Consider the following 144,179-nt stretch of genomic DNA (forward strand, 5'->3'; position numbering starts at 1 on the left):
GTATGCAGGTCAGGAAGCAACAGTTAGAACTGGACACGGAACAACAGACTGGTTCCAAATAGGAAAAGGAGTATGTCAAGGCTGTATATTGTCACCCTGCTTATTTAACTTATGTGCAGAGTATATCATGAGAAATGCTGGGCTGGATGAAGCACAAGCTGGACTCAAGATTGCAGGGAGAAATATCAATAACCTCAGATATGCAGATGACACCACCCTTATGGCAGAAAGTGAAGAAGAACTAAAGCGCCTCTTGATGAAAGTGAAAGAGGAGAGTGAAAAAGTTGGCTTAAAGCTCAACATTCAGAAAACTAAGATCATGGCATTGGGTCCCATCTCTTTATGGCAAATAGATGGGGAAACAGAGGAAACAGTGGCTGATTTTATATTTTGGGGCTCCAAAATCACTGCAGATGGTGATTGCAGCCATGAAATTAAAAGACTCCTTGGAAGGAAAGTTATGACCAACCTAGTCAGCATATTAAAAAGCAGAGGCATTACTTTGTCAACAAAGGTCCATCTAGTCAAGGCTATGGTTTTTCCAGTGGTCATGTATGGATGTGAGAGTTGGACTATAAAGAAAGCTGAGCGCAGAAGAATTGATGCTTTTGAACTGTGGTGTTGGAGAAGATTTATGAGAGTCCCTTGGACTGCAAGGAGATCAAACCAGTCCATCCTGAAGGAGATCAGTCCTGGGTGTTCATTGGAAGGACTGCTGTTGAAGCTGAAACTCCAATACTTTGGCCACTTGATACGAAGAGCTGACTCATTTGAAAAGACCGTGATGCTGGGAATGATTGAGGGCACGAGGAGAAGGGGACGAAGAAGAGGATGAGATGGTTGGATGGCATTACTGATTCAATGGACATGAGTTTGGGTAAACTCCGGGAGTTGGTGATGGACAGGGAGACCTGGCGTTCTGTGGTTCATGGCGTCGCAAAGAGTTCGACATGACTGAGCGACTGAACTGACTGACTGATGCTGGGAAAGATTGAGGGCAGGAGGAGAAGGGGAGGACAGAGGATGAGATGGTTGGATGGCATCACCGACTCAATGGACATGTGTTTGAGTAAACTCCGGGAGTTGATGATGGACAGGGAGACAGCATGCTGCAGTCCATGGGGTCACAAAGAAACAGACATGACTGAGCAACTGAATTGAACTGAACTGAATAATGAGTGAGGTTGAGCATCTTTTCATGTGTTTATTAGCTATCTGTATGATTATTTATTAGTTCCTTTTCTTGCTGGTTTAAGTTCCAGTCACTGACTGAATTCTAGTGACTCAAGGCTGAAAAGGTACAATTTTCAGTCATATATCCTGAAAATTATAAAAAACAAACAAGCATGACCCCCACACACAAATCTTGCTCATGAAACGCACACAAGCTAAACAAGTAGACTCATTAAGTGGATTCGTAGTTGGAATTGACTCCGCCTACATAGTTTATACTTGTAGGTGGAAATTTGGATGATATTTTTTTCATTTGAAGGAAAACTGAGTTAAAAAAAACATGGAAACTGTTGTGTCTTATCGTAGTTACTGTTCAGACTTTTGGTTTAATTTTCTGTATTAATTTATTAAAGTGGATAGTTTTGAAACTGTCCAAACCCAGCACAAAAATTAGTTAAAACATAAGAAATAATGGTATATCCATAAAAGGATGCCTTCAAATCCTTTTAGAAACACTGGCAGTGACAGCACAAAATGATCTAGAACCTTGTCAACATAACATCTCATGTTTTATAATAAAAGCATGGTGACTTTTGATTGCACTTTTTATTTCTTATATATATTTTTACTATATATTTTTCACTTTTATAGATTGTATAAACTGCCTTTACAGATTATAATCTAGTATTAAATGCCTTCAGCTCTGCAGAATGGAAATTAATTTGAGATGTGGTCATATGAAGAATATGTCTACATTAAGGAAAAAAAAAAGCCTCTAAAATTGAATGAGGAAGTCAATTTCAACAAAAGAATGAGAAAATAATAAGCAATAAAATTCAAATTTCCAATCAAAATTTATGAAAAAATGGTGACTACCACCTGAGTAAAAAAGAAATAAAATTAAAATACTGATGAAATATCATTTTAGTTGTGTTTAAACTGGCAAAGCTTCAAATGATAATATGTCACATATTGACTAGGTTAACTGGAAATTCTTGTATATTATTAGTGGAAATATAAATTTTAACTCAGTGCAAATGTAAATATAAAAACTTCCTGGAGAGACATTTAGAAACACAAAATGTCTTTAAGAGTGTCCACTTGTCTAATTTTTGTTTTAAACAAAACCAAATATAGAACATTTGGTTTATAATTTCCTTTGAGTCAGTGCTGTGTTGACTGCCTAAAATTTGTTGCTATGTGTACCTTCCTTATGAAAATATTGATTATTTTTGAAAATATGAATTAAAGAGAAACAAAATAACTGGTATTCCCCAACTACTAGATTATCTGATAATGCATTTGTAGGGATATTTTGCAGATAAAACAAATGTAGCTAGTACATATAAGCGGCATTTACCTCTTCTTACACGATTCATGCTTTTTTCATTATTCCATATGGAAATAATCCAGGATCTTAAGTTCATAATTTTATTAAAATAATGGTATGAATTAAGTGAGGTTTTAAAGACATTAAGTTGCTTCAGCTACTGAATTATTGATAAATGAATTACTCTGCTCTCTAATGAATGCCAAAAATAATGACTGTTAAAGAAAGACAGCAATTTAAAGGTCTCAAAAATAAATCTGAAAAAGACATTTTCTTCAATACCAAGAAAAAATAATTTCTAATCACTTTATTTTTCAAAATACATATGAAACAATAAAATTATATTTCAAGTGCTTTTCTATTTTCTTTTATAAAAGTAATCATAGACTTTACGATAGCTTTGAGGTTTCATTGTTTCATAATTCATCTGAACCTGACAAATATATTCACACATTTTAAAGAAGACATTGTAAAAATACTGAACTATGTAACATCTTTTAAGGTGGTTGCAAAACATTTGTTCTAAGTAATACAGTTATATGTTGTCAAGTTTCACAAATGTCTGGTCACCATATACAAAAGCCAGAAACATGAATTTCAAAAGATTTTAAAATTTTTGTTCTATTATACAGACTCAGAGATATCTCTTTGAATAACTACATATTATATCACAAACTTCAGTTAAAAAGCCACCACATCAACAATGACTGAAGGATACAAAAAATGTCAAGTATAATGGATACAAATTATTCAATGATATATATGAAATGAAGAAGTTCCATGTCTTCTGTCAGCTTAGAATAACTGGCAAATTATCTTGGACTGCTCATTAGTGGAATCATTGTATTTACAATGTGAGAAATTTCTTTTCTATATTGACTTCTTCATTCTTTCATGAAGATCTCACTTCATGTGTTCCAAAATTTATCTAGATTTTGCAGATGAACCTAATTATTTCTCTCAGTTGGAAAAGTCCAAAAAGTTAATGCAAATTTGAGTTGGACTTTTTGTTTATAAAAACTTTAAATGCAAATATCTTGTATTTTAGAGTTTGTCTACCTGCTTCTTTCTTATGCTGTGATAGAATTTATGAAGCTATTCACATCAGGGATTACTATGCTTCTATATGGAAAGCTTAAAGGGTCTTTTAAAAGAAAAAACAAATATATATATATAATAAAATTAGCAAAATGACCCATATGGATACAAATAGAATAAACCATGTAATTTTCAAGGGGAATGATTCTGTGACCAGTTTGTACACAGCCTTAGGTTTTGTTTTTTTTTTAGGTTCACAGACTTTGTTCTATAGCAAAGTCATAGTCAAATATAACTCTGTATGGATGTTTAGATTGGGAAAATAATAAAACAATTTTGAAAAGATAACAAAAATAAAAATCCAATACATTAACTTTTCAGCATTGGGAATTATTTTTCTGAACAATTTTGACTCATTTTTATAATGTGCACTGTTATCCCACATGTTGTTTTTGAGGAAACAAAATTATGATATCGAATAATTGAAATTCAGCATCCCATACAGTAAATAGATTCTGTGTATAGCTGATGCAACTCATAACAAAATTTCTGAAGACAGTGGTCTATTTTTACCCTTTTATGACAAAATCAGGCATAGTTTGTTCTTTGGAGAGGGCATTCATGACCCAGTTGAGCTTCAAAGAAATCACTGTCAATTTGAGGTTAAAACATTTCCATACAATTACTATTTGCATATTTAATCCATTGAATAGAAGTCATTTCCAGTGTTTCAGAATAAATAAAATAGGATTAGTGTAATCAAGTCTTCTTATAAAAGTGTATTTAAATCATTTCAAGCATGAAGAAGCCTATCTTCTCCCTTATATCTTCTACTTATTTTTTTCAATCACTATTTCTAATATCCAAAATGTTTGCATTCAATAAATCCTTAAGTTCCACCTTAGCCCTTTATGCTTTCTTTTTAAGGTCTTGATATCATGATACTACTATGCTATCAAGTCAAACCCTGGTCACCAATCTTCATGATGAACAAAGTGGTAATAAAAACATGTTTTTGCCTTGATGAGAAAACACTTGAACTGAGATTATTATATATTCCATATTTTATATTATATATATTCCATAAACATCTGTGCTTTTTTATATTCAATTTCCTCATTCCCCTAATTACTTAGTGTAAAATAAGCAAATGAATAAACAAAATAAAAATAACAAAAAGAACATCACTGTTGTTACACTAACTAATCAACAGGTTTCTTTTTCTTAGATTTATGTTTGTCAAGTCCCTGGAATTAAGTATCCATTATATACCTAAACTGCAACTTCATCATGCGTCAGTGTGGTTGTTAAAATGTGCTCTTTCACACAACTTAGTGGAGAATATCTGTAACAGTAAACCTTACTTTAAATATTGAAATGAAAAACATTCCATCTTTAATCACAAGTAGAAAGAAGATAAGTTATGTTTGTATGGATGTGTGACTGTGCAGAGTAGGGTGTACTGTATTGAAAATCCTACGGTGGCTCAGACAGTGAAGAATCTGCCTGCAGTGCAGGAGACCTGGATTCAGTCTCTGGGTCAGGAAGATTCCCTGGAGAAGGGAAAGGCAACCCACTCCAGTATTTTTGCCTGGAGAATTCCATTGACAGAGAAGCCTGGTGGGCTATAGTCAATGAGGTACCAAAGAGTCAGACATGACTGAGCAACTAATAATTTCATACCATTTTAAATCATGCATTTAAAATCTTATGAATTTTCTCCCTTTAATCTCTCAAAGATTAGCAAATGATCAGTCCTGATATGTTATTCTAATCCCTAGGAAACAATAATTTTTTAAAAAATTATCTTAAACTTTTAGTCTACAATAGCCATATTAAAGTCTCCTAGTTGGCTATTTGTGTTTTTCACCGTAAACATTGACTATTTCTACATAGGAGGCAAAGAAAAGCATGAATAAAAATCCTTAAGTATGTTTTAGGTGAAAAAAATTATTATACTAAGGAAATATAGTTGCTAATTAATTGTAAGTTGCAGCTATGCCTATAAACAATTGTCTCTGAACATGTTATTTTTATTAAGAGTCTTCTCATTTGACAATTTTATTTTCCAGTAAAACAAAGAATTACAAAACAGAAGTGTCATCCTCCGTCATATTGTCTATAGCAAGTGGTTCTTTTAGGAAAATGTTAGCCGGGAATACTTGTTTTCATTAAGATGCCACAAGTAGTTTTAAAAATTTTTAGGGAATTGTGTATGACTTAAAAATATTCATTTGTAAAATAGTCACATCTTAATTAATGGTAATACCATCATATGAGAGGTGTCAACATACAAAATCTCAAGACTTTGAAACCTAATTTTAATATTTAGAAATAAGGGATTCTACTAAAATCAAAATTTTGCAGTTGCTGATAAAATTTTCTCATTCTGATGAATCTGTTTTTACAGCCTAACTGCAGATTTTCTTGCTTTTTGTTTTTTTGAGGGGTGGGAGAAGATTGGGCTTTAACCTTCTATATTGGGATAAGCTTGAAACATGCACAATACACATCTCAAAAGTAAGGTTGGGGTCATTCTAGATACCTTCTAATAGGGCCCAGAAACATGACAATAAAAAGTTGACATGATTTAAAGGAAATTTCTGTAAAGACATTTGCACTGTTTTTACAACTAGTGGCCTGATTCTTGATTCTTATGATGGCAAAGCCTTTCACAAAAGACTGTGGGTCTGTGCCTTAAAAATTATTTGTTTTCTATTAGATGTTGAAGTTGAATTATTTATAATTTTATAATTTGCTGAAATAAGTCACGTTGTTTTTTTTTAAAGAAAATACCCATTTCTAAAGATTAGCTTCTGTTTGAATTTAAAAGTCACTATCACTGTGTACATTCCAAATGGCAATAAGCACAGAGATTTATTGTAACTTTGGTGTCAGTATGTCTATCAGGAATACAGGATCCACATGATAACTTTATGTCACAAAATAAACATGTTGTAGTACTTGAGAATCTCATGAGTTCTGATTCTATTCATTTAGGAATACTAATGCTACATTTGAGAACACGACTAATAGAATTTTTGAAATATCAAACAGTGCTACAGATGTTTGAACTAGTAACTTTAAGACAGTATAAAATAGTAGCCCAAATGGCTCAATCTCCATTTTCCAGCTACTAAATATTCTTAAATTTATATTCAGAGAGGATCTTCAAATTATAGTGTTTTCTCTATATCTTAAAGAATAAGCTTGAAAGAAAAAGTTTAGAGTTTAGCAAAAACCAAGCTTCACCACTGAGAATGAAAGAATAAATAATAAATAAATTAATAAATTATAATAATTTGATTATTTAATGCAGTGAGTAAAGCTCACATTTTCCATTAAGATTTATATAGAACCATATACACAACTGGAAATGAACATAGTTTTAACAAAGTCAAAACCATACATATATGACATGTGCTACTTTATACAATAGCAGCATTAACTATATTTAATTTTAGATAAGTATGGATTATTTTCAAAAATGTATTATTTGCTTGTGCAGAGAACTTACAATTTATTAAAAACAGTTTTTTCTGCTAATTGGCATATGACACAAATAATAAAATGCCTTATGTAAGTAAAGACCATTTGTATTCAAGTAAAATATATTAAGATGTTCAAAGTTAGTAAACAGACAATAAAGGCAAATAAAATTTACACAATATTTTGTTTCTTATCAGGATGCATTTCAAATGAGGAAATCAAATCTTCCACTTTTTTTTTTCTGACTTGGTGAGTACATGGTCCTGGGTCCTTATTATAATGGCATTATTTTGGAAGCATTATGGTGTGGAAGTTGGCTTGGGAGATGGACAGGATCCTTGACTATCAAAACTGGTTGCCCGGCCAGGTAACTGAAAGATAATAATTTTATAATGTGCAATAATAATAATAAAGTGAGTAATTGTTGTTACCTTTTAATAGTGAATATTCACACCCATGATATGCTAGTCTCTGAAGAGAAAATATACATAACTCCCCATGACTTTCATAACTCATCTTCTCAGGTGGTGTGCAGGGACACAAACATCTCATAAAAATGTAGGCAGAGCATGGTACATAGATGACATGCAGGAAAACTGCAGATTTATTTCACATTCTATCACAGACTATTAGTTTTTATTTCCTGGTGGCTCAGATGGCAAAGAATCTGCCTGCAATGTAGGATATCCAGGTTTGATCCCTGGGTTGGGAAGATCCTTGGCAAAGGGAATATCTACCCACTCCAGTATTCTTGCCTGGAGAATTCCATGGACAGTGGAACCTGGTGGGCTACAGTCCATGGGGTCACAAAGGATCATGGGACACAACTGAGCAACTAACACTTTCATTTTAAGGTTGGGTAAGAGCAAGAAGGTTCAAGACACAAGAGGCTGCATTCCATTTGCTCTAAGGCAGGAGGTGATTTTTATAGAAGCAATTAATGAGAAGGACTAAGTTTGGAAAATAGGAGCCACAAGGGATAAAGAATAATTTTTCCTGGTCCCTAAATATTATGTATATTTTAAAGGTTTAATTACAATAGGATAAACTTTTATATCCAGGTAGAAGTAGACAGATTTTCCAAGTGATGCTTTAGTCTCTTTCTTAACAATTTACTCAGCTCTTGAGTAATTGTTCCCTTCTCATTTTAATCCCTGCTGTGGCAACAAAACACAATTACACACACACAACTTTCCCACAATTCAAAACCCAGCCAGTTCTCAGGTCTGTAGTCCTTATGTTCTTTTTGACCAGTGAATGAAGGTACAGAAGTCAGAAAAAGGGAGCTATTTGCTGGAGAAAGTACCTCTGCATAATCTTTTCAGCCCTCTTGTCCTCTGCTAGTGAGCAACTAGAAAATTGTATCTGGGATCTTCTTCTGATGTTTATCCTTCCTATATACCCTACAATGACTTAAAAGTTCTCCCATGTTTTCACACACAAATTCATCCCTATTTCATAGTTTTTCCTCATCATATAAATATATAACTGCTTACTGTTGTTCAGTTGCCCTAAACAACAATCGAACAGTCTTGTTCAATTCTTTGCAACCCCATGGACTGCTGCATGCCCAACTTATTAGTCATAAGCAATTATAATATGCTTTGGGTCATAAAACATCTGTCCTTTCATTAGTTAAAAATTGTTGATCACATTATCTCACTTATCCCTACATCATCCCTATAAACTCTGTGAGAGTGTGTATTTCTCTATTTTTAATACTTGTTAGTTTTTTGACTGTGCTGGATCTTCACTGTGGCATGCAGGATCTTTGGTTGTGGAATGAGAATGCTTAGTTGCAACATGTAGAGCCTAGTTCCCTGACCAGGGATCAAACCTGGGGCCCCTACATTGGGAATGCAGAGTCTTAGCCACTGGACAATCAGGGAAGTCCCAGAGGTGTGCATTTCTAGTTTCTAAATATAGAGAAATGTAGCTGCAGATAAAGTACATGGTCTGCCTAGGATTAGACAGTCAGAGGAACAAGGGTTAGAATTCACGTCTGCCTTCAGTGTAGTACTCTGTCCAGCAAACTCTACTCTTATGTCTAGATTCTTAGACCTAATAATTACTTTTCAAACTTTAAGTAAAAACAAAGATGAGAAACAGGAAAAGAATAGCAAAGCAGTAGAGTGTACTTCAGATAATACACTTTGTTGAAATGAAACAACCTTCTCAAGACTTATTGATTTGTTATTTAGGGGAAAGTGCTGTGTGAGTGTGCATTTGCATAGCATGTCTGTCTTTTATGATTTACAATAAATGATGAAGTGAGTTAATGATTTAGAACATTAATGTAATAAAGCAGATAATTTATCTAAGATGACATTTCACCTCCTATGCCTGAGTATGTGCTGTATATAGAGTGTTCATGGAATTTTCCCCATAATGTCTTGAGTAATGCAGCCAAGGTCACACTTTTGTGACCAAGCTGAGCTTAGAACGAGGGCTCAATGACATTTAGTTAATTACACTGCTCTGTCTCTCCTGTTCAACCTATGCTTAGTAACAGAATAAGAAGCAGAATCTTATCCATGGGAGAGATGGCAATGTATATATACTTCACTTGTTATTACTGTGTGGTTATCATAAATTTTTGTATTGAATTGCATAAATTCCACCTCTTATAAACTCATAATTAATTAGGTCATATAAATAATTTATTTTGAGGTTCTTCAAGATATTCCAGTCTTTGGGAAAGAAAATCACTTCACTTACAACATTCAGTGTACCAAGTAGACTGCCAACTGCTTTCATGGCTAAAAATTCTGATAGAAACTGGTATTGATATCACTTCTAGTCAATATAACTATTAATATTAGTTATATTTAGAGCAACATTGTGCTGTACTCTGTGTTAAGTACTTAATAGTCAGCAGTTCATCTAGTTTTACTCTAAGTTTGCTACGAGGTTTATGTCTTGCCCAAGGTTCTCCAGTATGTGGTCACACAGCAGAGCCAGGTTTTCAACTTAGGCAAACTAATGCCTCAATATTCTTAAAAACAATCTGTGAGACTTTTTTACTTCCTGAACAGAGCCAGTAACTATATACCTGCCCCGTCACATATTAAGTGACATTTTTATTTGGAATTCTTGGGAAGTTTAGGTGAGGTGGCTGTTTTCACAAAAGAGAAGCACCAAAATTCAGTTTCCAGGTAATAATGGATTTACTTGATTGCTACACCACTTAATGACACACGTTTTCAGACTACGTAGAGAAAATAGTAGATTTGCAATTTTTATGGACTTACTCCAAAGGAATATCAAGCTCAGAAAATTTAGTTGTTTTTAAAAACCAACAAGACATACAAAACTTTGCATACTGGGTAACAGAGTCTGTGGGACAAATACAAGAGCAAATAGCTATTTTTTTTTTAAAAAAAAGGTGAATATGTGAAATGTTAGCAGATAAATAATATTTAAACAAGAGATAAAGAAGAGAGTAGATGCGAGAGAGGTCCAGAGCTTACCTCCAGCAAGGGGTGCCAATGTGTTATTGGTTTTCGGTGATAGGTCAACATTTCATTCCAGTGGTCTCGCCCAAGACCCTCGGCGTCCAGTCCTGTTCTACACACTCCTATGACCTCATTGTGTCCTACCCTATGATTTGGAGAATATTTTACTTTCATTCCAATATTCAAAGATAAGTTTCACACACCTTAACAGAATTTTAAGCACAATTAAACCAGGAGATTTTGTGATAAGTTCTAGATAATTTTACATGTTAAACTACTTCAGGTCAAATGAAGAGTCTTAAGTAAGTTAAAACTTATTTAAAAAGATTGGGCTTCCCAGATGGTTCTAGTGGTAAGAAACCCAACTGCCAATGCAGGAGATATCAAAGATGCAGTTTTGATTCCTGGGTCAGGAAGATCCCCTGGAATCGGGCATGGCAACCCACTTCAGTGTTCTTGCCTAGAGAATCCCTTGGACAGAGGAGCCTGGTGGGCTACAATCAACAGGGTCGCAAAGAGTAGAACACAACTGAAGTGACTGAGCAGGATCAGCATTCAAAAATGAATTTGCAAAAGGACTATACACAAACTATTTTAGTGCTCTGTAAATTAAGCACATTTCACAATAATAGGAGTGTGAATGAGAAATGCCAATTGGTCCTTACCTATATGATGAGTTTCTTTCTTGGAAGCAGACCTATTAACTTTAAGTGATCTAACTCTAATCTCCTTTTCCCAAAGGGCTTAATGTTTTATAATGATGCATAAATTACTCACAAAGTGTTCAATATAAATGAGCTTGTTTAAATGACCATAATTAATTGATTCTAAATGATATGTCAGTGAATGTTACCACTGGTATAATAATTAAACAGGGAAGGGCTACATTTTGAATCATGGCATTTAGCTTACTGCATAGCATCAGAGCATAGTGAACATTCTTGTTTTCTATTCATACCTTGTTTTCATAGCAATAAATCAAAATAATAATGATAGTTAATCTTTTTGAGAGCTTATTATGTGTGAGACACTTTTCTAAGTAATTTAAATGTCCTGACTCACTTAATCTTTATATCATGACCATGAATATCATTATTATCAACTCATTTTGCAGACAAAGAAATTAAAAACTCAGAAGGGACCTGCCTGCATTTGTACACTTAGTAAGAGATAGAAGACTTGAATCAAAAGAGTTGACCCAAACACCCGCCTGTATTTGTACACTTAGTAAGAGATAGAAGACTTGAATCAAAAGAGTTGACTCAAACACACATGGGGTAAGCTGCTTCTCAAGAACAGAATACAAGTTAAAGGCATTTTTTTCTAGCATTATTTTGACATAAAACTTTACGGAGATTTTTTAGATGATTTTAGGACATTTCTCACTGTCACTGATGTATTAATTGTACAGTTAATTAATGATGTAGTGATTAACTGATGTATTATGGCAGAAAGCAAAGAGGAACCAAAGAACCTCTTGATGAAAGTGAAAGAGGAGAGTGAAAAAGCTGGCTTAAAACTCAACACTAATACGTGTAAATCTATGGCTGATTCATATCAATGTATGACAAAACCCACTGAAAAAATAAATAAATAAATAAATTTTTTAAAAAAAAAGAAAAGAAACTAGCCTTGACTAAGTGAAAAAAAAAAAAAAAACAAAACTCAACACTCAAAAAACTAAAGATCATGGAATCTGGTCCCATCACTTTATGGCAAATAGATAGAGAAATGATGGAAACAGTGACAGACTTTATTTTGGGGGGCTCCAAAATCACTGCATCTGGTGACTGCAGTCATGGAATTAAAAGATGCTTGCTCCTTGGAAGAAAAGCTATGAACAACCTAGACAGCATATTAAAAAACAGAGACATTACTTTGCCAACAAAGGTCTGTCTATTCAAAGCAATGGTTTTTCCAGTAGTCATGAAAGAATGCTCAAGTTGGACCATAATGAAAGCTGACGGCCAAAGAACTGATGCTTTTGAACTGTGGTGTTGGAGAAGACTCTTGAGAGTCCCTTGGACAGCAAGGAGATCCAACTGGTCCATCCTAAAGGAAATCAGGCCTGAATATTCATTGGAATGACTGATGCTGAAGCTGAAATTCCAATACTTTGGCCACCTGATGTGAAGAATTGACTCATTAGAAAAGATACTGAAGCTAAGAAGACTCAATGGCAGGAGGAGAAGAAGACAATAGAGGATGAGATGGTTGGATGGCATCACCAACTCGATGGACATGAGTTTGAGCAAGCTCCGGGAGCTGGTGATGGACAGGGAAGCCTGGCATGCTGTAGTCCACAGGGTCGCAAAGAACAAGACACTACTGAACGACTGAGTTGAACCGACTGAATTTCAGAAGGGATTTGGAGATGATTAAATAGTGCCCACTGTTATACAATTAAGGATATTGAGGATTCTTGAGGATAAATTCATTAATTCAATTATTCATTTTCTCAGTATGCAACAAATATTTATTGAGATTCTTAAAGGAGCAACAGGTTTTTTCTAGGCACTGAGGATAAAACAATAAACAAGTCACTGCCCTCAAAGAGTTTACTACCTATCGAATTAATGTCATTAGCAGACTAAAAGGTAGATAAGGAAAAACATAGTTTGAGCAAACTCTGGTAGTTGGTGATGGGCAGGAAAGCCTGTGTTCTGCAGTCCCTGGGGTCACAAAGAGTCAGACACCACTGAGTGACTGAACTGAACTGAACTGATGCTTAGTATCTTTCCCCTTAAAATGAAGTCTCCCCAAAAGTGTATTTTTATAAATAATTTTAAAAATTCGGTTTACAAATTGTCAGGGTCCACTTCCCTAAAATTATTTGGGTGACAAATGATCAACTGTATCTACTTGCAGTCTTTGCTATGAGAAATCAATTTTTTTGATAAAGTGGAACAGGGGGTTCTGATTGAAACACTGTAATATTTTTAGAGTTTGCCATTTCAACTAGAAATTCAAGATTTCTCTCTCTCTCTCTTTAAACAGTGTCAGCTTTTCTGTAAACTGTGATATAAACTAACTACAAATAGATAGTACAGATTATCTTATCTTTCAGTACTTCATTTTTTCTAGCTGTCATCCAGAGTATACCATTCTTAATGTCTCTCTGTTATAGGGTTCTGGCTACTACCATTTGCATAATAATACAAAATAGACACTGAATATTTATGTATGTGCATTCTGTACCACTTGTGTTATCTTTAGAACAAAATAAGACACTGTCTATGTGCTGATAATTTTGTAGCTTAAATATACAAGATTCATTTTTGAAAGCCTTATAAATATAAAAAGAAAACAATAAAAAGAATTATATAACAAGGAACTTCAGTGGAATACAAGTTCAGAGGAAGAAGAGATTGGTTAGCCAAGAAAGACGCAGAAGTGGTGACTTCAGCAGAGCTGTAAACCATGAATGGAATGAGATAAACTGAGCAGGGCAACATTTCAGATAAGGAAGGAGTAGGTGCTGCAACAGAAAGAAGATTCAGTGCTTTACCCAGGAGTCACCTATTTATTTTATGAAAGGAGAAGTAATCAAAGTGTGTGAGCTAGAAGAACTAACCATAAAGTGATGATTTAAGATTAATGTGAGACCTTCAAGGCAATAACAATATGGACAATATTCACCTTCAACTCTTAATTCTCATTGTTCACAATTTCACATTATACTAATGTTTTAACAATGGAAAAGTGAATCTCTAAGAGAAACTTGCCCTTTAGACAGCTAACTAATGATAGAGCTCAGGTAAGCATCATGATATTCATATTCCAGACCACTTGGAAAAGCAAAATCCATTGATTGTAATTTCTGCTGTTACTATTTAAAAAAAAAAAAAAAAAACTTCACAAAAGTGTTTCTTATAATGTATCCCATACAACTTCCACACCCATTATGTCACAATACTCAGGCAACCTGTCCTTCAACTTTTGGAAAAGAAAACTGAAATGTTACAGCATAGAATAAAGTAAATTTTGAATAAACAATTTTCCCTTTTCCAATTTAAATTAAAATTCTTGTAGCAGAAAATAACCTGAAGAGCTGAATTTGATCCACATATGACTAAATGTAGCAATTACTCTGTGAGTAGAAAAATGAACTTACCTATCATAATCCATGACTGCAATGGAGAGGCTGACTTGGTCCACATTCTCTGGAGGGATGTCGAAAATAATTGCCTCATTGTACACAGGGTTTAGAGTGTTTTTCTTCGTAGTTGTCTTCTTCTTTTTTAATCTTCGACCCTCACACATCAGAGACACTTTGACATATGGATCTAACAATAGAAAGGTAGTTTTAAGAAAACGCAAATAATAGTACAAAGCACAAATAAAAACTGGTTAATTTTATTAAATTAGAAAAACAGAATATTATGTCCTATAGTGGTGTATTATGTCTTATAATGGTATATTAAGCCCTATAGTTTCAATTATACCAAAGAAATTCTTGCACTGTTAAGAAAGTTCTAGGACCTACAACAGATTTCCCAACCTGGGGATCCAGCAAAGGGACTGAGAACTCCCAGAGACTTTGACTTTGGAGGCCAGTGGGATTTAACTATAGAACTTCCACAGGACTGGAGAAAGAGACTCTTGGAGGGCGTAAATAACACCTTGTGCCCACCAGGATCCAAGAGAAAGGAGCAGTGTCCCCATAAGAGACTGAGCCAGACTTGCATGTGTGTGTCCAAGAGTCTCTGGAGGAAGCATCGGTCAACAGTGGCCTGCTGCAGAGTCAGGGACACTGAATACAACAGTGCGGGCATAAGTCCTTTTGAAGGAAGTTGCCATTAGCGCCATTACCCCTACCATAGTTTGCCCTCAGGCCAAACAACAGGAAGGGAACACAGCCCCACTCACCAACAGAAAATTGGACTAAAGATATACCGAGCATGGCACCGCCTATCAAAACAAGAACCAGATTCCCCCACAGTCAGTCTCTCCCATCAGGAAGCTTCCACAAGCCTCTTATCCTTATCCATCAGAAAGCAGATAGAATGAAAACCACAATCACAGAAAACTAACCAAACTGATCACATAGAACACAGCCTTGTCTAACTCAATGAAACTTTGAGCCATGCCAGGTAGGGCCACCGAAGATGGATGGGTCATGTTGTAGAGATCTGACAAAACGTGGTCCACTGGAGAAGGAAATAGCAAACCACTTCAATATTCTTGCCTTGAGAACCCCGTGAACAGCATGAAAAGGCAAAACAATAAGGCATTGAAAGATGAACTCCTCAAATAGGTAGGAGCCCAATACACTACTGGAATAATGGAGAAATAATTCCAGAAAGATGGAGAGACAGAGCCAAAGTGAAAACAATGCCCAGTTGCGAATGTGACTGGTGATGGAAGCTTCAATGTCTGATGACTTCTTGTGAACAATATTGCATAGGAAGCAGGAATGTTAGGTCTATGAATCAAGGTAAATTAGAAGTGGTCAAAGAGGAGATGGCAAGAGTGACCATTGACATTTTATGAATCAGTGAACTAAAATGAACCAGAATGGGTGAATTTAATTCAGATGACCATTATATCTACTACTGTGGGCAAGAATCACTTAGAAAAAACGGAGTAGCCCTCATAGTCAACAAAAGAGTCCAAAATGCAGTACTTGGGTGCAATCTCAAAAATGAAAGAATGATCTCTATTCATTTATAAGGCAAACCATTCAATATCAGAGTAAGTGATGGTATGATCACCCACCAAGTCTATGCTCCAACCACTTATGTGACAGAAGCTGAACAATTCTATGATGATCTACAAGATCTTTTAGAACTAACATCCAAAAAATGTCCTTTTCATCATAAGGGACAAGAATGCAAAAATAGGAAGTCAAGAGATGCCTGGAGTAAAAGGCAAGTTTGGTCGTGGAGTACAAAACGAAGCAGGGCAAAGGCTAACAGAGTTTTGCCAAAATAATGCACTGCTCATATCAAACACCCACTTCCAAAAACACAAGAGACAACTCTACACATGGACATCACCAGATGATCAATATCAAAATGAGATTGATTATTTTCTTTGCAGCTGAAAATGGAGAAGCTGTATACAGTCAGCAAAACCAAGACCAGGAGCTGACTGTGACTCAGATCATGAACACCTTATTACAAAATTCAGACTAAAATTGAAGAAAGTAAGGAAAACGAGTAGACCATTCAAATATGACCTAAATCAAATCTCTTAATTATAGAGTGGATGTGACAAATAGATTCAAGGGATTACATCTTATAGACAGAGTGCCTGAAGAACTGTGGACAGAGGTTCATGACATTGTACAGAAGGTGGTGATCACGACCATCCTCAAAAAATAAAAAATAAAGGCAAAATGTTTGCCTTAGTAGACCTTACAAATTGCTAAGAGAAGAAGAGAAGCTAAAGGCAAAGGAGAAAAGGAAAGATATACCCATTTGAATGCAGAGTTCCAAAGAATAGCAAGGGAAGGTAAGAAAGCCTTCCTCAATGATCAATGCAAAGAAATAGGGGGAAACAATAGAAGGGGAAAGACTAGAGATCTCTTCAAGAAAATTAGAGACACCAAGGGAACATTTATGCAAAAATGGGCACAATAAAGGACAGAAAAGGTAAGGACCTAACAGAAGCAGAAGATATTAAGAGGTGGCAGGAATACACAGAAGAACTATAAAAAAAGATCTTAGTGACCAGGATAACCACGATGGTATGATCACTCACCTAGAGTCAGATATCCTGGATTGAGAAGTCAAGTAGGCCTTAGGAAGCATCACAATGAACAAAGCTAGTGGAGGTGATGGAACTACAGCTGAGATATTTCAAATTCTAAAAGATGATGCTGTGAAAGTGCTGCATTCAGTATGCCAGCAAATTTGGAAAATTCAGCAGTGGCTACAGGACTGGAAAAGGTCAGTTTTCATTGAATCCCAAAGAAAGGCAATGTCAAAGATTGTTTAAACTACCACACAATTGCAGTCATTCCACGTGCTAGCAAAGTGATGCTCAAAATTCTACAAGCCAGACTTCAGCAGTACATGAACTGAGAACTTCCAGATGTTCAAGGTGGACTTAAAAAAGACAGAGGAACTGGAAATCAAATTACCAACATCCTTTGGATCATGGAAAAAGCAAGGGAGTTCCAGAAAAACATCTACTTCTGCTTTATTGACTCTGCCAAAGCCTTTGACTGTATGGATCATAACAAACAGTGGAAAATTCTAAGAGATGGGAAAATTCTAAGAGGTGGCACCTTACCTGCCACCTCAGAAATTTGTATGCAGGTCAAGAAGCAATGGTTAGAATCAGACATGGAAAAAAAGTCTGGTTCCAAATTGGGAAAGGAGTACATCAAGACTGTATATTGTCACTCTGCTTATTTAACTTATATGCAGAGTACATCATGTGAAATGCTGGGCTGGATGAAGCACAATCTGGAATCAAGATTTCTGGGGAAAATATCAATAACCTCAGATATGCAGATGACACCACCCTTATGGCAGAATGTGAAGAGGAACTAAAAAGCCTCTTGATGAAAGTGAAAGAGGAGAGTGAAAAAGCTGACTTAAAACTCAACATTTTTCACCATTGAGGGTAATGCTTGCTGTGGGTTTGTCATATATAGCTTTTATTATGTTGAGGTATGTTCCTTCTATTCCTGCTTTCTGGAGAGTTTTAATCATAAATGGATGTTGAATTGTGTCAAAGGCTTTTTCTGCATCTATTGAGATAATCATATGGTTTTTATCTTTCAATTTGTTAATGTGGTGTATTACATTGAATGATTTGTGGATATTAAAGAATCCTTGCATTCCTGGGATAAAGCCCACTTGGTCATGATGTATGATTTTTTTAATATGTTGTTGGATTCTGTTTGCTAGTATTTTGTTAAGGATTTTTACATCTATGTGCATCAGTGATATTGGCCTGTAGTTTTCTTTTTTTGTGGCATCTTTGTCTGGTTTCCCCTAAAATCAGGAACAAGACAAGGGTGCCCACTCTCACCACTACTATTCCACATAGTTTTGGAAGTTTTGGCCACAGCAATCAGAGCAGATAAAGAAGTAAAAGAAATCCAGATAGGAAAAGAAGAAGTGAAACTCATGCTGCTTGCAGATGACATGATTCTCTACATAGAAAACCCTAAAGACTCTACCAGAAAATTACTAGAGCTAATCAATGAATATAGTAAAGTTGCAGGATATAAAATTAACACACTGAAATCCCTTGTATTCCTATACACTAACAATGAGAAAACAGAAAGAGAAATGAAGGAAACAACAACAACAACAACAAAAAAGAAATGAAGGAAACAATACCATTCAACATCGCAACAAAAAGAATAAAATACTTAGGAGTAAACCTATCTAAAGAAACAAAAGACCTATACATAGAAAACTATAAAACATGGATGAAAGAAATCAAAGAGGACACAAATAGATGGAGAAATATACTGTGTTCATGTATTGGAAGAATCAATATTGTCAAAATGACTATACTACCCAAAGCAATCTATAGATTCAATGCAATCCCTATCAAGCTACAAAGGGTATTTTTCACAGAACTAGAACAAATAATTTCACAATTTGTATGGAAATGCAAAAAACCTCAAATAGCCAAAGTAATCTTGAGAAAGAAGAATGGAACTGGAGGAATCAACCTGCCTGACTTCAGGCTCTACTACAAGGCCACAGTCATCAAGACAGTATGGTACTGGCACAAAGACAGAAATATAGATGAATGGAACAGAATAGAAAGCCCAGGGATAAATCCACATAGCTATGGACACCTTATCTTCAACAAAGGAGGCAAAAATATACACTGGAAAAAAGACAACCTCTTTAACAAGTGGTGCTGGGAAAACTGGTCAACCACTTGCAAAAGAATGAAACTAAAACACTTTCTAACACCATACACAAAATAAGCTCAAAATGGATTAAAAATCTACATGTAAGACCAGAAACGATAAAACTCCTAGAGGAGAACATAGGCAAAACACACTCCGACATAAATCAAAACAGGATCCTCTATGACCCACCTCCCAGAATATTGAAATAAAAGCAAAACTAAACAAATGGGACCTAATGAAACTTAAAAGCTTTTGCACAACAAAGGAAACTATAAGCAAGGTGAAAAGACAGCCCTCAGAATGGGAGAAAATAATAGCAAATGAGGCAACAGACAAAGGATTAATCTCAAAAATATACAAGCAACTCCTGCAGCTCAACTCCAGAAAAAAAAATGACCCAATCAAAAAATGGGCCAAAGAACTAAACAGACATTTCTCCAAAGGAGACATACAGATGGCTAACAAACACATGAAGAGATGCTCAACATCACTCATTATCAGAGAAATGCAAATCAAAACCACAATGAGGTACCATTACACGCCAGTCAGGATGGCTGCTATCCAAAAGTTTACAAGCAATAAATGCTGGAGAGGGTGTGGAGAAAAGGGAACCCTCTTACACTGTTGGTGGGAATGCAAACTAGTACAGCTGCTATGGAGAACAGTGTGGAGATTTCTTAAAAAACTGGAAATAGAACTGCCATATGACCCAGCAATCCCACTTCTAGGCATACACACCGAAGAAACCAGATCTGAAACGTGCACCCCAATGTGCATTGCAGCACTGTTTATAATAGCCAGGACATGGAAGCAACCTAGATGTACATCAGCAGACGAATGGATAAGGAAGCTGTGGTACATATACACCATGGAATATTACTCAGCCATTAAAGAGAATTCATTTGAATCAGTTCTAATGAGATGGATGAAACTGGAGCCCATTATACAGAGTGAAGTAAGCCAGACAGATAAAGACCAATACAGTATACTAACGCATATATATGGAATTTAGAAAGATGGTAACGATAACCGTATACGCAAAACAGAAAAAGAGACACAGATGTACAGAACAGACTTCTGAACTCTGTGGGAGAAGGCGAGGGTGGGATGTTTAGAGAGAACAGCATCGAAACATGTATACTATCAAGGGTGAAATAGATCACCAGCCCAGGTTGGATGCATGAGACAAGTACTCGGGTCTGGTGCACTGGGAAGACCCAGAGGGATCAGGTGGTGAGGGAGGTGGGAGGGGGGATCAGGATGGGGAATACATGTAAATCCATGGCTGATTCATGTCAATGTATGGCAAAAACCACTACAATATTGTAAAGTAATTAGCCTCCAACTAATAAAAATAAATGGAAAAAAAAAATCAACATTGAAGAAACAAAGATCATGGCATCTGGTCCCATCACTTCACAGCAAATAGATGGGGGAACAATGGAAACAGTGTCAGACTTTATTTTGGGGGGCTACAAAATCATTGCAAATAGTGACTGCAGCCATGAAATTCAAAGACACTTGCTCCTTGGAAGAAAAGCTATGAACAACCTAGACAGCATATTAAAAAGCAGAGACATTGCTTTGCCAACAAAGGTCTGTCTAGTCAAAGCTATGGTTTTTCCAGTAGTCGTGTACAGATGTGAGAGTTGGACTATAAAGAAAACTGAGCACCAAAGAATTGATGTTTTTGAACTGTGGTGCTGGAGAAGAATCTTGAGTCTCTGGACTGCAAGGAGATCCATTTTGTCAATCCTGAAAGAAATCAGTCCTGAATATTCATTGGAAGGACTGATGCTGAGGCTGAAGCTCCAATACTTTAGTCATCTGATGGGAAGAACTGGCCCACCTTCATGCTGGGAAAGATTGAATGCAGGAGGAGAAGGGGATGACAGAGGATGAGATGGTTGGATGGCCTCATTAACTCAATATACATGAGTTTGAGCAAGCTTTGTTGTTGGTGATGGACAGGGAAGCCTGGTGTGTTGCAGTCCCTGAGCTCCCAAAGAGTTGGACATGACTGAGCAACTGAATGACTGACTGATGTCCTATAGTATTACCAGTTTTATAATCAAATGGCATAACCGTTGGGCAACAGAATGAGACTTCTTAGTCAATGAATTAGAAAAGAATTAGCTGATCACTGTGTTTAATACAACGCAAAAAAAACCACTCTTTTACCAAGAGCCAGTCTAAATTATAATGTGTGTTTTAGTTATTTGAGGACATGCTTTATTGTAAGAGATTTCTAAGGAATATAATCCCAATAGGAACAACTGTATTTATTTCCTTCAAAGTGATTTAGAATTAGAAGACTAAAATTTATGAAATAGCAACATTGTATCTAGATAAGTATATATAATCACAATGAATTGAAATTAATAAAACTTTACTAGGTCGGACTGTCTTGAATTGTTGGAAAAGGCATGAAATTTAGAGGTTCTGTTTTAGTCATCATGCTTGATAAGGAGTTTGGATTGAAGGAATGATTACTACAAATCATTTATTCAATGCTCAGTCATATAAAATGAAAAAAAGTGATATTTGGTTTACATATATTCTCAAGGAAGTTTCCTCAAATGTATTATCTGCATGATGCCAATAGGAAAGAAAAAATTTCATTTATGGGCCAAAGAGGACAAATAATTGGTAACAAGTTCTGCTGTAGATGACTGATCTCTACTCTTACTCCTATCACTTTAAGTAGAAAAACTGCCACAGTATTATAGAAAATCATACAATATTTGCAATAAGGAGTTCATGATCTGAGCCACAGTCAGCTCCCAGTCTTGTTTTTGCTGACTGTTTAGAGCTTCTCCATCTTCTGCTGCAAAGAAAATAATCAATCTCATTTAGATATTGACAATCTGGTGATGTCCATGTGTAGAGCATTGAATAATCTTGGCAAAACTCTGTTAGCCTTTGCACTGCTTCATTTTATACTCCAAGGCCAAACTGACCTGTTACTCGAGGTGTCTCTTGACTTCCTATTTTTGCATTCCAGTCCCCTATGACAAAAAGGACATCTTTTTTGGATGTTAGTTCTAGAAGGTCTTGTAAGTCTTCATAGAACCGTTCAACTTCAGCTTATTTGGCATTAGTGGTTGGGGCACAGTCTTGGATTACTGTGATACTGAATCGTTTGCCTTGGAAATGAACAGAGATCATTCTGTCCTTTTGAGATTGCACCCAAATGCTACACTTTGGACTTTTGTTGACTATGAGGGCTACTCCATTTCTTCTAAGAGATTCTTAGGAGAATAGTAGTAGTTATAATGGCCCACAGTAGTAGATATACTGGCCCACAGTAGTAGATATAATGGTCATCTGAATTAAATTCGCCGGTTCCAGTCCATTTTAGTTCACTTATTCCTAAAATCGTGATGTTCACTCTTGCCATCTTCTGCTTTACCACTTCCAATTTACCTTGATTCATGGACCTAATATTCTAGTTTCCTATGCAATCTTGTTCTTTACAACATCAGACTTTACTTCCATCACTGGTCACATCCACAACTGGGCATTGTTTTCATTTTGGCTCTGTCTCTTGATTCTTTCTGGAGTTATTTCTCCAAAACATTAAAAACAAAATGGCATCTGGTCCCATCACTTCATAGCAAATAGATGGGGAAACAATGGAAACAGTGACAGACTTTATTTTCTTGGGCTCTAAAATCACTGCACATGATGACTGCAGCCATGAAATTCAAAGACACTTGCTCCTTGGAAGAAAAGCTATGAACAACCTAGACAGGATATTAAAAAGCAGAAACATTACTTTGCTGATGAAGGTCTGTCTAGTGAAAGCTATGGTTTTTCCAGTAGTCATGTATGGATGTGAGAGTTGGACCATAATGAAAGCTGAGCACTGAAGAATTGATGCTCTTGAACTGTGGTGTTGAAGAAGACTCTTGAGAGTCCCTTGGACTGCAAGGAGATCCAACCAGTCCACCCTAAAGGAGATCAGTCCTCAATAGTCATTGAAAGGACTGAAGCTGAAGCTCCAATTCTTTGGCCACCTGATGGGAAGAACTGACTCATTGGAAAAGACCCTGATGCTGGGAAAGATTGAAGGCAGGAGAAGGGGATGACAGGATGAGATGGTTGGATGCATCATTGACCAATATACATGAGTTTGAACAAGTTTCGGGAGTTGGTGATGGACAGGGAAGCCTGGCGTGCAACAGTCCATGGGGTCATAAAGAGTCAGTCAGGACTTAGCGGCTGAACTGGACTGAACTGATATAATACTTATCAAAATTTGCTTTTTGTACCTTTTTATAAAAAGGAAGCATGGTTTTGGAAGAGGGTATAGGCATTAGGGTGAGTTTTCCAGGTGGTTAAAACTGTCTATTCTATCTTCATTTGTTCTTTTTTTCTTTATAGTTATCCTCCAATTATAGCACCACAACTTTTTTTTTCTATCAATATAATAGATCTTATTTCCTTAGAATAAGCCAAAAATGTGACATTAATTTATTTCAGCAAATGAATGAAATTAATGTTTTTTAGATTCTAGAAAAATTATCTGTATATTTCATAAGCATTTGTACCAAGGGGTCAAAACACATTTTGTGGCTGGAAATAAGGTATCTAGAGGAAAACAAAGTAAAAGGGAAATATTCAATGACTGTATTTTTTTAAACTTTTAATTTTATATTGGCATACAGTTGAAAACTAAGCTGAGCGACTAACAAACACACATACAGAGTTGATTAACAAAGTTGTGTTAGTTTTAGGTTTACAGCAAAGTGGTTCAGTTATACATATACATGCATCTGTTCTTTTTCTGGGCTTCCCTGGTAGCTGTGACGGTAAAGCATCTGCCTACAATGCGGGAGACCCAACTGGGTTCGATCCCTGGGTCGGGAAGATCCCCTGGAGAAGGAAATGGCAGCCCACTCCAGTATTCATGTCTGGAAAATCCCATGGACTGAGGAGCCTGGTGGGCTACAGTCCATGGGTCGCAAAGAATCAGACACAACTGAGTGAGTTCACTTCACTTCATTCTTTTTCTAATTCTTTTCCCATTTAGGCTGTTACAGTATTTAGCAGACTTATCTTCTCTATACAGTAACTGCTTGTTGGTTATCCATTTTAAATATAGCAGGGTGTGGTGGTGGTTTAGTTGCTAAGGCGTGTCTGACTCTTGCGACCCCATGGACTGTAGCCCGCAAGGCTCCTCCGTCCATGGGATTCTCCAGGCAAGAATACTGAAGTGGCTTGCCATTTCCTTCTCCGGAGGATCTTCCTGACCCAAGAATTGAACCCTGGATCTCCTGAATTGCAGGCAGATTCTTTACTGACTTAGCTATGAGGGAAGCCCAGGTTGTATATATCAATAGCAGTGTGTACATATCAGTCCCCTAATCCCTGACTATTCCTTCCCCCCACCCATTCCCCCTGGTAACCATAAGTTTGTTCTCTAACTCTGTGAGTTTGTTTAAATAGAAATATTGATCAACAGAACAGGATGGAAAAACCAGAAATAAACCCATGCACCTATGGTCAATTAATCTATGACAAAAGTGGGAAAACTAAACAATGAAACAAGGGAGGCAAGACAGTCTCTTCAATAAATGGTGCTGGGAAAACTAGACAGCTATATGCTAATAAAAAATGAAATTAGAACATTCTTTAGCAGCATACACAAAAATAAGCTCAAAGTGGGTTAAAGGCCTAAATGTGAGACCAGACACTATAAAACTCTAAGAGCACCCATGGCTGATTCATGTCAATATATGGCAAAAATCACTACAATATTTTAAAGTAATTAGCCTCCAATTTAAATAAATTAATTAATTAAAAAAAAAAAACCCTTAGAGCAAAACATAGGCAGAACTCTCTCTGACATAAGTCACAGCAACATCTTTTTTTTTATCTGTCTCTCACAGTAATGGAAATAAAAGCAAAAAATGAACAAATGGGACCTAATTAAACTCAAAAGCTTTTGCATAGCAAAGGAAACAATAAACAAAACTAAAAGACAATCCACAGAAACGGAGAAAATATTTGCAAATCATGTGACTGACAAGAGGTTTGTTTTCAATATTTACAAACAGCTCATGCAGCTTAACATCATCAAAACAAACAACCCAGGGCTTCCCTGGTTGCTCCGTGGTAAAGAATACACCTGCCAATGCAGGAGATATGGGGTCAGTCCCTGATCTGGGAAGATCCCACTTCCATGGAGCAACTAAGCCCACAAGTCACAACTACTCTTAAGCCTATACACTCGAGAGCCCAGGAGCCACAACTACCGAGCCCACATGCAGCAACTACTGAAGCCCATGAGCCCTAGAGCCCATGCTCCACAACAATAGAAGCCACAACGTTGAGAAGCCCAAATGGCCTCTACAGAGTAGCTCCCATTCACCTCAACTAGAGAGAAGCACATGCAGCAACAAAGACCCAACACAGCAAAAATATAAATAATAAAGAAATAAATAAAAATTTATAAAATACAACAGAATCAAAAAACGGGCTGAAGATCTAGACATTTCTCCAAATAAGACATATAGATGGCCAAAAGGCATATGAAAAGATGCTCAACATTGCTAATTACTTATAGAAGTACAAATCAAAACTACAATAAGATATCACCTCATACTAGTCAGAATAGCTATTATCAAAAAGTCAACAAAAAATATATGCTGGAGAGGGTGTGGAAAGAAGGGAATCTTCCTAATATGCTGGTAGAAATGTAAATTGATACAGCCACTCTGAAGGTTTCTTCAAAAACTGGGTCTTCCCTGGTGGCTCAGATAGTAAAGAATCTGCCCACAATGCTGGAGACACAGGTTTGATCCCTGGGTTGGGAGGATCCCCTGGAGAAGGGAGTGAGTGTCTACCCATTCCCTTTTCCCCTTAAGAATTCCAGTATGCTCGCCTGGAAAATCCCATGGACAGAGGACCCTGGCAGGCTATAGGCCCTGAGGTCACAAAGAGTCAGACACAACTGAGCAACTAACACTTCACTTCACTTCAAAAACTAAAAATATAGCTACCATATGATCCTGCAATCCCACTCCTGGGCACGTACCCAGAGAAAAACATGGTCGAAAGGACACATGTATCCCAATGTTCACTGCAACACTGTTTTACAATAAATGTCCATTGATAGTGGAATGGATAAAGAACATGTGAGATATATATATATATATATATGGAATATTATTCATATTCCATGGAATATGAATTCAGTTATTAAATAATGTTCATGGAATATTATTCAGTTATTAAAAGAGAATGAAATAATGCCATTCGCAGTAACATGGATGGACCTAGAGAAGTCATACTGAGTGAAATAAGTCAGATAGAGAAAGATAAATACTGCATGGTATTGCTTATATGCAAATCTAAAAATGATATAAATGAACTTATTTGCAAAATAGAAACATCCCTATATATTTTTAATAATAGGAACTATGTTCTAAGGAAGAAACTCACTTTTGTGGTATGAGCCCCAGGCCTAAGCCTCTTATTAACAGTGAGAATGAGGCCTGGTTTATCATTTGCTACCCCCATCATGTCTCTGATTACATTTCTCTATTAGTGATAAAGATAATTTACGGGTTCCTTACTTGATTCACAAGGCTGTTGTGAGACTTAATGAGGTGATGTTCTCAAAGCATGCACTCCCCTGATGAGAAGCTTCATACAAATAAAAAATATTCTTGAACTTAATTACAACTTTGCTGTTTGCTTGTCTGGAAATTTGGTTCTCTTTCAATACATGGTAGAAAGAGCAAAATAAACAATAATTTGCAGAATACATTGTTTATCTTAAGTTCTTCCAAATTTGTTTACTTAAAACTTTTTCACCAAAATGAATGTGAAATTAATTTCCTTTCTTTCTATCTTTATATTTCAACTATGCATTGCAAATTTTAAAAAATGAATAAAAATTCATAACAAATTTTAAAAGATGAGACAGAGAAAGACATGCAATGAGAAGTCTCCTTCTCATCTATTCCCTTACTTCTCCACCCCTCAGTTTTTATATATCACTCAAGTATTTCTTTATGCAAATATTAGCAACATGATATATATTCTAAGATTCCACATTATTATATCAAAAGGAGCATGATATCCATATTTATGCTTGTACTTCATTTTTTATTCAGTTAGTTTTTCCTGGAATCTTTTCTACATTAGAGTTCTTAATACTTTTTGTGATACAAATTTAGTTTATTTTGCTCTGAAGAACCAAAAGGTTATAGATTGCACTCCCCATGTCATCTTTTACTATATCTGTGTTATTATTTCTTATTTATTTAATTCAATAAATGCTACTGACCTCCCTACTCTGTCCTGATCATTTTTTCTTCTACAGAGCTGTGCCAAAGTTCCCTATTAACTTACAAATAACTCTCTAGAACTGTGGTGATTTAAATGAAGGGATTAAAGAGAATGATGGGGTTTTACCTCTTTATGAAATCTAGAAAAAGAAAAATTTCCTCCAAGAATGTTTTTAAGAAACTTTAAGGTGTGTTCATTTACTTTATTATATTTCTCTGTTGCTGCATGCATGCATGCTCAGTCACTTCAGTTGTACTCAACTCTTTATGACTCTGTGGACTGTAGTCTTCCAGGCTCCTCTGTCCATGGAATTCTCCAGGCAAGAATATCGGAGTAGTTAGCCATTCCCTTCTCCAGGGGATCTTTTTGACCAAGGGATCAAACCCAGGTCTCCTACATTGAAGGCAGAATCTTTACTGTCTGAGCCACCAGGGAAGCCCGTAGTCCAAGGATCTTCCTTTATAAGCAACTGAGTAGCTGCAAGTAGTGAAAGTCATTCAGCTGTGTCTGACTCTTTGTGACCCCATGGACTATACAGTCCATGGAATTCTCCAGGCCAGAATACTGGAGTGGGTAGACTTTCCCTTCTCCAGAGCATCTTCCCAACCCAGGGATCGAACCCAGAGTTCCCACATTGCAGGTGGATTCTTTGCCAGCTGAGCCACAAGGGAAGCCCCAAAGTGTATGGTAAGTTACACATTTTTTGTGAAAGAACTACATCAGTAGAGAAAGAAATGAAGATATAAACCCAAGTCCAAAGGCAATCTACTTGATAATACCTTTCAAAAATGTCATAGTGATAATGTAAACTAAAGAGGTGTTTAGAACACTTTAGTTGATAATCTCTTTTTCTACTTCTACAGTGCCCCAAGCCTTCCCAGGTGGTGCTAGTGGTAAAGAACACACCTGCCAAAGCAAGAGACATAGAGATGCTGGTTCAAACCCTGGGTTGGCAAGATCCTCTGGAGAAGAAAATGGCAACCTACTCCAGTATACTTGCCTGGAGAATCCCATGGACAGAGGAGCCTGGTGGGCTACAGTCCATAGGGTCACAAAGAGTCGGACACAACTGAAGCAACTTAGCACATAGTGCCCCACAACAGACAAATGAACTTAATAATTCAGTAGCCATTCATAATTTCAGCTATATGGCATGTTTGTTTGGGAATGTACCCATTAGCCAATTGTGAGCATACCTGATGAGCCAGTGATATCCATAGCCTTCAGGTTTCTGCACTTGATGACTGTCAATGTCATACGTCCAGCAGTTGGCAAATAACAAAGGGAAAACATGATTTCACCCAGATCTATACTTTCCTAGAAAGGAAATAAATAACGTTAGCAATTTAAAACACCAGATAGTGGGGAAAAAATTACTGCTGAGTAAAAAAATCACTTGGGTGGACTATTTGAATTCCATTTTAAATTGTTTTATTGAGGATACATGTTACAATGCAAAAATGCTCTAATAAGCAGGTAAGAAAAGAGAGTATATCCCAGCTGGTATTTTGATATATTCACTTGTAATTCTAACCAGAATCTCAAACTCAATACACTCAGAATCAGACTGCTGGTTCTACTCATTTGCAAACATTTACTAAAACCAGTTCCTCTGCCATCTTTTCAAAATCAGGAAGTGGTATCTTAATTCATCTAGAGGTTGCAGTTAAAAACCTAGCACTTACTCTTATTCTTCTTTTTCTCTCACTCCTAACACATCCAACCCACATCTTGTCTACATTATCTATAAAATATATCTGAAATTACTGACGTTCTTTGCAGCTCTGTTACTATTAATCTCATGGAAGCCACTTTCACTTCTTATCAGGATTACTGCAAAGATTGATCAGAAGCAGTCAGTGTGGTGACCTATGAAATGCAAACCACATTATCTCACTTTTCTGCTTAAAATCATCTAAACAGCTGGTATATCTAGGAAATTCCAGATTAATACCTTTTGTCCTGGTATAATTATTAAGAATATCTCTATTATTAAATATGCCTTTGTTTAGATAATGTATTGCAAAGTCATACACATAGGACCCATGTGATCTGGTCTCATCTATCACTCTATTAATCTCTTGTCCCTCCCTCAGTTCACTCTCTTGTAGGCCAAAAGCCTTTTTCTCAGTTATTCATCAGATGATGTTTGTTTGTGCTTGTTACTTTTGCATTTTCTTTTTATCCTCCATAACTTTATATGGCTGACTCCTTCTCACCATGTAGGACTCAGCTCAAAAAAAAATAAATAAATAAAAATAAATCTCTTCAGTGAGGCCTTCCTCCTTCCTATCCTATACCCACCCTACTCACAGATTCTTCACAGTTTTTCATAGCACTAAGCATCATCAGAATTATCTTTTAAATTCATTTTTAATTTCCCCAACTCCCATATGTAAGGTCTAAGGGAGTATAGTTCTATTTATTTTATTTTTGTAACCTAATAAAGGTACATAGCTGACTTTCAGTACAGTTTTTGAAGGAATGAAAATATTATTAATTAATCTGGATAAAAATCTGAACTGCTTTGCTTCATTTGTAAAGTAAAACTGTCCATAGTATCCTGGTATAGATAAATTTGCTGTCAAAGTCTGCCTAGATGGTGAACAAATGAAAATGAGTGTGAACAATGCACATTCTGGATGCTTCTTAAAGAGTTGTTTACAGGAGTTAAATTAAATTATTCCTGGTAAGAAAATCTGTGGTAGATTTAATATGGGAAAGAATAAGTAGCTATTCATTAAGGTTCATAAAACTTGGTTCTTAAAAATTTTCATGAAATACTATTAACATTTATTGGACTAATTCTTACAATTCAAGTTCTGATCTATGTAATTCCCATTTCTTTATTCATGGTCTAGAATTGGTGTTAGTTGCTCAGTCAAGCAGACAGATTCTTTACCATCTGAACCATCAGACCTAGCAATTAAAAGCATAAATATTAGAGTCAGCTAAACTTGCATTGACTTCTGTTTTCTCCTTCTGAGCTGTGAGATCCTAGGAAATTTAATTAAGGTTTGAGTCTCTGAAATTTCATTTTCAGATTGAAGAAAATATCCTTTTCCTCCCCACAGGGGTTTTAATCAGTAATTGAGATAATGTAAATAAAGTCCAAAGCATTTAACAAAGTGTCTGGCATATGATAAGGTATGCTGTTTTGTTCATTGTTGTATTGCTATCACATGGAGCAATGCCTTGACACAGATCAGCTGCTCAGAAATATTGGATAAGTGAAAAAAATAAATAGAAGAATTATTATTTTTTAAAAAGAGTAAGAAAATAATTATTTTAAAACAAAAGTATATCCAAATGGCTCTCCTCTGGCTTGTTTGCTGCACACTTGAAATAGCGAGAAAGATCTAAAAGGAGAGGCCTGAGGAAAACAGGAAGATACAGCCTCCTACAGGACTCATTCCTTTCACTACCAAGAAAATATTGAGCATTATTTGTTAGGTACACTGGTTGGTGCTGTAGATACTAAAAGAGAGATGGCATGATTCTGCCCTCGAAGATCTTAGCTGAGGAGGAAGTCAGTATATAAGACTATAAAGGGCTAATAAAATAAGTCTGAATTTATTTATCTGATTCTTTACTTATTCTCTCTTTTTCCAAGAATTTCTTTAGGCTCAGTTAATGGGTTAAAATTCCTTGTCTGTAGCCCATCCCTCTTTCCATTTCTGGATGTTTGTCCTCACAAGAACTATCAATCAGAGTAGGCACTTTTTGTTGAAAGCTGGTAAAAATTAAAGTGCTGTTAACCTGCTGTACTCAATATGCCAGCAAATTTGGAAAACTCAGAAGTGGCCGTAGGACTGGGAAAGGTCAGTTTTCAATCCAATCCCAAAGAAGGGCAATGCCAAAGAATGTTCATAATACCACACAATTGCACTCATTTCACACAGTAGCAAAGTGATGATCAAAATTCTCCAAGCTAGGTTTCAACAGTATGTGAACCAAGAACTTCCAGATGTTCAAGTCTGATTTGTAAAAGGCAGAGGAACCAGGGATCAAATTGCCAACATCTGTTGGATCATTGAAAAATCAAGAGTTCTAGAAAAACATCTTCTGCTTCATTAATTATGTTAAAGCCTTTGACAGTGTGGGTCAAAAAAATTGTGGAAAATTCTTAAAGAGATAGGAATACCAGACCACCTTACCTGCCTCCTGAAAAATCTGTATGCAGGTCAAGAAGCAACAGTTAGAATCAGACATGGAAAGACAAACTGGTTCAAAATTGGGAAAGGAGTATGTAAAGATTGTATATTTTCACCGTGCTTGTTTAACTTATATGCAGAGTACATCATGAGAAATGCAGAGCTGGATGAATCACAAGCTGGAATCAAGATTGCCAGGAGAAATATCAACAACCTCAGACATGCAGATGACACCACTATTATGGAAGAAAGTGAAGAACTAAAGAGCTTCGATGAAGATGAAAAAAGACAGTGAAAAAGCTGGCTTAAACTCAGTATTCAAAAAACTAAGACTGTGCATCCGGTCCCATCACTTCATGGCAAATAGATGGACAAACAATGGAAACAGTGACAGACTATTTTGGAGGGCTCCAAGATCACTGTAGATGGTGACTGCAGCCATTAAATTCAAAGACCCTTGCTCCCTGGAAGAAAAACAATGACAAACATAGACTGCATATTAAAAAGCAAAAACATTACTTTGCCAACAAAGTCCCATCTAGTCAAAGCTATAGTTTTTTCAGTAGTCATTTATGGATGTGAGAGTTGGACCATAAAGAAAGCTGAGCACTGAAGAATTGATGCTTTTGAACTGTGGCATTGGAGAGGACCCCTGAGAGTCCCTTGGACTGTAAGGGTATCAAGCTAGTCAATTCTAAAGAAAATCAGTCCTGCATATTCATTGGAAGGACTGGTGCTGAAGTTGAAGCTCTAATACTTTGGTCACCTGATGGAAAGAGCTGACTCATTAGAAAAGGCCCTGTTGCTGGGAAAGATTGAAGGCAGCAGGAGAAGGGGATGACAGGAAAAGATGGTTGGATGGCATTATCGACTCAATGGACATGAGTTTGAGCAAGCCCTGGGAGATGGTAGACAAAGAAGCCTGGTGTGCTGCAGTCCATGAGGTCACAAAGAGTCAGATATGACAGAGAGACTGAACAACAACAAAAATTAAAGGATCCCTTTATAAATGTAGAACAAGATACCAAGTGCCACCAAGAAACATGGGGATTATGATAGATAAGTTAGGAAGGAAATAGGAGAGATAATCTCAGAGATGAAATACTTAGAATTCAACAAGAAATGAACCACATTTTCTGCTTGTGCAGAAAAAAAAAAAAGCACACAGAGACTTCTAAAGGGATTAATAAAACATTTTCATACCTCTGACTGATGGTTTCACTTTTATACATCACACAATCTGTAGGAGTAATTTTTCTTTTTCTTTTGATGTATCACATGTTTACAGGGTGGAACAAAGAAAGTTTACTGTGTTTGGTGCCATCTCTGAAAGATTCTATCTATGAATCGAGTTGCAACATAATTTTGACTATCAACAAGTATTGGCAAATATGAAGAGGTTAAATTGAGGAGTGACTGAAGAACTAGCCCAAATAAACTGAAAGAAAAGAATATGATTAAAGGGCCACTTTGATGACAAGCTACTTGGCTTTTTGCTCACTGAACTACTAAGAAATCCACTTAAGTGTGCAAATTCCATATAGTCAGGAGTTTTAAGGAAACTGGAATGACCTGGGTGGGGAAAATTAATGTGTTGTAGGCATGCATAATAACTGCACAAAATTTGAGTCTTTATTAAGACTAAGTTTTTCCTTTAGGAAGTAAGAATTTGAAAGAAGCAAAACTGCCCATATATGGAAAAGGGCAAAATACTCTCTAGGGTAAATGCCAATATTCTTACAGCTTTTTAAATCTAGAAGCAATACAAGAGATAATTATGAGAAGTGAACTTGATGAAGGTAAATGGCTGTATGGCCTATAAAAAGATCCCATAACAAAAGTGCATCAAATCTCTGGATTTTTGTGACAGTCTTCTGAGCTACAATGTGCATTGATCTCAGTACCCACCACTGAATCTGTCCCTATATTGATAGATCACCTCCAGGGACCAGACTGAGTTTTATTTGACTCTGTCTGCCCCAGAGCAATGCAGTTTATAAGGAAAGTCACTTTCAACAATCTGAACTTCCCAGGCCCAGCAAAAGACCAGGAGATAAATTGAAAGGTCTCTGAATATACAGCATAAATATAACATAGGTATGCAGTAAAATTATCTTATATAAGGATGCTATACCATCCCTATTCAACACCCATTTACTATTATTTTAGACAAAGTTCCAAGAAGAATGTTTAATTGGTGTATCAATCTATAACAGGTCAAAACTCACACATGAAATGTAAAGTTGGGAAAACTAACAGCACTAGGTCTAGCAAAAGCAGAGATAAATGATAGCTGCAGAGACACAAAGCATATAAAAAAGAAGCAAATACTGTATTCTAAAAAGGATAGCAATCTAGAATCATTTTGTATCAAAGGCGACTAACACTAATAATGCCTCAGTAACTTAAAAATGTCATTTTATTACAGAGTTGAAGAGTAATTAAAGTTCAAAATGATGATACTGAGTCATTAAGCTAGGGAAAATTATGCTTTATGTTTTGTTTAAGGAAGTAGAGAAGTATACACTACTTTTTGAAGTTATTTTTATCCCCAAACCTTAAAATGTTTAAAATAATAATTTTGGCTTAAAATGAGAAATGCTTTGAATTTCTGAAAATTTTATTTATGAGTAATCTCATTTTCTGTAATTCTATATAAATATGAATTCTCCATATTAACCTTTGAAAAACAGTTGTGTCTTTATGCATATAATTATTTGAAAGCCTACTATTAAGTCTAGGATATCATGTTCCATAAATTTTCTTTCAGATAGTTCTGTGTGTATTAATAATTCTGATACACACTCATGTAACTGGTGAAACATTCACAATGACAATTTTCTTAATCCATACTTGGAATAAAGGGCTTATGAATAAAAGCTAACACCAAGGTCGGGTTAGACACTGTATCTTTGATTTCTTTTACCTGGTTCCACAGACATAGAGCTGGAGAGAGCAAGATAATTGATGACTGGCTACAGTCAACCTCTGAAACATAGTCACAGTTATAAAGTTTTTGTGGGTACTGTGTCACTAAAACAGCAATCATTGGAAAGATAAATCAATATGCAAACAGTTGCACTGCACATCTTATTTCAGGACTAACTGAACTAACAGCAAGTTCAAGATATGGAGAGGAGGCAGTTTAAAGGCTCAATGACTAGTGTGTATAATAACCAAGGGAAGCACTCCTGGAGGGACATGATCATTATGTTGGGTTTGAAGAATTAATGAAATTGGTTTTTAAAGGGAAGAGAAGGAATAATGCTACAGGTGAGTACTATGATAAATACTCAGAAATAAGAATGGATGATTTATGTTGAGAAATATGGAGTTTGGCAACATGTTGAAGGAGGTTTAAGGCTACATGTAGTTGGTTTGGTGATTTCTCTGGACAACAGGGATCCAAAAGTTTTGGTAACACTAGAGAGTGAGAGCTTGGCAGAATAAAAAGGGCATAGGTTCCTGGATTGGAAAAGCCAGAGCTGAAAGCTACATCTTCCATCTACTTGTTCCCAAGCACATGGCAAAAATATGACCTCCTTTAACTTCAGTTTGATCACAAGTAAAATGGGGATAGTAACTTCTGCCTCACAAGGTAGGTATCATCCATATAAAGTGCCTGCCATGAATAGACATTCAAAAATAATGATACCAATGAAAATAATGGTTTAAAAACATTTATTTATTTTGAGTAGGCTAGATTAGTCTGGGAAAAGACCAAAGAGAGGGGTCACTGAAGTAAACAGATATAGGGAAGTGCTGGCTAAAGACGTGCTTGAATTCAGAGATATATTAGGAAGGATCATTAAGACTTATTTAAAAAATCTTTGAATGAACAACTTGTTGCCATAGTGACAGCAGTCATCACATCCACTTAGGACCCTAAATGCAGCCTGCCTTCCAAATTTCCTTCTTGGTAAGAAAACAGATGGCTTTCCTCACTTTGTTAAATGATATGTTAAATGATAAATCAAATGAGTGTCTTCATGAAGTTACTATTTTACTTCATGAAATGAAGCTATAGTGAAATGCAGACTCAAAGAGGGTCTACTGAACTTAAACTATAGTAAAATACTTATTTCTCTCTGACCCATACCTCCCATACACCTGAGGAAATCATAGAACCTAACCTCAATCATTCCATTTAACCCTATTTGGCCTTAGTGGGTTTTGGTATAAAATGAAGGTGTTCAAAAAGAAAAACTAGTTGATTTTCCAGCTCTAAAATTTTGTGTCTTAATTGCTAGCACAATGAGGACTAAATAATAAACATAGCTCAGGTATGTTTAGACTGGATGGACAGGCCCTTTTAGTCTTTGTGTGCTACAGAGCTGGCAAAACCTCATTGGAAAGACTAGAAAGGATCAGTTGGTGCTCATAGCTTGATTTCGAGTTTAAGAATAAGCAATTATAAAGCATGGCTGTCAATTAAATTGCTAGACAATGTGGTTCAGATGAGGAAGGATCCAATCCTTAAGGTAGAGAACATAGGGTTTATTTGGTTAGGGATGTGTGAGAAAAGACCATGTTGAACAAGTAACATTCAGGGTCATTTATATTGTTCCCCAGCTCTGCTAAAAATTCCAAGTATTTGACTCCCTGATACATGTTGGACACACAGGACTTTCAATATAGTCCATACTCCTCAACATGACTCATAGTCCGTATCAAGTTGGTTCCTATGTTTTTTCTACTTTCACTTACAAATTTCTTGTTATATACAACAAACTGTTCATACTGTTCATGGGGTTCTCAAGGAAAGAATACTGAAGTGGTTTGCCATTCCTTTCTCCAGTGGACCACATTTTGTCAGAACTCTCCACCATGACCTGTCCATCTTGGGTGGCCCTACGCAGCATGGCTCATAGTTTCATTGAGTTAGACAAGGCTGTGGTCCCTGTGATTACATTGGTTAGTTTTCTGTGATTGTGGTTTTCAGTCTGTCTGCTCTCTGATGGAGAAGGATAAGAGGCTTATGGAAGCTTCCTGATGGGATAGACTGACTGAGGGGGAAACTGGGTCCTGTTCTGATGGGAGGGGCCATGCTCAGTAAATCTTTAATCCAATTTTCTGTTGATGGGTGGAGCTGTGTCCCCTCCTGTTATTTACCTGGGGCCAAACTATGGTGGAGGTAATGAAGATAATGGTGACCTCCTTCAAAAGATCTCAGGTATATACTGCTACACTCAGTGCCCCCAACCCTGCATCAGGCCACACCATGAACCCATGATGCTGCTGGAGACTCCTGGACACTCACAGGCAAGTCTGGGTCAGTCTCTTGTGGGGTCACTGCTCCTTTCTCCTGGCTCCTGGTGTACAAGGTTCTGTTTGTGCCTTCCGAGAGTCTATTTCCCAGTCCTGTGTAAGTTCTGGCAGCTCTATGGTGGGGTTAATGGCGACCTTCTTCAAGAGGGCTTATACCATACCCCAGTCTGCTGCACCCAGAGCCCCTGTTCCTGTGGCAGTCCACTGCTGACCCGTACCTGCACAGGAGATGTTCAAACACAGTTCAGTCTCAGTCTCTATAGGGTCCCTGGGTCCTGGTGCACACAAGGTTTGTTTGAGCCCTCTTAGTGTCACTGGTGGGAATGGGGTTTGATTCTAAATGCAAATTTGCCCCTCCTACCATCTTGCTAGGGCATCTCCTTTGCCCTTGGACATGGGATATCTCATAGTCGCTCCAGCACCAACCGTCTTACTGGGGTTTCTCTGACCTTGGACATGGGGTATCTCCTTCCTTTGGGCTCACTGCTGCAGGAAGTGTGTCCCAATCAAGGGTCCAAATAGGGCAAGGGTGGGGAGAAAACGTCACTTCAATGCCCTTTTCCATTAATTTAGTCATAATGGGTCACACGTTAGTAAAATAATATTCAACATTCTCCAAGCCAGGCTTCAACAATATGTGAACCTTGAACTTCCATATGTTCAAGCTGGTTTTAGAAAAGGCAGAGGAAACAGAGATCAAATTGCCAACATCTACTGGATCATCAAAAAAGCAAGAGAGTTCCAGAAAAACATCTATTTCTGTTTTATTGACTATGCCAAAGCCTTTGACTGTGTGGATCACAATAAACTGTGGAAATTTCTGAAAGAGATTGGAATACCAGACCACCTGACCTGCTCTCTGAGAAATCTGTATGCAGGTCAGGAAGCAACAATTAGAACTGGACATGGAACAACAGACTGGTTCCAAATAGGAAAAGGAGTATATCAAGGCTGTATATTGTCACACTGCTTAGTTAACTTATATGCAGAGCACATCATGAGAAATGTTGGGCTGGAGGAAGCACAAGCTGGCATCAAGATTGCTGGGAGAAATACCAATAACCTCAGATATGCAGGTGACACCACCCTTATGGCAGAAAGTGAAGAAGAACTAAAGAGCCTCTTGAAAGTGAAAGAGGAGAGTGAAAAAGTTGGCTTAAAGCTCAACATTCAGAAAAGTAGGATCATGGCATCCGGTCCCATTACTTCATGGCAAGTAGATGGGGAAACAGTGGCAGACTTTGCTTCTTTGGGCTCCAAAATCACTGCAGATGGTAACTGCAGCCATGAAATTAAAAGATGCTTACTCCTTGGAAGGAAAGTGATGACCAACCTAGACAGCATATTATAAAGCAGAGATATTACTTTGTCAACAAAGGTCCATCTAGTCAAGGTTATGGTTTTACCAGTAGTCATGTATGGATGTGAGAGTTGGACTATAAAGAAAGCTGAGTGCAGAAGAATTGATGCTTTTGAACTGTGGTGTTGGAGAAGACTCTTGAGAGTCCCTTGGACAGCAAGGAGATCCAACCAGTCAATCCTAAAGGAAATCAGTCCAAGGACTGATGTTGAAGCTGAAACTCCAATACTTTGGCCACCTGATGTGAAGAGATGACTCATTTGAAAAGGCCCTGATGCTGGGAAAGATTGAAGGTGGGAGAAGGGGACGACAGAGGATGAGATGGTTGGATGGCATCACCGTCCAACTCAATGGACATGAGTTTGAGTAAATTCTGGGAGTTGGTGATGGACAGGGAAGTCTGGAGTGCTGCAGTTCATGTGGTTGCAAAGAATCGGACACGACTGAGTGACTGAACTGAACTGATACAACAAACACTGCACTCTAGCTTTACCAAATACCTCATCAATTTCTAAATATTCATTCATTTATTAGCTTGCTTGTATTTATTGAGAACAGCCTAAATGGAAAGCACTGTCCTTGTCATTAGGGGAACACTGATAATCAGGACAAAATTCTTCTCCTCATAGGGCTTATATGGGATTTTTCATAAGTTACATCGCCTCTCAGAACATCACATAATTAAGAGACAAAATGGAATAAAAATGTAGGTCTGTATAATTTTAAAGTACATTTTTAAATCCAGTGTTGTATGGTCTTTTAGAGGGATTCCTGGGTTTTAATTATAAGAATAGAGATGAAAAATACTTGATTCTTTCCATGAGGATCTAGGAGAACTTCAAAAGTGGGTGATTGAATCTTGAAGAAAGACTAATGGTAAAGGAAATCAAAAATAGAGGAAGCATCATATAAAGAAGTTGTGAGGTAAGGCTTTTAGATGTCTAACTATGACCAGAATGTAAACAAGATCACTGGTTTAGGATCCGCTCTCAATAATACTTACTCAGATCAACCCAGAATTCCTCTGCAGTCAAGATGAGATCCACTTTCATGACTAATATCAATAACAATTTCCTGGGGAGGTTGCATTTAGACTTAAAAGGGATAATATGCAAAGAAAATGTATGTTCAATTTGCAGATGCTCAAGAAATACTATTCTTTTCTTGTTTTAACAATATTTCTATTGTTTATGAGCATCATAATGTTGATTCTCAATAAAAAGCGTACTGAATGAAAAAAATCATATAAGCATCAAGCCAGGTCAGTGGCAGCAGGGACTTCACTTCCATTTGAAGATACAAAGACTGCTTATTAACCAGAGAGCAACTGAGCTAGGACACTGTTCACAACTGTTGAGGGCTTTATGAGTGAAACCCTCTACAAGTGTGCAAGGGCATATCCATGTATGGTTCAAAACACTTTTGAGTCATTTAAAGATACACTGGATATGGGGAGCTGAAGTTGCGTGATACATATCTGCTAGTTTTTTTTTTTTCACATTTTTTTATTTTTATTTTTTTATTTATTTATTGTTTTTTGTCATACATTGATATGAATCAGCCATAGATTTACACGTATTCCCCATCCCAATCCCCCCTCCCACCTCCCTCTCCACGCTAGTTTTATTGAACCTATTTCTTTATAGATCCCTTTATTCTAGGGTGATTTGGCATTATGTTTGCTATAATTCTATAGCACTCTGGAATTGCAAAATAAATACATCCCTAAGGTGGACGAATTGCTTCTTTTTTTGTACATCTGACCATCTCTTCCACTCAGCCAGAGCAAGCAGTCTAGTGACTATGGGGAGCAAGGGAAAATAATGAAGAAGATGCTTGACAGAATACAATTAGGAAATTATAGCATAGCATTATAATCCTGTTCCAGTTTCTAGCTCATTTCCCTCCTTCTTCTTCAAAGAACCACAATTTTTGAACAATCCTTCCTCCCTGCCCTTCCTCTTTCTCTCAGTGATTCTGATTAAACTAGATTTCATCATGTTCAATGAAGATGGGGAAGAAACAGCCAAAGGAGGGTCCTATCAGAAAACCTGTTACCTTCCTGGATTTTTACCTCACATTTTCTTCATTGATTCTTTCCCACCATCTCCATTAAAAACAGAGAAAATTCTCACCTAATGTCCATTAGCAGGATCTGCTAGTATTTCCATAAGAATGAAGAAATGCCTTTGTATTAAGCATATAATATTAAGCATTGTGCTTCATCATGGAACAAAGATGGAACTTATCTGAAGTCAGGGCAGAAGTGGGCAGAGAGCATGGTAGTGTTACAGATGGGACCATTATAAAGCATACTGAGCATTAAGTGCTTAATGATCACAGCCAAGAGCTATTATTGCCAAGGATGCTATTTAATATTGCCCCTGTTTTGTCTCAGTAGGAGAACCATTTTCAGCCCTTAATCCAAGCAGGAAATAACTACCTGACACAATGGTTTAACTCTTATACAATCCAATACAGCCATTGGATTAGCTACCAGGAGTCATTGAATGCTCAGGTTGAAGAGACAGAGCTGAAACAAACTTTCCTGGATTTAACAAATGAAGTATCCTAACCATCTACATAAAGAGCAAATGGGATAGACTAATATAGACACTGGGACAAGAAGAACTTGGAACACAATAAGAATATACAAATTTGATAAGAACTCTTCATTTTACTGGTTAAGAGATATCAAAGTTTCTTACTGAGAACTGGAGACTTATTTTCAAAACTTAATTACTATTCATAGATGGGGTATAGAAACTTGTGTAGTAAACTGTATACAGCAGTCCTTAGAATGTTTGGTGCCTTTAAATATCATTACAAAATTCCTAATTGAAGGAATTCCTCTCAGTTATTGCTATATGAAGATATGTGAACTGGAAGAACTTGGCTTCACTATTTAAAAAAATAATAAGTTAGTTTAATTGGTTCCACTTTTCTCTGCCAAAGTTTTTTCTCCATATAGTAGCCAGAGATCTCACAGCTAATAAATGAAGTCATGGCTCACTTCTGATCAAAAGCCATCAATGGTCTCACATGTCACTCAGAATATAACTCAAAGTTCCTTCCATGACCTAAAGGCTCTTGGTGACCTGACCCTCATCAACCACTCTCATCAGAGAGGCTTTATCTGACCACACTATGAAGAGTGGCCCCACCTCACTGCCAACTTCTTGTCCCTTACCTTGCCTCATATAGAACTCCCATTCACTGGAGATATTCATATTTCTTTCATTATCATCTGTTTCTACATAGTAAGCCTTATTAGACTGGGGACATTTTATGTTCTAAAACATCCAGAAGAATACCTGGCAAATAGAAGAACTAAACAGAAGTTATTGAACCAGTAGATTTAAGATCCTTGGTCTAAATAGGCATAGCAGGTAACCAGCCTCTGTTACAAAAATGTTCTCCTAGTCATTATTTTCCACTGTGTGGGCAATATTTTACAGTCATAATATCAGTTATATCATAGTTGCTTCTCTATAAATAACTAATTATAAATTGAAACATCTGCAGCCTACTTGGCACAGTAGCAACTTATTTAGACATAATTTCCTGTTCCTGGGTGTCTAAGCTCTTCCCTAGATTGCTATTTCATACGTGCCTATACTTGTCAAGCATCCCATTACTTACTATGAGGTGTGGGACTGTGCATGGCATATACAAAAATTAAAAGCATTCCAAAAATATAAATAAAATTGGTATTCAATCAGTAATTGAATGGTTTAAAATTTGTAAAAATTTTGCAAAAATTTAGTTTACAAAACCAAGTAAAAAACTGGTTAAGTGAACTAATTAAACTTATAGAAAGACTTAATGCAGTGTATGCCATAGCACAGTCTTTTATAATGTGTCATGCTTTAATCAACTTAAGAATGAGGATAATAGTAAAGAATATCTTATTCATTTTTAAAAACATTGTGACAGTAATACATTTAAGAAAGTTAAATATTAAGGTAAGAAATTTAACACATGGAGAGAATTGGATATTACTAATCAAGTAGATATTCAAGATAATCAAGGCTGTATACTGTCACCCTGCTTATTTAACTTATATGCAGAGTACATCATGAGAAATGCTGGGCTGGATGAAGCACAAGCTGGAATCAAGATTGCTGGGAGAAATATCAATAACCTCAGACATGCAGATAACACCACCCTTATGGCAGAAAGTGAAGAAGAACTAAAGAGCCTCTTGATGAAAGTGAAAGAAGAAAGTGAAAAAGTTGGCTTAAAGCTCAACATTCAGAAAATTAAGATCATGGCATCCGGTCCCATTACTTTATGGCAAGTAGATGGGGAAACAGTGGCTGACTTTATTTTTCTGGGCTCCAAAATCACTGCAGATGGTAACTGCAGCCATGGAATTAAAAGACGCTTACTCCTTGGAAGGGAAGTGATGATCAACCTAGACAGCATATTAAAAAGCAGAGACATTACTTTGTCAACAAAGGTCCGTCTAGTCAAGGCTATAGTTTTTCCAGTGGTCACGTATGGATGTGAGAGTTGGACTATAAAGAAAGCTGAGCGCCGAAGAATTGATGCTTTTGAACTGTGGTGTTGGAGAAGACTCTTGAGAGTCCCTTGGACTGCAAGGAGATCCAACCAGTCCATCCTAAAGGAGATCAGTCCTGGGTGTTCATTGGAAGGACTGATGTTGAAGCTGAAACTCTAATACTTTGGCCACCTGATGCAAAGAGCTGACTCATTTGAAGAGACCCTGATGCTAGGAAAGATTGAGGGCAGGAGGAGAAGGGGATGACAGAGGATGAGATGGTTGGATGGCATCACCAACACAATGGACATGGGTTTGGGTGGACTCTGGGAGTTGATGATGGACAGGGAGGCCTGGTTTGCTGCGGTTCATGGGGTCGCCAAGAGTCGAACACGACTGAGCAACTGAACTGAATTGAATCGAGTAGATAACAAGCAGCTGTTTTCTTTATTCGCAAGATTATAGCATGTTGGGGATAAGTGACACAAGTTATTTTAAAGTCACTAAATTTTACAGAACTGCACTTTTTATTATCTTGTTTTATTTTCAAAATTATTCCCATGGGGTTGATATTATTATAAATCTTTTTTTTAATGGTTGTAGGAACAAGTTCAGAAATAGTAAGCAGTTTCCCCAAAATGATATGACTAGATGGTAACAAATCCTGGATTGTAATTAAAGGACACTCATTTTGAGTTCCTCTGGACTTCTGCATTCCTCTGTGACTTTCCTCAAGGGAAATACTGCTTCTCATTTTACAAGCCAGAAGGACAAATTCAGAATTGTTTTCATGGACTTAGATTCCAAAGCTAGTGAATGAAGTACTATATTTCTTTGAAAAAACATTTTTTTAATTAAAAAATCAGTTACTGAATTTTAGGAAACTATTTAATGCATCTATTATAGAAGAGGAGAATATTTTGAATATTTAAAAATCAACTGCATATTCTTTTCACTATATAAGAGAATCTTAATAATTAAACTAGTTAAACACAAGAGAGAAAGGAAAATTTTTCATTCAACACTACCAGTAGAATTATACTAAATTCCTAAAACTTGCAACAGACCTGCATATGTTGCTAGAACATCATGGGCATAAAAAGTTTCTTTCCATTTCCTATAACCTCCAAACATTATAATATAGAAAGACACAAACAATAAATACAATCAAATTATATTTCTAGTGTGGATTTTTCACCAAATATATATAAGAAAGAAAAATAACCTAGACATTCCCTGAAATAGCATTGATTCTGACTACTGGTTTGAATAAGGCCAAAAGAATTACTGCTGAGTACTTCATGCATTTTTGATCAATGTTGTAAAGATAAATTTGACAGGGTTATAAGTTTTAAATTTTTTACATATATTTTGTCAGAAGTGTCATATTAAATTTTTATTTAATTCAAATGATGTAAGTAATTTGAGATTTTAATTCTGTAAACCAGAAGTGAAATTCCATGTTAAAAAATTAATTCTTTTCATTTCTTTTTAGCATATTTCAAACATGCATTCTAACATAGTTCAGGGCAAACAACACTGAACCAAGAGTTAATTAATGATTTAAAATCTAGCTTTAAACTTTCTATTTATCAGCAGTGTGAACTGGTAATTTTCTTATTATAATTGGACCACCATTTGCTAAGCTATAAAATAAAAGGATCACTTGAATTCTCTACCAATTCTAAAATAATATGATCATAAGATCCAGACTTTCAAAACCTACTCAGAACATACCCTTGAGCTTTTAGGTTAATATAAAAAGACTTCTTTCATGTTATAAGCCTCATGCACTTTACTATGAGAACAAAATCTCAAATCATTACTTAACACATATTGATTTTACTTATATATAGTTCTCCCAACTTAGATATTTTATTATAAAACCTAAAAGGAACAAATTGGAGAAGTAAGGAATGTAAGAAGCATGTATACTTATATGGAGAAAAAACAGTGTAATAGATGAACAAAGGACAAAATAAAAGTCTGCTTTTAAAATTTACTATCATAATTAATTGTCATAAAGATCACCACTAATAAGCAAAGGCTAAATTATATTCAGTAGTTTCTATTGAAAAAGTAGGGAGATTTTATATATATATAATGTGTTCTTAGATTATATTTCTAAACTGGACACACAAATATATGTTTTGAAATCTAAAAAAATTATCATAAATAGAGTCACTTTTTAGACTATTTAAATAAATGGTGTATTATTTATGCTGAAATCTTGATTTTTTAAAAGACAGAAATTCAGATTTTTTTTCAGTTGCAATGAAATGTGATATTCTGATACAAGGAAGCCCTTTGAAATTCTCTGTATAAAAATAATTAGAAGACCGTAAAAATGTCATGGCTATTTTGCCTTCTTAATAGTTGAAAACCTTATCTTAATATCAAGCATTTAAAGGACTAACTTAGCTTCCCTAAAAGTAATAAATATGCAGAATATATTCCACACGTGGCATGGTCCCCAGTGGCTCAATGGATAAAGAATCCGCCTGCAATGCCCGAGATACAGGAAATGTGAGTTCGATCACTGGGTCATGAAGATCCCCTAGAGAAGGAAATGGCAAACCACTCCAGTATTTTTGCCTGGGAAATCCCATGGACAGAGGAACCTGGCAGGATCGCAAAGTCCATAAGGTCACAGAGAGTTGGACAGACTGAGCAACTAAGCGTGCATACATTCATGATCCTAGAAGTTTACAGGAAATTAAGCTGTTTGTAATCAGGAATCATTTTATCTCTTTGTGATATCTTTCAGGGATATAGGAAGAAACAGAATGACACACACAAATCAGAGTAATTCCAAAGGGTTTAATGTGGGGGGAGGGGGGGGGCGGGGCGGGCATCTAAGGGGTGTAAGCAGGAAGTAGGGAAACCACAAGAGACAGTGTGATGCCCTGGCTGCTGGTAAGAGTAGAGATAGTAATGACCCCAAGGCCTGAAAGGGCAAGGGAGAGGACAGTTACCAGAACTCAGAAAGAGGTGTAATAAGAAAAGCCTACTTTGAGAGGAACTGTACCCTCAGGTAAAGCACATAGCCAGCTTGAGACAATCTCTCATAGAAAAATCTAAAGAGAATACATAGCCAAATGCCATTCTCCTTCTGCCCTAACATCTTTTGCCAGAACTCAGAGAGCATAGAGTGTGTGGACAAACAAGTCAACCTCTTTATGCATCAAACAGGTTGAAGAATAGTGGAAAGTAGCATACTGAAGATAACCAGCATCATTAACTCTTGAGGTTTTATAAGATACACATTATAAGTGCATGCAGAGGTTGGTGAGGGGAGAAAGAGGAGATGGGCCCAGTGGAAAAGGAAGAGTCGAGTCAGGTGGGAGATGAGAAGCATGTTAGGTAGCAGTATATATCATAAAAGAAAAATTCATATCTACTCACTGAGTCATGGCATACAGTAACTAAATAGATTTGAATTATCTGCTGCACAAAACTTTCCAATCTAAGTAGAAAAACACACCATCTAAAACTATCTTCAGTATAATAATAAGGCAAAGCTATATTTAGCACCAAGATCTTCATTCCTATAAAATAAGCCAACTATAACAAAAGCCAAAACAATATATCAGTGATATCATTCTGCCAATACTTCTTAGCAGCTAATGTATAGTGAGCATTTACAAAAAGTGTGGATCTATGCTAAGCACATCTTATTTAGTTTATTCAACAAACCATGATTAATCTTCTCATATCCCCATTTTGCAGATAAGATAATTAAGACTTAGAGAGATCTAGTAACTTGCTCAAAAATATACAGATTAATGACCTAATAAGTATGCAAATCCATGGTCAGTTTGTTTCAAAGTTCTCACTGAATTCTTCCATTCTTTTCCTGATTTGGGTGGGTATCCTTGTGACTGTTTCTGTCAGTGAGAACTTTCACAAAGACTTAGAAAATATAATAATGAATCAGGCAGAAATGAAGACTACATAACTGATATAAAAATATACTAAGAAATCAAGCATTATAATATTTACAGGGTCCCCAAAAGGAGAAGAGAGAGACAAAGAGACAGAAAATAAATCTGAAGAAATAATGGTTGGAAACTTCCCTAACCTGTGGACACCCAGGTATAGAAAGCACAGGTAGCCCCAAACAAGATAAACCTAAAAAGGTCCACACCAAGGCATTTTAAAATTAAAATGGCAAAAGTTAAAGAGAGAATGATCAACTTGGATTCATTCCAGGGTTGCAAGAATGGTACAATATCCACAAATTCAATCAATGTGACATACCATATGAACAAAACAAAAAGTAAAAATCATATGATCATTTCAACAGATGTTGAAAAGGCATTTTATAAAGTTCAACATCAATTTATGATAAAAACTCTCAACAAAGTGGGCATAGAAGGAGCATACTTCAACATATCAAAGACCATATATGATAAACCCATAGCTAACATCATACTCAATGATAAAAAGTTGAAAACATTTCCTTTAAGATCAAGAACAAGACAAGGATGCCCATTCTTGTCACTTTTGTGCAACAGAGTATTAGAAATTCTAGCCACAATAATTAGTCAAGAAAAATAATCAAAAATCATCCAAGTTGGAAGGGAAGGAGTAAAATTATCAATGTTTTCAGATGACCTGACACTATATATAGAAGCCCCAAAGACTCCATCAACAAAGTATTAGGACTAATTTAAAAATTCAGCAATATTGAAGGATACAAACTAATATACATAAATCTGTTGCATTTTATACACTAATACCAAACTATCAGAAGGAGAAATAAAAAAAGACATCCCATTTAAAGCTGAATCAAAACAAATAAAATATATAGGAATAAATTTAGCCAAGGAGGTGAAAGATATTTATCCTGAAAATTCTTAAGACTTTGATGAGAGAAATCAAAGACATTACAAATAAGAGGAGAGATAGTCTGTGCTTATGAATTGGGCAAATCAATATTTTATTAATCATTGCAATATCTATTAAAATAACTGATATTTTTTCACAGAAGTAGGACAGATAGTCCTAAAATTTGTATGGGACCATGAAAGCCCATGAATAGTCAAAGCAATTTTGAGAAGGAAGAAGAAAGCTGAAAATGTCATGCTCCTTGACTTTGAACTATTCTACAAAGCTACAGGAAACAAAACAGTATGGTACTGGCACAAAAACAATCAATGGAACAGAATAGGGAGCCCATAAATGAACACATATTTAGATGGACAATTAATCTACATTAAAGGAGACAAGAAATGACAATGGGAAAAGCTTATACAGTAAATGGTGTTGGAAAACTGAACAGCGACATTCAAAAGAATCAAATTGGCTACTCTCTTACACCATATAAAAATAAACTCTAAATGGGTTAAAGAGTTACATGTACAAAACAAAACCATAAAATTCCTAGAAGAAAACAGGCAGTACATTCCCTGACACTGATTTTAATGATATTTTTTGGATGTGTCTCATCAGGAAAGGAAGACAAAAGTATAAACAAACAAATAGGTAGGACTAGATCAAACTAAAATGCCTACTGAAGGGGAAAAATGAGAATGAGAAATGCAAGTCAAAAAACATAATGAGATACCACCTCACAACTGTCAGAATGGCTATTATCAAAAGACAAGGAAAAAGTTTTGGTGAGGATATGGAGAAAAGAAAATTATCATACAATGTTAGTGGAAGCTGTAAATTGGTGCAAGCACTGTAGAAAACAGTATGAAGGTTGTTCAAAAAATGAAAAATAAGACTGAAATATGGGCCAGCAACTACACTTCTGGGTATTTGCTTGAAGAAAATAAAAATACTCTTTTAAAAACATATATGTACCTCTGTGTTCATTACAGCATTATTTATAGTAGCCAAGATATGGAAGCCACCTGTTTCTATTGACAGATAAATGGATAAAGAAGAAGTGATATATATGTACACAATGGAATAGTATTCAGTCATAAAAAATAAAATATTGCCATCTCCAATAATATGGATAGAACTTGAGGGCATTATCCTAAGTGAAATAAATCAGAGAGATAAAGACAAGTGGCATATAAACTCACTCATATGTGGAATCTAAAAAACAAATACAAATAAAACAGAAACAGATTCATAGGCACAAAGAACAAACTGGTGGTTGTCAGAAGGGAGGGACAGATAATCCTAAAATTTATACGGAACTATGAGAGTCACAATTGCCAAGGCAATGCTGAGGAAAAAGAAGAAAGCTGGAGATATAAGCCTTTCAGACTTCAGACAGTACTGCAAAGCTACAGTGATAGAAAAGCATGGTATGGGCAGAGAAACAGACAAAGATCAGTGAAACAGAATATAGAGTCCAGAAATAAACCCACACACCTACAGTCCATCTTCAACAAAGGAGGCAAGAAAATACAGTGAAGAAAAGACATTCTCTTCCATTAGTGGTGCTAGGAAACCTGGACGGCTGCATGTAAATCAATGAAGTTAACACTCTCCCCCACATCATACACAAAAATAAACTCAAAATGGCTCAAATACTTAAACATATGAAAAGACAACATAAAACTCCTAGAAGCATCATAGTTAAAACATTCTCTGACATTAATTGTAGCAATGTTTTCTTAGATCAGTCTCCCAAAGCAATAGAAATAAAAGAAAAAAATAAACAAATGGGACCTAATCAAACTTATAAGCTTTTGCACAGCAAAGGAAACCAGAAACAAAATGGAAAAAAAAAAAAAAAAAAACAATCTATTTGCAAAGGATGGAACCTACAAGGGTTTAATTTCCAAAATATACAAACAGATCATACAACTCAACAATGAAATTAAAAAAAAAAAAAAAAGGACAGGAGACCTAAATAGACATAACTCCAAAGAAGATATACAAAGAAGACAATAGGCACATGAAAAGATGCTCAATATCACTAATTGCCATGCATACTTCAATCATTTCTGACTCTTTGTGACCCAATTGACTATAGCCTGCCAGGCTCCTCTATCCACGGGATTCTCCAGGCAAGAATACTGGAGTAGGTTGTCATGCCCTTCTCCAGGGAAATCTTCCTGATGCAGGGATTGAATCAGTGTCCCTTATGTCTCCTGAACTGGCAGGAAGATTCTTTACTACTTGCACCACTTGGGAAGTCCTAATAATTAGCAAAATACACATCAAAACTACAAAGAGGCATCATGTCACATCCTTCAGAATGACAATTATCAAAAAGTCTACAAATACACTTATAAAAGCTAGAGAGAATATGGAAAAAGGAGAACCCTCCTACACTGTTGGTGGGAATTCAAATTGACACAGCTACTGTGGAAAACAGTATGGAGGTTCCTTAAGAAACTAAAATTAAAGTCAGCATATGACCCAGCAATTTCACACCTGGACGTAAGTCCAGAAAAGATGAAAGCTCTAATTCAGGGATACATGCACCTCGATGTTTGTAGTGGCATTATTTACAATAGCCAAGACATGGAAGGAACCATAATGTCCATCAACAGATGAATAAATAAACATGTAATATACATACAGTGGACTAATACTTAGCCATAAAAATGGATGAAATAATGCCATTTGCAGCAACATGAATGGACTTAGAGATTAAAGATTAAAGAAAGACAAATACTATATGCTATTACTTGTATGTGGAATCTAAAAATTAGTAGAATGAACTTATTTACAAAACAGAAACAGAGTCAAAACATAATAAACTTTTGATAGACTATTAAAAGATAATAGATTGAAACATTTTATATCTGTAAACCAGGTCAATGTGGTTACACACATAAACACACACACATACATTCTTCCCTCCTTGAGATTCCTGAGTGTCTAGAACATAGGTGATGCTGAAAAAATATTAGTTCAATAGCAAGATAAATAAATAAATGTGCAAATGAAATGGTTCTGTTTATAAGAAGGAAAGCCTTTCCTTATATATTTAAACTTTCAGTGGCTTCTTGATTGTTCATAAGAAAACTACATTTATATATTCAGACTACATTAGTTTTTATGATATTGGACTTTTTGAAAAAGTTAATTAAAACTTGAATAATATTAGTTTAAACATAAAATGATCTCTGTTCGTTTCCAAGGCAAACCATTCAATATCACAGTAATCCAAGTCAATGCCCAAACCAGTAATGCTGAAGAAGTTGAAGTTGAACAGTTCTATGAAGACCTACAAGACCTTCTAGAATTAACACCCAAAATAGATGTCCTTTTCATTTTATGGGCCTGGAATGCAAAAGTAGGAAGTCAAGAGATACCTGGAGTAACAGGTAAATTTGGCCTTGGGTACAAAATGAAGCAGGGAAAAGACTAACAGTTTTGCCAAGAGAATGCATTGGTCATAGCAAACACCCTCTTCCAGCAACACAAGAGAAAACTATGCACATGCACATCACCAGGTGGTCAATACCAAAATCAGATTGATTGTTTTCTTTGCAGCTGAAGATGGAGAAGCTCTATAGAGTCAGCAAAAGCAAGACGGAACTGACTGTGACTCAGATCATGAATTCCTTATTGCCAAATTCAGACTTAAATTGAAGAAAGTAGGGAAAACCACTAGAACATTCAGGTATGATCTAAATCAAATCCCTCATGATTATACAGTGGAAGTGACAAATAGATTCAAAGGATTAGATCTGATAGACAGAGTACCTGAAGAACTATGGACACAGGTTCATGGCATTGTACAGGAAGTAGTGATCAAGATCATCCCCAAGAAAAAGAAATGCAAAAAGGCAAAATGGTTGTGTGAGGAGGCCTTACAAATAGCTGAGAAAGGAAGAGAAGCTAAAGGCAAAGGAGAAAAAGACAGAGATACCTATTTGAATGCAGAGTTCCAAAGAATAGCAAGGAGAGATAAGAAAGCCTTCTTCAATGATCAGGGCAAAGAAATAGAGGAAAACAATAGAATGGAGAAGACTAGAGATCTCTTCAAGAAAATTAGTGATACCAAGGGAACATCTCATGCAAAGATGGTCACAATAAAAGACAAAGATGTTATGGACCTAACAGAAGCAGAAGATATTAAGAAGAGGTGGCAAGAATACACAGAAGAACAATAGAAAAAGATCTTCATGACCCAGGAAACCATGATGGTGTAATCACTCACCTAGAGCCAGACATCCCAGAATGCAAAGTCAAGCGGGCCTTAGAGAGCATCACTATGAACAAAGCTAGTGGAGTGATGAAATTCCAGTTGAGATATTTCAAATCCTAAAAGGTGATTCTGTTAATGTACTCTACTCACATTGTAATATATTATTTTATATATATTTTATGTTTCAGTAGTTCAGTTCAGTTCAGTAGTATGCCAGCAAATTTAGAAAACTCAGCAGTGACCACAGGACTGGAAAAAGTATGTTTTCCCAAAGAAAGACAATGCCAAAGAATGTTCAAACTACCACACAATTGCACTCATCTCACATGCTAGCAAAGTAATGCTCAAAATTCTCCAAGCCAGGCTTCAACAGTACTTGAACTGTGAACTTCCAGATATTCAAGCTGGATTTAGAAAAGGCAGAGGAACCAGAGATCAAATTGTCAACATCCACTGAATTATCAAAACAGCAAGAGAGTTCCAGAAAAACATCTTCTGCTTTATTGACTACACCAAAGCCTTTGACTGTGTGGATCACAACAAACTGGAAAATTCTTCAAGAGATGGGAATATCAGACCACCTTATCTCCATCCTGAGAAATTTGTATGTAGTTCAAGAAGCAACAGTTAGAACTGGATATGGAATAACAGACTGGTTCCAAGTTGGAAAAGAATAATCAAGGCTGTGTATTTTCACCCTGCTTATTTAACTTATACGCAGAGTATATCATGCAAAATGCTGGGCTGGATGAAGCACAAACTGGAATCAAGATTTCTGGGAGAAATATCAATAACCTCAGATACACAGATGACATTATCCTTATGGCAAAGTGAAGAACTAAAGAGCCTTTTGATGAAAGTGAAGGCAGGTGGAGAAGGGGACGACAGAGGTTGAGATGGTTGGGTGGCATCACCGACATGAGTTTGAGCAAACTCTGGGTGTTGGTGATTGACAGGGAAGCCTTGTGTGCAGTAGTCCATGGGGTCACAAAGAGTCAGACACGACTGAGCAACTGAAATGAACTGAACTGAACTGAACGACCTAAACATAAGATGTACTTAAAGTAATATATTACAAATCATTCCTTTTCTATATTCATCCAGTTTCTACCATTTTTGCCAATAGGCAATGACTATTATTGGGCTTCTCAGATGGTTTTAGGTATAAAGAACCCAGTTGCCAATGCAAGAGACGTAACAGACAGATGCAAGTTCCATCCCTGAATCAGAAAGATCCCCTGGAGGAGAGCATGGCAACCCACCCCAGTATTCTTTCCTGGAGAATCTCATGGACAGAGGACCCTGATGGACTACAATCCATGGGGTCACAAAGAGTCCAACATGACTGGGCAGCTAAGCACATTGCCTGCGTGCATGCTAAGTTGCTTCAGTTGTGTCTGACTCTTTGCGACTTATGAACTGTAGCCTGCCAGGGTGCTCTGTCCATGAGATTCTCCAGGAAAGAATACTGGGGTGGGTTATCATGCCCTCCTCCAAGGGATCTTCCCAACCTGGGGATTGAACCCAGGTCTTTCACATTGCATTCTCTGCTGTCTGAGCCACCAGGGAAGCCCAAGTATACTGGAGTGGGTAACCTATCCCGTCTCCAGGGAATCTTCCTGACCCAGGAATCCAACTAAGGCCCCCTGCCTTACAGGCAGATTCTTTACCAGTTGAGCTACCAGGGACACATGCAATAACTATTATTAAATTTTTATGTCTCGTTATAAAGATCTTTATTGCATATATAACTCGATGTGAATATATATTTTTCTTTCCCATTTTAGAAGTAGAGGTATAGGGTATACACTGTCTCTCAATGTGATTTTTCCTACATTGAAGATATTTCTATGTTAGGTGAAGTGCTGATTGGCTTACCACATTTTTAACATGCAATGAGATGAGCTCTAAAGTGAAAACTAATTTTTTGCACAAAATAAAGATACAACTTTACTGTTTTCTTTGTCATTCAACCTGAAATTTTACAAAACCCTGCTAATCCCTGATAAAAATATTAATCCTACTTGTATAGAAATAATTAGTAATACATTTATACCTGATATGTGTCTCTTTTTTCAACTTCATAAGATTATTAACAATAATTTTAAAATATTAATATTTCTGGCTTATTTCACATATGAATTTGTGCTACATAGTCAATAATTTCTAATTTTTTTTGTCCACAGAAATTAGTTATTGGCAACAAATACAACCAAACATATCAATAAAGTACTTCATTGCATTGTTTTTTCCCCCTCTGGGGGATTTGTACTAACATATATTCTTTCACTTGACCTTATATGAAGATATGCTAAGTTAATTATTCAACAAGCATTTAGTGAGGGCATATGACTACATTACTATTTCATTCCTTTCTCCTTCTTTCTAGAAAACTCTATAATTTCTGTGTGAATTTTTTAAAATTAAAGATATGTGAGTAGGAAAAGACAATTTCTTAAGCAAATTTCAACCCGTTTTTTTTCACTTTTATTAATTTGAGGATATAAAAACGTTTAATAATTTCTCAAAAGCTAAAGAGAATTTTTAATTAAATACTACGTTAACCTAAAAGATGATACTAGTGCATACTGAGAACTTTAGTTCCATATTCAAGAAACTTAGGTTTCGTCACTATCTTCACAACAAAAAAGTCATAAGTAGTATCTAGAACAGTGTGTGGCTCAGTGTTCCAGTTAAAGGGAAACATCATTTGACTAGAATAATTTAATGATATGCATTATTATCCTCATACTTCGTCATACTTCCAGAATACTGAAATGAAAATGTCTATAGCCATGGCAGACAAAATAAAGGCATCCTTAAAGATGGCTGCATCCTAATTACAAGACCTGAGTATGCTACCTACATGGCAGAAAAGGACTTTGCAGATGTGATTGAGATTATGAACCTTGGGATGGAAAGCTTATCCTCGATTGCTCACATGGGCTCAATCTACACCAAGGAACTCCTGTGACTGCTAAAATCTGGAAAAGGAAAGGAAATGCATCACCCCTAGAGCCTCTAGAAAAGAGGAGTCCTGCCAACACCTTGATTTCAGTCCAATAAGACCTATGTTGGACTTCTAACTTACAGAAGTATAATGTAATAAATTTGTGTTAAGACACTGTATTTGTGGTAAGTTTTACAGGAGAAATAAAATAGTAATACCTGAAGCATATGGGAGAATTGAAAATAAAACTGAAGAGTTCATTTATATTTACCAAAAAACAGTTTATGTTCTATAAACAGTCAAAAATTGAGGCTTCCATGAGGAATCCTTACTATGTTTTTAAGGACCAATTATGGAACACAAAACTTAAGAATGTTAAAAAGAAAATCCACTCTCAGTCACCTATAAAATTATACTAATTTTCATACTTCATTTAAGGGTTACCTACCTCTGATCGCAAATATATGAACAGAATGTATGTCAAACAATTTTTTATGGTAACATTTTTCACATTCCTAGTACTCAGAGTATGTCAAACACAGAGTAGGTAATCAGCAAATAGTTGTTGAATAAATAAAAGAAGGAATAATAAAAAATTGGAGAATCAAGAGAAATAACCTAAAAATTAATTGTTATCCACATTTTATAATTCTAGAAAAAATTCAGTAAAAATTCCCTCTTCACCACTGTTATTCCTGTAAGAATATAAGTAATAAGGTAAAAAATGATATGAAATCAATAAAGCCCCAATGTGCCTTTGAAATATAATCTAGTTTGTTCCTTAATAGAGAATCACAGCGGAGACTATGAGATAAAAACCTAAAAGTTAAAATGTTTTGATGATGTAATGCAGTAAACTGACAATATAAATTTTTCTTTAATTTATCTGTATAATTTATAATGAAAATGTGTTGACCTCAAATACGAGTGTGCTACAGAAGGAGCTATTTAGATTTTAACAGTTTTCTTATTTTTTAAATAACCTCTCTCTCTGTCTAAAACTTCAACATTTTAAGTTTATAATTTGTGGTTAAACTTTTATAAAACATGTTAAATACATAAGGACAGCCTGGCAGTAAAAAATTAAATACCTTCATTTAATAACTAATAAATGAAAAAAAAAGTAGCACTCTAACCTTCTAGGAGACCAGTTCCCTAATTCTGTTTCTCCAGTTCTATTCTGGACAAATATTCTTGAATATAAAAGAAATTTCTGTAAAAAGAATGCAACAGTTTTTAGTATAACAAAATTTATGCCTAATTTAAATGTCCAACAATAAAAGATTCACTAGGGAAAATGGATCATATCTTGAACATCATGTACTAAAACAAATATCATCTGAAAAAAAGCATGGAAAAGTTTAAACTTATATTGACTTTAATTATTTTCATACATTTATAGAAAAACAAATAGAAAACAATATGCCAAGTTTTTACATATTAATTCATGGCATTATAGACTACTTAATTGCATATTTTAATCTATTTTTCAAATTTTGAAATTAAATTATTTTATAATCATAAAAATCATTTTACAATGAAAAAGACAAGTTCTAATGTAAACAATTCCAGTTGAGTTATTTCAAATCCTAAAAGATGATGCTGTGAAAGTGCTGCACTCAATATGCCAACAAATTTGGAAAACTCAGCAGTGACCACAGGAATGGAAAAGGTCAGTTTTCATTCCAATCCCAAAGAAAGACAATGCCAAAGAATACTCAAACTACCACACAATTGCATTCATCTCACACGATAGTAAAGTAATGCTCAAAATTTTCCAAGCCAGGCTTCAACAATACATGAACCGTGAAATTTCAGATGTTCAGGCTGGTTTTAGAAAAGGCAGAGGAACTAGAAATCAAATTGCCAGCATCTGCTGGATCATCGAAAAAGCAAGAGAGTTCCAGAAAAACATCTATTTCTGCTTTATTGACTATGCCAAAGCCTTCGACTGTGTGAATCACAATAAACTGTGGAAAATTCTGAAAGAGATGGGAACACCAGACCACCTGACCTGACTCCTCAGAAAACTGTATGCAGGTCAGGAAGCAACAGTTGGACATGGAACAACAGACTGTTTCCAAATAGGAAAAGGAGTACATCAAGTCTGTATATTGTCACCCTGCTTATTTAACTTATGCAGAGAACTTACTTAACTTACATCATGAGAAATGATGGGCTGGAGGAAGCACAAGCTGGAGTCAAGATTGCCGGGAAAAATATCAATAACCTCAGATATGCAGATGACACCACCCTTATGGCAGAAAGTGAAGAAGAACTAAAGAGCCTCTTGAAAGTGAAAGAGGAGAGTGAAAAAGTTGGGTTAAAGCTCAACATTCAGAAAACTAGGATCATGGCATCTGGTCCCATCACTTCATGGCAAATAGATGGGAAAACAGTGGAAATAGTGGCAGACTTTGCTTCTTTGCGCTCCAAAATCACTGCAGATGGTGATTATAGCCATGAAATTAAAAGACACTTACTCCTTGGAAGGAAAGTTATGACCAACCTAGACAGCAGAGACATTACTTTGTCAATAAAGGTCCATCTAGTTAAGGCTATGGTTTTTCCAGTAGCCACGTATGGATGTGAGATTTGGATTATAAAGAAAGCTGACATCGAAAAACTGATGCTTTTGAACTGTGGTGTTGGAGAAGACTCTTGAGAGTCCCTTGGACTGTAGGGAGATCAGTCCTGGGTGTTCATGGAAGGACTGATGCTGAAGCTGAAACTCCAATACTTTGGCCACCTGATGTGAAGAGCTGAGTCATTTGAAAAAACCCTGATGCAGGGAAAGATTGAGGGCAGGAGGAGTAGGGGACGACAGAGGATGAGATGGTTGGATGGCATCACTGACTCAGTGGACATTAACTTGGGTAATCTCCAGGAGTTGGTGATGGACAGGGAGGCCTGGGGTGCTGCAGTCCATGGGGCTGCAAAGAGTCAGACACAAGTGAGCGGCTGAAATGAACTGAACTGAACGGAATGTAAACAATCACTTCCTCATCATTTGCAATTTCAAATGGTATAATTCTACTAATTCCACAAAAGCTTCTGAAGGAGTGGGCAGTTTTAAGCCAAATCAAGGCCTTTCCAAATGGCATCAAAGTACATTTTAGGTTAAACCTGAGGAATTAAATCGTCTTAAATAATTAAAATCAATAATAACTATTTGGAAATTGACTGTAGAGAATAAGTTAAAGATAAATATTTTACAAATGAAAAGGCCAACTATTTTGGGCAAATTATAAGAACTGTCCAGTATGGTGAAGTAATGAACTTCCTCAAAACAAGAAGTGTAGAAACAAAGGTTAGGCATTGAAAGAAAAGATTTTTTATGTATACAATCACTAATATTACCTAGATAGTGTTAAGTGCCTGAATTATGTATGTATATATGTAATTCATACACTGTTTGCAGGTATTTAGGACAAAATTTCCCTAACCTTTTGGAACTAATCTGGGTGAAAATTAGTTGTATATATCACTGCAGGTCAAATAAAAGAAATATATTGGTGGAATTATAACTTACTGTGGTAGCACAATGAATATCTTTCCATACTGTAGCTTCTCTGGAGAGATCAGAGGCTTCAAACAAATTATCAAAAATCACTTCCCCAATCATGTCATGTCTAGAAAATCTGTCAAAATCATACACACTGAAATGTAGTTTTCTGTTGCTTAGTTGATCATATGCTACAGGAAACTGAAAAGTTTCATCAAACAGAGGATTTAAAGTCTTTCTGTGCACACGAGTCTGAAATTTCTTTTTCCTATCTGGAAGAAGATACATCTTCACATAAGGGTCAGAAGTTCCCATGAAGTCTTTAGCAGGGAGATCTAAGGCTTTGATAATTTTCACCACTAGAAGTTCATTTTCATAATCATACTGGAGGGTGAAATTAAGCTTCCCACAGGTTTTGACATCTTCTTTCCTGTCGTCCTCAGAGTCCACTGATTTCTGTTTGTAGAGTTCTGGTTTTATTCTCCCAATGCTGGTGGTTGTTTCTCCTCTTTGTAAAATGGGTTCTGTGCCCATGCCCAAATCAACACTGGAAACCTGCATTTGCCTTGGTAGGTGTCTTCTGAAGGAATTGTGTCTGCATACATATATATACATATATATACACACAAAAAATCATTTAGGTAGATTGTTTTGATAATAATGTTATATACAGTGGCATATAAACTCTTCCCCACACCCATGATAATGAAGTATTTTATCGACAGCAATAAACAGATGGACACACACACACATACAAACACATACACACACAGTACTTTTGAAAAACCAGGGATGAAGTATTCAAAGAGAAAATCTCCTAAAATTATAAAAACACCTAAAACACACAAATGCACAATTTACAAGTTCTTGGTATTTTTACTTACCACCAGAAGCACAATTACAAAGAAAGAGGATTACCAAAATAGTTCAATATTACACAAAATGCTATAAATGTTATCAATTACTGGGTGCATCAAGATGTAAACATCATGTAAACAAATTATTCAGATGACTGGTTTCTTTTCATCTGGATATTTTGGTCCTATGAATTTTCATTTTAGTGTCAATATTAAAGGCATAAGTCCACATGTTCTTACACGATGTTATTTCTAACATTTAACCAAATTAACGTTTACTTTTCAAAAAAATACATAATTATGACAGCCAAAATGAGTACATTTTACTTTTTTCAACATAGAGTGACTTCAGAAACTCTTAAGGATTGAAAAATTGTAGAATTTTAGAATTTGGAGTTAAATAATAGTTCTTAAAATTCAAACTGAATTTCATATACTCACTGTTACTGTTTACCTCATCAACATTTCCAGAATATTAAATATATATATATATATATATTAGCTTACTAACTGTCACCTAACTGTGACTTGCATTAACATCTGATTCTCTTATACTTTCTCCATGATTTCTAGCATGAGCTATGTCAACGTAAGTGTTTCCTCAAGATCTAGTTCCAGGTTTTCTGTTCTTTTTTCAGTCACTCCATTAGACTAATAATCAGTTCCTGGGCTATAATTACTATCTTAAATCTGATGATTCCCAGAGATTCCTGAGATATAGACATATCTCATATAGACAAAAATTTAGTTCCATATCTCATTGTCTTCAAGGGAGATTTCTAAACAAATGTCCTAATTTTGCCCCAAAGTCAAGCAAATTCTTGATTTTCTCTATTTTGCTTTCAAATCTGTTATCTCTTCTATAATCTCTTATAATAGGTCTAACAGTTTTATCAATCATTTATGCTTGGAATGCTGCAGTATGCTTTGAATCACCTTTCCTTTAATTCATGGGCTTTGCTCAATTTTCTAAGTCCTGTGGATCTACTGCCTTGAGACATCTCATATAATTGCCCATTCTGCTTCATTTCCATTGCTATTCAGTCCAGATTCTCATCACCTCATACCTTGCTTTCTACAGTAGCCTTCAATTTGACTTTCCTTCTTTCAGCTTTCTCTTACACTCAATAGCTCTCCAGTGCTTATGTCAAAATCCTTTGCTCATGTTGTTATATCTTCTTCCACTCGATCATAATTGGAAAATTATTTCTATACAAAGACAAACTAGGACTACTTTATCTCAGATGAGGGAATTTGCTCCTAATTAAACTATACTGAATTCAAAACTAAAATAATTCAGTATTTTAGTTTCAGTATTTAAGTTTAAATATAAAAGTCTTTACTAGCTCACTTAAAGCTTGAAGTGATCTGCTTCCTCAGATTGATCCCATTTTAATGTGTTGAACACACTATAAAATGTATTTTAATGTTGACTCTATTCCAGATATATAAGATCAGGGGCTTAAATTAGGGTCACAAATCATCAGGAAATAATAAGAATTTTAAAAGGAATACGGGTAGAATATACTGCTGTGAATTATTAAATAGATCTAGTATAGCCCACTTTATACATTCAACATTCTTAAGAGATTTGGAATACTTACTAAACAATCTAATGTTTCTGCCAAAATCACTTTCACTTATGCAAAAATTTAATATTTTTTTAATTTTTGCAAGCAAAAAACCCCACAAAAAATTGTTTTCTTATTTTTTATAAATTGATCCATACTTTCACCTCCCTTATGCTTTTCAATAAAATTTAATCTTCTGTCCTCTCCCTAGAAAAATCAATAATTTATTTCTTATGTCACTGAATATAACTGTGCAGCTATAAGCCCCTTCTAACAGGAATCAAAAAGTATTAAGATTTTCATTCTAGTAAGCCAGTACCCTAATTATAGAGTAAATAGTGCCTGTTCTAAGTCAGAGTTTAGCTAGTCATCTAGGAGAAGCTTTAATTATTACAATGTTAAAGTATTGTCATGACAACACAGATCTTTACCTTATTCCATTTTTTTTTCTCCTTTGGAATGACAGTGGTAAGTGGCTATTTAGTCTCACACAAATATCCAACCAATTAAAGTACAGGCCATTAGACTGCTACAGACCCCACTCTTAACCTTCAAACCTAAGAAGACAACACATAAATACTTCTCCAGATGGAGAAGGAAAAATTTTACCCACCTTACCTGGAACATCCGAGGGTAGCTACTAAATATAGTCAATATTACATAATGTCACAGGAATAAATGTATTAATACAGCAATTGTAAAATATTATTTTACAAACAGTTGTTTTCTTTCAAACAAAATCAGAGACCAGAAGTTGAATATGTATGGACAGAATCCCTTTGGGTGACATGTGAGTAGAGTCCTGGAATCCCCCTGGAAACCGTGCCAATATTTCCCACTATCCAAGTGAAAGCACTTGAAGAGGATTACATTGAGATGAGATTTAAAAAATGCTGCAATTGAAATCAGACAGTAGTGTGGTCCCAGCCTTCCTATGAAGTGAGCAACTTTGGACAAGCCCCTTCGCCTTTTGAACTTTATTTTTTTTTTTTCCCTTTTTTTCCCCATCCCGATCCCCCCTCCCATCTCCCTCTCCACCCGATTCCTCTGGGTCTTCATGCTGCCATGTGCTGCTCAGTTGCTTTGGTCATGTCTGACGCTGAGAACCTACGGACTGTCACCCGCCAGGATCCTCTGTCCTTGGGGTTCTCCAGGCAAGAATACTGGTGTAGGTTGCCATTTCCTTCTCCAGGGAACCCCAACCCAGGTATCGAACCCCTGTCTCTTACAATGTATTGTTCTTCATCCTGCTCACAGCGCCAATTGTCTTGCTGTATCTCACTGCGCACACTGTTCGCTGAAACCGTGGTAAGCAAGGTGTGAGCTAAGAGACTGGAAGAAAACGTGAGGAGTCTAGGAGCTGCAGACCTGTTTATTATCTCCTGGCTGGCGCAGCAGCCATAGCAGACACAAATAACTGCACACAACCCTTCTTTCTTGTCTTCCTTTACCACTTTCACATCAATCCCCCTGAATACACCACTCCAGGCTCTAAAAAGTTCAAGTCAACAGATCACACCCACAATGTTGTAAAATAATTAGCCTCCAATTAAAATAAATAAATTTATATTTTTTAAAAGACCAGATCATATCCCCATTACCACTTATCGTGAGGCATTTTCAGTTCAGTCACTCCATCGTGTCAGACTCTTTGTGATGCCATGGACTGCAGCACTGTGAGTCATTTACCAATACTCAAACCACTTCTTTTAAAATCTTCATTATTTTTTTTTTAATTTGCCAAAATAAATATGTTTCTTTTTCTTTTTATTTATTTATTTATTTATTTTTTATTAGTTGGAGGCTAATTATTTCACAGCATTTCAGTGGGTTTTGTCATACATTGACATGAATCAGCCATGGAGTTACATGTATTCCCCATCCCGATCCCCCCTCCCACCTCCCTCTCCACCCAATTCCTCTGGGTCTTCCCAGTGCACCAGGCCCGAGTACTTGTCTCATGCATCCCACCTGGGCTGGTGATCTGTTTCACTATAGATAATATACATGCTGTTCTTTCGAAACATCCCACCCTCACCTTCTCCCACAGAGTTCAAAAGTCTGTTCTGTATTTCTGTGTCTCTTTTTCTTTTTTGCATATAGGGTTATCGTTACCATCTTTCTAAATTCCATATATATGTGTTAGTATGCTGTGATGTTCTTTATCTTTCTGGCTTACTTCACTCTGTATAATGGGCTCCAGTTTCATCCATCTCATTAGAACTGATTCAAATGAATTCTTTTTAACAGCTGAGTAATATTAAAATCTTCATTATTTTAATCTCTTCGTTCACTAACTCTCTTTGACAATGCTTTTGCTTTAATACCTAACAATGCACAAATTTATTCCAACTACTTGGCCTTTCAGTTCAGTTCAGTTCAGTCCCTCAGTCATGTTCGACTCTTTGTGACCCCGTGGACTGTTGCACGCCAGGCTTCCCTGTCCAGCCCCAACCCTTGGAGCTTGCTTAAATTCACGTCCATTGGGTTCATTATGCCATCTAACTATCTCATCTTCTGTCACCTCCATCTCCTCCTGCTGTCAATATTTCCCACCATCAGAGTCTTTTCCAATGAGTCAGTTCTTTGCATCAGGTGGCTGAAGTGTTGGAGCTGCAGCTTCAGCATCAGTCCTCCCAGGGACTATTCAGAGTTGATTTCCTTCAGGATTGACTGGTTTGATCTCCTTGCTATTCAAGGAACTCGCAAGAATCTTCTCCAGCACTACAATTTGAAAGCATTAATTTTCTTCAGTGCTCAGCCTTTTTATGGTCCAACTTTCATACCTGTACATGACTATTGGAAAAACCATATCTTTGAGTATAGGGACTTTGTCAGCAAAGTGATGTCTCTGCTTTTAAATATGCTGTCTAGGTTTGTCATAGCTTTTCTTCCAAGGAGCAAACATCTTTGAATTTCATGATGGCAGTCACAATCCACAGAGATTTTGGAGCCCAAGAAAATAAAGTATGTCTCTGTTTCGATGTTTTCCCCATTTATTTGTCATGAAGTGATGGGACCAGATGTCATGATCCTAGTTTTATAAATGTTGAGTTTTAAGTCCACATTTTTGCTCTCCTCTTTCACCTTCATCGAGGCCCTTTAGTTCCATTTAGCTTTCTGCCATTAGGGTGGTGTCATCTACATATCTGAGGTTATTGATATTTCTCCCCAAAACCTTGATTCCAACTTGTATTTCATCCAGCCTGGCATTTCACATCAGGTACTCTGCATGTGGTTCTAACTGTTGCTTCCTGGCCTGCATACAAGTTGTTCAGGAGGTAGGTAAGGTGGTCTTTTATTCTCATTTATTTAAGAATTTTCCACAATTTGTTGTGATCCACGCAGTGCAAGGCTTTATTATAGTCAGTGAAGGAGAAGTAGATGTGTTCCTGGAATTTGCTTGCATTTTCTATGATCCAATGGATGTGGGCAATTTGATCTTTCTTTCCTCTGCCTTTTCTAAATACAGCTTGACCATGTGGAAGTTCTCAGTTTACATATTGTTGAAGCCTCAGTTTAGTTCAGTCACTCAGTCATGTCCAATCCTTTGCAACTCCATGATCCACAGCAAGCCAGGCCTCCCTGTCCATCACCAACTCCCAGAGTCCACACAAAACATGTTCATTGAGTCAGTGATGCCATCCAACCATCTCATCTTCTGTCGTTCCCTTCTCCTCCTGCCCTCAATCTTTCCTAGCATCAGGGTCTTTTCAAATGAGTCAGCTCTTCACATCAAGTGGCCAAAGTATTGGAGTTTCAGCTTCAACATCAGTCCTTCCAATGAACACCCAGGACTGATCTCCTTTAGGATGGACTGGTTGAGTCTCCTAGCAGTTCAACGGACTCTCAAGAGTCTTCTCCAACACCACAGTTCAAAAACATCAATTCTTTGGCGCTCAGCTTGCTTTACAGTCCAACTCTCACATCCACACATGACCACTGGAAAAACCATAGCCTTGACTAGATGGATCTTTGTTGGCAAAGTAATGTCTCTGCTTTTTAATATGCCATCTAGGTTGGCCATAACTTTCCTTCCAAGGAGTAAGCGTCTTTTAATTTCATGGCTGCAATCACCATCTGCAGTGATTTTGGAGCTCAGAAAAATAAAGTCAGCCACTGTTTCCAATGTTTCCCCATCTACTTCCCATGAAGTGATGGGACCAGATGCCATGATCTTAATTTTCTGAATATTGAGCTTTAACCTAACTTTTTCACTCTCCTCTTTCACTTTCATCAAGAGGCGCTTTAGTTCTTCACATTCTGCCATAAGGGTGGTGTCATCTGCATATCTGAGGTTATTGATATTTCTCCTGGCAATCTTGATTCCAGCTTGTGCTTCCTCCAGTCCAGCATTTCTCATGATGTCGTCTGCATATAAGTTAAATAAGCAGGGTGACAATATACAGCCTTGATGGACTCCTTTTCCAACAGAACCAGTTGTTCCATGTCCAGTTCTAACTGTTGCTTCCTTACCTGCATACAGGTTTCTCAAGAGGCAGGTCAGGTGGTCTGATGTTCCCATCTCCTTCAGAATTTTCCACAGTTTATTGTGATCCACACAGTCAAAGGCTTTGGCATAGTCAATAAAGCAGAAATAGACATTTTTCTGGAACTCTCTTGCTTTTTCGATGATCCAATGGATGTTGGCAATTTGATCTCTGGTTCGTCTGTCTTTTCTAAAACCAGCTTGAATATTGGGAAGTTCATCGTTCACGTATTGCTGAAGCCTGGCTTGGGGAATTTTAAGCATTGCTTTACTAGTGTGTCAGATGAGTACAATTGTGCAGTAGTTTGAACATTCTTTGGCATTGCCTTTCTTTGGGATTGAAATGAAAGCTGACCTTTTCCAGTTCTGTGGCCACTGCTGAGTTTTCCAAATTTGCTGACATATAAAGTGCAGCAGTTTCACAGCATCATCTTTCAGGATTTGAAACAGCTCAACTGGAATTCTATCATCTCCACTAGCTTTGTTTGCAGTGATGCTTCCTAAGGTCCACTTGACTTCACATTCCAGGATGTCTGGCTCTAGGTGAGTGATCACACCTTCGTGATTATCTGGATCATCAAGATCTTTTTTGTACAGTTCTTCTGTGTATTCTTGTCAACTCTACTTAATATCTTCTGCTTCTGTTAGGTCCCTACCATTTCTGTCCTTTATTGAGCCCATCTTTGCCTGAAATGTTCCCTTGGTATCTCTAACTTTCTTGAAGAGATCTCTAGTCTTTCCCATTCTGTTGTTTTCCTCTATTTCTTTGCATTGATCGCTGAGGAAGGCTTTCTTACCTCTCCTTGCTGTTCTTTGGAACTCTGCATTCAAATGGGTATATTCTTTCCCTTTCTCCTTTGCTTTTCACTTCCCTTCTTTTCACAGCTATTTGTAAGGCCTCCTCAGACAGCCATTTTGCTTTTCTGCATTTCTTTCTCTTGGGGATGGTCTTGATTCCTGTCTCATGTACAATGTTATGAACTGCCTTTCTTAGTTCATCATGCACTCTGTCTATCAGATCTAGTCCCTTAAATCTATTTCTCACTTCCACTGTATAGCCATAAGGGATTTGATTTAGGTCATACCTGAATGGTCTAGTGGTTTTCCCTACTTTCTTCAATTTAAGTCTGAATTTGGCAATAAGGAGTTCATGATCTGAGCCACAGTCAGCTCCCAGTCTTATTTTTGCTGACTGTAGAGAGCTTCTCCATCTTTGGGTGCAAAGAATATAATCAATCTGATTTCAGTGTCAACCATCTGGTGATGTCCATGTGTAGAGTCTTCTCTTGTGTTGTTGGAAGAGGGTGTTTGCTATGACCAGTGTGTTCTCTTGGCAAAACTCTCTTAGCTTTTGTCCTGCTTCATTCTGTACTCAAGACCAAATTTGCCCTGTTACTCCAGGTGTTTCTTGACTTTGTACTTTTGCATTCCAGTCCCCTATAATGAAAAGGACATCTTTTTTGGGTGTTAGTTATAGAAGGTCTTGTAGGTCTTCATAGAACTGTTCAACTTCAGCTTCTTCAGCATTACTGGTCGGGGCATAGGCTTGGATTACCATGATATTGAACGGTTTGCCTTGGAAACGAACAGAGATCATTCTGTCGTTTTTGAGATTGCACCCAAGTACTGCATTTCAGACTCTTTTGTTGACTATGATGGCAACTCCATTTCTTCCAAGGGATTCCTGCCCACAGTAGTAGATATAATGGTCATCTGAGTTAAATTCATCCATTCCAGTCCATCTTAGTTCGCTCATTCCTAGAATGTTGATGTTCACTCTTGTCATCTCCTGTTTGACCACTTCCAATTTGCCTTGATTCATGGACCTAATACTCCAGGTTCCTATGCAATATTGCTCTTTACAGCATCAAACCTTGCTTCTATCACCAGTCCCATCACCAACTGGGTGTTGTTTTTGCTTTGTCTCCATCCCTTCATTCTTTATGGTTTTATTTCTCCACTGATCTCCAGTAGCATATTGGGCATCTACTGACCTGGGTAATTCTTTTTTCAGTGTCCTATCTTTTTGCCTTTTCATACTGTTGCTTGAAGGATTTTGAGCATTACTTTGCTAGCATGTGAAATGATCCCGATTGTGCAATAGGTCCTTTCTTTATTCAATTCAATTCCATTGCTAATCATTAGAGTCACTCTCATGCGTATATTCTCAATTTTCTTGCTACTCTCTATCTTCTTCGTGGTAGGGCAAAACCACAGTCCTAGTTGAATTCAACTTTCCACCATTTCTACACCTGTACATGTATAAGTGAATAAGCTAAATAAAAATATAAACAGCTTTCAATGTTCATTTTAAATTCATGACTAAATTCCTCATTAGACCCTAACACTGAACAGCAAAACATACTCACTCTCAATTTCCACCTTCTCATTTAATCAAACTTGTATCACCATCCTTATTCCCAATCTCACTTCCCATTTCACTAACTTCCCATTTCACTATGTGGCCTTAATTCCCATTTCACTAATGAAGTTGCAGCAAAGAGCAGAAACCTTCCATCTTAACTCTGTTATCAGTATCTGTAAACATATATATATATATACACATTATTCTAGCTTTCTGATTGCTAAAAGATTAATCATCCATGCTGCTCAGTTCAGATTAATTGCTCAGTCATGTCCAACTCTTTGCGACCCCATGGACTGCAGAACACCAGGTTTCCCTATCCATAACCAACTCCTGGAGCTTGCTCAAACTCATGTTCATTGAGTTGGTGATCCCATCCAACCATCTCATCCTCTGTGTTCCTTCTCCTACTGCCTTCAATCTTTCCCAGCATCAGGGTCTTTTCCAATGAGTCAGTTCTTCACATAAGTTGGCCAAAGTATTGAAGTTTCAGTTTCACCATCAGTCCTTCCAATAAATATTCAGGACTGATTTCCTTTAGGCTTGACTGGTTGGATCTCCTTGCAGTCCAAGGGACTCTCAAGAGTCTTCACCAACACCACAGTTCAAAAGTATCATGTCGTCGGCACTCAGCTTTCTTTATAATCCAACTCTCACATCCAAATGTGTCTACTTGAAAAACCATAGCCTTGACTAGACGAACCTTTGTCAGTAAAGTAATGTCTCTGTTTTTTAATAAACTGTCTAGGCTGGTCATAGCTTTTCTTCCTGCAGTCACCATTTGCAGTGATTTTGTAGCCAAAGAAAATAAAGTCTGACACTGTTTCCATTGTTTCTCTATCTTTGCCATGAAGTGATGGGACCAGATGTCATGATCTTAGTTTTCTGAATGTTGAGCTTTAAATCAGCTTTTTCACTCTCCTCTTTCACTTTCATCAAGAGGCTCTTTAGCTCTTCACTTTCTGCCATAAGGGTGGTGTCATCTGTGTATCTGAGGTTATTGATATTTCTACCAGAAATCTTGATTCTAGCTTGTGCTTCATCAGCCCGGTATGTCACATGATGTACTCTGCATAGAAGTTAAATAAGCAGGGTGACAAAATGCAACCTTGACGTATTCCTTTCCTGATTTGTAACCAGTCTGTTGTTCCATGTCTGGTTCCAACTCTTTATTCTTGCCCTGCATGCAGATTTCTCAGGAGGCAGATAAGGTTGCTGCTTTTTTGATGATACAATGGGTGTTGGCAATTTGCTCTCTGGTTCCTCTGCTTTTTCGAAATCCAGATTGAACATTGGGAAGTTCATAGTTCATGTTCTGTTGAAGCCTGACTTGGAGAATTTTGTGCATTACTTTGCTAGCGTGAGAGATGAGTGCAATTGTGCAGTAGTTTGAACTTTCTTTGGCATTGTCCTTCTTTGGGGTTGGAATGAAAGCTGACCTTTTCCAGTCCTGTGGCCACTGCTGAGTTTTCTCAATTTGCTGGCATATGGAGTGCAGTATTTAACAGCATATCTTTTAGGATTTGAAATATTTCAACTGGTATTCAATCACCTCCACTAGCTTTGTTCATAGTGATGCTTCCTAAGGCCCACTTGACATTCCAGAATGTCTGGCTCTAGGTGAGTGATCATACCCATGCTGTTATCTAAAGCCAGTTTGTCCACTTGTATACTAATTCCCATTTTCTATCATGTCATTTTAAAGACTGTTCCTCTTTGATTCCAGCATTATTAATGCCTCTTTACCAGATTATTGCCATCAGCACAAGAGGATACTGTTATATCTGCTATCTTAAAGGAATTTTCCAAACAACCCACTTCCTCTGTCTGTACTGCTGTTTAACATGTTTGCAGCCACACTCCTTGAAAGAGTTGAGGATAGTTCGTGCACTATCCAATTTATTTCTTTCCATTCTATGTAAACACATGTTAATTAGAATTTCACACACCAATTCTGACATAATTGCTCTTGAAAATGTCCACAGTATCTCCTCCACATTACTAAACCCAGCTTAATACATGGTTTTTTACCTACTCTCTTCACTTGGCTTTCAGATTGTACTCTCCTGGTTTTCCTTCTACTTTACTAGTCTTTACTTCTTAGTCTACTGTGTTTTTCCTGATGACTTAATATTGAAGTACTTTGGGGATTCATCCCTTGATTTTTCTTTCTTATATACACTCACCCCTTTGATAATATTATCCCCTGAGTTTGAACATCAGCTCTATATGGATTCCAAATTTAAGTATGTATCACAAATTTCTCTAGAGTTCCAGAGTCATTATCTGGTTGCCCATTCAATTTTGCAACTAAGATTTCAAACAAAATCCTTAAACAAAACAGTTCCATATTTCCTATTCTTGGCTCTCAGACTCACTCCATTCTCAGTCTCATCTTTATCAATTTTATATTTCCAGATGCTCAGGTCAGAACATTGCAGTCAGTCTTGACTTCCTCTTCTTACTCATATGCCCAAGCTAATGTGTCATATTCTGTTTGTTCTATCTTCAAAGTATGGTCTGAATCCAGCCAGAAGATGTATATATAGTTTGCTGAGTTTAGCCACTGCTGAGCAAACTGCAAACTCAGCTGCGACAACAGGACTGGAAAAGGTCAGTTTTCATTCCAATTCAAAGAAAGGCAATGCCAAAGAATGTTCAAACTATTGCACATTTGCACTCATCTCACACGCTACCAAAGTAATGCACAAAATTCTCCAATCCAGGTTTCAACAGAACATGAACTGTGATCTTCCAGATGGTCAAGAAATATTTCAAAAAAGCAGAGGAATCAGAGATCAAATCACCAACATCTGTCAGAACATCAAAAAAGCAAGAGAGTTCCAGAAAAACATCTACTTCTGCTTTATTGAGTATGCCAAAGCATTTGACTGTATGGATCACAACAAACTGTGGAAAATTCTTCAAGAGATGGGGATACCAGACCACCTTACTGGCCTCCTGAGAAGTCTGCATGCAGGTCAAGAAGCAACATTTGGAATTGGACATGAAACAACAGACTGGTTCCAAATCAGGAAAGGAGTACATAAAGGTTGCATATTGTCACCCTCCTTATTTAACTTATATGCAGAGTACATCATGAAAAATGCCAGACTGGATGAAGCACAAGCTGGAATCAAGATTGTAGGGAGAAATATCAATAGCCTCAGATACGCAGACAACACCACCCTTATGGCAGAAAGAGAAGAACTATAGAGCCTCTTGATGAAGTGAAAGAGGAGAGTGAAAAAGCTGACTTAAAACTCAACATTCAGAAAACTAGGCTCATGGCCTCTGGTCCCATCACTGCATGGCAAAGATGGGGAAACAATGGAAACAGTGTCAGACTTTATTTTCTTTGGCTACAAAATCACTGCAAATGGTGACTGCAGCCATGACATTAAAAGACAGTTGCTCTTTGGAATAAAAGCTATGACCAACCTAGACAGTATGTTAAAAAACAGAGACATTACTTTGCTGACAAAGGTCCATCTAGTCAAAGCTATTGTTTCTCCAGTAGTCATGTATAGATGTGAGTGTTGGATTATAAACAAAGCTGAGTGCCAACGACATGATGCTTTTGAACTGTGGTGTTGGTGAAGACTCTTGAGAGTCCCTTGGACTGCAAGGAGATCCAACCAGTCAAGCCTAAAGGAAATCAGTCCTGAATATTTATTGGAAGGACTGATGTTGAAGCTGAAACTCCAATACTTTGGCCATCCTATGTGAAGAATTGACTCATTGCAAAAGACCCTGATGCTGGGAAAGATTGAAGGCAGGAGGAGAAGGGGATGACAGAGGATGAGATGATTGCTTGGCATCACCGACTCAATGGACATGTGTTTGAGCAAGGCCTGGGAGTTGGTGATAGACAGGGAAGTCTGGAGTGCTGCAGTCCATGGGGTCACAGAATCGGACACAACTGAGTGACTGAACTGAACTGAATACACACACACACATGTGCGCACGTGTGCATGTGCACATACTGTTGTTGGTGTTGTTTAGTTGCTAAGTCCATGGACTTTTGCAACCCCATGGACTGTAGCCCTCAGGCTCCTCTGTCCATGGGAATGTCCAGGCAAAAATGGAAGAAGACTGGAGTGGGTTGCCATTTCCTACTCCAGGTTATGTTCCTGACCCAGGGATCAAACTCAAGACTCCAGCATTGGCAGATGGATTCTCTACCCCTGAGCCATTGGGGAAGTCCTGCTCTATAAATATTGTTGAATAAAAAAGTTAAAATTTTTCCCTGAAAACTTTAGCTATATGACTAGCAATCCAATAATAATAAAAGCTGTTTGGAGAGAAAAACTGCTTTTCTTCTCAATTATACAATATAATGGTTAAAATTAATTTGAGTAACATCTTTATTCTGTTCAAGGAAACTTGTTCTTTAATAGAAGTTAATAAAAATGAATGCTGGTATTCAGAAAATACTTGTCCTTTGACCTTTTATCATGTTAAAAAATGTTTATAAATCAAAATAAGAGATGATAAGCAATTTCTTTTGATGTATCATATATTTAAAGGAATGCATATGAAGTAATTAGATTGGGGAATTTTTCTTTTTTTTTTTTTTTTTTTTTGTAGATTGGGGAATTTTTCTTGGTAGTTTTTTATCTACAAATAAAGTTCTGAGAACATAATATTTTATATTAAAAGAATGGCACAATACAAAAGCCTAAATTAAAAAAAAATAATAATCTTACAATAACATCTTGTCAGAATAATAAAACCAAGAATATTTTGTTTGGTATTGCTACATCCTGTATAAGGTCTTTTGACCTTATAATTATGTATTTTAGCTTTAACTTTCTATGCTCAACATGTCATTTAGGCTGTCCCTTAATTTTAAGTATGTTGATGTCTATCATGAGCCTCTCTCCTAGTGAGCTCAGCTAGGATTTGAAGAAAAATGTTAAAATCCCTCAAATGAATTTACCTACCACTCTGGGGCCCTCCTTCTGTACCTTCACAACTCCTTGAGCATACTGCAAAGAGTGTATTGAAATATCCTACCTTCAGATTTATCTACCAATCCCCAACCCTTCTACTAGTATTCTTTATAATAGCAGAAAATAAGTTTTATTAATCTTTTCATGAATTTCATAATAATCACAAGCTGGGATTCAGGAAATATCTGTTGGAGTTTGTATGAAATGATTACTAAAAGATCTTATGACTAATAAAAGTCAACTTCCCAAGAATTACTTATACTATGAATAAGAGTGCCTAACCAATTTATGTGCTGCGCTGTGCTTAGTCACTCAGTCACATCTGACTCTTTGCAACCCCACTGACTGTAGCCCCCAGGCTCCTCTATCCATAGCAATTCTCCAGGCAAGAATACTGGAGTGGGTTGCCATGCTCTCCTCCAGAAGATCTTCCCAACCCAGGGACTGAACTGAGGTCTCCCTCATTGCAGGCAGATTCTTTACCTTCTGAGCCACCAGGGAAGCCCAAGAATCCTGGAGTGGGTACCAATCCCTTCTCCAGAAGATCTTCCTGACCCAGGAATCAAACCAGAGTCTCCTGCATTACAATCAGATTCTTTACCAGCTGAGCTACCAGGGAAGCCCTAACCAATTTATAATCGGTGCTTATAAAGAGGAGATAATATTTATCAGTGTTTTTAAGCAAAATCTCCTAGTTTTTATACCTTATAAGGTTTTATCTCTGACCTTGGTTCAAAGAGCCACTCCATTTCAAAAGTTAGATTATATACCAAAAGCATATGTTTCCTAAAGGAGATTATTTAACCAACCACTTCAAGCATCTGTACAGTATATTTTATGAATTATTATTTCAAGGAGCTAGATATGGCTTATTTAGCTTATATGAAGAGCACTTCATGCAAAATACTGGGCTGGAAGAATCACAAGTTGGAATCGAGACTGCCAGGAGAAATACCAATAACCTCAGATATGCATATGACGCTACCCTAATGGCAGAAAGCAAAGAGGAACTAAAGAATCTCTTGATGAAGGTGAAAGAGGAGAGTGAAAAAACTGGCTTAAAACTCAACACTCAAAAAACAAAGATCATGGTATCCAGTCCCATTGTGTGTGCTTGAGAAGTTGCTTCAGTTGTGTCTGACTCTTTGCAACCCTCTTTGCAGCCCGCCTGGCTCTTGGGTCCATGGGATTCTCCAGGCAAGAATACTGGAGTGGGTTGTCATTTCCTTCTCCAGAGGATCTTCCTAACCCAGGGATTGAACCCCGGTCTCCTTCATTGCAGATGGATTCTTTACCACTGAGCATGACAAATAGGTGGGGAAAAAGCAGAAACAATGACAGACTTAATTTTATTTGGCTCCAAAATCACTGCAGATGGTGACTGCACCCATGAAGTTCAAAGATGCTTGCTCCTTTGAAGAAAAGCTTTGACAAACCTAGACTGCGTATTTAAAAGTAGAGACATCACCTTGTTGACAACGGTTTGTATAGTCAAAGCTGTGATTTCTCCAGGAGTCATATATGGGTATAAGAGTTAGACCATAAAGGAGGCTGAGCACCAAAGAATTGATGCTTTTAGAACTATGGTGCTGGAGAAGACTCTTGAGGGTCCTTTGAACAGCAAGGCTATCAAACCAATTAGAAAGTAAATCCAGCCTGAATTTTCATTGGAAGGACTGATGCTGAAACTGAAGCTTCCTCCCATATTTTGACACCTGATTCCAAAGAGCTGACTTATTGAAAAAGACTCTGATGCTGGGAAATGTTGAGGGCAGGAGGAGAAGGGGGTGACAGACAATGAAATAGTTGGATGGCGTCATCAATTCAATGGACATGAGTTTGAGTAAACTCCGTGAGATAGTGAAGGACAGGGAAGTCTGATGTGCTTCAGTCCATGGAGTCACAAAGGGTTGAGCACACTGAGTGAGTGAACAACAACAGATTTGAGGTTCTCCTATAGTTCTGGTCGTGATATCCTAGCTAGTTAAATATCTTCTAAATTCTTCATTTGTGTAACATCTTGTTTCCCACTCTGTTCAGTATCTTGGGATGAAAATTGCAACTTTTGCTATATTTTGAGAAGGATTTCATTTTTAAAAAGTCTCTTAAAGAAAACTATGAAATCAGTTTTATATATTTTTTAAATATTTTTACATAATTTATTTCTGAGTGTTCTTTCTAACTTTATTTGTGATGACTTTAAGAATTGCTTTTCTAAGAAACCATGGCTAATGTAAATGCATCAGTACATATAAGTCAATGATTTCTTTAATTATTTTCAGTAGGTACTTAGAATCCTCTCTAACAGTGATTAACCAACATAATTTCTCATCCTCAACAAATTATTTTGCCACTTACAGTTCACCTCATTTCACAATAGTAATGAATGCACAGAAAATTGTTCCTTATACTAATCCTAGGGAGTTGACCTAGGTTTAGCCATCATTAATCTCCTCTGAATATTAGCACTTATTATCTCACCAGCTGATGATGTCCTTAACAGAGCAAAGTGGAGAGATAATCAATCAAAATCATTCACTTGATGCTTATTATGCACTTACCCAGTGATGGAAATTGGATCTCCCCTGGTGACTCAGATGGTAAAGATCCACCTGCAATGCAGGAGTCCTGAGTTCAGTCACCGGGTTGGGAAGATCCTCTGGAGAAGGGAATGGATACCCACTCCAGTATACTTTCCTGAAGAACTCCACAAACAGAGGAGCCTGGCAGGCTACAGTCCATGGGGTCATAGAGAGTCAGACATGATTGAGCAACTAACACTCTCAGTGTTTTTCAATGATGGGAAAAAGAGCACATTAAAGTAGGTTATATACACACTGGTTCTCTGAAAATTTATCCTATTAGATATATTAATCAGCTAGAGATTAACATCAAGACAATAAACAATTGCTAGACTGTAGATATGACTTTAAAGGACAATAACTGATAATTGGATAGAAAAAGATTTATTTCCTTAAAGATCTTATAGTGAATAAAAGAGTTTTTCATTCTAGATAAGGGAGACGAGCACAGAAGAATACAGTTGAGATCTACAGGAGGATGATAAAAAGACCAAGCATCTTTCTAACTGATAACCATGAAAGACCCATTTGGATAGATAAGATGAAGTCATCAAATTCACGTACTGATTTTTTAAATTCAACAAATATATCCTGAATTTCTACAGTGCTTTGTCTAGGTGTCAAGAGCAATGCAGAATTGATATCAGCAGGTTTTCTGCCTAAGAAGGCAGAGCTATATGTGTGGGGAAATATGGACCTAAAACATTAAAATGGCAGCTTGACATCATCAGACATCAAAACATCAAACATCAAAAGTTTGAATGTCAAGCTTTTAGTCTAGGATTGGAATAGACTTGGAATGATAGAAGTGTCACAATATTTTTTATTAAATTTTAGATTCTTCCTTTATAACTTTTCTCAGTTTTCCTTTTGTTGTTGTTTGCAACTTCCTGATTTTTATCATGCCTGAACTACTATATTACTTTCAAAATAGATGTCTTTTTCTACAGCCTGTCCTACAAACTGTTGTCAAATTAATTTTACTAAACACAGCTCTTTAACCAAGAGACTTCTGACACAAATATTTTTGACAGGACAGACCTTGAACATTTTGTCCCTTCTCAGGGATTTCAAGCCCTTCTCAGACTTTAAATCCAACTGATTTTATCTTCAATTATTCCTCAGTTGACCTCTATTTTCTGATCAAGGTAACTTACCTGATGTTTTCATAGCAAGATTTCCTACTCTGTGTCTTTCCATATAAAATGTTTCCATATGGAATGCATACCCTCTTCAAATTGCCATTTATGTGAATTTCTAGTTTCCTTTGGCCTCAGATCCATGCCTCAGCTGGTAATGATTTTTCTGTTCTCTTAAATCCACATTTTCCACCACACAGTATGTGCTTGTAATTTTGAGTATTGTGATTTCTTATGTTTCTTATCTTTCTGCATTATGTTGTGGATGTTTTTTTCAGTTCCCTAGAGTTGCAGATCAGACAGAGTATGCAGAATACCCTAACTATACTTAAAAGTTATATCTACTGACTATATCTATTAATAAGACTACTGGATGAATGAAAAAGCAATCAAGATAACCTGCTGTATAGCAGGTCCTTGTTTGTAACATCTTTGATTGTGAAAAAAAAAATATCTCCTTGGCTGTAACACTAAAAATGTGTTCCATCAATCTGGATAAATGTGAGTTCTAATATTCACCAGCTGCATTTCTTTAGGAAATTTTTAAAATCTCTCTGGGTTTCAGTTAACTCACAAGTAATAGGGATAATTAATAATATTAACTTCATACAGGCTGGCAGAGGATTAGCAGGAAGGATGCTGGCATGGTGATTAAACTGCAAGCACTCAAAAATGATATTTCATTTTCTTCCTTCCCCAACCATTCATAAACAAGGAAATTCAAACAGGCCAATGATATCAAACTTATAGAAAAACTATGAATCTGTATTATACTTTTTCTCTTGAAAAAATATGAGACATACATACAATGCCATCTTTATGTTTTTTGGATTAATAGAAAAAAGGATTTTTTTCTGATTTGATTTCATATAATTACTGAGAAATTCCTGGAGTATGAAATGACAACCCACTCTAGTATTCCATGGACAATTCCATGGAATATTCCATGGACAGGAGCCTCATTGGCTTCAGTTCATGGGGTCACAAAGAGTCAGATATGACTGGGTGACTGACTGACTGAAAAATTTAGTGCTAAAATGACGTGTTTTCACTCTTTGCTGTATTTTATTTTTAGACAGCAATTCTGCATCCAAAACCAATTCTTCAAACTTGTGTTCTCAGTATGTATTCTTTCATTCTCCCCAGAAGTGAAGTGAAGTCGCTCAGTCGTGTCCAACTCTTTGTGACCCCATGGACTGTAGCCTACCAGGAACCTCAGTCCATGGGATTTTCCAGGCAAGAATACTGGAGTGGGTTGCCATTTCCTTCTCCAGGGGGATCTTCCTGACCCAGGGATCGAATCCGGGTCTCCCGCATTGTAGGCAGACGCTTTACTGTCTGAGCTACCAGGGAAGCTAGTGATAATTGGATAAGTTGTCTGTTTACATTCAACAGATAATATTTTGGAGATAGTGTTTTATTATTCTGAGGTTTTAAAAAAAAAATTGAGCAAAGAAAGGCAAGTTTTTCTTATTGTACATCCTCAGTCATTCAGTTGTGTCTAACTCTTTGCAACCCCATGGACTGCAACCTGCCAGGCTACTCTGTCCATGGAATTTTCCAGGCAAGAACACTGGAGTGGGTTGTCATTTCATCCTCCAAGACATTTTCCTGACCCAGGGTATAAACCCACGACTTCTGTGTCTCCTGCATTGGTAGGCAGATTATCACCTGAGAAGCCCAAATTATCTTCATTAATTGAGTGTCCTTACGTGGGGTGCACTTATCCACTAAAAGATTTGAATAATTCTGAACACTAAGTTGATATATAGTCACAGAGAGTATCAATATTTTTTAAAAATATCTTGTAGATTAATTGAATATTTTTACCTTGAAATTTCTGAGTATGTTAAGGCTTTATTAAATATCATATTTGGCCACAGTTTGAAGTTTTGATAGTAATGATAATCAAATAACCACATGAAATAATTTTAAAGCATTTTTCCTATAAATATAAAGAAGAAGCATATGGAATAATTATTTTAGAGTTAACTATCCATGGATAAATTTAAATTAATGCATACTGGATCATAAAAGTGAATGAATGCAGGGCTCAGGAAAACCTGTCAACACGAAGCACATCTAGGTTATAAAATTTAAATAGCTTGAAAAGTATAACACTTCCATCCATCCTTCTTACCCCAAAGTTCCTCATCCCTGAAGTAACAATTATTCTTACTTATCTCACTGGATTTTATCTCAGAAAGAAGATGGTTTATTTATAGATACAATCCTTTTTTAAAATTTTACAAAAGATATATTGAATATTCTTTCAATCCTAGTAGCAAACATGACCCTTGTTGTTTTTCAACTTGATAGATTTCCAAATCCACAAAAAGTATGTCATGTCAGAAAGCATGAATGCATCTTTGATTTAGAGAGATAGGAAGGCAATTTTAGGAAGTCAATTGTTTAGCAGAAAACATCACTTACCCCCATGCTTTTTACCGTGTCCCTAGGGTAAAACTAGTTGTTACATCTGGGAATCAGAGAAACACTGCTACTATTAGACTGTTATTATCAGAAACAGTGCTACTATTACAATAACATGTTGGTTTTTCATGTTAAAGATTGAAGACCATACTTAGTAGAAAAACATCTTTTCATAAGAATCTTTTTCCCATTTACAGTTAACACAATTTGAAATACACTATAGCAAATTGTTTTTATTCAAGTAAACTTTTGCTGATTTTTCCAGGCTGAATTAAATTTTACCTCCTTAAAATGTATCCCTTTAAGGAGGTTTCCCTCTGCCTTTCCTTCATGTACACTCTTGCTATGCTCATGATACTCACCAAAGCTGTTGTGGAATTTCCCATAATAGTTTGGTCTATGAGTTCCAATAAGCTATGAAATTTTCTAGCAGTTTATGGTATAGGTGTTAAACAAGTGTAAACTAAACATTAGCCTCTGTTACTTGGTTTTGATTGTGAACTTGTAGATGATTTAATGAAACACAAGGCAAATGGCTGATTTCTTGATATTTATTGGTTGTATTAAACTAAATTGAAAGACTGGAAATCAACCAAAAATATTTCAAAGGAAAAAGCAAGTAAATAAATATCTAATTAGATTATTTTAATGAAACCTCTGCCTTTTGTGGTACCACTCTCTTGTCTGACTTTGTCCTCAATTTCTTTCTCTTCATCCCTATTTATTCTATCCTATCAATTCCCTCCTTACTCTATTATTTATTTTTCTCTATCTTTCTCATTTCTCTTGTTTGTCTTTTCTCCTTTCCCACCTCAGTTTTTTTCCCTCAGAAAATCACATACAACACACACAAATACAGACAGACACACAGCCCAAATAGTTTTGTTTATTTGATCTTTCCTTACCGGGATGAAGATGTAGGCTCAGTTGTTTGTCTTTGCACACGTGCATGTTTAACTAAAAGTTCTTTTACAGCAGTTTGGACTTCGGCTGGGATATCAGGGGAAGTGTGGCTGATTTTTATTGCAGGCTCAATAACTTTTAGTTCTGGTTCTCCATTTTCTTTAATCTCTTTTTTCTCTTCAGTCTCAAAAACTTCAGTGGGAGCACTTGACATGCTCTGTGGAAGGGTACTGACATTGGAAGTCATGGGTTTGCTCTTCCAGAAAGGCCAGCATAACTTCCAGAAGACAAAAAGTGAAACAACCAACAAGGCCAGGCCACAAAAGCTGACAACAACTGCTAACAGGCTGACTGAAATATCTGGAAAAAAATTACAATGTAGGAGAAATATTAAATTATTGATAATGTATATAATAGAGCAGTAATTGGGGGATAATGTGATATTAAGGTTATTATTAATAGTATGCTGATTTAGAGTTTCAAAAATTTACTTTTAAGTACTTTTGTAGGGAGGAAATATTAATAATTATGTTTGTTCTCTATGTTTGCATCTCATTCCTGCACTGGAAATAGGTTCATCTATACCACTGATGACATAGATGGGTGGGATGGGGGGAGGTGGGAAGGAGAGAGGTGGGAAGGAGGTCCAAGAGGGAGGGGAAATTTGTATATTTACATATAGCTCATTCACTTCATTGTACAGAGGAAACTAACATAATATTGCAAAACAATTATACTTCAATTACATATATATATATATTACATATATATATATTCAAAGGAAACAATTGAAAAATTCTATCCCAGGAAGTTTCCAGTTGTATACAAGAAGAGCATGATAAATACATATCATTTCAAAGTATAGTACAAGGTTGTCCAAGAGTTTGCAAAATGAAGGTTAGCTCCTTGCAACCTACCTTGAAGTCATGAAGCGTAACATGCTCTGAGACTGTATACAAAAAGAAAGCCTTCTGTTGGCTTCATCTTTGATCTGCAGATGCAACCTTCTTATTCTCTAAACAGTAGTAATGTTAAATATTTGTATAAGCTGCTTTCTATGGTCTAAATGAGAATGTGTGTGTGCTAAGCAGCTTCAGCCATGTCTGACTGTTTGTGACCCTATGGATCGTAGCCTGCCAGGCTCCTCTGTCCATAGGATTCTCCAGGCAAGAATACAGGAGTGGGTTGCCATGCCCTTCTCCTGGAAACCTTCCCAACCCAGGGATTGAACTCATGTCTCTTATGTCTCTTGCACTGGAAAGCAGCATCTTTACCACTAGCACCACCTGGGACACATTACTAACAGAGAATGAGTACACAATGTGTTGTATTTTCAAACTCTATGTGTGTGTATGTACTCACTCAGTCATGTTGGACTCTTTGTGTCTCCATGGACCCACCAGGCTTTGTTCATGGAATTTTCCAGGAAAGAATACTGGAGCAGGTTGCCATTTCCTACTCCAGGGATCTTCCCAACCCAGGAATCAAACCAGCATGCATCTTTTGCACTTCCTGCATTAGCAGGCAGTTAATTCTTTACCACTGCGCTACCTGCTAAACTCCTCTTCAAACTCCATAGGTCCTTCCTAATAAGCTTGAGTGTTCCTAACTTCTGAAGTCCAAAATTGGTTAATAATTTGCTAAGGAATTTTAAAATATTCTTATTTTAAAATAATTACAAAATTAATATATGTGTAAAATAAAAGGAATACAATAAAAAGTTAATAAGATTATATAAATAAATAAATGGGAGAGAAGTCACAAATCTCTCATGCAAAATCATGCCAGGGAGTTTATGTAGATACTCAGCCCTCAAGGAAGTGGAAAACAGCTCTCCACTCCTTAACTGTGGGATGTACAAAGTGACTTCCTCCTAAAGAGTACTTCCTCCTAGTGAGTACCTAATAAGTACCTTTTGTATGAAAAGGGGCAAAGTGGTATAATTTTACACAGGTGACATCTGAAAAATACAACCTCATCCAGATGATCAAGGGGAACATCAACAGTAACAAATCATGTCAATAGCCTTGATATGATATGATGAACATGGGGCTTTACTTCTGTGATCCTCTTTCCCAAATTAATAACCCAGATCTAATCATGAAAAAAAATATGAATTTTCAAGTATAGGGACATTCTACAGAACACCTGACCAGTACTCTTCAAAACCCAATGTTGTAAAAAAAAGGAAGTCTGAGAAACTGTTATACTGTCATAACCCAAAGAGACTAAGGAGACATGATAATTGAATGTGATATGGTAATTTAGATGACAATTTGATCTCTGGTTCCTCTGCTTTTTCTAAAACCAGCTTGAACATCTGGAAGTTTGTGGTTCATGTATTATTGAAACCTGGCTTGGAGAATTTTAAGCACTATTTTACTAGCGTGTGAGATGAATGCAATTGTGCAGTAGTTTGAGCATTCTTTGGCATTGCCTTTCTTTGGGATTGGAATTAAACCTGACCTTTTCCAGTCCTGTGGCCACTGCTGAGTTTTCCAAATTTGCTGGCATATTGAGGCAGCACTTTCACAGCATCATCTTTCAGGATTTGAAATAGCTCAACTGGAATTCTATCATCTCCACTAGCTTTGTTTGCAGTGATGCTTCCTAAGGTCCACTTGATTTCACATTCCAGGATGTCTGGCTCTAGGTGAGTGATCACACCATCGTGATTATCTGGGATGTGAAGATCTTTTTTGTACAGTTCTTCTGTGTGTTCCTGCCACCTCTTCTTAATATCTTCTGCTTCTGTTAGTTCCCTATCATTTCTGTCCTTTATTGTGCCTATCTTTGCCTGAAATGTTCCCTTGGTATCTCTAATTTTCTTGAACAGATTTCTAGTCTTTCCCATTTTACTATTTTCCTCTATTTCTTTGCATTGATCACCGAGGAAGGCTTTTTTTTATCTCTCCTTGCTATTCTTTGTAACTCTGCATTCAAATGGGAATATCTTTCCTTTTCTCCTTTGCTTTTTGCTTCCCCTCTTTTCACAGCTATTTGTAAGGCCTCTTCAGACAGCCATTTTGCTTTTTCGGATTTCTTTTTCTTGGTGGTGCTCTTGATCCCTGTCTCCTGTACAATGTCACGAACCTCCATCCATAGTTCATCAGGCACTCTGTCTATCAGATCTAGTCCCTTAAATCTATTTCTCAGTTCCACTGTATAGCCATAAGGGATTTGATTTAGGTCATACCTGAATGGTCTAGTGGTTTTCCCTACTTTCTTCAATTTAAGTCTGAATTTGGCAATAAGGAGTTCATGATCTGAGCCACAGTCAGCTCCCGGTCTTGTTTTTGCTGACTGTATAGAGCTTCTCCATCTTTGGGTGCAAAGAATATAATCAATCTGATTTCAGTGTCAACCATCTGGTGATGTCCATGTGTAGAGTCTTCTCTTGTGTTGTTGGAAGAGGGTGTTTGCTATGACCAGTGTGTTCGCTTGGCAAAACTCTCTTAGCTTTTGTCCTGCTTCATTCTGTACTACAAGACCAAACTTGCCTGTTACTCCAGGTGTTTCTATTTCCTACTTTTGCATTCCAGTCCCCTATAATGAAAAGGACATCTTTTTTGGGTGTTAGTTCTAGAAGGTCTTGTAGATCTTCATCGAACTGTTCAACTTCAGTTTCTTCAACATTACTGGTCGGGGCATAGGCTTGGATTACCATGATATTGAACGGTTTGCCTTGGAAACGAACAGAGATCATTCTGTCATTTTGAGATTGTATCCAAGTACTGCATTTCAGACTGTTTTGTTGACTATGATGGCTACTCCATTTCTTCCAAGGGATTCCTGTCCACAGTAGTAGATATAATGGTCATCTGAGTTAAATTCACCCATTCCAGTCCATCTTAGTTTACTCATTCCTAGAATGTCGATGTTCACTCTTGTCCAGATGTTCAAGCTGGTTTTAGAAGAGGCAGAGGAACCAGAGATCAAATTGCCAACATCTGCTGGATCATCAAAAAAGCAAGAGAGTTCCAGAAAAACATCTATTTCTGCTTTATTGACTATGCCAAAGCCTTTGATTGTGTGGATCACAATAAACAGTGGAAATTTCTGAAAGAGATGGGAATACCAGACCACCTGACCTGCCTCTTGAGAAACCTGTATGCAGGTCAGCAAGCAACAGCTAGAACTGGACGTGGAACAAAAGACTGGTTCCAGATAGGAAAAGGAGTCCGTCAAGGCTGTATATTGTCACCCTGCTTATTTAACTTATATGCAGACTACATCATGAGAAATGCTGGGCTGGAAGAAGCACAAGCTGGAATCAAGATTGCCAGGAGAAATATAAATAACCTCAGATATGCAGATGACATCATCCTTATGGCTGAAAGTGAAGAAGAACTAAAGAGCCTCTTGATGGAAGTGAAAAAGGAGAGTGAAAAACTTGGCTTAAAGCTCAACATTCATAAAACTAAGATCATGGCATCTGGTCCCATCACTTCATGGGAAATAGATGGGGAAACAGTGGAAACAGTGGCTGACTTTATTTTTTTGGGCTCCAAAATCAGTACAAATGGTGACTGCAGCCATGAAATTAAAAGACGCTTACTCCTTGGAAGGAAAGTGATGACCAATCTAGACAACATATTAAAGGGCAGAGACATTACTTTGCCAACTAAGGTCCATCTAATCAAGGCTATGGTTTTTCCAGTGTTCATGTATGGATATGGGAGTTTGACTATAAAGAAAGCTGAGTGCAGAAGAATTGATGCTTTTGAATTGTGGTGTTGAAGAAAATTCTTGAGAGTTCCTTGGACTGCAAGGAGATCCAACCAGTCCATCCTAAAGGAGATCAGTCCTGGGTGTTCATTGGCAAGACTGATGTTGAAGCTGAAACTCCAATACTTGGCCACCTGATGTGAATAGCTGACTCATTTGAAAAGACCCTGTTGCTGGGAAAGACTGAGGGCAGGAGGAGAAGGGGACGATAGAGGATGAGATGCTTGTATGGCATCACCGACTCTATGGACACGGGTTTGGGTGAACTCTGGGGATTGGTGATGGACAGGGAGGGCTGGCATGCTGCGGTTCATGGGGTTGCAAAGAGTCGGACACGACTGAGGGACTGAACTGAACTGAACTGAATCTAGATGGAATTATCCTAGATAGACTCCTGGAATAAAAAAAAATAAAGAAAGAAAGAACATTATGAAAAAGTAAATCTGAATAAAGTAGGGACTTCAGTTAACGATGTATCAATACTAGCTCGGCAACTGTAACCAAATACATTAGTGTTTCACATATTAATGTAAAATGTTAATAATAGGAGCAACTGAGTGTGGGGAATATGGAAACTCTGTACTGTCTTCCCAAATGTTTCTGTACATTGACAACTATTTCAAAAAGTAAAATCCATTGAAACATGTTAAGAATATCCCTCTACCAACTTCCATTTTCACCTTCCTAAAATTACAAATGTTAGCATTCTGGTGCTGTAGCACTCTTAAAGTTTGGAAGAGTAAATAGATATCCCACGAAGAACTTTTCTAGACTTAGATAACCATATACTTTTATTTCACAACTTTGTTTAGCATCAGTGTCAAGTATAACTCTTAATTTCTTTTGTTTCTCTGTTTTAAATAAAAGATGTTAAGGATAAAACATAGACTGAATTGTGTCTGTCCCTCCACCACCTCCAAATTCATATGTTAATGTCCTAACACTCAGGACCTCAGAATATGACTATATTTGGAGATGTGCCTCTTAAATTAGTAACTAAGGCAAAATGAGGTCATATGAATGAGCCCTAGCACAATATATCTGAGGTCCTTATAAGATGAGGAGATTAAGATAAAGACAGTCATAGAAGGAAGACCATATAAGGACCCAGGGGGAAGGTAGCCATCAAGAAGCCAATGGGGAGAGGACTCAGAAGAAATCAACCCTCCTGACAACTTATCTGAGACTTCTAGTTTTCAAAACTCTGAGGAGTAACTTTCTGTTCCTTAAGTGACCCATTGTAGTACTTGGTTATGGAAGCCCTAGCACACTAAAGAACAAATCTAATTTCTTTTAATCACCATTGTAAACCCAGGAGGACACACCACTCCTCAAAAGCAACCAGTAACCTCAGTTTGGTGTGACCCGGTCCATTTCAAGCACTAATAAACAAAAATATCTCTTAAGTAATCATAAAGTATAGAATTTTAAATATAGAATAAAATATAGAATTTCACTGGAGGAGGAAATGATAACCCACTCCAGTATTCTTGCCTTGAGAATCCCATGAACAGTATGAAAAGGCAAAAAGATATGACACCATAACATGAGCCCCCAAGATCAAAAGGTGTCCAATATGCTACTGGGGAAGAGCAGAGAACAATTACTAATAGCTCCAGGAAGAATAAAGCAGCAGGGCCAAAGCAGAAATGATACTCAGTTATGGATGCGCCTGGTGATGGAAGTAAAGTCCAATGCTATAAAGAACAATATTGCATAGGAACCTGGAATGTTAGCTCCATGAATCAAGGTAAATTGGAAGTGGTCAAATAGGAGATGGAAAGAGTGAACATTGATATCTTAGGAATCAGTGAACTGAAATGGACAGGGATGGGAAAATTTAATTCAGATGATCATTATATCTACTACTGTGGGCAAGAATCCCTTAGAAGAAATGGAGTAGCCCTCATAGTCAACAAAATATTCTGAAATGCCGTACTTGGGTGCAAGCTCAGACAAAATTATCTCAGTTCGTTTCCAAGACAAATTATTCAATATCACAGTAATCCAAGTCTGTGCCCCAACCACTAATGGTGAAGAAGTTGAAGCTGACTGGTTCTATGAAAACCTACCACACCTTCTAGAACAAAAAGCAAAAGATGTCCTTTTCATTATATCGGATTGGAATGCAAAAGTAGGAAGTCAAGCGATACACAGAATAACCAGGAAGTTAGGCCTATGAGTACAAAATGAAGCAGGACAAAGTTTAACAGGATTTTTCCAAGAGAACACACTGGTCATAGCAAACACCATCTTCCAACATACCAAGAGACATGGACATCACCAGGTGGTCAATATGAAAATCAGATCAATTATGTTCTTTGCAGTTGAAAATGGAAAGCTATATACAGTCAGCTAAAACAAGACCTGGAGTTGGCCCAAATCATGAGCTCCTTATTGCAAAATTCAAGCTTAAATGGAAGAATGTAAGGAAAACCACTAGATCATTCAGTGAAAGTGTTAGTCATTCATCGTATGACCTAAGTCAAATCCCTTGTGATATACAGTGGAGGTAACAAATAGATTCAAGGGAGTATATCTGATAGAGTGCCTGAATAAGGCAGAGATTTGTAACACTGTACAGGAGGCAGTGACCAAACTATTCCAGAGAAAAAGAAATGCAAGAAGGCAAAGTGGTTGTCTGAGGAGGCTTTACAAATAGCTCAGGAAAGAACAGAAGTGAAGGGCAAAGGAGAAAGGGAAAGATATACCCAACTGAATGTAGAATTCCAGAAAATAACAAGGTGAGACAAGAAGGCCTTCTTAAATGAATGATTCAAATAAATAGGAGGAAATAGTGGAATGGGAAAGATGAGAAGTCTCTCTAAGAAATTAGAGATATAAAGGTAATATTTCATACAAGAATGGGCACAATAAAGGACAGAAATGGTAAGGACTTAATAGAAGCAGAAGATTAAGAAGAAATGGCAAGAATGCTCAGAAAGGTGTTAATGACCCAGAGAAGCACTGTGGTATGGTCACTCATGTAGAGCCAGAAATCCTGGAGTGGGAAGTAAAGTGAGCCTTACTATGAACAAAGTTAGTGGAGGTGATGGAATTCCAGCTTTTAGGTTTTTTTAAAACCCTAAAAGATATCATTGCTGTTAAAGTGCTACACTCAATATATCAGCCAATTTGGAAAACTCAGCAGTGGCCATAGGGCTGGAAAAGGTCCGATTTCATTCCAATCCTAAAGAAGGGTAATGTCAAAGAATGTTCAAATTACTGCACAATTGCACTCATCTCACATGCTAGCAAAGTAATGCTCAAAATTCTCCAAGTCAGGCTTCAACATATGTGAACTGTGAAATTCCAGATGTTCAAGCTGAATTTACAAAAGGCAGAGGAACCAGAGATCAAATTGCCAACATTTGTTGGATGGTGGAGAAAGCAAGGGGGTTCCAGAAAAACATCTACTTCTGCTTCATTGACTAAAGACTTTGACAGTGTGGATCACAACAAACTGTGGAGAATTCTTAAAGATATGGGTATACCAGACCACCTTACCTGTCTCCTGAGAAACCCGTTTGCAGGTCAAGAAGAAACAGTTAGAACTGGACATGGAACAACTCCATGTATTTGTGCATGCTATGTCACATCAGTTGTGTCCGACTCTGAAACCCTATTGACTGTAGCCTGCCAGGCTCCTCTGCCCATGGGATTCTCCAGACAAGAATACTGGAGTAGGTTGCCATGCCCTCCTGCAGGGGATCTTCCCAACCCAGGGATTGAATCTGTATCTCCTGGGGCTCCTGCATGCAGGCAGATTCTTTATACTGAACCACCAGGGAAACCCACATGTATGGAAAAACTGACCAGTTCAAAATTGGGAAAGTACAACAAAGCTGTACATTGCTATGTTTCTTATTTAACTTATATGAAGAGTACATCACATAAAATGCCAGGCTAGATGAATCACAAGCTGGAATTGAGATCTTTGGGAGAAATATCAACAACCTCAGGTATGCAGATGATACCACTTTAATGGCAGAAAGTGAAGAGGAACTAAAGAACTAAAGAACTCTTCATGAAAGTGAAAGAGGAGAGTGAAAAAGCCGGCTTAAAACTCAACATAAAAACTAGATCCTATCACTTCATGGCAAATAGATGGGGGAAATGTGGAAACAGGATCAGATTTCACTTTATTGGGATGAGCTGGACCATGAGAGTTGGACCGTGAGTGCTGAACCATAAAGGCTGATCGCTGAAGGATTGATGCTTCAGACCTGTGGTATTGGAGAAGACTCTTGAGAGCCCCTTGGACAGCAAGAAGATCAAACCAGTCAGTCCTAAAGGAAATCCCCCCTGAATATTTATTGGAAGAACTGATGCTGAAGCTGAAGCTCCAATACTTTGGCCACCTGATGTGAAGAGCTGACTCATTGGAAAAGACCCTGATGTTGGGAAAAATTGAGGGCAAGAGGAGAAGGGGGTGACGGAGGATGAGATGGTAGGATGGCATCACTGGCTCAGTGAACATGAGTTTAAACACACTTAGGGAGATAATGATGGACAGAGAAGCCTGATGTGCCTCAGTTCACTGGTTCTCAAAGTCAAACATGACTTAACAACTGAACAACAACAACAGATATTTCAAAACAGAACTCAGACTCACTAATAAAAACATTATATAAGCTTACCAGTTCCTACAATTTCAGAGAAATACTATTTTATTTTTATTTTCATTGACCTGATAGGAAAATGATTGGTAGTTTTATTTTATATTTCTGTAATTAGTGAGATAAAATGGTTCTGGTTTAATTCTCAATCTGCTGCTGATGCAAATCCATTCAGAAATAGAAATAATTTTAAGTTTTTATTGCTTCTTAATTATAAGAATAAAAATTAATTTTAACATGCTATGATATACAGACACTAATTTTTACTTCATGTTTCAATTGAGGCTAAAGCTACATTGATTATATTTTCCATTTATATCCCATTGATGAGGAATGTGTGATCATATTTTATATTTTGTAGTTTATTTTTAGCACTATAACGAGTAAAAGAGAAAAAATATAACATCAATATGCTTCCTGATTATTAACTACAATTTTGAAATGAAGGAAGCCTATGATTTGCTTCATAATCTTCATATATTTCAAGCCCCACTTATATATTTTTTCTGGATTTTTTTTTTCAATTTCTCCTTTATTTATTTATTTTTTCAGTGGGTTTTGTCATACATTGACATGAATCAGCCATAGATTTACACGTATTCTCCATCCCGATCCCCCCTCCCACCTCCCTCTCCACCCGATTCCTCTGGGTCTTCCCAGTGCACCAGGCCCGAGCACTTGTCTCATGCATCCCACCTGGGCTGGTGATCTGTTTCACCATAGATAATATACATGCTGTTCTTTCGAAACATCCCACCCTCACCTTCTCCCACAGAGTTCAAAAGTCTGTTCTGTACTTCTGTGTCTCTTTTTCTGTTTTGCATATAGGGTTATCGTTACCATCTTTCTAAATTCCATATATATGTGTTAGTATGCTGTAATGTTCTTTATCTTTCTGGCTTACTTCACTCTGTATGATGGGCTCCAGTTTCATCCATCTCATTAGAACTGATTCAAATGAATTCTTTTTAATGGCTGAGTGATATTCCAGGGTGTATATGTACCACAGCTTCCTTATCCATTCATCTGCTGATGGGCATCTAGGTTGCTTCCATGTCCTGGCTATTATAAACAGTGCTGCGATGAACATTGGGGTGCATGTGGCTCTTTCAGATCTGGTTTCCTCAGTGTGTATGCCCAAAAGTGGGATTGCTGGGTCATATGGCAGTTCTATTTCCAGTTTTTTAAGAAATCTCCACACTGTTTTCCACAGTGGCTGTACTAGTTTGCATTCCCACCAACCGTGTAAGAGGGATCCCTTTTCTCCACATCCTCTCCAGCATTTATTGCTTGTAAACTTTTGGATAGCAGCCATCCTGACTGGCGTGTAATGGTACCTCATTGTGGTTTTGATTTGCATTTCTCTGATAATGAGTGATGTTGAGCATCTTTTCATTTGTTTGTTAGCCATCTGTATGTCTTCTTTGGAGAAATGTCTGTTTAGTTCTCTGGCCCATTTTTTGATTGGGTCATTTATTTTTCTGGAATTGAGCTGCAGGAGTTGCTTGTATATTTTTGAGATTAATCCTTTGTCTGTTTCTTCATTTGCTATTATTTTCTCCCAATCTGACGGCTGTCTTTTCACCTTACTTATAGTTTCCTTTGTTGTGCAAAAGCTTTTAAGTTTCATTAGGTCCCATTTGTTTAGTTTTGCTTTTAGTTCCAATATTCTGGGAGGTGGGTCATAGAGGATCTTACTGTGATTTATGTCGGAGAGTGTTTTGCCTATGTTCTCCTCTAGGAGTTTTATAGTTTCTGGTCTTACATTTAGATCTTTAATCCATTTTGAGTTTATTTTTGTGTATGGTGTTAGAAAGTGTTCTAGTTTCATTCTTTTACAAGTGGACGACCAGTTTTCCCAGCACCACTTGTTAAAGAGGTTGTCTTTTTTCCATTGTATATGCTTGACTCCTTTGTCAAAGATAAGGTGTCCATAGGTTCGTGGATTTATCTCTGGGCTTTCTATTCTGTTCCATTGATCTATATTTCTGTCTTTGTGCCAGTACCATACTGTCTTGATGACTGTGGCTTTGTAGTAGAGCCTGAAGTCAGGCAGGTTGATTCCTCCAGTTCCATTCTTCTTTCTCAAGATTACTTTGGCTATTCGAGGTTTTTGGTATTTCCATACAAATTGTGAAATTATTTGTTCTAGTTCTGTGAAAAATACCATTGGTAGCTTGATAGGGATTGCATTGAATCTATAGATTGCTTTGGGTAGAATAGCCATTTTGACAATATTGATTCTTCCAATCCATGAACATGGTATGTTTCTGCATCTGTTTGTGTCCTCTTTGATTTCTTTCATCAGTGTTTTATAGTTTTCTATGTATAGGTCTTTTGTTTCTTTAGGTAGATGTACTCCTAAGTATTTTATTCTTTTTGTTGCAGTGGTGAATGGTATTGTTTCCTTAATTTCTCTTTCTGTTTTTTCATTGTTAGTATATAGGAATGCAAGGGATTTCTGTGTGTTAATTTTATATCCTTCGACTTTACTATATTCATTTGATTAGCTCTAGTAATTTTCTGGAAGAGTCTTTACGGTTTTCTATGTAGAGGATCATGTCATCTGCAAACAGTGAGAGTTTCACTTCTTCTTTTCCTATCTGGATTCCTTTTATTTCTTTTTCTGCTCTGATTGCTGTGGCCAAAACTTCCAACACTATGTTGAACAGTAGTAGTGAGAGTGGGCACCCTTGTCTTGTTCCTGATTTCAGGGGAAATGCTTTCAATTTTTCACCATTGAGGGTAATGCTTGCTGTGGGTTTGTCATATATAGCTTTTATTATGTTGAGGTATGTTCCTTCTATTCCTGCTTTCTGGAGAGTTTTAATCATAAATGGGTGTTGAATTTTGTCAAAGGCTTTCTCTGCATCTATTGAGATAATCATATGGTTTTTATCTTCCATTTTGTTAATGTGGTGTATTACATTGATTGATTTGCGGATATTAAAGAATCCTTGCATTCCTGGGATAAAGTCGACTTGGTCATGGTGTATGATTTTTTTAATATGTTGTTGGATTCTGTTTGCTAGAATTTTGTTAAGGATTTTTGCATCTATGTTCATCAGTGATATTGGCCTGTAGTTTTCTTTTTTTGTGGCATCTTTGTCTGGTTTTGGAATTAGGGTGATGGTGGCCTCATAGAATGAGTTTGGAAGTTTACCTTCTTATGCAGTTTTCTGGAAGAGTTTGAGTAAGATAGGTGTTAGCTCTTCTCTAAATTTTTGGTAGAATTCAGCTGTGAAGCCATCTGGTCCTGGGCTTTTGTTTGCTGGAAGATTTCTGATTACAGTTTCGATTTCCTTGCTTGTGATGGGTCTGTTAAGATCTTCTATTTCTTCCAGGTTCAGTTTTGGAAAATTATACTTTTCTAAGAATTTGTCCATTTCATCCAAGTTGTCCATTTTATTGGCATAGAGCTGCTGGTAGTAGTCTCTTATGATCCTTTGTATTTCAGTGTTGTCTGTTGTGATCTCTCCATTTTCATTTCTAATTCTGTTAATTTGGTTCTTCTCTCTTTGTTTCTTAATGAGTCTTGCTAATGGTTTGTCAATTTTGTTTATTTTTTCAAAAAACCAGCTTTTAGCTTTGTTGATTTTTGCTATGGTCTCTTTAGTTTCTTTTGCATTTATTTCTGCCCGAATTTTTAAGATTTCTTTCCTTCTGCTAACCCTGGGGTTCTTCATTTCTTCCTTCTCTAATTGCTTTAGGTGTAGAGTTAGGTTATTTATTTGGCTTTTTTCTTGTTTCTTGATGTAAGCCTGTAATGCTATGAACCTTCCCCTTAGCACTGCTTTTACAGTGTCCCATAGGTTTTGGGTTGTTGTGTTTTCATTTTCATTCATTTCTATGCATATTTTTATTTCTTTTTTGATTTCTTCTATGATTTGTTGGTTATTCAGAAGTGTGTTATTTAGCCTCCATATGTGTGAATTTTTAACAATTTTTTTCCTGTAATTGAGATCTAATCTTACTGCACTGTGGTCAGAAAAGATGACTGGAATGATCTCAATTTTTTTGAATTTTCCAAGACCAGATTTATGGCCCAGGATGTGATCTATTCTGGAGAAGGTTCCATGTGCACTTGAGAAAAAGGTGAAGTTGATTGTTTTGGGATGAAATGTCCTATAGATATCAATAGGGCTAGCTGGTCCATTGTGTCATTTAAGGTTTGTGTTTCCTTGTTAATTTTCTGTTTAGTTGATCTATCCATAGTTGTGAGTGGGGTATTAAAGTCTCCCACTATTATTGTGTTACTATTAATTTCCTCTTTCATACTCATTAGCCTTTGCCGTACATATTGCGGTGCTCCTATGTTGGATACATATATATTTATAATTGTTATATCTTCTTCTTGGATTGATCCTTTGATCATTATGTAGTGTCCTTCTTTGTCTCTTTTCACATCATTTATTTGAAAGTCTATTTTATCTGATATGAGTATTGCGACTCCTGCTTTCTTTTGGTCTCCATTTGCGTGAAATATTTTTTTCCAGCCCTTCACTTTTAGTCTGTATGTGTCTCTTGTTTTGAGGTGGGTCTCTTGTAGACAGCAAATATAGGGGTCTTGCTTTTGTATCCATTCAGCTAATCTTTGTCTTTTGGTTGGGGCATTCAACCCATTTACATTTAAGGTAATTATTGATAGGTGTGGTCCCGTTGCCATTTACTTTGTTGTTTTGGGTTCACGTTTATACAACCTTTCTGTGTTTCCTGTCTAGAGAAGATCCTTTAGCATTTGTTGAAGAGCTGGTTTGGTGGTGCTGAATTCTCTTAGCTTTTGCTTGTCTGTAAAGCTTTTGAATTCTCCTTCATATCTGAATGAGATCCTTGCTGGTTATAGTAATCTAGGTTGTAGGTTATTTTCTTTCATTACTTTCAGTACGTCCTGCCATTCCCTTCTGGCCTGGAGGGTTTCTATTGATAGATCAGCTGTTATCCTTATGGGAATCCCTTTGTGTGTTATTTGTTGTTTCTCCCTTGCTGCTTTTAGTATTTGTTCTTTGTGTTTGATCTTTGTTAATTTGGTTAATATGTGTCTTGGGGTGTTTCTCCTTGGGTTTATCCTGTTTGGGACTCTCTGGGTTTCTTGGTCTTGGGTGGCTATTTCCTTCCCCATTTTAGGGAAGTTTTCAGCTATTATCTCCTCGAGTATTTTCTCATGGCCTTTCTTTTTGTCTTCTTCTTCTGGGACTCCTATGATTTGAATGTTGGGGCATTTCACATTGTCCCAGAGGTCCCTGAGGTTGTCCTCATTTCTTTTGATCCTTTTTTCTTTTTTCCTCTCTGCTTCATTTATTTCCACCATTTTATCTTCTACCTCACTTATCCTATCTTCTGTCTCCATTATTCTACTCTTGGTTCCCTCCATAGTGTTTTTGATCTCATTCATTGCATTATTCATTTTTAATTGACTCTTTTTTATTTCTTCTAGGTCTTTATTAAACATTTCTTGCATCTTTTCAATCTTTGTCTCCAGGCTATTTATCTGTAACTCCATTTTGTTTTCAAGATTTTGGATCATTTTTATTATCATTATTCTAAATTCTTTTTCAGGTAGATTCCCTATCTCCTCCTCTTTTGTTTGACTTGGTGGGCATTTTTCATGTTCCTTTACCTGTTTGGTATTTCTCTGCCTTTTCATCTTGTTTAGATTGCTGTGTCTGGACTGGGCTTTCTGTATTCTGGAGGTCTGTGGTTCCTTTTTATTGTGGAGGTTTTACCCAGTGGATGGGGTTAGACGATTGGCTTATCAAGGTTTCCTGGTTAGGGAAGTTTGCGTCGGTGTTCTGGTGCGTGGAACTTGATTTCTTCTCTTTGGAGAGCAATGGAGTGCCCAGTAATGAGTTTTGAGATGGGTCTGTGTGTTAGGTGTGACCTTGGGCAGCCTGTATGTTGACGTTCAGGGCTATGTTCCTGCGTTGCTGGAGAATTTGCGTGGTATGTCTTGCTCTAAAACTTATTGGCTCTTGGGTGGTGGTTGGTTTCAGTGTAGGTATGGAGGCTTTTGGACGGTCACTTTTTACTTAAAGTTCCATGTAGTCAGGAGTTTTCTGGTGTTCTCAGGTTTGGGGCTTAAGTCTCCTGCCTCTGGATTTCAGTTTTATTCTTCCTGTAGTCTCAGGACTTCTCCAACTATACAGCACTGATAAGAAAACTTCTAGGTTAATGGTGAAAAGATTCTCCCCCGTTAGGGACACCCAGAGAGGTTCACAGAGTTACATGAAGAAGAGGAGAGGGAGCAGGGAGATAGAGATGAGCAAGAGGAGAAAAAGGGGGACTCAAGAGGAGAGAGACAGATCTACGCAGTTGTCTGTTCCCAGAGTGTTCTCCGTAGCCCAGACATCCACAAAGATTCATAGAATTGGATTGGGAAGAGAAGGGGAAAGGAGGAAATAGAGGTGTTCTGAGGTAGAAAACAGAGAGTCAAGATTGGGAGAGAATAATCAACACACTCCTAAATAAAAATGGGAACTGAATATTGGATTCTTAAATGTTCACAATTTATATCATATACTGAAAAACAAAAATTAAAAATCTAGAGTAGAGGTTAAACTCTTAAAAATATTATATTAAAAACAAACACCAAAACACACACAAAAAAATTTTAGAAATATATATGAAGTTCAGTTTAAAAATAGGGCTTCTCCTCTCTTTTTTTTTTTTTTGTAAGGTTATATTGTATTGAAAATGACAATTAAGGAGTAGTAGAGGAGTACTAGAGGACTTTAAAAGAAATAAGAGAAAAAGAAAAATAGAAGAGAAAAAGGAAAAAAAAAAGAAAGAAAAAAAAATTTTCCCTAATTAAAAAAATCGTAAAAATCTATGAAAATGAAAGTTAAGGAGTAATGGGGGACTAATAGGGAATTTTAAAGGAAAATAAAAGAGAAAAAATAAAAAAGAAAAAATTAAATTAAATTAATATTTTTTTTTCTTACTTAAAAAAAAAAAAAGTAAAATTATATCTAAGAGTTTCTCTGGAGCTGTTGCGGACAGTGTGGGTTCGGCTCAGTTTCAGATAGCTCCTCGTTCCAGCTTACACTTCTCAATATCTATAGGCCCCTTCCGGTGTAGTCGGTGTTTTCTATAGGGATTTTAATCTGTTGCACCGGTCCCTTCTGAAGCGGTTCCCTTTGTTTATTTGGCTTCTGATTGCCGGCCTCTTCAGAGCCTCATTTCCGCCCTGACACAGGCGGGCAGAGGTGGACTCTTATTCAGGTAGCTAGTTCTGTCCCGCTGTGGGGAGGGGCTGGCGCTGCTTTCTCCGTCTGTGCTGCTCAGGCTCCGGGCTGCTCTATATGGAGCGCGCCCCGCGCTGCGCGAGGTTCCAGCCCTCGGGTGTTCCACAAAAGCGCGGAACAGAAAGCTGCGCCTGCTCTTTGTGCCTTCTCCGTCAGAGCGGTCCAGGCAGCCAGGGGCTTGACGGGCTCACTCTCCCCGGGTGCGGCGCGCCCACTCCCTTCCGTGGTCCCAGTCTCAGTTTCCGCCAGCGCCAGTTGGGTGCGTGCGCCTTCTGCCCTCCGCGTCCCCAGCCCCAGTCCCCACCCGTGCCGGTTGGGTGCCTGTGCCCTGTGTCTCGCAGCGACCTGCTCCTGCCTCCAGCGGGGCTGGGCCGGTCCGCAGCCTGCGAGCTCTTCTCTGGACTTTCTCGGTCCCTTTGTTCTGCGAACGGCCGGCAGTGTGTTCGGGCCGGTTAATTTTTTCTCTCTCTTTTGCTCTCCCACAGTTCACGTTGGCAACTCACAAAAGCTCCCTCCGATTGTCCTCAGGCCCAGACCCTACCCCAAGCAATGCCACCCGCCCCTCTCCGTGCCGCCCCCACTTGCTGGTGGCGGATGCGGGTGTCTGGGGTACTTTTCTGCTGGGAGTTGCTTTTAGGCTCGTAATCTGTGGGTTTTATTTATTGTTTCCCTCCCAGTCAGGTTGCCCTCCGAGATTCAAACACTTCCCCCAGGCCCACCAGTGCGAGGGTTTCCCGGTGTCTGGAAACGTCCTCTAAAGACTCCCTTCCCGGGACGGATCTCCATCCTTAGCTCTTTTGTCTCACTTTTTATTTTTTATATTTTGTCCTACCTCCTTTTGAAGACAATGGGCTGCTTTTCTGGGCGCCTGATGACCTCAGCTAGCGATCAGAAGTTGTTTTGTGAAGTTTGCTCTGCGTTCAGTTAGTCTTTTGATGAATTTGTAGGAGAGAAAGTGGTCTCCCCGTCCTACTCCTCCACCATCTTGGATCCTCCCCATATTTTTTCTGGATATTTTAACCCAATTAACTTCTTCAGTGGCTAAGTTCTGCTCAGTTGGAGCCAAAGCCAAGATATAAGGAGACTGCAGGACAATGAGGGGTGGGAAAAACGACAGAAACAGTTTTCAGTCTATAACTGAAAATATCCCCTATTTTTAGGTTCTTTTACCAAATGTCAATCTGTGTGTGGGAGGAGGGGTGATTCACAAACTACTAACAATTCTGTGGATACCAACTGGATGTTCTTAAAATTCAATTCAATTCTGATGTTTGCCTATCTGGAGGTGACATCAAATTCCACAGGTTAAGGGCTCAGTCCCAAAACACTGTCCCTCTCCCTTCTGATGCCAGTAGCAAACACAGGTTGTCACCTGTGGGATTCTGACCAACTGGCAAAAGATTGGAGGAGATTCCCACCACCTACTCCTTCAGTTCAGTTCAGTTCAGTCACTCAGTCGTGTCTGACTCTTTGCGACCTCATGAATCGCAGCACATCAGGCCTCCCTGTCCATCACCAACTCCCAGAGTTTGCTCAAACTCATGTCCTTTGAGTCGGTGGTGCCATCTAGCCATCTCATCCTCTGTTGTCCCCTTCTCCTCCTGCTCCCAATCCCTCCCAGCATCAGAGTCTTTTCCAATGAGTCAACTCTTCGCATGAGGTGGCCAAAGTATTGGAGTTTCAGCTTCAGCATCAGTCCTTCCAATGAACACCCAGGACTGATCTCCTTTAGGATGGACTAGTTGGATCTCCTTGCAGTCCAAGGGACTCTCAAGAGTCTTCTCCAACACCACAGTTCAAAAGCATCAATTTTTCAGTGCTCAGCTTTCTTTACAGTCCAACTCTGACATCCATACATGACCACTGGAAAAACCATAGCCTTGACCAGATGGACCTTTGTTGGCAAAGTAATGTCTCTGCTTTTTGATATGCTATCTAGGTTGGTCATCACTTTCCTTCCAAGGAGTAAGCATCTTTTAATTTCATGGCTGCAATCACCATCTGCAGTGATTTTGGAGCCCCCAAAAATAAAGTCTGACACTGTTTCCACTGACTCCCCGTCTATTTCCCCTGGAGTGATGGGACCAGATGCCATGATCTTAGTTTTCTGAATGTTGAGCTTTAAGCCAAGTTTTTCACTCTTCTCTTTCACTTTCATCAAGAGGCTATTTAGTTTTCTTCACTTTCTGCCATAAGGGTGGTGTCATCTGCAGATCTGAAGTTATTGATATTCCTCCCAGCAATCTTGATTCCAGCTTGTGCTTCTTCAAGCCCAGCGTTTCTCATGATGTACTCTGCATATAAGTTAAATAAGCAGGGTGACAATATACAGCCTTGACATACTCCTTTTCCTATCTGGAACCAGTCTGTTGTTCCATGTCCAGTTCTAACTGTTGCTTCCTGACCTGCATACAGGTTTCTCAAGAGGCAGGTCAGGTGGTCTGGTTTTCCCATCTCTTTCAGAATTTTCCACAGTTTAATGTGATCCACACAGTCAAAGGCTTTGACATAGTCAATAAAGTAGAAATAGATGTTTTTTCTGGAAACATCTGGATGCTTTTTTGATGATCCAGCAGATGTTGGCAATTTGATCTCTGGTTCCTCTGCCTTTTCTAAAACCAGCTTGAACATCTGGAAGTTCACAGTTCACATATTGCTGAAGCCTGGCTTGGAGAATTTTGAGCATTACTTTACTAGAGTGTGAGATGAGTGCAACTGTGTGATAGTTTGAGCATTCTTTGGAATTGCCTTTCTTTGAGATTGGAATGAAAACTGGATTAATTTGCCAGACAAGCCTATGGAACTCAGGAAACTTGTTTATTTACCAGTTTATTAAAAGAAGATATAACTCAGGAATAGCCAGATTGAAGAGTTCATCGGGCAAAGTATTGAGAAAGCTCCCATGCCCTCTCAGAGCACACTGTTTTCAAATTTCTGCATGTTTAACACAGAAGCTCTCAAACCCCATCCTTTGGGGTTTTTATAGAGGCTTCTTGATACTAGCATGGCTGAGTAAAAAAATTGGCCATTAGTTCAACCTCCAACTGATTCAACCTCCAGCCCTTCTCCCCTCCCAGAAGTTCAGCAGGGTTGAACTAAAGTTCCAGTCCTCTAATCACGTGGTTTATCTTCTGGAAAACAGTACCCAACCTTAGCTTGAATCGAGAAGTTATGTCATTAACCTAACAAGACACCTTTATAGCTCTCGTTACTAAAGAAATACTAAGGTTTTTGGGAGCTGTGAGCCAGAAACTGTAGACAAAGACTAAATATATATGCACAATATCACACCTCTCTTCTCACTATTCTTGGTCATATAATACTTCATCCAAACCAAATCACTTTTGAAAGTGACAGCCTATACTATCAGTAATACCAGGATAGCAGGAATAAAGTTATTTTATTAATTTATATATTATATTATTATGCAACTTAGATAAACTGTGTTCCTACCTCTTTTAGCCTAACATCCTCCCAGGTCACCTTAGCCAATCTGGGTCAAATTTAAACTTTGCATAGCATTCCACAGTATCCTGTGATTTGACCCCTGGCTATTGATCCAACTTCATTGCCTGCCACTCTCTTGCCTAGTCTCCTCCTCCAGGCCACATATTACTCTCTCACGATTTCTGTTCAGTCTGTTTCAAGTGGCTCCATTGTTTTCTCCTATCTGTCTGCCTGGCAAATTTGTATTCATGCTTCAGTAACCAGATCCAGTAATATCTTTCCCTGAAGCTCTTTCTGTCTCCTCTGTTCCTAATGGCTTTTAAAGCACACCCACCACCACAGCACTAGTACTGTAACATTAATAATTTTTGGCCTATAATTTTTATCCTAAATGCTTGGGACACAATGGTTTCAAAAATTATTTTCTTTTGGATGTTAGGAAGGTATTATGGTAAACATTATCAGGGATAACATCTAGTAACCAAACACATTAATAGATATGTAATGAAATATATGAATTAGGCACACTGAATGGGATCACTGAAGACCATAAGCAACTTAATGTCAATTTAGGTAAGATGTTGGTGCCAAATTAGACAATTTACAAAATAATTTTCAGTTTTTAGAGGTTTGGAAGTTTCATAACTGTGGATAAGGGATTGTGGATATGTGTTTATTTTGCTTCTCCATGTGTTCCCAGCCTAAAAATAAACTCACTCCCTTTATTTACCTTTTTTAATGTTTAGTATATATCGCACAGTCAAAAAATATTTATGGAGCTACTGAAAACATATTTTGGGAATTATCTGAAAAGATATGCCTATGTACCTCAAGACAGCTGGATAACTAAGAGTTGAGTGATATGAAAGAAATATGCAGAAATTCTTATACTAGGAAAATAGTATAATTATACTGTGAAACCATTTTGAACCCAGATCAAGAATCTTAGTAAAATTGAGGAATTTATCTTTTTGTTTCATAGGAATGTTTGAGTTTTATATAAGGAAATGTATGTAAATTATTTAACATCATATTTTCCAACAACTATGAGTAATAACAACATAGTAAGGGTAACAATGGGTTGTTACTATTATCAATTTTTTTTTCTTTAAACAAGAGTACCTAGAGGAAAGGAGGCATGGGTATGGAATGAGTATGGATTGAATGGTGATTCACAGATTAGTAAGAAGAGAAACATCTTCCAATGCTATTTGGTACTAAAAGGAGTGAATTTGTTTATATTAGAGACCAAAATTTCTAAGTAAAAATTATTTTTTCAAGAAGCTAATAAATAACATTCTATTTTCCTACCCAGTTGTGCTCAGAGAAACTGTTCAACCAGGTAGCAATTATAATAAAAGTTAGCATAAGCTTGGTTAGTTAGTTCAGTCCCTCAGTCGTGTCCGATTCTTTGTGACCCCATGAAGCTCAGCACGCCAGGCCTCCTTGTCCATCACCAACTCCCAGAGTTTACCCAAACTCATGTCCATTGAGTCGGTGATGTCATCCAACCATCTCATTCTGTCGTCCCCTTCTCCTCCTGCCCTCAACCTTTCCCAGAATCAGGGTCTTTTCAAATGAGTCAGCTCTTTGCATGAAGTGGCCAAATTATTGGAGTTTCAGCTTCAACATCAATGAACACCCAGGACTGATCTCCTTGCAGTCCAAGGGACTCTCAAGAGTCTTCTCCAACACCACAGTTCAAAAGCATCAACTCTTCTTAGGTCTGTTAGAAAGTGGACTTGCTAATATATCACCTTGAATTAATTAGACTTTTAGATACAGTCAGAAGCCTGGCTGGACAACCACAAGTATTCTCCATGAGTACTTGACCCTATAAAATTTACTACATGAAGGAGCAGAGAATATCCATCAATGAAGAGGGAAACAGGTAAGTCATGTCTTAGGGATAGGGTAAGCTAAGATTCCTTGATTATCTTATCTTGTAGCTTCTTCCATCCAAAAATGCAAAACGAGGGGAAAGGACTTTTCCCACAACAACAAAAAGTGAAAGGAGTTTCATTAATTAGAATTTCTTTGAGAAAAATAAAGCTAAAATTATAAAAATAAGCTTATTGCATTATATATTTTTACATTGCTTATTATTGCAATTATGACAAATAAGAGTATTTAAAAAACAAAACCAAGAGTTTAATTCTTAGGTCTTTATCACATTTTTTTCAACAAAATTTGTTAAACAAGATAAAGACTCTGACTATCAAAAGATTAATAGTTTAAAAAAGATTAAGGGAGGATTTGTGAGAATTTGTAAAGTCATCAAAATGCTTAAAAAAAATTTTTTAATGATTGTTTTTCAACATTTAACTGTGACATAAAGGATGTTATGAGTTTGGACTTAGTTCAAATTGCAATATGCAATCCCAGAAGCATTTTTATGTCAAAGTATGAAATGATTAAATGTGCATTTCATAAATAACACTCTGGCTGGGGAGAAAATAAAAGTGGAGGCCAGATGAGAAGAGAAAAAATAGTTACAGATTATAGCAGTCATCCACACGAGAGATGATAGTGGTTCTGAACAAGGGCGGCTAGAATGAGGAAAAGAGCACATTTTAGAGGTATTTGGCAAGGCAAGGGGCTAGTGAGGAGTGTGAAGATTGAAGAACAAGAATGTGATTCACTGGGAGACAAACAGGATGATGAAGTAAGGAAGATCATGACTTCAGCTATGTTGGGTTTAGACTATATATTAATAATAATATTCAACATGCAAGTAGAAATTTTGAGTAAGCCGTTGGTCATATATGACTGCAACTGAAGATAAAATTGAAGGACTTCTTTAAACAGAAGAATCTGAATCCGTGACAAAGAAGGTAAAAGCTCCTCAACAGAATCCTGAAGACATCAATAATTAAAGAAAGAAAGAGAAATTTAAAGAACAAAGAGCCTGCATATAAGACTGAGAAAGAGTAGAAGACTTATGAAAAAAATGAGGTCAAGGTGCTTTCATAAAAGTTTGGAGAATATAAAGTGATAAGTAGCATAAGAAGTTAAAATAAATGCAATCAAAACTAAGGTAGATAAGTAAACATTAACTTAAACAAGTAAGTCTGCAGTGAATTCAATGAGACTAGTGCAGCAGAGACTGTGTAAACCAGATGAATGTAGTTTAATGAATGGAATGAAGATGCGAATTCTGTGAGTATAGATAGTTCTTTCAAGATATTGTATTTAGGAAAGGAGGAAAGAATCACTCATGGAATTGATGTTTTTAATTAAAATGTGCAATATTTCAGCATGGTTTATAATTTATGGGAAAGTATTACTAGATAAGGGAGAAAGAAAATCAAGCAGAGTGAATAATTAACAATAAAGTCACAAAATGGATGAAATCTGAAGCAAAGATGAAAGAACTCAATCATTTTTTCCTTTTCAAGAAAAAAAGGATAGATTCTGGAATCAAATTTCATAGGTATAGGCAGGAATTCAAGATAATTCTTGTTTATAATTTTCTCTCCAAATAGGAGTTAGAGTCAACTGCCAGTTATTTTGGGATATTGGAAAATAATTTGGAATATTTAAATACCTTGGGAAAATTTTGATATATGAACTTTAGAGAATAGGAGAAAATTGAATAGGAAAACATAGGACATCTGGTCAGAATTGAGGGTTCTTTTGCACCTGAAGACTAAGAGTGATACTAGCCTGCCTGGTTTTAAAATCTTCTAATAAAAAAAAATAAAAATAAAAATAAAATAAAATAAAATAAAATCTTCTAAATATTCAGGTTCTTTGGTGTAGGAATAGAGAAGCAGACGAATTTATCCATGAATGAGCACCTTCTATCTTCCCAGAAGAATGTAATAAACCTCAAAGGAGAAAGTGATTGCAATGATTAAATGATATATCATAAGCATGATGCAATATTTATTGACAGGGAATTCAGCCAGAGGTAGAAAATTGAATGGAGTTTCTAAATGCAAAAGAAGAAAGCATAGGAACTTTTGGTTGGGGTTTGGAATATTTGGATTTATAATTCTAACATAGTCCTTTTAACATAATGACAAGTGTTTGGCCATGATCATGAAAGAAATGAAGTAAGGTGGAGAGGAGAGCACTGGAGGGAGACGCATATGAATGGTTTTCCTTCTCCACACAGACTTTGAAGTTACCCATTGTATAATGAATAAACTTGATGAGTAGGATCTCTCTAGCTCAAAATTTCAATGTCTCTGGATAATTAAAAATCCATTATATACCATTCATCCAATTATATCTTGGTAAGAATTAAAGTTAATGAAATTTCAAAAATTAAATTAGGCTCAAAGATAATCAGGTTTAATATTGCACAAACCCTGATTTTATTACATACATAGGCATAACTATTGCTTCTACCACTGTGTGTCTACTTATTCATCTGTCCGTCTGGCTGGCTCTTCATCTCTGACTCATATGTAGCTATAAAGAAAGATCTTACTCTTTTATCATGCCTTAATATCTCAGAATAAAGTCAGAGAGTTCTGGGGAAAAAAAAAAAAAAAACCACTCTCATCAGAAAACATAATTAGCAAAAACATGCTAAGTCCTCATAAGCTTTTAATAAACCAGAATTTTGCTAATTTCTAACATCTGCTTGGTCTTAATTACTAGAAATTGTAAATACTGTTAGGACTAAGTACATATTATCCATGCAGATGGCTACAATGATGCAGAAAATTGTAAACCAATTGCTATTCTCTCAATTCCAATTACTACTTTTTTAAATTTAAAAATTCTAGTTCTTTAATTTCTCAAAATGTACAAATAGGTAACTTCTCAATTAATCAGAAATGATAATTTCTTGTAAATTGCAAATCTTTTGTTTCTTTGGTTGTCCTCATTGTCCATATAGTAAAAGCTATGGTTTTTTTTTTTTTTTTTTTTTTAGTTGGAGGCTAATTACTTCACAACATTTCAGTGGGTTTTGTCATACATTGATATGAATCAGCCATAGAGTTACACGTATTCCCCATCCCGATCCCCCCTCCCACCTCCCTCTCTGTTCTAATGAGATGGATGAAACTGGAGCCCATTATACAGAGTGAAGTAAGCCAGAAAGATAAAGAACATTACAGCATACTAACACATATATATGGAATTTAGAAAGCTATGGTTTTTCCAGTAGTCATGTATGGATGTGACAGTTGGACCACAAATAAGGCTGAGCGCCGAAGAATTGATGCTTTCGAACCGTGCTGGAGAAGACTCTTGAGAGTCCCTTGGATTGCAAGGAGAGCAGCCCAGTCAATCCTAAAGGAAATCAGTCCTAAATAGTCATTGGAAGGACTGATGCTGAAGCTGAAGCTCCAATACTTTTTTTTATTTTATTCTTTTCTTTTTTTTATTTCTTTTTTTATTAGTTGGAGGCTAATTACTTCACAACGTTGCAGTGGGTTTTGTCATACATTGATACGAATCAGCCATAGAGTTACACGTATTCCCCATCCCGATCCCCCCTCCCACCTCCCTCTCCACCCGATTCCTCTGGGTCTTCCCAGTGCACCAGGCCCGAGCACTTGTCTCATGCGTCCCACCTGGGCTGGTGATCTGTTTCACCATAGATAATATACATGCTGTTCTTTTGAAATATCCCACCCTCACCTTCTCCCACAGAGCTCCAATACTTTGGCCACCTGATGTTAAGAACTGACTCACTGGAAAAGACCCTGATTCTGGGAAAGATTGAGGGCAAGATGAGAAGGCAGTAACAGAGCATGAGATGGTTAGATGGCATCACTGACTCAATGGACATGAGTTTGAGCAAAGTCAGGTATATACTGAAGGACAGGCAAGTCTGGTGTGCTGCTGTTCATGGGGTTGCAAAGAGTTGGACAAGACTTAGTGACTAAGCAACAACAACAATATGGTATTATTATAATGCCACATAATTCTGATTTCTACAACAAGGGACCAAATTAATAGTAACAAACAAAATAGAAGTTTATTTCTCTCTCATTTAATTAATTGGTCCAGTATAAGCAAGTCAGGGTAAACACATCAGCTTAAGGTGTCTGGAATCCTGGTTTCTTCCATGTTTTTGCTTTTCTATTCAAAGGTTTTTGCCTACTCCTTAGTGTCCAAGATGGCAAGCTTACATGTTTATATTCCAGGCAGCTGGATGAAAAATAATAAGTGAAAAAGGAAGGTAATGGTGTGTCCTTTCACTTTAAGGGAAAAATCTAGAAGTAGTGCACATCACTGCTGCTAATATTCCGACAATCATAACTTAGGCATGCAATTGTACCAACCTATAAGATATGCTAAAAAAAAAAGTTGTTCTTTTTAAAGTTTTTTTAAAAAAATAATGCTGCCACATACCAAACTAAAAATAAACGATTCTAATGCTGTGAAATAGAAGGGGGAAATGAATATTAGGAAACAACTATCAGTCTCTTCCTCACCCATAAATCCAATACATAATCAACCAACCTACTACTGTTGCAACAATGCCTCTTAAAATTTCCATTTAATTGTTATTGACTTTTGCCTTTCTCTTGAATTTCAGTAAATGATAGAAACTTTATATCATTACCATATTTCATTGATTACAAAAGGCATATTTTCAGACATTTCAGTTTTTGAAATCAGAATGTATCAGTATCAATGACCTGTTACAAGTGAAGTGAAGTCGCTTAGTCGTGTCCGACTCTTTGTGACCCTGTGGACTGTAGCCCACCAGGCTCCTCCATCCATGGGGTTCTCCAGGCAAGAATACTGGAGTGGATTGCCGTTTCCTCCTCCAGGGGATCTTCCTGACCCAGGAATCGAACCCAGGTCTCCCACATTGCAGGCAGACGCTTTAACCTCTGAGCCACCAGGGAAGCCCTGTTATAAGTACTAGTAGTCATTAAGTAAGTGTGTCATAGTTTTCTCTGTGTTTATGCTAAAGCAAATGCATCAGCATCAGAAGTCAAAGAATGAGTCTAAATGGCTTGGAGGAAAGTGTTGAGAAAATAGAGAAATAACCTTCATAAGCCAAACTTTTGCTGGGTCAAATGAGTTTGGCAACATTGTCAGGATCAACATAACTGTATAGCTAGCTTTAGAGCGCAGCAACACTAGTATTTATCTCTCTTTTGAATTCCTCTGGGGCTTTCCAGGTGGTGTCAGTGGTAAAAAAAAAAAAAAAAAAAAAAAAACCTGCCTGCCAATGCAGGAGACAAGAGCCACATCTTCAATCCCTGGGTCAGGAAGATTCCCTGGAGAAGGGAATGGCAACCCACTCTAGTTTTCTTGCCTGGAGAATCCCATAGGCAGAGGGGCCTGGCATACTACAATGGGACCGCTAAGAGACATGCCTTAGCACAACAATGAATTCCTTTAAGGAAAAAAATGGATCATTACTACTCTTGACAGTATTTTTGATGCGATAGAGTCCAATAATGAGTGGATAAATGAAAGTATCACAATTCAGAAGAATCAGACTCAGTACTTTACATTTTAAATTATTTTAATCTATTTGTCTTTTTTGTTTTCCTTTTTGTTATTGTTGTTTTGTTTCCCTTTTTATACTTGTACAAGAATGATATATGATTTTTAAAATTTATGTCTGTTTTAAAAGAAATTTTTCCATAGGTGTAAACTAAAAATTCGATGTGATGAAAAAGAACTAAGTCATAATTTAATTTTTATGGTCTTCTTTTTTGATTTTCCTGGTATAATATAAAATAATGGTGTGCCTTGTAATCAACAGCATCCTAAATTCAATGAAATGGTATTGTTAGGTAGGAAGTTAGACATGAGCAACAAGAGGTGGCCTAACTGAAAAGGATGCAAGCTGATCTCTAAATCCCATTCCAGACAGGCCCAGGAGAGCTCACAGATATGCTACAAAAATAACCCCAGAAACTTTTCCAACTCCTGCACAGGTACCCTAGGCACACAATGAATACAAACTAACCACAGGGACTTCCTTAAGTGACCTTAGGCCCCTAGGAGTCCATTCAGTTCAGTTCAGTTCATTAGGTATTCATAAATATTCTAGACATACATACATCTGATTATAACAGACTGAATTATGGGAAAGACATGCACAATAGAGCCTGTTGTTATATAACTAGCAACTGTCTATCAAAACTCTCAGTCTGCACCCATCTAGATGAATATACAAAAGTCTTATTATGCATGTGACCAGATACCCACCCTTCCCTGATTGGCGCATTTGCATTTTGTACAGGGTAGAACCAAGAGGAGGAGACAGGAAGTATAAAAAGGGAAAGCCAAGAGGGATCGTGGCCACTACTTCAGGGTTGGCTTGTCCCCACATCTCAGGAGTGTACTATCCCTTGTCTGTTTAATAAAAGACCTTTCTGCTTGAGCTATAACTGAGCTGTAACCTTACCTTTGTTTTGAATGCTTACTATGAAGAGACAGGGGCTGAGAAATCCTGCCTGCTTGAGCTGTAATTAGTCTGTCATTCCAAATCTTTGATATGAGGAGACAAAAATCAAGGAAGAGAAATAAGCCTGTCTGACAGTATCAAGCATGGTATCAAATATCATTAAATTAGCCAAATTTACTTTTAAATTTTTACATATATTCATAATTGAGTAAATAATTCATAATCTATTATTATATATTAACTCTACCTTTATGTTAACTTGAAAAACTATGCACATTTAATGGTATCAGTACATTTTAATGTTTGGCACAGTGGTTCTCACGTATTAAGACCTCAATAAATATTTGTTGAAAAAAAGCATAATGCTAAAATTATCTCTCACATATATTAACAACTCATATTATAATATATTCAAAATGATAATAAATCACTTAATATTGTTTTGTTCATTATACCTATAAATGTGTGACTAATTAAACACAACTAAAGGAACAATGGATACTGAAGAGAAAACAATAGTCCTCATTGTTAAATTAAAATAATCTTGCAGTATGGACAAACTGATTTACAAGGTTTTAAAAACTATCATGTTCTCTATTCAATAACAAAATATTTAACAGTAGATTATAACACTTTGGGACCCATCTGAATGGAAAAAAGGTAATATCCTTTTTCCCTTACCACTCCCTCTAGATGATTTTACCTTTTAGCTTTCAGGCCATCACAGCACAATTCCAGGAAAGAATTAATATATTTATTACATATATACATACATATATATATATATATATATATATATATATATACTTTTACTTTCTGACAGTCCACCTAAGCTATGTTAATGTCAGCTCTTACATCTTCAGTGGTCACTAGGATATTTAACATTGTGAGGAAAAAGAACATAGCTCTATTTAGAAGTTCCCTTCAGGAATTCTGTTTCTAAACTTGAACAGTATTGGGTATTACACAACAGAGGAAATCGATGTTGTTCCAGTGTCCTTTAACACCATGGATGGCACCAGGATCTCTCTCTCTCTCTTTTTTTTTTTTTTTTCCATTTATTTTTATTAGTTAGAGGCTAATTACTTTAGAATATTGCAGTGGTTTTTGCCATACATTGACATGAATCAGCCATGGATTTACATGTATTCCCCATCCCGATACCCCTCCCACCTCCCTCTCCACCCGATTCCTCTGGGTCTTCCCAGTGCACCAGTCCCGAGTACTTGTCTCATGCATCCAACCTGGGCTGGTGATCTGTTTCACCCTTGATAATATACATGTGTCAATGCTGTTCTCTCGAAACATCCCACCCTCGTCTTCTCCCACAGAGTCCAAAAGTCTGCTCTGTACATCTGTGTCTCTTTTTCTGTTTTGCATATAGGGTTATCGTTACCATCTTTCTAAATTCCATATATATGCGTTAGTATACTGTATTGGTTTTTATCTTTCTGGCTTACTTCACTCTGTATAATGGGCTCCAGTTTCATCCATCTCATTAGAACTGATTCAAATGAATTCTTTTTAACGGCTGAGTAATATTCCATGGTGTATATGTACCACAGCTTCCTTATCCATTCGTCTGCTGATGGACATCTATCTTGCTTCCATGTCCTGGCTATTATAAACAGTGCTGTGATGAACATTGGGGTGCATGTGGCTCTTTCAGATCTGGTTTCCTCGGTGTGTATGCCCAGGAGTGGGATTGCTGGGTCATATGGCAGTTCTATTTCCAGTTTTTTAAGAAATCTCCACACTGTTTTCCATAGCGGCTGTACTAGTTTGCATTCCCACCAACCGTGTAAGAGGGATCCCTTTTCTCCACACCCTCTCCAGCATTTATTGCTTGTAGACTTTTGGATAGCAGCCATTCTGACTGGCGAGTAATGGTACCTCATTGTAGCTTTGATTTGCGTTTCTTTGATAATGAGTGATGTTGAGCATCTTTTCATGTGTTTGTTAGCCATCTGTATGTCTTCTTTGGAGAAATGTCTGTTTAGTTCTTTGGCCCATTTTTTGATTGGGTCATTTATTTTTCTGGAATTGAGCTGCAGGAGTTGCTTGTATATTTTTGAGATTAATCCTTTGTCTGTTGCTTCATTTGCTATTATTTTCTCCCAATCTGAGGGCTGTCTTTTCACCTTGCTTACAGTTTCCTTTGTTGTGCAAAAGCTTTTAAGTTTAATTAGGTCCCATTTGTTTAGTTTTGCTTTTATTTCCAATATTCTGGGAGGTGGGTCATAGAGGATCCCCAGGATCTCTTTTTATGCCTACTTTTTGTTGAGCCTAGGATAGGATCTACAGAGCCCAGCGTTGTTATCCTAGCCACATCATTAATTAGTTGTGATTGAGGGGAAGTTGCTAACTTTTTCTGCCTTAGTTTTCACAACTGCAAAATGATGATTTCTAGTTCTTACTGGAATGACTAACAACAGTTTGAATAATAATATGATTATTTTTCCCATGCTACTTTTTACATAAGCAAATGAACAGGTTTTCCTTTTACTATTGTGAATGGGTATATTAAACAGATATTCCCACTTTTCTAGAACTTTAATAAATTCAATACATTTATTGTGTAACACATAAGTTGAGCCATGGAGTCATAGTTCTACCTGAATACACTCAGGAAGTGAATGGACATCCAAAGTTCAGTTACTTTTGAGTATGTTGCTTATCATATTCTAGGTTTTAAATGCCTAAGTGCTCTAATTTTTGCTATTATCATAAAACTAAATAAGTGGTATATTATCTACATAGAATACTGTATTGGACACCATAGACACAAAGATACAAATATATACAACTTAGTTTCAGAAGTTCAAAATTGAAGCTCAAAAATGACTTATATACAAAGTACATCATGTGAAATGCCAGGCTGGATGAAGCAGAAGCTGGAATCAAGATTGCTGGGAGAAATATCAATAACCTCAGATATGCTGATGACACCACCCTTATGGCAGAAAGTGAAGAGGAACTAAAGAACCTCTTGATGAAACTGAAAGAGGAGAGTGAAAAAGCTGGCTTAAAACTCAACATTTAAAAAACTAAGATCATGGCATCCAGTCCCATCACTTCATGGCAAATAGATGGGGAAACAACGGAAACGGTGAGAAACTTTATTTTGGAGGGCTCCAAAATCACTGCAGATGGTGACTGCAGCCATGAAATTAAGAGACACTTGCTCCTTAGAAGAAACACTATGACAAACCTAGACAGAGTATTAAAAAGCAGAGACATTGCTCTGCCGATGAAGGCCCCTATAATCAAAGCTATGGTTTGATTTTTTCCAGTAGTCATGTATGGATGTAAGAGTTGGACCATTAAGAAAGCTGAGCACCAAAGAATTGATGCTTTTGAACTGTGCTGTTGGGACAGACTCTTGAGAATCCCTTGGACTGCAAAGACAGCAAACCAGTTAACCCAAAAGAAGTCAGTCCTGAATATTCATTGGAAGGACTGATGCTGAAGCTGAAGCTCCAATACTTTGGCCACCTAATACGAAGAACTGACTCATTGCAAAAGACCCTGATGCTGGAAAAGTTTGCAGGCAGGGGAGAAGGGGACAACAGAGGATGAGATAATTGGATGGCATCACCAACTGGATGGACATGAGTTTGAGCAAACTCCAGGATTTGGTGATGGACAGAGAAGACGGCATGCTGCAGTCCATGGGGACACAAAGAGTTGGACACAACTGAGTGACTGAACTGAACTGACTGAGTTTCAGAAGGGATTGGGAGATGATTAAATAGCACCCACTGTTATACAGTTAAGGATATTGAGGCTTCTTGATGATAAATTCATTAATTCAATTATTCATTCTCTCAGTATCCAATAAATATTTATTGAAACTCTTGACAAGCCACAGTTTTTTCTAGGCACTGAGGATAAAACAATAAACAAGCCAATGTCCCCAAAGTGTTTACAGCCTACTGAAGTAATGTCATTAACAGAATAAAAGGTAGATCAGGAAAAACATAATTATATTTTCAAAATATAGATTATTGAAATTGACATTGTAAAGTCCATTAAACATTTATGATAATGTTCATTTTCTGACACTGTTTTGTACAAAAATGATTTGTAAATGAATGCAGATATATTCCCAATAATGACAATTTTCCCCCATAAAACAAGATTACAATGATGACTAAGTTTGAAAGAAAATCTGATTTGGATGAAATGGACAGCTATATACTCAATATATTAAATTGCTCTTGAAAGAATCAGATTTCAGAAATTCACAGCTCATATAGAGAGGAAACACAGATCTTAATTTGTCTCAAAGTGGAAAAAAGTTTAAGGCAAAATATAAATCATGCCAATACTGCTGAAATATTGATATCTCACAGTGAAGAGTACTGGATATTTGCTGATACCTGCTTGGCCTTTGAAGCCAAGGTAGTCATCCATTTGTCTCGAAGCAACTGAGAGCAAGCACAATATGTACTGAAGATCATGTAACTATGAAACTAGAAATAGTAGAAGCTGGCCATTCTTCAGTGGAGTATCAACATCGGGAAGGAAAAAACCCTCAGGTGCAGCCTTCTTCAACTGTGCCTACAGGTCTGAATTCACTGTGGTTCAGTTACTGTTTGAAACTTAACATGCCTACTACGTTTCTAAACTGTAATTCTTTATACAATCATTAAAATGTGTAAAACTCATTACTACTAGCGATACAAAATAAATTAATTGGGTAGTCATTTGCTTTCTATCTGTAGAGAAAACCTACAAAGCTCTTTTACTCATCTTAAGCTATTATGACAGACTTAAAATGCCTTATTCTCAGAGGAAATCATGTTATTTTAATTTTTTTACTTAGCCATTGCTATTTTTATTAGTCAAGTAACTTCAATGAAAGTGTTCGCCATATAAATACCTACTATTCCCACATCTTAAGAAAATGAAAAACACATATATAAATTTAGAAGAATTTGTTTACATTTTTATTTTAGAATTTTAGTACTAAATTAGAAGTGTAAAATGTAAATTTAAAATATTGAGGAATTAAATGTTTGTATAAAATTTTTAAATTATGGTTAGGTCTGCACAGTTGTGATGTGACTATGAGCTTAAGGGGCTTTGATTAGCTGCACTTATGAGGTCTGCTTCTCAAGTAATGAAATTTCCTAAAATCTCACAAGCATTTGGATATGGAGCAGCAATTAAAGAACAGAAATGAACTCAAATCCAGTTCGAAAACTATTATGTATATTCAGTCACAGTATATATGATAAATTACATTTAAGGCAATAGGTCAATATACTGTTTTGTATTTTCCCTACGTATTAGAGTATTAAGTTCTATTTTACATTAATGAATTTAGTGGGTGACCTGTCTATTTTGGAGGGGGAGAATCAGTGGTAAAAAGACTGAAAAAAATCTTATTTTCTAAAAAACTGCACACGATGAACTTTCTAGTGTACTAGTAATGTTGACATCAATAATGTCTCTGAAAAAACTTTGTCAAAAGAGTAAATTAACCAGTATTGCCATCTGCAGTTAAGTTACTGTAAAGTTTGCTAAAATATAGAATCTGTCAACTTGACTGCTTGATTCTCAAGTCAAAAACATTATCACTACTTCTGCTGCTGCTATAGCAGTAAATGGTAAAGAGAATGGTGAAGGCTGTTCTTTATTGGTGTTTAAAAAAAAAAAAACAGTAGAAGAATATTTTATTTCTATATGTGATTCATGACTTCTTTAAGGTAGAGTAACTTTAGGCTTACAATCAGCCTTCTGTATCCACATTTCATATCCATGCAATCAACCCGCCACAGGTTGAAAGTATTCTAAAAAATTCAGGAAGTTTAAAGAAACCAAAATTTGGATTGTCAAACAGGCAACTATCTACATTGCCTTTGTATGGGTCTTCCTTGGTGACTCAAATGGAAGAAAATCTGCCTGCAACACTGGAGACCCAGGTTCAATCCCTGGGTCAGGAAGATCCTCTGGAGAAGGGAATGGTAACCCACTTCAGTAATCTTGCCTGAGAAAACCTATAGACAGAGGAGCCTGGAGGGCTACAGTCCATGGGATCGCAAAGAGTCAGACATGGCTGAGCACCAAATGAATGACTGACATATCATTTACCTTGATTTAGGTAGTTTTTGTTCAGTCACTCAATCGTTTCTCATTCTTTGTGACCCTGTGGACTGCACACACCAGGCTTCCCTGTCCTTTACCATCTCCTGGAGCTTGCTCAAACTCAGGTCCATTGAGTCGGTGATGCTATCCAACCATCTCATCCTCTGTTGTTCTCTTCTCCTCCTGTCTTCTATCTTTCCCAGCATCAGGGTCTTTTCCAATGAGTCAACTCTTTGCATTAGGTGGCCAAAGTATTGGAGCTTCAGCTTCAGCATCAATCCTTCCAAAGAACATTCAGGATTGATTCCCTTTAGGATAGACTGATTTGTTCTCCTTGCAGTCCAAAGGACGCTCAAGAGTCCTCTCCAACACCACAGTTTATTTATTTTTTCCCATTTATTTTTATTAGTTGGAGGCTAATTACTTTACAATATTGTAGTGGTTTTTATCATACATTGACATGAAGCAACCTAGATGCCCTTCAGCAGACGAATGGATAAGGAAGCTGTGATACATATACACCATGGAATATTACTCAGCCATTAAAAAAAATTCATTTGAATCAGTTCTAATGAGATGGATGAAACTGGAGCCCATTATACAGAGTGAAGTAAGCCAGAAAGATAAAGACCAATACAGTATACTAAAACACCACAGTTTAAAAGCATCAACTCTTCAGCAATCAGCCTTTATGGTCCAACTCTCATGTCCATATGTGAGGGCTTCCCTGATAGCTCAGTTGGTAAAGAATCTGCCTGCAATGCAGGACACCTCAGTTCGATCCCTGGGTTCAGAAGATCTGCTGAAGAAGGGATAGGCTACCCACTCCAGAATTATTGGGCTTCCTTTGTGGTTCCAGTTTGATCCCTGGGTTGGGAAGGTCTGCTGAAGAAGGGATAGGCTACCCTCTCCAGAATTCTTGTGCTTCCCTTGTGGTTCAGCTGGTAAAGAATCCACCCACAGTGTGGGAGACCTGGGTTCGATCCCTGGGTTGAGAAGATCCCCTGAAGAAGGGAAAGGCTACCCACTTCAGTATTCTGGCCTGGAAAATTTCATGGACTACAGTCCATGGGGTCGCAAAGAGTTAGACATGACTGAGTGACTTTCACATACTAGAAAAACCATCGCTTTGATTATATGGACCTTTGTCAGCAGAGTAACGTCTCTGTGTTTTAATACTCTGTCTAGGTTTGTCATAGCTTTTCTTCCAAGGAACAAGCATCTTATAATTTCATGTCTGCAGTCACCATCTGCAGTGATTTTGGAGCCCAAGAAAATAAAGTCTTTCACTATTTCCCCACCTATATGCCATGAAGTGGGCTTCCCTGGTGGCTCAGCTGATAAAGAATCCCCCTCCAATGTAGGAGGCCTGGATTCAATCCCTGGATTGGGAAGATCCCCTGGAGAAGGAAAGGCTACCCACTCCAGTATTCTGGCCTGGAGAATTCCATGGACTGTAGAGTCCATGGGGTTGCAAACAGTCAGACACGACTGAGTGACTTCATTTCATTTTTTCATGCCATGAGGCAATGGGACCAGATGTCATGATCTTAGTTTTTTGAATGTTGAATTTTAAGCCAGACTTTTCACTCTCCTCTTTCACCTTCATCAAGAGGTACTTCTAATACCTTGATGAAGGTATGAATACCCTTCATTAAGAAGATGAATAGGTATTAGAAGTACCTCTTGATGATTTAGGTATTATAAGTAATCTAGTGATTATTTAAAATATATGGGAGAAAGTGCTGTAGCAAATACTACAGCGTTTTATGTAAGGAACTTGAGCATCATAAATCTTGGTATCTGTGGGGCCTCCTGAATTCAATCCCCCAAGGAGACCAAGAGAGCCCTGTACCTGAACTTCTCTCCCCCTACCCCTGCATGAAGGAATCTAAAAACACGCACAATCTGGAAGCTTGCAATTTTTGTTGCAACCTTAGAATAACCGGCACCATCTGAGCAGGGCTGAAAGTAAAAAACCACCCTTCTACTCAGTGTCCATGTCTTCTTACCATAATGTGTTTCTCATTAAACAAACAGTGAGTAGAGAATCACCTACTAGAACAAGTGCATAAGAAAATCTACTATAAAGAACAAGGTGAGGCTGAGTAGCTAATTAATATAGCTAAAGATTTGATAATTAATCTTTGATACATTTCATAGATATCTATTAGTAATTGGAGCTTATTTGCAGATTATTTTACTTTTAATTGTTACATGAATTTACAAATGGAAAGTGTAAAACAAGCTTCTGCATCTTTATATCTCATACACAACCTAGTAAGATGTCTTTTTTAGTGGTAACCATTCAATAAATATTCATATATTAAATTGAATACCCAATGTGAATAGTACATATTTTCACTTAAGGGCAGAAAAATACCCATTAAATTGTTTGAGAACTTGTTTTGCTCCATTTTTGTTCCCCGGCACAAATCCGAAAGGAATTAGGATTACAATTACTTCCTGTAATGCTTAGAACAAGTTCAGAATTCTCTCTACAATTCATATGCTGTGTTTTACCTTAAGCTGTGCTGAGCTGGGCTGCTTCAGTTATGTCCGACTCTTTGAGACCTAGGGACTGTAGCCCACCAGGCTCCTCTGTCCATGGGATTCTCTAGGCAAGAATACTAGAGCGGGTTGCTGTGCCCTCCTCCAGGGGATCTTCCTGACCCAGGAATCAAACCCATATCTCCAGCATTTCTTGCACTGTAGACAGTTTCCCTACCCACTGAGCCACCTGGGAAGCCCACCTGAAGGCCATAATTGTAAAGATTTAAAAGCTAGTATTTGGCATCCAGTCTTCAGATTTTCCTTATTACCAGCCAATCGGAGGCCCAGAAAACCATTATTTGTTGTATGATCACAAGGGGTGGGGTTGGGGGGTGGAGTGGAAATCAGTAGTCTTATCCACAGCATCAGCTATTAAATGGCCAAAGTTCAGATCTTTTAAATACTCTCATTTCTTTCACTGCACTTCCATCTCCGAGTCTTATCTTTAGCATGTGTATCATCAATTTCAGAGCAACTTATCCAATTACCACAGAAGACTTTAAGTTCAAACTATTTTGAGTGTTTACTTCATGCTGATCAACTATACACAAGACAAGCATATATGCAATATTCAGCCAGTGCCTTCAACTAGTAGTTGAATTTCACACACTCCTAGGAATGGAAAACCTGCTGAACAAATGGAAAAGACTCTGCCGTGTTTATTAAAATTCACAAAATGTCCATGTTTCCAGCATATGTACAGCAGCAATCATATATCATTCCTTTCCAGGGCCCAAGTAGCAACATCTCCTCAGGCTGTGCCAAGGGCAGACAGAAGACTCTCTTGGTTCCTGTTGCCATGATCAGAGAATTTTTAAAAGTACAAATATTCCACTTAAATAACGGTACTGTAAAGGTTAAAACACATTTGTTCCCCACCTCCATCCTTTCTTTTTTTTTTTTTTTTTTTCATCCTTTCTTTCTTTGTCTTTGGTGGTAGTGGATGGGGAGCCCACTAAGTGTGTCTTCCTTGTCTCCTTCCCAGCATACGGGGTTCTGCACTGTTACTGCTCCACGCTGAGCTAAGGTCCAGCTCTCATCTGTTGCCCTGACTACCCTCAACCCAGGAGGACCCGCCAGAAGACTAAAATGACAGGCTAGTAAAAGGAAACAAACCCTACAGAAGGAATGACAACCTTCCAGCATGATAACGAAAATCCCCAAACCTGTGTTCATCTCCCAAAACTATGTGGACTCTCTCCCATGGCACTCTTAAAACTATTCGGCCCGCAACTCCGGGAATCCAACTAGACCCCATCAATGGCACAATAGGCCACACAAACTAATCACAGAGGAGGTGGTTACAAATCCTTTCCCCCCAAGCATCACCCCTGAGTGGCTCTGCTATGCTCCACATCTCTTTTGCAAAAAATCTGTTACCTGAGACTTTTTTCCACCTTCAGATTTCTAAAGATTTGTGTGCTTCCTCCATCCCACCCCGTTTTTTTCCCCCAAGTTTGTTGATGGGGCAGAGAGGATACCTGTATTAAGGGCTGTATGAACACCTGTGTAGAAATGATTTATAAACCTTTCCTTCTTCCACTTAAATCTGTCTTCTAAGCCTTACTTGTTGCCTCGAAAAATGGGGTTGATCACCCCCGCTGTTGGCCCAACGTTGTCAAGAAGCCCTAGAATTTCATATGTATTAAAGGGTTTTGCACACTGTCAAATGCAAACATGACACTGGTTGCGTGTTACCCCTACCGGGCTCCTTTCTGTTCTCGGGGACCAACGCAGCCCCATTTCCAAGGCGTTTGTTTTGTTTGGTTTTGTCTTTGCATCTCAGTACGGATTCTTCGACCTGGCCCCTTCCCCAAGCCGCGACCCGCCACCTGCGGGACAAAAGCGAGGGCAGCCAGAGTCCCGGTGGCAAATGGCCCCCGCGGGCAGCGCTCGGCTAACGGTCTGGACGCCGCGGCCCGCGCTCGCCTCTCCTCTCTGGGAGCGAGATGGGAGGCGTGGGAGAGCTCAGAGAAAGAGGCTACAGGAGCCCAGGAGCGAGAAACGGCGGCGGCGGGTGCGAAGCGGACCAGAGAAGTGGAAGAAGCCAGACAGATGGAGGCAAAAAGACAAAACCCGAACAGTCCACACTGGAAGTCGCCAGGAGCTAACCAAAGGAGAGAGATAAGATAGGAAGGCTAGGCTTCCTAAAGAAGCCCCCGCGCCTCGCGGAAGGCGCAGGACTCAGGAGCTTAGAGCCGAGAGCGCGAGCCCCCGAGGATTGCGAGGTCGCAAGCGGAGCCCTCCCCAGTTACCTGTGTTACTTCCGCCTTGGCTGCCCCCGTCCGGGGGGAAGATGCTGGAGCATTTCTCCCACTCCACCTGGCCCGCGAAGCACAGCTCCGTGACGATGTGCAGTGCCTTTTGGCACAGGCTGCTCACTCCGTCCTCCTTATGGAAACTCATCGTTTGGCCTCGTTTCTCCCAGATAGCCGTTCTTTCCCTTTCCAGTTACCTCTGTGCTGACCCCTCTAGCGCCCTAAGCCATATCCCGCCTTCGGAGACTTTGGCCCAGGAGCGCGCAGCTAAGAGGCGGCAACTCTTAGGAGCCCCAAGTTGGCCCCATGGCGAGAGCAGAGGGCTCCAGAAAAGGTGGAGAGGCTGGGGCGGGAATTAGAGCTAGGCGGATGCGGTAGCGAGGTTTTTGCTAACTCTCACGCCGCGCGAACGAGCCCAAGCAAGCCAGAGAGACCTGCATGGAGAGCGGAGGGGAGCTGGGGGAGACGTAAAAAACCGAAAGCCCTTCACTTGCAGAAGCATTTGTGTTTCTGGAGGGTGCCTGACGACGGCGCGTCCAATCGCAGCCTGGCGCGGGTCTGGTGACCCCTTCTCTAGTCACCGGGGGAAGCGGGAGACAACGGAGGAGGCGCCGCCGGGCGCCCTTGCTGGGTTTTCCTGCTGAGGCCGGAGATGCTCTTCTGGCGCGCAGGTTGGTGAGAAATCTTGGTTTTCTGGGTACCTTTCCCAGCCTCCGTACCCCCCTACCAAAATCCCTCTCGATTATGGATGTGCCCTGATTCTCTAACACTTTTTTTTAAAAAGATCATGCCAACTGAAAACAAGCTGAAAAAGTTAATCAAATACCTAGTAGATGAGCGATCAAACCAGACGTCTACAGAAAGAAAAAAAGACATCCCAGGAAAGCATTTTAGAAATGACTTCTTTTTTCTTTTTGATTTCTAACTATGATTGTTTAGAAACAGAATATTCAACCCAGGAGCTCTTTTTACTACTACTAGTAAAATTCTCCATGAGGTGCATCTTTACCGTTTGCCCAGTTCAGTTTTTCTTTATGCATAAATAAAGTGAATAGGCAAAGTTGTTCATTGCTATTTAAGTTTCTTTTTTTACCAAATTTAAGAGACCACAAAACAAAATATGTTGTTTGTATTAATATTCAGTTTGAATTTTGTCCATTAATATGCAATTGGCAATTGAGATTGCATAACCTGACCTCCTTTATCACTCTTTCACGTGACTTAAGTACTGAAGAAGACAAGGCACAGGTGTTAAAGGGGGAAAAGGGTTAAGTTCAGATCTGTCACACAGATTGCTTAACCTGAGGAAATTGCTTTCAGGGCTTTAACTAAGTCAAAGGGCTGACCGAAGGGTTTAGACTCTTATAATTCTCTAACGCAAATGATGGAGCTAAAGCTACAAAATAATGCTAATAAACATGTGCCACAAGCTTGTAGGAAATAAATTTACATTGCTTTTAAATTGTTTTCAGGCAGAGTTTGATCCCATACATATTATAACCTGAAGATTGATTTAACTTTTGTTAGGTAAGGATTCTTTATTTTAGAAGTGAAATATCCTGAATTTGTTCATGTTGAGGAGGAAGAAATTTCCCTCTACCTATCTTGATTCTTCAAAGTGGTCTAAGAATTAAATTGATGTGAGAAAGATCAATAGGAGAAAAAAAAAATTAGTAACTTACAATGGGAGAGACTCAGGAAAAATGAGTGACTCACCAAAATGGCTGAAGCCCTCACCTTAAATGCCCTCTTCAGCTAAAGATAAAAGAGGACGTTGGGAGTATCAGTTTGGTACTTCAGAGGGGTGGAAGACAATTCACAAGGAGATGGAAAAGCAGATGCTTGGTAAACAAATGTTTGCTCTGCCATACAGAGACAATATGAGACAATGAGAATTTTAACAAACAGATTTTGCTAGGTTTCTCCCAGTCTACACATCTAGTTCATACAATAGTTTTCTTTGATGATAGCTCCCTTCCCAGAACAGCTCTAGCTACATTCTTTAGGCAGCTAGAAGGACTGTCAAAATTTCTTCCTGAGTATTTTGGGTGTTGTTTTCAGCTCAAAATAATCTGCGTGCCCAAGAGACATTTTGGGGTGACAGGTTTTGCTGCCAAAGAATAGGTAGTTTTATTTTAAACCATTCCACTGTTTGTGATAAATTATTTCTTCTGTAAGGACACTATGGTAAATCTTAGGGTAAACATTTAGCATAGCATCCCAGTAGGGAGCATATATTAGTTGAATCATTTTAACCTGATTCATAGGACAATTGGTATAACTAAGGATGAATTTTTCTATCATGAATTAAGACAAAGTATAATCTGCTGGGTTCATTTACTTTTTGTTTTTATGCACATTGATCTGGGTTGTTTTTAGATCAGATTGACTAAAGAAATAATTTCACCATCAATTTAAGAAACCTTAAATATCTACTATGTTTGAAGATGTTATTAAATAAGTGCTCTGGTGCCCATGTTATAGAAAGCCAAACTCTGACAATGGGTGTTTGCAGAAAAGTAAGGATTTATTTGGGCATTAAGCAAGAAGAACAGGCAGATTATGCTCAAATGGCTTTCAAGCAAGAGTTTTTAAAGACAGTGTTAGGAAAGAACTGTGGACATTCTTCTGATTGGCTGATAAGGAAGAGCCAATTTTGACTCCATGTTGGATCTGTTTCTTTGACTTTAATCTTTGCTTTTTGTTGCTTTTGTTATTATAGTCATAAATAATGGCCTGCTTCAGGAAACCCTGCCCCTCTGTCTGAATGTTAAACCAAAGTGCCTTTGTTCAGGACCCTGCTTACCTGTGGATGGCTTTAGGAAGGAAGAAGTTAACTTAGCCCCTCCCTGAGATTGGCCATTCCAGGAAATATTTCCAGGATTAATGACTTTTTACTTTACTTCCTCACTGCTTCCCCCTCTCCTTTCTGTAAAAGATACTGGTTTCCCAATTCCAATAAAATGGTTATTTTGAGATATTAGTCTGCCATCTTCTTGGTCAGACAACTTTCCAAATAGTTATATTCCTTACCTCAACACCTAGTCTTTTGGATTTATTGACCTGTCATGTGGTGAGCAGAGTCAGTTTGGACTTGGTAACAGGTTGATGGTAAGATAATAGAGTGATGTTTGGGAAACCTCAATCTTCCGGCTCCAGTCTGGGGCCTACATGTGTGTAGTCAGCATGTAGTCACCATCCTCCACCTCGGTGGGGTCTTAATTTCTACAAAAACTCAAAGATATGCATTAAATTGTATCTCTATCCCTTCAGGAAGAATTAGGAGTTTAATGACTCTGTTGTCCTAACCACTAACTGCTTGAGCCTACTCTGTGAAGCTCAGTAAAGATTTTGAAGACTAAAGCCTTTTTTTCTACAAACAAGAAATGGGGGCACAGAGGGGGTTCTGTACTCAGGAAAGCCCCTCAGGGTCCTGCTTAGTTTCATAGGTAATACATTTTAATAAGTCCCTTTCCAATTGTCCTTGCCCTCCAATCCTCCACACTTAGACAGATCCATATGAAATGACCTGCAAAGCAATGCTGTTTTCATATTTACTACATGAGCTGTTGTATGGGATGTCTAAACCAGTGATTTTATACTATTTAGAGGCTCTACTTGCTTTTGTGGAGTAAGGCAGTATGGCTCTCTATTGACCCTCTTATGAATTTTCTCCAGTTTTTTTCTCTCCTTTGATTAATTTATTTTTTAATTGGAGGAAAATTGCTTTATACTGTTGTGTTGGTTTCTGCTGTACAACAATGCAAATCAGCCAAAATTGTGCATATATCACTTCCCTCTTCAGTGCTTCCCTGGTGACTCAGACAGTGAAGAATCTGCCTGCAACACAGAAGACCTGGGTTTGATCCCTGAGTCAGGAGGATCTCCTGGAGAAGAAATTGCCAACCCACTCCAGTATTCTTGCCCAGAGAATTCCATGGACAGAGGAGCCTGGTGGGCTACAGTCCATGGGGTCACAAAAAGTCAGACATGGCTGAGAGACTAACATTTTTGCTTTTTAACCTCCCTCTTGAGCCTCTCTCTTCACCACCTATATCCTACCCTTCTAGGTCATCAAAGAACACCAGGCTGGGCTCCATGTGTTATATAGCAATTTTTCACAAGCTCTCTATTTTACACATGGTAGTGTATATATAACTGATCCTACTTTTTTGGTTTATGCCACTCTTTCCTTCTATCACCATGTCCACAAGTCTGTTCTCTATGACTGCATCTCCCTTCCTTCCTTGCAAATAGGCTCATCAATATCATTTTTTGAGACTCCATATATATGCACTAATATACTGCCTATGTTTCCCTCTAAGAGCTTTACAGTTTGTGGCCTTACATTTAAGTCTTTAATCCATTTCGAGTTAATTTTTGTGTATGATGTTAGAAAGTGTTCTAATTTAATTCCTTTACGGGTATCTGTCCAATTTTCCCAGCACCACTTATTGAAAAGACTGTCTTTTCTCCGTTGTATATTCTTGCCTCATTTGTCAAAGATAAGGTGCCCATAGGTGCATGGGTTTGTCTCTGGGCTTTCCATCTTGTTCTATTGGCCTATATTTCTGTTTTTGTGCCAGTGCCATACCGTCTTGATGACTATAGATTTGTAGTATAGTTTGAAATCAGGAAGGTTGATTCCTCTGTTTTTCTTTCTCAAGATTGCTTTGACTATTCAGGGTCTTATATTTCCAAACAAATTGTGAAATTATTTGTTCTAGTTATGTGAAAAAGGTCATTGGTAATTTGATAGGGATTGCATTAAGTCTGTAGCTTCCTTTGGGGAGTATAGTCATTTTCACAGTATTGATTTTTCCAATCCAACACCACAGCATATCTCTCCATCTGTTTGTGTCACCTTTGATTTCTTTCACCAGTGTCTTATGGTTTTCTGAATACAGGTCCTTTCTCTTTAGGTAGGTTATTCTTAGATATTTTATTCTTTTTGTTTTAATGGATAATGGAATTGTTTACTTAATTTCTCTTTCTGGTTTTTCATTTTTAGCATATAGGAATGCAAGGGATTTCTGTGTATTAATTTTATAGCTTACAACCTTACTATATTCATTGATTAGCTCTATTAATTTTCTGGCGGCATATTTAGGGTTTTTTATGTATATATAGTGTCATGTCATCTACAAACAGTGAGAGTCTTGCTTCTTCTTTTCCAATCTGGATTCCTTTGATTTCCTTTTCTTCTCTGAATGCTATGTTTAAGATTTCCAAAACTATATTGAATAATAGTGGTGAGAGTGAGCACTCTTGTCTTGTTCTTGATCTTAGAGGAAATGCTTTAAGTTTTTCACTGTTGAGAATGTTTGCTGTGGGTTTGTCATGTATGACTTTTATATGTTGAGGTACATTCCTTCTATGCCTATTTTCTGAAGTGTTTTTATTATAAATGGGTATTGAATTTTGTGGAAAGGTTTCTCTGCATCTATTAAGATGATCATATGATTTTTTATCTGTCATCTTTTAATATGGTGCTTTACATTGTTTGATTTCCATATTGAATGCAATATATGCATGCCTTGCATATATTGGGATATATATGACTGGGATAAAACCCACTTGATCATGATGCATAAACTTTTAATGTGTTGTTGGGTTCTGTTTGCTAGAATTTTGTTGAGGATTTTTGCATCGATGTTCATCAGTGATATTGGCCTGAAATTTCCTTTGTGGTATCTTTGTCTGGCTTGGTATCAGAATGATGGTGCCCTTGTGGAATGAGTTTGGGAGTTTTCCTTTCTCTGCAATTTTCTGCAAAGTTTTGAGTAGGATAAGTATTAGCTCTTCTCTAAACTTTTGATAGAATTCACCTGTGAAATCATCTGGCCCTGGGGCTTTCTTTGTTGGAAGACTTTTCAATACACTTCTGATTTCCATGCTTATAATTGGTCTGCTCATGTTTTCTATTTCTTCCTTGTTCAGTTTTGGAAGGTCATACTTTTCTAAGAATTTTCCATTTCTTCCTGGTTATCCATTTTATTGGCACATAGTTGTTCATAGTAGCCTCTTATGATCCTTTGTATTCCTATGTTGTCTCTAGTAACTTCTCTTTTTTCATTTCTAGTTTTATTGATTTGAGTCTTCTTCCTTTTTTTCTTGATAAGCCTGGCTAGTGGTTTGTCAATTTTCTTTATCTTCTCAAAGAACCAGCTTTTAGTTTTATTGATCATTGCTATTGTCCTCCTTTTTCTTTTTCATTTATTTCTGCTCTGATCTTTATGATTTCTTTCCTTCTACTAGCTTTGGGGAGTTTTTTGTTCATTTTCTGTTGTTTTAGATGTAAGAATTTATTGCATCTCTTGTTTCTTGAGGTAGGCTTGTACTGCTATAAATATCTCTTTTAGCACTGTTTTGTTTCATCCTGTAGATATTGAGATAATGTGTTTTCATTATCATTTGTTTCTAGGTATATTTTTATTTTCTTTTTGATTTCTTCAGTGACAGGTTGGTTATTCAGAAGTGTATTGTTTAGCCTCCATGTGTTTGTTACAGACTTTCCGCCCCCCCTCTACTTGATATCTAATCTTATAACACTGTGGTAGGAAAAGATATGATTTGATATGATTGAAATGATTTCATTTTTTTAAAAAATTTACCAAGGCTTGATGTGATGCAAGATCAAGCCTTGATGTGACCATGAACAATGTCTCATGTGCACTTTAGGAAAAAAAAGTGAAACATACTGTTTTTGGATGAACTGTCCTATAGAGATCAATTAGATCCAGCTGGTTCAATGTATCATTTAATGCTTGTGTTTCCTTATTAATTTTCTGTCTGGATGATCTGTTCATTGGTGTGAGTGAGTTGGTGAAATTTCCCTCTTTTATTGTGTTACTGTCAGTTTCCACTATAGTAGTTGGTACCATTTGTGTTATGTATTGGTGTACTCCTATGTTGGATGCATATATGTTTATAATTGTTATATATGATTCTGGGATTGATCTATTGATCATTAGGTGGTGTTCTTTTGTCTCATGATATTTTTTTATTTTAAAGTCATTTTATCTGATATGGGGATTGCTACTCCTGCCTTCTTTCCATTTCTATTTGCATGAAATAATATTTTCTAGCCCCTCACTTTCAATCAGTATGTGTTCCTAGGTCTGAAGTGTATCCCTTGTCGACAGCTGTTGTTTTTGTGTCCCTTTAGCCAAACTGTGTCTTTTGTTTGGACCATTTATATTTAAGGTAATTATTGATATGTATGATCCTGTTTCCATTTACTTTATTGTTTTGGGTTTTGGCTTTTTGTTTGTTTGTTTTTAGGTCTTTTCTTTCTCTTTGCTTCCTATCTAGGGAAGTTTCTTTACCATTTGTTTCCTGGTGTAAGCTGATTTGGTGGTGCTGAATTCTTATAACTTTTACTTGTCTGTGCTGCAGCTGCTGCTAAGTCGCTTCAGTCATATCCAACCCTGTGCGATCCCATAGACGGCAGCCCACCAGGCTCCCCCGTCCCTGGGATTCTCCAGGCAAGAACACTGGAGTGGGTTGCCATTTCCTTCTCTAATTCATGAAAGTGAAAAGTGAAAGTGAAGTTGCTCAGTCATATCCGACTTTTAGCAAACCCATGGACTGCAGCCTACCAGGCTCCTCTGTACATGGGATTTTCCAGGCAAGAGTACTCTAGTGGGTTGCCATTGCCTTCTTTGTACTTATCTGTAAAACTTTTTATTTTGCCTTCAAATCTAAATGAGATCCTTGCTAGATAGAGTAATCTTGGTTGTAGATTTTTCCCTTTCATCACTTTAGGTATATCTTGCCATTTCCTTCTAGCCTGCAGAGTTTCTTTTGAAATATCAGCTGTTAGCCTTATGGAGATCCCCTTGTATTTATTTTTTGCTTTTCCCTTGCTGTTTTCCATAATTATTTTTTGTGTTTAATTTTTGTTAGTTTGATTAATATGTGTCTTGGCATGTTTTTCTTTTTGAGTTCAACCTGTATGGATCTCTCTGGGCTTCCTGGACTTTGGTGGCTATTTCCTTACTCATGTTAGGGAAGTGTTTGACTATAATCTCTTCAAATATTTTCTCATTGTTAAGCATTTCTTGCATCTACTTGATTCATGTCTTCATTCTATTTATTTGTGTCTCCATTTTATTCTAAGATTTTTTATCATCTTTACTATCATTTTTATGAATTCTTTTTCAAGTAGACTGCTTATTTCCTCTCCATTTATTTGATCTTGTGGACTTGTGCCATACTCTTCCACCTGTTGTATGTTTCTGTCTTTTCATTTTGTTTAGTTTACTTTGTTTGGAGTCTTCTTTCTGAAGGCTGGACAAGTCATAGTTCCTCTTATTTGTGAGGTCTGTCCCCCATGGCTGAGGTTGGACCAGTTCCTTGTGAAGGCTTAGTGGTTGAGAGGACTTGTTCCTATGATCTGGTGGATGGAGCTGAATCGTGTCCTTTAAAAGGCAGTGCCATGTTCAGTATAGTTTTGTGGTTTGTATGGGCATGGTATTGCTTTGTGCAGTCTGTTTTTTAATGAGCAGGCTTGGGTTTCTGTTTTGCTGAAGGTTTGGCATGAAGTGTCCAACAGTGTAGCTTGCTGGCTTTGAATGGAGCTTGGCCTTAGTGTTGAGATGGAGGCCTTTGGGAGAGCTCTCACCAATTAATGTTCCATTGGGTTGGAAATGCTCTGGTGGTCCAACGTCCTGGAGTCCCATCTCCTTCCTTGAAAGTTCAGCCTGACAACTTATTGTCGCACCAATACTTCATAAGCCACACAGCACAGAAGACAAAACCCCAAGACTAATGGTGAAAGCAACATCCAACAGCCAAGAACACTCTAAGAAACTCACACAAATACAAAGAGAAGAGTGAAAAAAATGAAAAATAAAAAAATGAATAAAAGCAGGAATCAAAAAAGAAGAGGGCAACCAAGACATAATTTAAAATAAATACTAAAGCCTACACTAGCAAAAACGCAAAATCAAAAATATGGGGAAAATGAATATAATTAAATAGTACTACAAAAATAGAAAAAAACATAAAATAAAGTAAGTTTATTTTAAAATAAGATTCGTTTTTGAAGGGGGAAAGTAAAGGGGAAATTAACAATTAGAGAAATAATAAAGAACAACATTAGAACTGTATGATAAAGAAAAAAAAGAAAAGGGAACGAGAAAAAAATTATATACAGAGAGAGTGGTAGTAAGATGAATGGCCTCCTTACTCCTGCACTGACCTCTCCACACAGCAAGCATCACCCAATCTGCCTATTTAGAAAGTACTCCAATGTTTCTAGGAAGGTCTCTGGACCTGCTGTGGGTGTTTTGGAGTCAGCTCAGGCTCAGATCTGGCCTTACTCGAGTTTTTACTTTGTCCTAGTGTCTACAATTGTTCCCAATGATCACAATCTCAGCCTTATTATGGGGATTTCATCCAGGGCAAAGGCTTTGGCATAGTCAATAAAGCAGAAATAGATGTTTTTCTGGAACTCTCTTGCTGAAAATGGCAATAGGAACATATATATCAGTAATGAGTTTAAATATAAATGGATTAAATGCTCCAACCAAAAGACACAGACTGGTTGAATGGGTACAAAAACAAGACCCATGTATATGCTGCCTACAAGAAACCCACTTCAGACCTAAAGGCACATATAGACTGAAAGTGAGAGAATGGAAAAATATATTCCATGCAAATGGGAAGCAAAAGAAATCTGGAGTAGTAATACTCATATTAGACAAAATAGACCTTAAAATAAAGAAGATTACAAGAGATAAAGAAGAACACTGCATGATGATCAAGGGATCAATCCAAGAGGAAGATATAACAATTGTAAATATCTATGCACCCAACATAGGAGCACCTCAACACATAAGACAAACATTAACAGACATAAAAGGAGAAACTGATGGTAACACAGTAATACCAGGAGATTTTGACACCCTACTCACACCAATGAAAAGATCATCAAAACAGAAAATTAATAAGGAAACACAAGTCTTAAATAATACATTAGATGAGATGGATCTCATTGATATTTTCAGGACATTCTATCCAAATGCAGAAAAATGGGAGGGAGATGGGAGGGGGTATCAGGATGGGGAATACATGTAAATCCATGGCTGATTCATGTTGATGTATGGCAGAAACCACTACAATATTGTAAAGTAATTAGCCTCCAACTAAAAAAAAAAACAAAAACAAAACAAAACAACAACAACAACAAACACAGAAGAATGCACATTCTTCTCAAGTGCACATGGAACATTCTCCAGGATAGACCACATCTTAGGTCACAAATCAAACCTCAGTAAATTTAATAAAATTGAAATCATATCAAGCATCTTCTCCCACCACAACACTATGAGACTAAATATCAATTACAAGAAAAAAAACTGTAAAAAACACAAATACATGGAGATTAAACAAAACGTTTCTAAATAACCAACAGGTTACTGAAGGAATCAAAAGGGAAATCAAAAATTTTCTAGAAACAAATGACAATGAGAACACAACAACTCAAAACCTATGGCGTGCAGCAAAAGCAGTTCTATGAGGGAAGTTTATAGCAATACAATCCTACCTCAATAAAAACATCAAATAGACAACCTAACTTTATACCTAAAGTAACTTGAAAAAAAAGAACAAAACAAACCCACAAATTAGTAGAAGGAAAGGAATCATAAAGATCCAAACAGAAATAAGTAAAAAAAGAAATGAAAGAAACAATAGTAAAGATTAATAAAACTAAAAGCTGGTTCTTTGAGAGGATAAACAAAACTGACAAGCCTTTAGCCAGATTCACCAAGAAAAAGAAAGAAGAATCAAATCAACAAAATTAGAAATTAAAAAGGAGAGGTTGCCACAGACAATGCAAAAATAGTATTATAAGAGACTATTATGAACAACTATTTGGCAATAAAATCGATAACCTGGAAGAAATGGACAGATTCTTAGAAAAGTTCAATCTTCCAAGACTGAACCAGGAAGAAATACAAATTATGAACAACCCAATTACAAGCACTGAAACTGAAACTGTGATCCAAAATCTCCCCACAAACTAAAGCCCAGGACTAGATGGCTTCACAGGAGAAGGCTATGAAATATTTAGAGAAGCGTTAAGGCCTATCCTTATAAAACTCTTTCAAAAAATTGCAGAGGAAGGAACTCTTCCAAACTCATTCTACGATGCCACCATCACCTTGACACCAAATCCAGACAAAGACAACAGAAATAAAGAAAACTACAAGCCAATATCACTGATGAACATAGATGCAAAACTCCTCAACAAAATTTTAGCAAACAGTATTCAGCAACACATCAAAAAGCTCATACAACATGATCAAGTTGGGTTTATTCCAGGAATGCAAGGATTCTTCAATATATGCAAATCAATCAATGTGATACACTATATTAACAAATTAAAAGATAAAAACTATATAATTATCTCAATAGATGTAGAAAAAGCCTTTGACAAAATTCAGCACCCATTTATGATTAAAACTCTTAAAAAAACTGGGCATAGAAGGAACCTACCTCAACATAGTAAAGACCATATATGATAAGACTACAGCAAACAATATTCTTAATGGTGAAAAACTGAAAGCATTCTCCCTAAGATCAGGAACAAGACAGGGGCATCCACTTTCACCACTATTATTCAACATAGTTCTGGAAATCCTAGCTACAGCAATCAGAGAAGAAAAAGAAATAAAAGGAATCCAGATCAGAAAAGAAGTAAAGCTCTCACTGTTTGCAGATGACATGATACTATACATAGAAAACCCTAAAGATAGTATCAGAAAATTACTAGAGCTAATCAGTGAATTTAGCAAAGTTGCAGGATACAAAATCAATACACAGAAATCACTTGAATTTCTATATACTAACAATGAAACATCAGAAAGGGAAATTAAGGAATCAACCCCATTCACCATTGCAACAAAAAGAATTAAATATCTAGGAATAAACTTACTTAAGGAGACAAAAGAACTGTACACAGAAAATTATAAGACACTAATGAAAGAAATCAAAGATGACATAAACAGATGGAGAGATATTCCATGTTCCTGGGTAGGAATTATCAATATTATGAAAATGACTATACTACCAAATACAGTGTACAGACTCAATGCAATCCCTATCAAATTACCAATGGTTTTTTTCACAGTACTAGAACAAAAAATTTCACAATTCATGTGGAAACTCAAAAGACCCCACATAGCCAAAGCGGTCTTAAGAAAGAAGAATGGAGCTGGAAGAATCAACCTTCCTGACTTCACTATACTATGAACCTACAGTATCAAAACAGTATGGTATTGGCACAAAAATAGAAATATAGACCAATGGAACAAGATAGAAAGCCCAGAAATAAACCCATACACCTATGGGTACCTTATTTTTGATCAAGGAGGCAAGAATATACAATGGAGCAAAGACAGCCTCTTCAATAAATGGTGCTGGGGAAACTGGACAGCTACTTGTAAAAGAATGAAATTAGAACACTTCTTCACACCATACACAAAAATAATCTCAAAATAGATTAAAGACCAGAAACTATAAAACTCTTAGAGGAAAACATAGGCAGAACACTCGATGACATAAATCAAAGCAAGATCTTCTATGACCCACCTTCTAAAGTAATGGAAATAAAAGCAAAAGTAAACAAGTGGGCCCTGACTAAACTTAAAAGCTTTTGCATTGCAAAGGAAACTATAAGTAAGGTGAAAAGACAGCCCTCAGAATGGGAGAAAATAATGGCAAATGGAACAACTGACAAAGGATTAATTTCCAAATATACAAGCAGTTCATAAAACTCAATGCCAGAAAAACAAACAACCCAATCAAAAAGTGGGAAAAGACTTAGACATTTCTCCAAAAAGACATACAGATGGCTAACAAACACATGAAAAGATGCTCAGTATCACTCATTATTAGAGAAATGCAAAACAAAACTACAATGAGATATCACCTCACACTGGTCAGAACAGCCGTCATCAAAAAAGTCTGCAAAAAATAAATGCTGGCGAGAGTGTGGAGAAAAGCGAACACTCTTGCACTGTTGGTGGGAAAGTAAATTGATACAGCCACTATGGAAGATGGTATGGAGATAAATGGCAACCCACTCCAGTATTCTTGCCTGGAAAATCCCATGGAAGGAGAAGCCTGGTAAGCTACAGTCCATGGGGTCATAAAGAGTCGGACATAACTGAACAACTTCAACTTACAAAACTAGGAATAAAACCACCATTTGACCCAGCAATCCCACTCCTAGGCATATACCCTGAGGAAACCAAAATTGAAAAAGACACGTGTATTCCATTGTTCATTGCAGCACTACATACAATAGCTAGAACATGGAAGCAACCTAGATATCCATTGTCAGAAGAAGCCGTGGTACATATACACAATGGAATATTATTGGCCATAAAAAGGAACACATTCTGAGGAGGGGTGGGATGGAGTGGGAGATGGGAGGGAGGTTCAAAAGGGAGGCCATGTATACCTATGTATACCATGTATACCTATGGCTGATTCATTTTGAGCTTTGACAGAAAACAATAAAATTCTGTAAGGCGATTATCCTTCAATAAAAAATAAATTAAAAAAAAATAGGCAGGGTGACAATATACAGCCTTGACATACTCCTTTCCCAATGTGGAACTAGTCCATTGTTCCATGTCCAGTTCTAATTGTTGCTTCTTGACCTGCATACAGGTTTCTCAGGAGGCAGGTCAGGTGGTATGGTATTCCCATCTCTTTCAGAATTTTCCACAGTTTGTTGTGATCCACACAGCCAAAGGCTTTAGTGTAGTCAATGAAGCAGAACTAGATACTATAATCAATTAATTTTCCAGGCCTTAGTTTTCTCACTAAAAGATACCTTGCATCATTTTTTATGAATTTCATGAGTTATTTTGTATAAAAATAATCAAAAATAACCTCAAAGTGGAAGTTTGTTGAGGGCAGAGATTATGATTTCTCTTTTTACAATAATGTACCTAATAGACGTCAGTTTTTGTTCCAATCCCAAAGAAAGGCAATGCCAAAGAATGCTCAAACTACCTCACAATTGCACTCATCTCACATACTAGTAAAGTAATGCTTAAAATTCTCCAAGCCAGGCTTCAGCAACATGTGAACTTCCAGATGTTCAAGCTGGTTTTAGAAAAATCAGAGGAACCAGAGGTCAAATTTTCAACATCTGCTGGATCATCAAAAAAGCAAGAGAGTTCCAGAAAAACATCTATTTCTGCTTTATTGACTATGCCAAAGCCTTTGACTGTGTGGATCACAATAAACTGTGGAAAATTCTGAAAGAGATGGGAATACCAGAACACCTGACCTGTCTCTTGAGAAACCTGTATGGAGGTCAGGAAGCAACAGTTAGAACTGGACATGGAACAACAGACTGGTTCCAGATAGGAAAAGGAGTCCGTCAAGGCTGTATATTGTCACCCTGCTTATTTAACTTATATGCAGAGTACATCATGAGAAACGCTGGGCTGGAAGAAGCACAAGCTGGAGTCAAGATTGCAGGGAGAAATATCAATAACCTCAGATCTGCAGATGACACCACCCTTATGGCAGAAAGTGAAGAACTAAAAGCTTCTTGATAAAAGTGAAAGAGGAGAGTGAAAAAGTTGGCTTAAAGCTCAACATTCAGAAAACTAAGATCATGGCATCCAATCCCATCACTTCATGGCAAATAGATGGGGAAACAGTGGAACCAGTGAATGACTTTATTTTTCTGTGCTCCAAAATCACTGCAGATGGTGGTTTCAGCCATGAAATTAAAAGATGCTTACTCCTTGGAAGGAAAGTTATGACCAACCTTGATAGCGTATTAAAAATCAGAGACATTACTTTGCCAACAAAGGTCCATCTAGTCATGATGATGGTTTTTCCAGTGGTCATGTATGGGTGTCAGAGTTGGACTATAAAGAAAGCTGAGCACTGAAGAATTGATGCTTTTGAACTGTGGTGTTGGAGAAGACTCTTGAGAATCCCTTGGACCACAAGAAGATCCAACCAGTCCATCCTAAAGGAGATCAGTCCTGAGTGTTCATTGGAAGGACTGATGTTGAAGCTGAAACTCCAATACTTTGGCTACCTGCTGCAAAGAGCTGACTCATTTGAAAAGACCCCGATGCTTGAAAAGATTGAAGGCAGGGGGAGAAGGGGACAACAGAGGAAGAGATGGTTGGATGGCATCACCGACACAATGGACATGGGTTTGGATGGACTCTGGGAGTTGGTGATGGACAGGGAGGCCTGGCTTGCTATGGTCCATGGGGTTTTGAAGAGTCAGACATGACTGAGTGACTGAACTGAACTGAACTGAAGCAAAATTAAAACAGTCATAGATAGAACAAATTGGAAGTCACCAGAAAAGGGGTATGGAGGGTTGAGTGAAATATGTGAAGGGGATTAAGAGTCAAACCTCCAATTATATAATAAATCATGAGGATACAATATACAGCATAAGGAATAAGGTCAATACTATTGTGTTAACTTTGTATGGAGACAGATGAACACCAAACTCTTGTTGTGGTGATAATTTCATAATGTATACAAAAGTTAAATCATTATTTAGTACACCTGAAAGTAAGATAACATTGTATTCCCATTATATTAAAAAGTAAAACTAAAGAGAGAGATTTTGGGCTAAGTAGAGGAAATCCTGGCTCAAACCCATGTATGTATGTGTGTGAGTGTGTGTGTGTGTGTGTGTGTGTGTGTTTGCACTTGGATTTTTCAGCTCTGCTGAAAAATTTGTGGTAAATTTGTAGGTACCTTGAGGTAAAAATCTTTTTAATTTGTTTATTTTTAGTTGGAGGATAATTGTTTTATGGTGGTGTGTTCTTTTTCCCCATACATCAACATGAATCAGTCATAGGTATACAAAATATCCCCTCTCTCTTTAATCTCCTTCTCACGACCCATCCCATCCCACTCCTATAGGTTGTCACAGAGGACCAGATTGAGCTCTCTGTGTTATATAGCAACTTTTCACTAGCTATCTATTTGACATGTGGTAATGTACACATTTCAATGCTTCTATCTCAATTCGTCCCACCCTCTCCTGTCTCTGTTGCGTCCATAAGTCAGTTCTGTATATCTGAGTCTCTATAACTGTCCTGCATATAGGTTAATCAGTACCATTTTTCTAGAGTCTATATGTATGCATTATTATGAATCCCCCCAAACATTTTCACTTTCAAAGCATTTATATGTAAGATCCAAAAGACCTCCAAATTTCTGTGTTTATGCATGTTTTCTACTGAATAATGTTTTTCTTTGTTTTTACATTCCTGATCTCAAGTTTGCCTCAAGCTACTTATTATTACTGTGACACCCTCTTAGCTGTGGAATGCTAAATATACTTGGAATCATTTTGAAAAATATTTTATGACATTATTTTAACTATAATTTTCTGTAAAATTTTTATTTACTCTTTTATCAAATTTATCTTGACATAGAATCTTACCCAACCCTTGCAATCAGATTCATTTCCTCCTCATCAATAAACCTTCTACTAAGCCCACAGTGAGTTATCACTTTCCGAAATATGAAGGAATCTATTCCTTGTGACCTTCCGTGTTTCCATTCATTTATTAGTTTCTTGAAAACTTGCATTGATCATTTATGATATGTGAAATCTTGTGTGTAAAGAATTCTTTGCTAGACCTGGATATACAAGGAAGATTTACGCTGAAATAATTTACCTTCAAAGAGCTCCAACTCTTGTGGTAAATAAAAACAAGAATAAAATAAATAAAAACAATCATAACCCCCTAAAAGAAGTCCATGAGTATATAAAGTCGGAGATACATTCTATGTTATTATGTTCTTTTTACAAATACCATAGAATAGCGTTGTTTGTATTATAACATCTTCAAACTCAGTACGTTAAAACAGCAAGTGGACCAAGTGCTGACCCACTAGAATTTTGCATATTTATATTTGACCTGGGGCTTCCCTGATGGCTCAGATGGTGAAGATTCTGCCTGCAATAGAGGAGACCTCGGTTGCATCTCTGGGTCAGGAAGATCCCATGGAGAAGGGAATGGCTATCCATTCCACTATTTTTACCTGAAAAACTCCATGAACAGAGGAACCTGGTGAGCTACAGTCCATGGAGTCACAAACAGCTGGACAGGACAGCAACTAACACTTTTACTTTCACTCATACTTGACTTATTTCTATGACTTAGAAAGCAGAGATTGTTTCCACGAAATTTAAATACATTAATTTTTACTGGATGTTTTCTTTCAAACTTTTACATGTATTTGCTATCAGTAATGTTTAAATGATGTCTTGGTAATGGTTTGTCGTGTTAACATGTATTGCTTTTGTGGTTATATATCACAAACAGAAATTATAAGGGACAGGCACTTCACATTTATATGAAAATAAATATACTGCATTAAAATACGCTGTTCTGACTCTAAACACAATTTTCTAATAACATCATTGCCTTTATGGCCTTTATAGTTCTCCCTTGTGGGCTCATGTGCTCAGTTGTGCCCAATTCTTTGCGACCCCATAGACTGTAGTCTGGAATTTTCCAGAAAACTCCACAGAAAAGTCCATGGAATTTTCCAGACAAGGATACTGGAGTGGGTTGCCATTTCTTGCTTCACAGGATCTTTCTGACTGAGGGATCGAACATATGTTTCTTGTACCTCTTGTGTTGGCAAGCAGATTCTTGACCACTGTGCCAGCTGGGAAATCCATTAAGTCTTTTTTTCTCTCCCTCTTTCCTTTCCCTTCTTACACAAGATTTCTTATCCAGTCTCTGTCATCAGTTGCTTCTTTCCTGTGACTGTCCATCTTTAATTCACATTTACCCTCGACCCATTTACCCAGATACTGGTTCTTTCACTGGTTCTTTCAGACATAGTTGTATGTGCCATTTAGAATTTGAGGTCATGGAGTCCTGAATGTATCTTATGAAAACAATGGATTCTCTCCTTTGTCAACAATGACTCAAAGTGTACATTTTTTTTTCCTTTTAGCCTTATCAGGTTCACACTTACTCAAATCCATTTGAACACCTCCACAAAACATAGCTTCTTGCTTTAATTGTTGAAAGCAAAAATCTCATGGACTGACCAGAGATTAAAAAGAGGCTCCCCACTGTGTCACTTCTCTCACCCTCACTACTCTCATTCAAAATCACATTAAGAATTGATAGGCAACACGGTACAACTGTTAATGGCAACTACTTCATGTAATATTTTTCCAGGTATCATATTTGAATTTTAATAGAATTTTAGCTAGTTCACTAGGAAGTCACAACTCACAAGAGTGAGTATAAGATGGTTTCCTTTTCCCCAGTAATTAATGCCAATAGTGCCTTTTCATGCCCTTTTTCCATCTGGATAAGAATGCTACCTTAAGAGCAAGCCAGTCTGATTCCATGATGCTTCACTTATTGTCTACAATAATCTCACTTTAGTTTGGATTTTAATTTTGTACATTTAAAACTTCAATCTCCATTTGATTCAAAACTTTTTGTTTTTCCACACGTAAGCTAGATACATCACATTTTTTGGCTTTCCCAATAGCTCATTGGATAAGGAATCCAATTGCAATGCAGGAGACACAGGAGATGAGGGTTCGATCCCTGGGTAGGGAAGATCCCCTGGAGAAGGACATGGAAACTCACTCCAGTATTCTTGCCTAGAAAATCCAAAGGACAGAGGAGCTTGGTGGGCTACAGTCCATTGGGTCACAAAGAGTCGAACATGACTGAGTGACTAAACCACACCACATCATACTTGTGGTGATGTGGTGGGAGGTCTGGGGGCAGCTGGAGAAGGGATTTGCTTTCACATGACCTCCCTGTCCCTCTGTCCAACACAAACCACAATAGTGTAAGTGTAGTGAAGAAGAAAGGTGAGGTGTGTACTTCCATTTGAGATTGCCCACAGTGGACAGAGGAGCCTGGCAGGCTACAGTCCATAGAGTCACACAGAGTCTGACATGACTGAAGCAACTTAGCACACACGCAAGCAACAGATAGAAATGTTCAGCATCTTTTCGTGTTCTTATTTTCCATTCAAATATCTTCTCTGTTGTAGTGTCTATTTAAATCTTTTGCCTGATTTTAAAAATTGGGTTGTTAGTTTTCTTAATATTGAGATTTAAGAGATGGTTTGACAATCTTTTAAGAGTTGGTTTGACAATTCATATATGATTAGCAAAAACATCTCCTTTTGTTTGTTTTTGGTTGTGCTGCATGGCTTACAGTTATGAGATCTTAGTTTCCCAACCAGAGACTGAACCCAGGCCCATGGCAGTGAAGGCAGAGTCCAAACAACTGAACAGCCAGGGAATTTCTTGTAAATATTTTCTTCAAGTCTGTTGCTTGCTTTTTCAGTCTCTTAAAAATGTCTTTTGAAGAATTTTAAAATTTTGATGAAGTCCAATTTGTTTATTGTTTATTGTTTACTTCTAGGCTTTTGGTATTTTTTAATTAATTTATTTATTTTAAATGGAGGATAACTAAAATTTTGTAGTGGCATTTTTTATATTTATTTTTTCCTAACCAAGATGACAAAGATTTTCTTCTATGTCTTCAAAAAGGAATGTTGGATTTTATCAAATTCTTTTCTATTAAGAAAATTGTTATTATATTTTTCCTTTCTTAGTTTGTTAATATCACAAATCACACTGATTGATTTTGAATGTTGAACCAACTTAAATTCAAATCATAAACCACAGTTGGTCAAGACATACTATAAGCTTGATTTACTTTTTATTTGAGTTACTATTTAATGCTTTATCCTCATGAGGATTGCTGCTATTTTGTAATGTCTATTTAGGAATTAAGATGATATACATCTCATAGAATGAGTAGAAAAGTATTCATTCCTCTTTCTGGAAGAATTCATGTGGAATTGATATTTTTTCCCAGAAATATTCATGTGAAATTGAATTGATTTTTTTTCTCTAATATTCATTACAGTTTACCAGTATAGCCATTTCTTTGTGATTAGGCTTTTTAACTGAAAACATAATTCCTTTTTAGACATAGGCCTAAATATGCTGCTTATTGTTAGAAGCCTACATAAGCTATTATATTAGTCAACTTCAATAATTGTGTCTTTCAAGGTAATTGTCCATTTCATCTAAGTTGTTGAATTGATTTGCATAATATTGTTCACAATATTCCCTTATTATTCTTTTTATACTTGAGAGTCCATAGTGATGGACATCTTACATCTCTGATATTATCAATTTGTTTTTTCTTTTTTTTTCGAATCATTTTTATTCAGTTCAGTTCAGTCGCTCAGTCATGTCGGACTCTGCGACCCCATGAATCGCAGCACGCCAGGCCTCCCTGTCCATCACAAACTCCCAGAGTTTACTCAAACTCATGTCCATCAAGTCAGTGATGCCATCCAGCCATCTCATCCTCTGCTGTCCCCTTCTCCTCCTGCCCCCAATCCCTCCCAGCATCAGGGTCTTTTCCAATGAGTCAACTCTTCGCATGAGGTGACCAAAGTATTGACGTTTCAGCTTCAGCATCAGTCCTTCCAATGAACACCCAGGACTGATCTCCTTGAGGATGGACTGGTTGGAACCCCTTGAAGTCCAAGGGACTCTCAAGAGTCTTCTCCAACACCACAGTTCAAAAGTATAAATTTTTCAGCTCTCAGCTTTCCTCACAGTCCATCTCTTACATCCATACACGACTCCTGGAAAAACCATAGCCTTGACTAGACAGACCTTTGTTGGCAATGTAATGTCTCTACTTTTTAATATGCTATCTAGGTTGGTCATAACTTTCCTTCCAAGGAGTAAGAGTCTTTTAGTTTCATGGCTGCAATCACCATCTGCAGTGATTTTGGAGCCCCCAAAAATAAAGTCTGACACTGCTTCCACTGTCTCCCCATCTATTTCCCATGAAGTGATGGGACCAGATGCCATGATCTTAGTTTTCTGAATGTTGAGCTTTAAGCCAACTTTTTCACTCTCCTCTTTCACTTTCATCAAGAGGCTCTTTAGTTCCTCTTCACTTTCTGCCATAAGGGTGGTGTCATCTGCATATCTGAGGCTATTGGTATTTCTCCCAGCAATCTTGATTCCAGCTTGTGCTTCTTCCAGCCCAGCGTTTCTCATGATGTACTCTGCATTTAAGTTAAACAAGCAGGGTGAAAAAATAACCTTGATGTACTCCTTTTCCTATTTGGAACCAGTCTGTTGGTCCATGTCCAGTTCTAACTGTTGCTTCCTGACCTGTGTATAGGTTTCTCAAGAGGCAGGATCATTTTTATTAAAGGGTAGTTAATCATACTGATCTCAAAGACTCAGCTTTTGGTTTCACCTTTATCCTCTATTGTTTCTCTGTTTTCAATCTCTTGATGTCTGCTCTGATTTTTTTCTCTTTCATTTGAGCACTTTGCATTTAATTTGTACTTTTCCCCCTAGGTTTTCAAGATAGAGGATGAGGTCATTTATTTTCTTTTCTTCTAATGTAAGTATTTACCCTAAGTGCTATTTTATTTTTTTCTTCTTCTTTTTTTATTTTTTTAAATTATGAAAGTATTATAACACATTTACAGGAGACTTGGAAACTACAAAACAAAATTACATATAGTTCCACTATATATTACAATTTTTTAAAGTAGATAAATGCAGATTTTTAGTTGGAGCTTTAATATCAAACTCTCATAAATTAGTAGAATGAATAGACAGAAAAGTAGAAGGAAATAGTAGACCTGTAGAGCACTATGAACCAATTCAATATACACACTAAGTGCTACTTTAGCTTCATACACTGAATTCAGTATGCTATCTCTTTATCTTCATTAAGTTTGAAATATGTAATTGATTTATATTTTAATTCCACAGTACTTGGAGAAGATCATTTGTATGACTTGAAGCTTTATATTTTTTAAATATTCATTTTATGTCCTGAATGTGGTTAGCAAATACTACCTTAGTAAATATTCCATGTACACATGAAAATTAAGTTTATTATGTTGTTTTTACATAGAATGCTCTGTGAATGTCAGTTAAGTCTTATTATTTGCATAGTTTCTGATGAGAAATATGTTATCATCTTTATCTTTTTTTTCCACCTGTTTGTAACATGTTGATTTTCACTGGCTACTGAGAAAATATTCATATTGAGTACTGGTTTTAAGCAGTTTGAACATCAAGTGCCTTGATAAAGTTTTTTTACACTTTCTGTGCTTGGACTTCACTGTGTTTCTTGAATCTGCAGTTCATATTTTTTTTCAAGTTTGAAGAACATACATTTTGGATATTAAATTTTTATCAGCTATGTGATTTTAAAATATTTTATTTTATTCCATAGGACAAATGCGACATGATATGAGTTATTTGAGGAATCTAAAATAGTTAAGCACAGAGTAGAATGGTAGCTGCTAGGGTCTCAGGGGAAAGGGAAATAGGGATTTATTAGTCAAAGGGTAAAATATTTCATTTATACGAGATTAATAAGTCCTAGAGAGTAACTGTCTAGCATAGTGCCTATAGTTAAAAACACTGCAGTTTATACTAAAATTCTTCCAAATAAGATATATCTTATACAAATTGTACTTATAAAATGTAATAACAAACACAGAGGGTGGGAGGAAACTTTTGGAGGTGAGAGATTAGTTTACAGTATAGACTGTTGGTAATGTTTTCATTTATATATATATATGTATAAATGTATATATATAAATTGAATATATATTATATCTCAAAGTTCATTATATATATATAAATTGAATATATATATCTCAAATTTCATCAAAGTGTACATTAAATATATACATATTTTTGTCTTTGGCAATCATATCTCAATAAAATGGTTTTTAAAAGTTTGGAAAATGCTTGTTTGTGTTTCTTCAAATATTCTTGCTCCATCTGTAGGGACTCAAGATCATATGATCTTTAGGCCAAATAAAGTTGTTCCACAGATTATTGATGCTTTGCTCCTTATTTTTTGAGAGTTTATTTTTTACCCTTTCATTTTGCAGTTTCTTTTGCTGTGACTTCAAACTCCCTAATCTTTCCTTCTGCAGTATCTAATCTGCTATTTATAAGTCCTAGTGTATTTGTCCCCTCAGATACTAGTTATCATCATATTATATATATATATATATTTTTTTTCATGTATTTGTGTGTATGTATATGTATTCCATATCTCTTATTAACAGGTTCAATCTTTCTTGTAGTTTGTCTTTAACATATGAAACACAAATATAAGAAATGTCTAATTGTTTTTTGTTAATTGCATAATCTCTGATTGGTTGTTCTTTTCATTGGTAGTGGTTTTTTACTTTGTGTGCTTGAAAGTGAAAGTGAAGTCGTTCAGTCATGTCCAACTCTTTGCAGCCTCATGGACTGCAACCTGCCAGGCTCCTCCGTCCATGTCCATGGGATTTTCCAGGCAAGAATACTGGAGTGGATTGTCATTTCCTTCTCCAGGGAATCGAACCTGAGTCTCCTACACTGCAGGCAGACTCTTTACCATCTGAGCCACTAGGGAAGGCCTTTGTGTGCCTGATCGCTTTTAAATTGATACCAGACATATAAAATTTTATTCTGTTGGGAGCTGGATATTTTTGCATTCCTGTTAATTCCCTAATTTTTGTTTTTGGACACAGTTAATTTACTTTGATTAGTTTGTGTCACGGTCTTTGTAGACCAGGACCTGGGGACTGGAGTCGACGAGAAGAAGGATGCAGGGAACCCAAGTCTCGAGTGAAACAAGGATACTTTATTTGCAGAAACGCATGCTTATATATCTTCAATAAAATGATTAATCAGCCATTAAAAAGAATGAAATTCCACCAGTTACAACAACATGGATAGTCCTTTAAGTAAAAGGTCACTGAAGAGAGTCGCTGAAGGGAGTCACTGAAGGGAACCCAAGCAGGTGCTCTTTCCCATGATCTCAGTCCTGAGAACTGCATGCAGCTTTGCTTGTTCCTGTTTTCCAGCAACTGATAAGGAGCAGAGAGTCCTTGAGAAATGGCACACAAAGGAAGAAAACATATTGGATCCCTTAAAGGTGAATGTCCCCTAACAATTCCCCCTTTTCTATTTTTTCATAATTGGAGGTGGCCATAGATACTTTTGTGGAAAAGGCCCTGACCAATTGAGTTTGTTTAGTTTGAACAATTTTAGTTGAAAGTCATCTGCATACTAAAAATATAATCATCAGGATAATTATCAGCATTATAGCTCCAGATCCAATACTATGTGTAATGTTTTGAAACCATCTTCGAAGGTCTAGTCCAAATAATTGATCAACTAGCTGTTCAGCTAAGGTTTCCAAATTGTTGGAAGATGGTAGACTCAGAGAAGGTTTCAAAGATTTCCTTTTGCAACAATTATACATTTAAGGAAGGATTATTATGTATATCTTGTAAATGAAATTTGATTTGTTCCCAACTGTAAGCACTATGTTTGAACCAAACAGGAGTGATACAAAATTGAGTAGAATTCAAATCACAATTTAATAATACTTGTTTTTATAAATCTATTAATTGATCTCCAAACCATTGGATGGTTTTTAATTCCTGAATTTTATCTTGAACTTTTTCATCTATCTGCACCTGAGTGGACCATATAGTATGAGCATCTTTAGTCCAATTTTGAATAAAGTTTTGTGTTTGAATTGAAGTTTGTAAAGCAATGTCTGCAACAGCAGCAGTGGTGCAAATGGCTATTAACCCTAAAATGCCAAGAATTAACCATCCAATGAATCGCTGGAGATTCATAGATCATCGGAGTAATTTAGTGAGTAACAGGGAGGCAAGTCCTGCCATGGGACCCTCTTCACAGGGTCGTTGGAGATCTACTGGCAACCACAGACTATGTCAAGATCAAAGAATCAAAAGGGATTTGTTTTTTCGAGAAATAGAGGAATTAAAACAAGTATACAATTTGCAATCTATACAAGTCACAGAACGTTAAGTCTTATTAAATTGTAAGTTTCCTATGGCTATAACAAAAGGAAGGGGAACACAAGCTTGTATAAAATATGAATGATTATAACGAAAGGAATAGTTACTATGACTATGACTGGTCCCTGTGAAATATCCAGTCCAAGTTCCAAGTTTTTCAGTACTTGCAGCAAGTTTCCAGATGTCTCATTGTTCAGGCCCAATCCATTTATTGCGGACGATTTGAGGGCGAGAAGGTGCCATTTCACTGTCAAGCCAGCTAAGGAGTC

At 37.1% G+C, this 144,179-nt stretch overlaps 1 protein-coding gene across 1 annotated transcript; it reads right to left on the bottom strand.

The window, feature by feature from the left end:
* Positions 1-7,031: 7,031 nt before the first annotated feature.
* On the bottom strand, positions 7,032-119,445 carry SYT10 (synaptotagmin 10). Its single transcript, XM_043881676.1, has 7 exons — positions 118,999-119,445; positions 79,724-80,081; positions 58,455-59,022; positions 28,813-28,933; positions 14,600-14,771; positions 10,501-10,630; positions 7,032-7,401 (listed from the first exon to the last, which is right to left on the bottom strand). Exons 1-7 carry the CDS (start codon positions 119,147-119,149, stop codon positions 7,330-7,332), a joined length of 1,572 nt encoding a protein of 523 aa, XP_043737611.1. The 5' UTR covers positions 119,150-119,445; the 3' UTR covers positions 7,032-7,329.
* Between the last annotated feature and the right edge of the window lie 24,734 nt (positions 119,446-144,179).

This window comes from Cervus elaphus, chromosome 22 (genome assembly GCF_910594005.1).
Source record: "Cervus elaphus chromosome 22, mCerEla1.1, whole genome shotgun sequence".
Taxonomy (NCBI): Eukaryota; Metazoa; Chordata; class Mammalia; order Artiodactyla; family Cervidae; genus Cervus; species Cervus elaphus.

Excerpts from the sequence above, each read along its gene's own strand:
- SYT10 (XM_043881676.1), bottom strand. The coding sequence starts at position 119,149 with ATGAGTTTCCATAAGGAGGACGGAGTGAGCAGCCTGTGCCAAAAGGCA. Across the intron at positions 59,023-79,723 it reads GAGCCTACATCTTCATCCCG|ACACAATTCCTTCAGAAGAC; the intron begins GTAAGGAAAGAT and ends ATATGTATGCAG. Across the intron at positions 14,772-28,812 it reads GGATATCACTGGCTCATCAG|ATCCATATGTCAAAGTGTCT; the intron begins GTATGCTCACAA and ends TTCTATTGTTAG.